General features: G+C 55.9%; 5 protein-coding genes across 5 annotated transcripts; 3 read left to right on the top strand and 2 right to left on the bottom strand.

Moving 5' to 3' along the window:
- The first annotated feature begins 6,752 nt into the window (after positions 1-6,752).
- On the top strand, positions 6,753-86,477 carry ELL (elongation factor for RNA polymerase II). Its single transcript, XM_079703939.1, has 12 exons — positions 6,753-6,902; positions 58,990-59,037; positions 65,775-65,896; positions 66,272-66,435; positions 68,809-69,083; positions 72,630-72,754; positions 78,209-78,305; positions 79,548-80,022; positions 83,916-83,982; positions 84,196-84,367; positions 85,519-85,563; positions 86,307-86,477. Exons 1-12 carry the CDS (start codon positions 6,768-6,770, stop codon positions 86,421-86,423), a joined length of 1,842 nt encoding a protein of 613 aa, XP_079560065.1. The 5' UTR covers positions 6,753-6,767; the 3' UTR covers positions 86,424-86,477.
- A 5,627-nt stretch (positions 86,478-92,104) lies between these two features.
- Positions 92,105-95,184, top strand: ISYNA1 (inositol-3-phosphate synthase 1). Its single transcript, XM_079702791.1, has 10 exons — positions 92,105-92,233; positions 92,376-92,537; positions 92,910-93,042; positions 93,141-93,334; positions 93,531-93,680; positions 93,763-93,978; positions 94,092-94,256; positions 94,357-94,470; positions 94,544-94,761; positions 94,887-95,184. Exons 1-10 carry the CDS (start codon positions 92,114-92,116, stop codon positions 95,086-95,088), a joined length of 1,674 nt encoding a protein of 557 aa, XP_079558917.1. The 5' UTR covers positions 92,105-92,113; the 3' UTR covers positions 95,089-95,184.
- Positions 95,185-95,427: 243 nt separating this feature from the next.
- Positions 95,428-111,458, bottom strand: SSBP4 (single stranded DNA binding protein 4; the record flags this gene model as incomplete). The annotated part of the gene is given in 19 exon segments (XM_079702727.1): positions 95,428-95,784; positions 96,156-96,263; positions 96,410-96,438; positions 96,840-96,918; positions 96,997-97,067; positions 97,151-97,205; positions 97,306-97,341; positions 97,440-97,485; positions 97,815-97,882; positions 97,967-98,034; positions 98,218-98,287; positions 98,373-98,432; positions 98,632-98,675; positions 98,678-98,696; positions 99,123-99,212; positions 102,622-102,706; positions 102,793-102,854; positions 103,226-103,298; positions 111,400-111,458. Coding segments are annotated over 19 exon segments (1,152 nt in total). The 3' UTR covers positions 95,428-95,754.
- A 13,675-nt stretch (positions 111,459-125,133) lies between these two features.
- LRRC25 (leucine rich repeat containing 25) lies at positions 125,134-127,935 on the top strand (the record flags this gene model as incomplete). The annotated part of the gene is made up of 2 exons (XM_079702092.1): positions 125,134-125,924; positions 127,797-127,935. 2 exons carry the CDS (start codon positions 125,134-125,136, stop codon positions 127,933-127,935), a joined length of 930 nt encoding a protein of 309 aa, XP_079558218.1.
- Positions 127,936-131,028: 3,093 nt separating this feature from the next.
- GDF15 (growth differentiation factor 15) lies at positions 131,029-133,260 on the bottom strand (the record flags this gene model as incomplete). The annotated part of the gene is made up of 2 exons (XM_079702845.1): positions 131,029-131,672; positions 132,978-133,260. 2 exons carry the CDS (start codon positions 133,258-133,260, stop codon positions 131,029-131,031), a joined length of 927 nt encoding a protein of 308 aa, XP_079558971.1.
- Between the last annotated feature and the right edge of the window lie 5,691 nt (positions 133,261-138,951).

The following is a 138,951-nucleotide window of genomic DNA, read 5'->3' on the forward strand; positions in this document are numbered from 1 at the left end:
GTGTGAGAGTCACCACCGCTGACATTCCTGAGCACTGATTGTGTGCTGGCAATGGCGTTAGTCCACTGTTTACCCACAGCAGCCTTGTTCTGTGCCCATTTTTCATATATTCTGGGGACAAGTCCTTTGTCATATAGGTATATTGTGAATATAGTTCCCACTCTGTGGCTCACTTTTCATTTTCTTAATGATGTCTTTCAAAGAGCAGACATTTAAAATTTGATGCAGTCCAATTTGTCAGTTTTTTTTCTTCCATTCCATGTGCTTTTTGTCACTATTTGCTGAGCCCAGCATGTAGAGATTTTCTAGGTTTTCTTTTAAACGTTCTATGGCTTTAACTTTTGCATTGAGATATATGAGCCACTTTGAGTTAATTTTTGTATGTGGTGTGAGGTTGGGGTTGAGGTTCATTTTTTTCTTCTTTTAAAATATTAATTAATTAATTAATTTGGCTGCGCTGGGTCTTAATTGCAGCACACGGGATCTTCATTGCCGCGTGTGGGACCTTTAGTTGCAGCACAAAAACTCTTAGTTGTGGCGTGTGGGATCTAGTTCCGTGACCAGGGATCGAACCTGGGCCCCCTGCATTGGGAGTGCAGAGCTGTAGCCACTGGAGCACCAGGGAAGCCCCCATTTTTTCCCATGTAGCCATCAGTTGTTGCTGAAACATCTGTGGGGAAGACTTACTTTTCCTTAGTGAGTTACTGTGGCAGCTTTGTCAAAAGCAACTGACCACACGTGTGTCTTTTCTGGACTCTGCTCCATGGTGAGGGTCTCTGTGTCCCCTTGGCAGGTTCCATACTGTCCTGAAGACTAGCTTTTTAGTAATGATGGAGTCAGGCTGGGTGTGCCTTCCACCTTTGCCCCTTTTCTCCATGGTTGCTTTGGTTGTGTCCCATTATTAGCTGAGCAGACCGAGGCCCAGAGAGGAGACAGCTCCTGCCCAGGGTCCCACTACCTGGAAGCAACAGGCAGGATTTGGCCCAGGTCAGCCTGCCTCCAGAGCACATGCTCCACCCACCAGCTGGTTCTGCATCTTACTGCAAGTTAAAGCCGGGAGATGAGAAAGGCCTTGAATGCCACGGCCAGATGTGTGACTTTAATGTGTTCACCCCCTTGGTCATTCCATCCTCAGTAGTCTGAACAGGGTTGGGGTGGGGAGCCAGGACATCCAGGACGAGGGGCATCGAAGTTGCCCTAAAGGCACAAGGAGGCCTTTGGTGGGTGGCAAACAGTGTTTGCTCCTGGCTCAGGCATAGCATGTGCAAAGGTGTCCTGGCTGGATGGTGTGTGGTATGTTCAGAGGACAACTAGGATGGATTTTTCTTTCACATCAAAACGTATACCAGTGCCTTCTGTGTACCCTGTCTTGGTCGATGACTCAGCCTGAACTTGCCCTCGAGGGGCGCGACTCTCAGTGGGCTGTGAGTTGGAAGTGAACATGGTAGAATGAGCTTTGCGTGTGAGAGCTCATGTCTCCTGAGCACTTCAGTGGGATGACCTTTGCATACTTCCATGTCATGTCATCCTTAAAGGACAACTTCCTGGTGGTGACTGTTGGCTGGGGTCACCCAGTGTGGAATCATCAGTGTCTCTGAGTGCCTGTCCTCTATTTCTCCCCCTGGTGGAACTCACCTTTACTCCTCATCATGCAGATGGAGCTGGTTCCCCACCAGCCTTCAGGGGTGGATCTGCAACCCAGGCCTGACCAATCAGAGCATTCTAGCCCCCTGGCCACAGTGATTGGCTCCTGGATGGTCACGTGACACACAGTGACCTATTAAAGCCTTCTGTGGTACTTCTGCTGGAGCCATGAGGGCACCTGGAGCCCCACCTGCTTTAGAGTGGTAAAGAAATAACTCCTCAGGCCTGGGTTGTCCAAACCATGCACATTTAAAGGACTGGCCCTTGACTGGCACCTGGGAGGTCACCTCTAGACTCTTGGAATGTCCTGACTGGTGTAAGTGTTTACCTGAGGTCGTGGGCCACACCAGATAGTCCATGCTAACAATATGATTTAGGGTGGGGGCTTTTGGCCACATGGAATCAGTTCAACCTCTGGATGGGCTGGAGACTGAATTTCATCACATGGGTGGTCAGCCATATCTGCATGACTGACCCCTCCTCCCCAACAAAAACCCTGGACAAGGCTCGGGTGAGCTTCCCTGGATGGCAATATTCCATGTGTGTTGTCACAGTCATTGCTGGGAAAATTCAGTGCTGTCTGCAACCAGAAGCTTGTGCCTGGTTTCTCCTGGTTTCTGCCTTATGCACCCTTTTCCTTTGCTGATCCTTATCCTTTTGCTGTGATCAACCATAGTCACGAATGTAACAGCTTTTCTGAGTTCGCCTAGTGAATTATCAAACCCGAGGGTGGTCTTGGGGATCCCTGACAACAGATGTCTTTACCCCCGTCCCGAGAAGAGCTGTGAGCGCCACCCCCCCCCAACCCATTGCACAAATGAGTCCTGAGGCCCCAAAAGGTAGACTTGCTGGCTCTGAGGTGCCCAGCTAAGGGAACACCAGAGCAGGCTGCTTGCTGGCCACCCCACCATGCAAAGGGGCCAGCTCCAAACTGAGTGTTCTCATGGATCATCACGTTCCCTTTGCTGCAAAACTGTTTGCTTCAAAATCCCAAAGGTCCATTTGCTCTGACCTAGCATCTCAAGTTTCAGGAAGTTCTGGGACAGATGTGCAGAGATGTGTCTCTAAGGGCTGTGCGTTGCAGAAGTTTTAAGGCGTTTCTAAGATTTCTCATCCTGTGTCATCCCAGGTCTGGGAATGTGGTAGACCTCACTCCCATGATTGTGTTGTTATTGGGCACAGTTTACCTTAAGATAATCTGGGTGGGCCTGACCCTGCTGGTTGTAGAAGAGGAAGTCAGAGGGATTCAACATGAGGGAGGTCTCTATTGCTGAGATGGAGGGGGCCACGTGGCCAGCGCCTGAGAAGGAAGTGGGGACCTCAGTCCTACAACCACCAAAAAATGAGTTCTGCCAACAACCTGAAGGAGTTTGAACACAGATCCTTCTCCAGTTGAGCCTCTGGATGAGGACACAGCCAAGCCAATACCTTGATTACAGCCTCATGAGACCCTGAGCAGAGAACCAGTTAAAACATACTAGACTTATGACTCACAGAAACTGTGAGATAATAAATGTTCCTTATATTAAGTCACTAAGTTTGAGATACTTTGTTACACAGCAGTAGGCAGCAATAACAAACTAATACATATATTAGCGATAACCAACTAATGAATAGTGGGTGTTCATCCTAGTGTGGTTTAAAAACCCACAAGCTGCAAACAACATAAATGTCTAACGGAAAGAGATTATGTACATAAACTCTTGTAAACCCATTAATAATAATAACAATTTCCATGATGATGCCATTTGCCTTTGGTCTAGGGCCAGGCTCTTGGGTAAGTGCTGTTGTTATCCCTATTTTATGGATGAGCAAAATGAGGAACAGAGAGGGTGAGACACATCCAAGGCTACAAAGGGGTGAGGGTCAGGCTAGGGTCACTGTTCCCATCACAGAGCTAGACCTTTTTCAATGGGCTTTCTAGGTGGAATATATGTTGAGAGGCTACCCAAGGTGATCAACTGGCTTCCAATTTCTTGGGTGACCTAGTTCTTAAAGGCTTTTGGAGAGCATGCCAATGCCTGATGATTTCCTCCATTATTGTTTCAGAGGTCCTGTTGGGAGCCACTGGGGCATTAAGTGTAAAGTGGAGAAAAATCAATACTTGTTACCAAGCACTACAGCCCATGGTTGCAGTGTTCCTAAGTCTTTTAACTTCTCTAAGTGCTCAGTTTCCTCCTCTGGCAGATGGGACCAAGCCACTGTATCCACCCCAAAAGGCAGTTGTGGGTGCCAAACACTGAGCACAGAGCCTCATGTGTTTTAAATACTCTACGTGGGGTGACTGTTACTAGTACTGTTGTCTGTTTCTCAGATGAATCCACTTACACTCAGAGAGGGCAAGTGCCTTTCCCAATGTCACACAGCAAGCTGGTCAGCACTTAGAGCTGGCTCCTCCCACGTTCTACTCCATTCAGCCGTCTGGCTGTCTCTCCCCTCCCCATCCTCTAACTCCAGACTGCCTGCTCCACAGCTACCCTTCTTGCCCTTCTGTGGCCCTTCTAGGGGCAGTGCAGCCCTGGCCTGCTCCAATATTTTTCTCGCCCAGCCTCTGGATACACAGTTGGGCACAGCAGTGGGTAAATGGGTCAGCGTGTCTGAGCAAGTGCTGGCATCTTGGTGGTAGGATGGACTGATCCCAGGTGAAGGGTGGAGGATCCCAGAGCTTTGGCCCTGAGCTCAGACAGGCTGGAGTTGGAATCTCTGCAGCAGTATGTAAGACCTTCCAGATTCTCCGAGCCTCGCTCTCCTCATCCCTGAAATGGGCTGGTAGCTGTGTTGTGAGGATTAAATGAGTTCATTTATTAATTCAACATATATTTCCTGAGCACCTACCCTGTGCTAGGCCCTGTGCTGGGGTTCAATGAGGAAATACAGAAAGGGACCCAGGTACCAGAGGCAGGATGAAGGGTAATCAGGAGGGCTCTGGATCAGAAAGATCCAAGTTCAAAGTTCCAAGCAGCCCATTCACTGGTAGGGTGAATATCGTCACATGCTGCCTAACCCTTTTGAGCCTCAGTTTCTCCATTTGTAAATGGAGATATTAATGACAGGTATGGGAAAAGGTTTCACAGACTCTAGCATTGCCTTTAGGGTCAGCAGTTCATGATCGGAGGTTAAGAGATGGTAGTGCCAGCCTGGCACTGGTGGGCAGAACTAATGAGACCACCTGGGTAGAGACGTACACCTTCACCTTCCTCTCTTGCCTCAAAATATTCATTCTATGACCACCGTAAATTAGATTCAAGCGAGAAGGAAAACGACTCAGGAACTTTTTGCAGGTCAGAAGACCCAGGAGCCCAGGAGGAGCTTTCCTGGGCAAGCCAGAGCTGGTCTTCAGCTTTAGTTTCCCCACATGTAAAACAAGAAATTGATAAAATGGCACAGTTCCTGTGAAAAACAGTTTGGCAGTTGCTCAGAAGGTTAAACATAGAATTACCATATGACTTAGCAATTTCATTCCCAGGTATAGACCCAAGAGAAGGGAAAACATCTGTCCATACAAAACCATGTACTTGAATGTTCACAGCAGCACTATTCGTAATAGTGAAAAAGTGGAAACAACCCACACGTCCATCAATGGATGAATGGATAAACAAAATGTGGTTTATCCACACAATGGAATATTATTCAGTCATAAAAAGGGATGAAGCATTGATACAGGTAACAGCATGGACTAACCTTGAAGCCATCATGCTGAGTGAAAGAAGCCAGTCACAGAAGGTCACATATTGTATGATTCCATTAATATGAAATGTCTAGAAAAAGCAAATTCATAGATAGAGAAAGTAGCTTAGTGGTTGCTAGGGGCTGGGGAGTGGGGTGAGGAATAACCTGCTTAGTGGGTATGGGGTTTCCTTTAGGGGTGATGAAAATGTTCTGGAACTAGATAGTGGTAGTGACTGCACAGCACTGTGAATGTACTAAATGCCACAGTATTGTACACTTTAAATGGGTTAATTTTATATGTGAAATGTTTTTTTTAATAGGAGAACTGGACAACCACCATCTCTCAGGGCCCGTGGGGATGTAGGATTTTATTCTATTAAAACTCTACTCTTTGGGCTTCCCTGGTGGCGCGGTGGTTGGGCGTCCGCCTGCCGATGCAGGGGACGCGGGTTCGTGCCCCGGTCCGGGAGGATCCCACGTGCCGCGGGCGGCTGGGCCCGTGAGCCATGGCCGCTGGGCCTGCGCGTCCGGAGCCTGTGCTCCGCAGCGGGAGAGGCCACGGCAGGAAGAGGCCTGCGTACCGCAAAAAAAAAAAAAAAAAAAAGTCTACTCTTGGGACTTCCATGGTGGTCCAATGGGTAAGACTCTGCGCTCCCAATGCAGGGGGCCCGGGTTCCATCCCTGGTGGGGGAACTAGATCCCACACGCATGCCGCAACTAAGACCCAGCGCAGCCAAAATAAATAAATAAATATTAAAAAAAAAAAAAAAGAGTCTAGTCTTATTGCGAGCAAAGTTTACCAGCCCCCACAACTCCCCAACAACCTTAGGGAAGCCCCACCAACCCAACCCAGCGTCCAACGCGCGCTCGGTTTGCATAGTCACGCCCACCCACCCACCCAGCCTGCCGGTGGTTCCGCCCCCCCACCACCACGTGTTTTGCGCCGGCCTGGCCCCCTCCGCGCCCTCGTTGGGGCTCTCAACAGAAGCCAAAGGCGGAAGACTTGGAGAGACCGCATAAGTAATACATCACGTCAGCGGCTGGTGGGGCGGGGCTTCGACGGGCCTGGTTGTCAGGGTCATGAATAATACACATGGAGGCGGGGCCTGAAGGTGGGCGCGTGTCGGGGCGGAGTCCGGGCACGAAAGTGGACACCTCTAGAGTCTTGAGAGGTGGGGCCATCCGCACCTTATGAATATGCAGGAAGTCGGGGTGGTGAGTGTGGGCCTCACAAGGCCCGCAGGGTGGCGTGGCCAGCCGCGTCTCACGAATAATGCAGCACGTCGGCGGTGGGTGCGGCGGCGATTGTGGTTCTCGCTGGATCCGGAGGGGGCGTCGCCAGTCGCGTCTCATGAATAATGCAGCGCGTCAGCGGGCGGCGGGGTGGGGCGTGGCCGGCGCGCCTCCGGCCCTGGAGCCGGGAAGGGGGGGGGCGGGGGAGCGATGGTCGCAAGATGGCGGCGCTGAAGGAGGATCGGAGCTACGGGCTGTCGTGCGGGCGAGTGAGCGATGGCAGCAAGGTGTCCGTGTTCCACGTGAAGCTCACCGACAGTGCCCTGAGGGCCTTCGAGAGCTACCGCGCCAGCCAGGTGAGCGGCATGGGGCTTGGCGCGGCCGTCGGGGACGTCGGGGCGCAGGTCGGCCTCGCGCGCCCCTCTCCGTGACGTCCTTGCCTGGGGGCTCGGGGTCCGGCGTCTGAGGTGCTGCTCGCGGATTCCTGGGCCGGTGGGGCGCGGGGTGGGCGCCTGTCCGGCTCGGAGCGCGGGGAGCCTCGGCGCGGGGAGACGACCCTGGCGGGCGGCCCAGGGCGGCCGAGGGGCCCGAACTTGCGCGCCTGGTCCGGGGGACGTTCTGTGTCGGCACCTGGAGGCGTCCGGGGCCTTTCCCGACACTTAACCGGCACCTGGGCAAGAACTCGTTTTTTCACCTGACCAGGGGAGGGGGGTGGAGGCAGCGCCGTCCGAGCACGGGAGGTGGGGGTTTGGGACTTCTCAGTCTGGCTCCTTGCAGGGTGGCTGGTAGGGATGGCTGACTGCTCCCTGAGGAGCAGGTTTTCCGTCTAGGACGCTGGCAGGGTGGGTCAGTGGGGCACCGCTGTCGGGGCATCTGTGGGGTCCTGTTCCGTTTGTTTGCGGAGGTTGTGTCTACGCTTGGGGGCCGTCTTTGATGCTTTCCAATGAGGCCTCTGGAGTTGGGTTCACTCTTGGTTCTTGTGAAGGGGAGTTTGGGCAGAACCTGACAGCTTGTCCCCAACTCCCTAGGTGAACCTGAGTCACTGGACACCTTTAGAAAACGGGAGTGTTTTGTGGGGGGAATTGCTGGCATGGTGCCTCTCCCAAGCTGGGAGCCTGTTGTGGGCACCTGGGGAGGCGCTCTGGCCACTGCACCTGGCTGCTGACTCTCAAACTTCTCAGGGGCGGATTTGGGCCCATCTCGGGAAGTTCGAGGCGTTTCAGTTCTGCCACCTGGCCCGGGGGGTTGGGGAGAGGCTTCTTTCTACCTTCTTTCAGGCCTGACTTTGGGGCACATCTGGGGCCGTGGTCAGAAACTGCTTCTTCCCATTTCTGTTTGTGTCATGGCGCCCTCCTCCTGTGTTGGGACAGAAGTTGCAGGTGCCCAGTGGTCAGGTCCTGAGGGGAGGTGGTTTGGGAGCCCTTTTCCTCCTTTCCTGGAAAGTGGGGGCTTCATAGTCAGTGGCTATAGGGGGAGGGGTCTGGCGTCAGGTTCAGGGAGGCCCTGCCGTGTGCGTGTGTGTGCGCGTGTGTACTGGGGATGGGGGGGCCTCGGGCGGGTGAGGAGAGAGACTAACTAGGAAGGAATGTGGCTTTCTTCCTGCCCTGGACTTGTTCGGCACCATTAGCTAAGCTGGGAATTTCTTCCCCTGTTTTGTTCCCAGTGCCCACCCTTCCCGCTCTTCTTCCCACTTTTTTGGACAATTTCCTTCCTGTCCTCGTGTCTCAGTGTCCCCTTCATAGAACCGGGATTTCATCTTTCTGGAAGAGTGAGTTCTCACCTTGTCAAAAGGGATTCCCCAAGGTGAGGCTGGGGTGCCACTGCAGATGAGGAGGAGGGGGCACGGTGGCCAGCTTGAACCTCCCTTCCTTGTGGAATTCCAGCCGGGAGTCTTTTTCCCTGGGCAATTCTGACTTGTTCCCCTGGAAGGCAGGATTTCCTAGAAACAGCTGGGGGAGAGCTTACGCGTCATGTAAATAAGGTGAGCTTGGTACCTGGTCACTGTGAGTTCGGAGCCCCGCCTTCCCTGCCATGCTGCCCTCCCTTGATCTAGTCGTCCGGAAGGCCCGCCTGTGCGTCCACCTCATGCTGTCACGCTGCTATTTTTAATTTAGGGTGTTGGTTACATCCCCTAAGCTGGATCTTCCTCCTCTGAGGGTGAAGGTATAACTGTAGACTCAAATTCGTCCCACGGAGAGCCCAGCTGTGTATGTCCGTGTTGATCAGCCGGAAGGGGCTCCCTCGAAGAGCTTCTCCTTCTCGAGCTACTCGTGTTAACTTGGCTGGCTGGGCTAAATTTTGGGGGTGACTCAAACTTTCATTTTTCTCAGAGGCTGACTTGTGATTTAAGTTACTTGGCAGTTTTGTATTTAATCTTATCCAGTGGGCAATGTAGTGGACTGAAGTAAAATCAGGACAGCTTGGGCACACTCAAGTGTTCTTGGGTGGTGGGCATGGGGAAGGTGACTTGAAGAACTTGTTTGTGTGACTAGTGAAGTGTATTGGTTATTAACAAAACCTCATATGTTTGACTGTCAGTAGCGTCTAGAGTTTTCTATTCTCTAGCGCTGTGGTTATATGGTTTGCCAGTGACAACTTGTGGGGAGGGTTTTTACTTTTACTTTTTACAGTTGTCCTTGAACAACACAGGTTTGAACTGCCCGGGTCCACTTGTATGTGGATTTTTTTTCACTAAACACATACTACAGTACTAGGGGACCCACGGTTGGTTGAATCTGCAGATTCAGCACTCAGGATATGGAGGGCCGACTGTAAAGTTTATAAGGGATTTTTGACGGCTCAGGGATTGGTGCCCCTAGCCCCAGTGTTGTTCAAGGGGCAAATGTAATTGCAAAGAGGTTTTTACAGACTCAGATGTGGCAGGGGCCTGGCGAGGAGCATCCTTCAAAACTTTCTCTGTAGCTCCTGGGAGCCTAGCTGTTGGAGTAGCCGGAGAAGTCCCTGACAGCTTCCCTCTGCAGAGAGGTCTGGAGTCTGATCTGCCTTTGTACAGACCTAGTGACCAGCCTGGAACATGGTGGAAGGCAAAGATGTAGTCATATGTGCAGCTGCCACCGTCCAGACTTGGGCTTCACGCAGTCTCGAGTGCATCCCAAGGCACTCCCACGGATCTCCCTTTTCACTGTGATGGGTTACTTCCGGGAGAGAAGAGAGGGGAAGTGTAAACACAGCCCATCTTTCCAAGACAGCATCATGCGCCTATTCAGAGAAGTGTCCCTGACAGTGACTCTATGGAAGTGGCCCTCCCTGGGGCACCTCCCTCCACCACCTGAGTATTTCATCGTCGGATTGGGTGGGCTCTGTTGCTGAGTGATCCTCCCCTCTCCCAGATTAAAAGGTCTTTGAGGAAGAGTAGCATATTGTTGTTCAGGAAAAATTGAGGGCCCAGGGAGGGGCCCAAGCAACCTGGGAATTGGAGGCTATCTGGGTTTGAATCTCTGAATCTCGGCTCTACCTGCATGAGACCTTGGGTCAGTGCCTGACCCCTCCCAGTCCAGGTCCTCCTCCTCAGAGCTATGAGGATCCCAGTGGCTGCTCTGGATCCTTCTTCTCTTTAGGATTATGAGTGTCCCAGTACCTGAGCCCTCTCAGCTCCTAATCCTTCCTCTCTCAGGGTTGTGGGTGTGGCAGTGCCCAACCCTCTCTGAGCTCTGGATTCTTCTCTCAGGGCTCTGAGGGTCCCAGTACCTGACCCCTCCCAGCTCCAGATCCTTCTCTCCGGACTCTGAGGGTCCCGGGCCCTGCCCTCTCTGAGCTCTGGCTCCTCCTCTCAGGGCTGTTGGGATTCCTTTGGCACACGTGCGGCCCTCGGTGCAGCCCTGACCCCTCCCAGGGTCTCAGCACTTGGTGTCGGTACCCAGGGCTGGTTCCCACCTGGAGGTTTGAGCAGAAACTATGGGAGAGCCTGGGCTCCTACATTTTCCCAAATCTGATTGATCGCCTGGTCTGTACAGGGACACTGCTCAGGGGCTGGACATTTATAAGTGACCAAATGGGTCCCCAGTCTCTCGAGCTGGCATTCTAGAGGCAGGAGACAGATGATGAACAGGGTGGCACACAAATCTGCATGAAGAGCTTGTCAGCAGTCATTGTCAGGAAGGAAATAAAATGGGGCAGTGTGAAAGGGCGCTGCCTAGGAGATGCCAGAGCTGAGGTCTGCTGGGCGAGGGGTCCCCTGGGGGGAAGGGGTGTGAGTTCCAGGCATGGCACACGCATAGGCCTTGAGACATGAGGGGCTGGGGAGGGTGTTTGGGCAGGGGGCAAGGCCCAGGTAAAGACGTGGAGGCAGCTGCAGGGCTCTGTCCTGGGACGGGCTTAGGAAGGGGAGGTCTGCAACAAATACTCTGTGACTGTTCTGGACCCACGCTAGGGGCTGCTTGCCTGCTGCTGAGGGGCTAGCTGCGTGGGTGTCAGCCTGGCCCCCGGTGGCAGGAGGAGCCTTAATTTAGCCTCTACTCCCCTCCCACTGTGAGGCCCCAGGAGGTGGGTTCGTCTCTCCTTCCTGGGGGGCCGCCCCACTCGGCCCTAACTAGGTCGCTTCTTGCCAGCCCTGTCTGTTTTTCATATGAGCTGTCTTTATTTTTTAAATTTTTTTGGCTGCGTTGGGTCTTCGTTGCTGCACACAGGCTTTCTCTAGTTGCGGCGAGCAGGGCCTATTCTTCGTTGCGGTGCACGGGCTTCTCATTGCGGTGCCTTCTCTTGTTGCGGAGCACGGTCTCTAGAGCGCAGGCTCAGTAGTTGTGGTGCATGGGCTTAGTTGCTCCGTGGCACGTGGGATCTTCCCGGCCCAGGGCTCGAACCCGTGTCCCCTGCATTGGCAGGCGGATTCTTAATCACTGCGCCACCAGGGAAGTCCCCGAGCTGTCTTCAGGAATCGCTAAATTCGCTGCCCCTCCTGGCCTCTGGCCAGGCCCCTGTAAGCCCTTTGTCCAGGCACGTGTCATCTTCTTGACAGTTTTGGCAGGAAGGCTAGTTTATTGTTCCCACTGTTCATTAGAGGCAGTTGAGGCTCTGAGGGGCAGCGTTGCCTGCCTGAGGTCACGCTGACTGTCCTCACTGGCCCAGGCTGCCACTCCAGTTGGGCGGGAGTTTGAGCCACAGCTATGAAAGGGAGTCCCACTGTGGTCTCAAGTCCTCATTGACATGCCAGCATCCCAGGGTCCCGAGAACATTGGTGACATGAGTGGCCATGCAAATTCCTGAAGTTGCCAGCTTTGACTGTACCTTGCCCTCTCCCCTGAGAAAGCCTGCAGGTGATAACCAGTGCCTGTGGATTGTGCCCTGCATGCCAGCGCTGGCCTGAGCTGTACATGTTACTTCATCTTGTCCCCTGGCTGTCAGCCCTGTGGTGGGGAGTGGTTCTCATTTCTCAGGTGAGGAAACAGGTAAAGACTCTGGGAGGCCGAGTCACCAGAAGGAGTCTCCTAGCTGGGATGGGGCTGAGAACCGGGCATCTGGCTGGAATGCAGTGTGTGTGGCCTTGAGCTTTGCCTCCTCTGAAGGGTGGTGGCCGAGTGGACTGGGCTGGCCCATTGGTGTCAGGAGCATGACGTAGGGGTTCGGTTTGCCTGTGTGTTTCAAGGTGGGCGCTCAATAGGTCTGGGTGGGGTGAGTCCCTCCCAGAGGCGCATGTCTCATAGGTACTGAGGGAAGGCGAGCAACCTGGGGTATGGAGTGAGTGCTGGTCATTTCTGCAGATGGCCTATGAGGCTGTGTGAGGGACCAAGCCCCGCATCTGCCACTGACCCTTGACTAGGCTTCCGGCAGCCATTCACCATGGTGACTGTGTGTAAACAGCTGGTGGCTCTCGGAAACCCACCCTCTGTTGACTCATCGGCAAGGCCAGAGTTCATCACCCTTGAAGTAGTTTTGACATCACACCCAGATTGTGACATCTCTGGGGAGTCCTTGAAAAACAAGACTGTTTCTCCTGTTCTGTGCATCTCTCGTCCCAGAGCAGACCCTGGTTTTGGGAAATCTGCTTCTTCATGGCAACAGCCCTGCTCAACGTGCCTGGCTGGAAATCCATCCTCTGCCTTTGGGTTTTGCCTCCCCTAGGTCCTTCACTTGTAGGGCCTTGCTCCCTTGCTCTCTGCCTTTATGACTTTCTCCTTGGTCTGTGACTCTCATGGCCTGGAGTTGTCTGAGATCTCATCTCTAGCGATACATGGCCACTCTGCAGTCACCCAGAGACCACAGGGATGCTTTCTAGAACAATCCCTGCAAACAGCCTCTGACCTGCAGTGCAGTAAGTGACACAGACAGCCACCATGTGCAGTTTTATCACTTTGCTTTTTAATAAAGAAGCTGGTGTCCAAGTAAACCATTCAGGGGGAGATCTCCTGTTCTCACACTAAGTGACTGCACTGGAGTCTGATGCTAATTATATCCTCCTAGCTGGGTCCCTCCCTGGCCAGGTTGCGATGTGGCTCCTGGCTGAGTCACCAGGTCAAAGGGGTGCGTTGGTGACTCGCCATAACCCCTCCAGAGGGGAGGGGGCCTCGCATGTCTGTGAAGTTTGTGGGGTCACCGAACTCCTGTTTAAAAGCGACACATGTCAAAAGTTTCTTTCTTTTTACCACAAAAGCTGTAGAGTTCAGTGAAGAACACTAGCAATTCCCTGTTCCATGGGCTGTTGTTAGCACCTCAGCGCCTCCCTCTGTCTTGCATCCAGAGGAAGTGGACATCATAGTGGTGTCCTCATAAAATCTTAGGTCTTGATTCTTTTTTTTTTTTTTTTTTTTTTGTGGTACGCGGGCCTCGCACTGTTGTGGCCTCTCCCGTTGCGGAGCACAGGCTCCGGACGCGCAAGGCTCAGCGGCCATGGCTCACGGACCCAGCCACTCCACGGCATGTGGGATCTTCCCAGACCGGGACACGAACCCGCGTCCCCTGCATCGGCAGGCGGACTCTCAACCACTGCGCCACCAGGGAAGCCCTTGATTCTTTTTTATTGCCGTGCTAAACTTTGTTTTTTAGTGGCTTTAGTCCTAGTCTGCTGTCTGGTACTGAGGACTGTGCAGAGATGCTAAATTGCAGTGAGAGGCACCCCTGGTGTACCTGTGCATTTGCGAGTGGAGCTGGAGGTTGCAGGTGCTGAACGGTACAACTATTGTATGTTGAAATCGAGGCCCAGGAAGGATTTGGTCTGGTTTGTGGTGTTGGATGCTGAGGGAGGTCAGGCCTAGGGGTGGGGAGGCTGGGGGTGGAGACTTTGATGGCCTGAGCTGGGGTCCACTGGGGTCGGGCAAGGGGACAGATGTAGAAGTATTGGGGCTGCCACCTGTACCTGGTTGGGGGAGGTGGACATTTCTAAGCTTTCCTGATTCTGGCCATAGGGCGGAAGTGTCTTTGCACACTCGGCTTACTGTTATGCCTGAGCTGGGTTTGTGAGAGTCGGGTTATGCAGGGCTTGATGAGACGCTAATGGTCACTTCTGGAGTGACTCTTGGCTGGAGGAAAGGCGACTATGGCTGATCAGAGAGCTGCTGCAGGTCTGTGGTGGGTGAACAACATCAGCATCATCGTCATTGATGTGGGGCGAGGTGGAAGATGTGCGTGTGCAGCCATGGTGATGCTGCTTCAGGGCCCATGTCTTTCTGGGTTGCTGCCTTTGTCTCAGGGTGTGGATGTCATGAGTTTCTTGCCAGTGTCCTAACCAGTGCAATTTGAAGGCGGTGTAGAACGGATGTGGTGGCTGTGGAAGCCAGCAGCCTTTCTTTTTCTGGTTCTTGGATTGTGTTCATTGCTCAGGGGCAGTTGGATAGCAGGCTTCCTTTATTATGCTGGCATTGACCAGTTTCTGGACAGTGGGTGTTCTGGACACTGGGGGAGCCAAGGCTGGGCCTGGACATAGGGGCTGCAACCTGAGACAGCATTTGGGTGTCACTGTCACCCCAAGTCAGCCTCATGGGCAGGCGAGCAGGTGGGCTACGCTGTCCAAGTGCAGATAACATTGGGTCGAGGGCTCAAGGCTTGCTTAGCACTTCCCAGGGTTCCCAGGGACACTCCATAACAGGAGGTCCTGGAGGAGTTCAGCCCGCCTTGGACTGCTGTGCTTTCAAGAAATTAATGAGCCGCCGATGATCAGGGGCTGTGGGTAATGCTCCACATCATTGCTCCATCATCGGTGTTCTCCTGGTGGACCTTCAGAAAGGGAGACTGAGGCTTGGCACAGGACACCTTTCCCGAGTACGTGCCCTTCCACCTACCCTGGTTCCTAACCCAGGCCTACTGGGAGGGTGTCAGCTCCTCACTGTTTGCCTTGCTGCCCCTGTGTCTGTCCTAGATGCTAAGGGAGGGTGGCCTAACAAGGGAGTGCCTCCCTCAAAGGATGCTACACGTTGGGGTCAGGTAGCCTGGCTCCAGCCAGGTCCTGCTGACAGCCTGGGGTCCCCGGGCTGCTGGCTCCCTCCCAAGCCTCAGTTTCCTGGGTTGAAGCAACACCTGCAGTTGTAGTGGCCTCCCAGGTCAGATGGGCAAAACGTATGGATGCTGACCACTCCTGCCCCCCCGTGTGTGTGTGTGTGTGTGTGTGTGTGTGCGTGTGCGCGCGCGCGCACGCATACTCTACAAAGGATCTGAGAAAGTGAAGCCCTTCAGAATTTAAAGTATCCACTTCTTTGCCTCTATTGTCAAGGATTTTTTTGTAAAGAATGGCTAGATTAAATGGATTTCCCCAGTCTTTTTTAGCCACTTTCCTGCCTGGAAGTCCACCACACTGTGTCGGAGGGGGCTGGGCCCTCTCATGCATCCCCCTTCTTGATCCCTTGAGCGGCCTCAGTGGGCAGTGCTGGTGGAGCAGGCAGTGAGCAGAGGCCAGATGGAGCTGAGGAGGGACGGGAGGTCGTGTCCGACTGGGCCTGGGGATGGCTGCTGCCAGCAGAGTGTGAGGAATCAGCCCCAGAGCCCAGGGTGTAGTGGCTCCGTCTTTGCCTTCAGGTTGTGCTCAAGCTTGTGAGTGTTGGGGAGTCACACAAGGGCAGTCTCGAGGGGCCAAACCCCCTCTCCATTCGAGAATGCTGTTCCCTAGTTATGTGAGGAGGGGTTCCTGGCCCTTCCATCATCCAGCTTGGCTGAGTGTGGCCCTGGCAAAGGTGTGCAAAAGCCGAGTAATGAGGGGCCACCCCGTCCGCCCCTGCCCTTTCCTGGGCCCCTCGGCTTCTTTTTGGACAGGAGTGGCAGGACACGGGCATGAGAGGCCTGAGGAGTCCCTGGCCTACCTCTCTCCTCATCTGGGCGTGTGCCTGTGGCCTTCGTGTCCTGTTTATTAGACTGACTGACTTGGTCTCACCCTGCAGTCCCCACATCCCTATGGGGGAGGCCAGCCGAGGGCATGGTGATGATGGCTGCCAGGTGGGAGAAATGCAGCGGTGATGGGGAGGGAGGTGCCCTCGGGAAGCAGGGCAAGTGAAACCATCCGGGAAAGGCCTAGAATGTCAGCATGAGATCTGAGAGAGTAGCTGAAGGAGGGAGGCTGGAAGGGAGGCTGGGAGGATGGAGCAGCCAGAGGAAGTTGGGGGTAAGGGGTGCCTGAGCCGGAAGTTGGGGTTAATTTCATCATCCAGGGAAGCCCTGAGTGAGTAGCTGTGGCTCCTCTGCTTTGTGTGGGTGTAGACGGCTGCAGCCCCTTCCTGGGGGCTCCTTGTGGAAGGCTCAACCCCATGGCTGATTTCACTCTATGCATGAACATTTTCCCTTGGGGGATTCCTTCTGTGACAGGCAGGACTGGGGGCAGGGTTGTGGTCAGGGAGGCCTTGGGAGTGCTAAGACCAGTCAACCCCAGTCTTTACCTGGGATCTCTCAGAGCCTTTTAAAAAAATTTTTATTATTGTTATTTTTTATCTTTTTTTTTTTTAAGACCACTCCTATTTATTTATATCTGTGTTGGGTCTTCGTTGGTGCACATGGGCTTTCTCTAGTTGCGTGGAGCGGGGGCTACTCGTTGCGGTGCGCGGGCTTCTCATTGCAGTGTCTTCTCTTGTGGCAGAGCACGGGCTCCAGGTGCATGGGCTTCAGTAGTTGTGGCACATGGGCTCAGTAGTTGTGGCTTGCGGGCTCTAGAGCGCAGGCTCAGTAGTTGTGGCCCACGAGCTTAGTTGCTCAGCGGCACGTGGGATCTTCCTGGACCAGGGCTCAAACTCGTGTCCCCTGCATTGGCAGGCGGATTCTTAACCGCTGCGCCACCAAGGAAGTCCTGTTATTTTTTATCTTTAAATGTAAAATTAAATTGTAAAATTCACATAACATACATTTACCATCTTAACCATTGTTAAGTACACAGTTCAGTGGCATCAAGTACATTCACATTGCTGTGCAGCCATCACCACCGTCCATCTCCAGAACTTGTTCATCTTCCCAAACCGAACCTCTGTCCCCATTAAACACTAACTGCCCATTCCCCTCCTCCAGCCTCTGGCAACCGCAATTCTGTTTTCCGTCTCTATGAATCTGATGGCTCTAGGGACCTCTTAAAAGTGGAATCATACAGTATTTGTCCTTTTGTGACTGGCTTATTTCACTTAGCATAATGACCTCAAGGTTTGTCCATGGTGTAGTATGTGTTAGTATTTTCTTCCTTTTTAGGGCTGAATAATTTTCCATCGTTTTGATCTACCACTTTTTGCTTATCCATTCATCTGTCAGTGGACATTTGGGTTGTTTCCACCTCTTGGCAGCTGTGAATGATGCTGCTATGAACATAGGTTAACAGTTATCTGAGTCCCAGCTTGCAATTCTTTTGGATATACACCCGGAAGTGGGATTGCTGGATCATATTCTATGTTTAACTTCTTTTTTTTGTTTTTTTAAATAAATTTATTTATTTACTTACTTATTTTTGGCTGCTTTGGGTCTTCGTTGCTGTGCGCAGGCTTTCTCTAGTTGCAGCCAGCTGGGGCTACTGTTCGTTGCAGTGTGCAGGCTTCTCATTGCAGTGGCTTCTCTTGTTGCGGAGCACGGGCTCTAGGTGCATGGGCTTCAGTAGTTGTGGTGCCAGGGCTCAGTAGTTGTGGCACACGGGCTTAGTTGCTCCGTGGCATGTGAGATCTTCCCGGACCAGGGCTCGAACCCATGTCCCCTGCATTGGCAGGCGGATTCTGAACCACTGCGCCACCAGGGAAGTCCTATGTTTAACTTCTTGAGGAACTTTCATACTGTTTTCTATAGCGGCTGCACCATTTTGCATTCCCACCAACAGTGCACAAGGGTTCCAGTTTCTCGACATCCTCACCAGCACTTGTTATTTTCTCCTTTTTTGATAGTAACCATCCTGACGGGTGAGAGGTGATCTTGGAGCCTTTAAAATGTACTAAGATGCTTGTGACTCTCTGGTGAGAGTTAAGGTCTGAAGGGCCTCTGGCACTTGTTGGACTATTGATAGGCTCAGGAGTTCCCTGTGAAGGTGACAGAGAACCTGACCCCAGCGGAACGGAGGCATGTTGGCACCCACACTTGAGGTGGGCTTGGGCTGGCTTCAGGTCCTGCCTGAGGGAAGATTTTTGAGAGGGTCACGTGGGAGCAGATGACAGGAAGGGCAGGGAGAGCAGGTGTGGCCCCACCCTGAATGAGAAGCTGTGGTCAAGTGGAGATGACAGTGACAAGGGGAGGATAACAGTAATGAGTTGAGATAGCAGTGATGGTGTAGGAGCCTGGGCCCAGTCAGGACCCGGGTCTCTAAGTTGGGAGAGTTAGTACGTACCTTGGGTGGTCTGGAGAACTTGTGGCAGGGGGCAAGCAGTGGGGGCTGAGGGCCAGGGAAGGGTGGAAGTGTGTGTGACATGGGGTCAGCTCAGGTAGCTCAGCTCTCTGCAACCCTCACCACTTCCTGCCCTTCCAAAGGCAAGACTTCTGTGCTCCCCACTCCCCCTAAAACCAAACAGAGGCCCTGAGGTCATGTGACAGGGAGGGGCTGGGCTCCTTCCTGCGGGCACCTGAGGCTGCTGGGCCCTACCCTGGTCATGAGCTCCAATGGGGCAGAATCTACTCGACTTTTGTGAGTTTAGCAGTTTGTGTCCCATGTTGAATCACAAGGGGACTGTTTCGGAAAATGGGCTTTCTTCCAGGTGGGAAGCGGCCTGGAGACCCCAAGGGTCAGGCACTGCCCTTTGTGGGGCACTGGGCAGGTGTAGGCTGAGCCTCAGCCTTCAAGACCTCCAGTACCGTTGACCCCGCTCCCGCCCTTGACCTGGCCTCAGGGCCTGTGTGAAGGTGCATGAGGGGGAGGAGGAGCAGTGTTTTTTTCGGGACCCTTTGGGCAGATGCAGCCCACTTGCCCTCTGGGGGGACTCCAGCAGGTGGGCTCCCTGTCCAGTCCTGCTCCTGTCTCCCCTTTTCTTGCATGGTGTGTGTGCATGCATGCGCGCGCACAGCGCACACCCTGGCCCCCATGCTTTTGGTTCCCTCCATCCAGGGGAGGCTGATCTGAGAGGGCCCAAGGGCCCTGGTTGGGGTCACCACCCTGTTATGCTGCCCTGGGCTCAGGGTGACCTTGCCTTCTCTTACTACCCTGAAGAGAGTAAGTGGGCCGGGAGGTTCCTTTTTCCTTTTAAAGTTTTATTTATTTATGTATTTATGTATTTATTTAGGCTGCACCAGGTCTTAGTTGCAGCATGTTTTAGTTGCGGCATGCAGGATTTTTTTTTTTTGGCTGTGTTAGGTCATCGTTACTGTGCGCGGGCTTTCTCCAGTTGCGATGAGCGGGGGCTACTCTTCATTGAGGTGCGCAGGCTTCTCATTATGGTGGCTTCTCTTGTTGCGGAACACGGGCTCTAGGCGCGCAGGCTTCAGTAGTTGTGGCACACGGGCTCAGTAGTTGTGAATCGTGGGCTCTAGAGTGAAGGCTCAGTAGTAGTGGCGCATGGGCTTAGTTGCTCTGTGGCATGTGGGGTCTTCCCGGACCAGGGCTCAAACCCGTGTCTCCTGCATTGGCAGGTGGATTCTTAACCACTGCGCCACCAGGGAAGCCCATGCAGGATCTTTTTTGTTTTTAGTTGTGGCGTGCGGGCTTCTTAGTTGCGGCACGTGGGATCTAGTTCCCTGACCAGGGATCGAACCTGGGTCCCTTGCATTGGGAGTGCAGAGTTTTACCCACTGGACCACCAGGGAAGTCCCCTCCCTTTTTTTTTTTTTTTTTTTATTTTTTTTTTATACACGGTGACTTTTTGGGGAAACTCAGCTTCCTGCTGTGGACCTTGTGGTTCTCCCCACATCTGGAGGGAGTGATTTAACGGTCCCGGTGCAACACTTCCAACAGGAAGGGGAAAACCCACTGAATTGAGTCAGGACAGCCTAGCTCACAGGGGCTAGAGTGGGGGCAAGCTCAGTTTGGCCTCGCCCTTGATGGTGGGTCCCTCCCTGCCACATTTTCAAGGTCCTGACAGTGAGCCAGTGCCACATCGCCCTTCTGACTGCTCCCTTTACCTGTGGGATTAGTGGTGGAACTGATGGGCCCTCTTTCTGGCCCTGAAGAATCTGAGGTCTCTTGTGCCCAGTGTAGCTGCTGTAGCTGTCGGCCCCCAAGACCAAAGCCTCTGTAGTTTGCCACCATGTTAGGTGAACAGAATCGGATAAGGACGCTGATGAAGTGCACTGTTAACGGCGTGTTTCTTTTTTCAGTGTCAGCCTTAGAGTCTAAAATGAGGGCCAAATCTGGCCCCCACCTGTGTTTGTAAATAAAGTTTTATTGGGACACAGTGGTGTTGTCTATGGCTGCTTTCGCACTGCAACGGTGGCAGAGTTTTTGCAACAGGGACTATCTGGCCCTCAAAGCCTGAGACATTAACTCTCTGGCTCTTTACAGAAGAAGCCTGCATTTGCTGGTCTGGAGTGTTGGGATGGGTGTGTTTAGCAGACTGTTGCTATCCTGGGGGAAAGCTCAGGCCTCGGACCCCTGGTCCCTGGGTGAGCCCTGGCAGACAGCTTGCCATTGCATCTCAGGGCTAGACCGATGCTTCGGAGGGTCCTTTTTGTCCAGCCTCTTCATTTCATGGATGGGATGTCTAGAGAATGGTGGTTGGCCCACGGTCACATCAGCATAGATTAAACCGAGCCTCAAACCCAAGGGTGTCCACTCTGGGACTGCCTGCCCTCCCAATTTCATGGAGACTCCGAGTGCTTCCTGCCCCTCTTGTGAGTCACTGGGTTTCCTGGGAGCAGCTTTTCTCAGGCACAGTGACAGGCTTGGCACAGCTTCCAGTGGGCCTGGCCTTTTTATTTGTGACCTTCTGGTGAACTCTAGAAACATAACTGTGCAGCCTGGGTGGGAAGGGCTGTGTGCGTGTCCCTGGCCGAGCTGGGAGGGTGGGCATCTGCCTCTGATTCGAGTCAGGCTCTGGCTAAAGTCCTCCTCATCCCTCAGCCTCAGCTCCATGGGTGTACAGTGGGGCTGGTGTCACCTTCCGAGGGGGGATTGTGCCCAGTAAGGGGTCAGTTCCTGCAGTGTTTTCGAATGTGTGTTTCATGACATGAGGAACAGTCAGATGACAGTGGTTTCAGATGGGTCCCTTGGGTCCCTTGTGTGGAGACGACGGGCAGCAGGCCTCTTCTGCTCCCCAGGAGTGAGCTGTCCTCAGGCGGGGCCCGGGGGTTGGCGTTCAGTGAACCTTTGGAGCTTTCTCAGCTCTGGACGAGTGCTACCTGTAGTTAGATTCTGACAAGTGCCGTCTGTAGATGATTCTGAGTTGGACACTAGAGAAGGCCTTCTTGGGCAGGCCTCTGCCAAGGGGCTGTGGTTTCTGGGTTCTGTTCCCAGAAATGGCATGATCTTGCTATTATATGGTGTCGTTTCTCCCTTTGTAGAATCAGATGGGACTGTTGAGCTGTGGCAGGGTGGGCAGGGGGACGGTGTAGGGGGAAGTTCGAGGGAAGGGGGAGGTCCAAAGGGGGATCATACTGGGGACGTCCCAGGGTGGAGAGACTGCTGGGAGATGTCTGGGGCAGGGGCAGGCCACAGCTAGAAGAACATGTTCCTTCCTCCTCTGGTTGTACTATTTTTGGTATTGGATGCTCACAGATGTCTGCTGGTTCCAGCAAAATATGCTCAGCTTACAGTGGATCTGGCTAGTGGGATGAGGACAACCAGCCCTGGTCGCCTATGTCCAGCTTGTCTCCAGCCTGCTCTGGGGAGGGCACCAGGCCCATGCTTGCTCCCTTACCTGTGCACAGGGTCCCACTAGTTGAGAGCCTTGTTTGTAGAGCCACATGACATAGTGATCCGTGCCAGCTTGCCCTGACAGGAAGCAGAGCTGTGTTAAGAAGGATTCTGAGGCGGTGTTTGGCCTGGAGTGTAGGATTAATGGTATGTGGCCCCTGGCCCTCCCTGGTCTTAGCCCTGCCATCTAGCATCTCTGTGGTGAGGGTCCCTTCTTGTCATTGAGCAGGTGAGGTTAGTGACCCCCCAGGTGAGCCTGGGCTGTGAGAGTGGGGCCAGCGAAAGGGGTCTGCCAGTGCCTGGGTGTGCAGGGCGAGGCTTACAGGCTGTCAGTGGAAGGTGGACTGATGCCATGCTACAAATGCACAAGGCTTTGGACCTCTTTTTCCCCAGGCGTTGAAGGTGACTCACCAGGGTCTGTGCCCCAGAGCCGTGGCTCTGATTGCACTTTGTCCTGAGATCTTCACACAGCTCCTGCCACCTGCCTCTCTTCCTCCTGGTTTTGGTCTCTCATGTAAGAATTCACTGAGGCCTGGATGCTTTTGTGTGACAGGAATTGCCAAGTGTGTGATCTGCTGGGCACAGCTCAGCCTTGGTGAGTGGCTGGTCTGAGCGGACGTGGCTTCTGCCTCCATGCCCTCTTCTTGGAGCTCCTGGTGCTGTTCCTGGGGCTCAGCCATTCAAGAGTGAGCACACAGAGTGGGTGTCCCCCTGCTGTTGCTTAGCTCAGGGGGCGGGCGAACTTGGAGGTGTTGAAGCAGGTCACTGGAGGACGCAGGGCCCAGGCCTGGGGCAGTGAAGCAGGATACCTCGAATTGGCTGAGCTGGGGCTGGTTTTGAGCCAGCCTGCAGACCTGGGGAGGCTGCCCACTGCCCCGTGTTCATATGGGCACCCAGCAGGCCTAGGTACAGAGGTTCCGGGTGTCTGAGCTCTGTACCTCAGACAGCTGAGGGCCGGGGTAGGGAGTCAGGCCGTATTGTTTCTAAACTCTCACTGGTATTGACCATGCATGGGCTGGGTGGCTGCAGAGTGCAGTGCAGGACACGTTTTGGGGAGAGGGGACTGGCTGGACAGTGGCACCACCCTCTGGACCGCAGTTTACCCCCCCGCGGGATGGGGGTCATGTTGTGGGGTCTGTGCCTTCCTTCCATGTTGCAGCCTTAGCTGTCTAGCAGAAGAGTCAAGGCCTGGGGTGTCTCTGAAAGGTAGGCATTTGCTCCTCTGTTGGAGCCATAGGCCAGGGATCTCCTGGGTGCAGGCATCATAGAACTCAGGCTAGCCGGCTCCTCTGCTGCTCAAGGTTACGGGGTCTTTGCGGGCCCTCAGAGCCTGTCGATTGGACAGGTTGGTGGCCGGACTCGGTGGTGGCTGTACAGGGCTTAGCAGAGGGGCATGTTCCATTGTAAAGAGCACGTTAGAGGTGGTGAGCGGGGACACAGTTCATGCACAGATGCTGCCGGGCCTTAGGCAGGATGCAGGCTGGGAGCTCTGTTTGTTTAAAGTTGGGTCTTGTGTTCTTTGTTGTTACTTATTAAGCCATTGATTAACCTTGTGGGTGGTACCAAGCTGGCCTTAGGCCTGGCAGGTGGGGTCTGAGCTCTGCAAGCTGGCCAATTCTGGACGGAAGAACATTGTTGCTTTGAAAACCGGGTGCTGGGATTGAGGATTCTGGAGCCTGTAGTTGCTTCCCTTTCTGGCCCAGTCATAGATGAACGTGACTGAAATCAGATGTGCACAGCAGTTTCACATAGGCATCCAGGAGGAATCCTGAAGTCTGTGGAAAATTTAGGGGAAATTTAGAACAGTGATCCCCACGTCATCGTTTTCACTCAGGATGTGCCTTGAGATTTTGGTAACTCAGAGTGTCACAAGACTGCATTTGAAAAACAGAACAGGAGTGGCGTCAGTCAGTCCACGCGGGCAGATCCCTCAACAGGGTGGCTGGCCTCCTGCCTCTCTTCAGTCCCCTGCACCTCCCCAGCCTGTCTGCATGGTGGCCGAACACCCGTTGCCCAGGGTCTGAAATGAAGCAGTGTGTGTGTGTCCTCTGCACACTGCAGCCACCTGGTGAGTCCTCCCCAGGCTCTGAGGCCCAAGCGAGGCCCTGGCCACAGGGAGTAAGCAAGTGGGATGCTGACATGTGGGGTCCTGGTCAGCCCCAGGCATCTGGCCCAGATCACCTGTCCTTAGGTGGACAGGCCGGGCTGCAGCCAGGCCCCAGGTGTGACATCCCAGTTTTGGAATGCCTGGCCCTGTGCCGGGTGTTGTGGGTCCTGAGTGAAGAGCGACAGTCCCGTGGGCTCTAATTCCACCTACAGGTCAGGAGGGCTTGCTGGAGAAGGAACATTTGCTGGGACCTGTTGGAAAAGTGGAGTTCCTGGGGCCAGAGCTGGTGGTGGGGAAGAGTCTACACCCCAGGAGGCCCAGGAGGCTGTGCTGAGGAAGAAGCCCGGCCCTCTCCCAAGAGTGCCGAGATCAGACAAACAGGTCAGAGTGCTGGGGAGGGTGGCCAGCACACGGCACCGCAGGGCACAAGCTTCAGGAAACAGCATGTGTGCCTGTGCCTCAAACACTTTTCCTCTAGGTCTCTATGGGCCTCTCTCTCCCCCATCTTTGTATTCTCTGCTCAGAGGGCTCCTCCGTGTATCCCCAGCACTCAGCGTGTCCCCTGAGGCGTGAGTGCTCCTGTCCCAGCGTCTGGAGCCACATCGGCACGCTGTAGCAGTGGGGTGAACCGTACCATATGAACATGTGGTGGGACCGTGTCCAGGAGGGGTGCAGGCCGTGTGTGGTTGCCTTGTCCAGCTCACTCTGCCCAGTCTGTTCTGTCACTTCAAGGGCCAGCATCCTGCTCCAGACTCAGGGTGCTGTCAGCTCAGCTCCCTCAGCAGACTCCTGCCCTGGAGGCCGTAACTGTTCTCAGTGGGGGGACTCTCCTCAGTCACACGTGTCTGATCTCTCCCTTCCTCATTCTCCGGCTCTGCCAGATTCCTTTTCCAAATATAAAAGCTCTGCCACCTCCTTCTCACCAGCTTTATCCCAGTTCTCACCCCAGGGTGGTGGTATTCCCTCCCAGAGCACCATAAAATCCCCTCTGGAGTTGCTTGGGGCAGCAGCGCAGGCCCCAGGGTGGACAGTGCCGCCGGAGCGCTCTCCAGACCAGCGCGCTCCAGACCAGCGGCTCACAACACCTCCTCTGCAGCGGGTCTGGGCCTGGTGTGTTATGCTAATTTTAACGTTTTTCTTTTTGAGCTGGGTTCCCTTTTTACCAAGTAAAACCAGCTTTAAACGCCACTTTATAAAGCAGGTGACAGGGGTGACTCTGGTGCGGGCCGGGGAGTCCTACTGGGTGGCCCATGCCATGGGGGTTGGGCCCCGGCTCTGCCCAGGAACGCTTGATGAGATTCTGGCCTCATCCCGGGCAGTGTCATCCCACTCCCAGGGCGTTCCGAGCCTCCACAGCCTGCCTGGGTTGGGGGCACCCCAGATGGCAGCATTGGGGCATTTGCTTGGAGCCCCGTATTGTTACCAGTGACCAGGCTCTTTCCTGGGCATTGACAAACCTTGCTAGGCTGCTGAATGCTTTCCTCAAGTAGGGGCTTTTGGATTCTGCATTTATGGGCCCAGAACTTCTTCCCTAAGTTGGCTCAGAAGCAAAAAGAGGAAGGTCATTGAGTTTCCTTGCAGAACACTGACCATGCCGCACGCCGCGTTCCTGCTCCTCTGTCCTGGAGATCTGGGATGCGGCCAGGTGTTGCTGCTGTTTTGTCTTCCTTCATGGATAGGGTTTTGGGAAACCCCAAAAGCCACTGTTTGGGGTCCTGGAATGTCCTTGGTGGGGATATTTGACTTTTTAACTCTAAAGGTTTCCTCCTAATTTGGCTGGTTGGAGGGTCTTCTGTGGTGCTGTGGTCCCCATTTGCAGAATGGACAAAGGCCAGCTCACCCTGGGTTCTGGCTGCCCCAGCAGTCTGCAGCACCGCTGTCGCCAGTGCCTCCACCTGGAGCCGTTGGTGCAGGCCTGCACCCCTCCCTCCCTAGGGGTCTGTGCCCCTTGCCCCCCTCACCTGGGATGCCCTCTGTCCCCTCCTGACTCACTCCTGTCACACCCACGACTCACGGAAAGCACTCTGTCAGCATAGATAGCTCTGTGGTCATGGCTCCCGGAAGCCTCTCTGCACCCACAGACACGGGGCCTGCCGTGTGTTCCTGTGCCGTCACCCCAGGGTCGCCGTGTCTCTTCTCTGGGTCCACTGCTTTCCTGGGGCCCTCCTTCATCACTGGCTGGGAGTGTGAGTCCTTAACGGGATATCCAGCCACAGTGATAGGGGCCACTCCTGTCCTACAGAGCTCTGGGACGTTTGGTGGCCTAACATGGAGTTTCTGCCACCTGTTACAAACAGCCGGGTGGTGTTGCCACTCACTGCTGCTGGGGGCCACCTGCGGGCGGCGATGTGTGATTCACAGGGCTCCCGGGGACCCCGCTGCCCAGGCCCCAGCATTCTCTCCTTGACAGCCAAAGGCCTTTCTTTGAAAGTCTCCTTGGGACTTCCCTGGCGGTCCAGTGGTTAGGACTCCTCGCTCTCACTGCCTAGGGTCCGGGTTTGATCCCTGGTCGGGGAAATAAGATCACACAAGCTGTGCAGCGCGGCCAAAAAGAGAAAAGGTCTCCTCTTGAGTGTCGGTGCTCTTGCTGCCTCCCCTCCTTCCTGCCCACCAAGAAGCACACTCCTGGAGTCCAGAATGCTCCCCAAGGACAGAGTGTGCATGAGAGGGCCTGGCACACACCAGGCCTTTGCCGTGAGCCTCTGAATTTGATTGGGCCTTCTCTTTCTGGATCAGTGGTTTCCGACTTTGTTTTGCTCTTACATGGTGCAGCCAGCTCTTAAGCACCAGCCAGGTGTGTCAGACAGTCCAGTGGGAAGTGCCTCACTCCCACAGAGCACACCCTGCTGAATGCTGAGGCCCCTCAGGTCCTGCCCCGTGACTCCAGTGCATCCTCCTCTGCTTCCCTGAGCAACTGGCACCTGGCTCACGATACTTGGCCATCCCGACCACAGACTCGAGGGAGGGCCAGGCTCTGCTGTCCTGTGGGTTGTGCCTTGTTCCCCACTGCCCCCAGCAGCTGACCTTTCATGCCACCTCTGCGAGTGTGTCCCAGGACGTTTCCCACTTCTTTTTGCATACCAGATTGTCTTATTCTTCCTAATTTTGTGGTAGTGCTGGGCAAAAATGGTATCTCTCATTTGTGTTTTGTTGGTGGCTTCTCATGTATTTTAGCCACTTGTACCGTCTTCTCAGTCTGCGCCAGTCGTCGCCTTTTCCTCTTGGTGTGTGTGTGTGTCTTTGAATGGGGCTCACTCCCGCGCCAGTTAACCCCCTCAGCTCTCTCACTGGGTGCCACCTGAGTGCTGTCTGCTCTCCAGAACGGCATTGTGGCGTGGTCATTTCTTCTCCCAGGTGTGACCCACCATACACTTTTTTAAAAAAATAAATTTATTCATTTATTTATTTATTTTTGGTTGTATTGGGTCTTCATTGCTGCGCACGGGCTTTCTCTAGTTGCGGCGAGTGGGGGCTACTCTTTGTTGCAGTGTGCGGGCTTCTCACTGCCGTGGCTTCTTTTGTTGCGGAGCACGGGCTCTAGGTGTGTGGGCTTCAGTAGTTGTGGCACATGGGCTCAGTATTTGTGGCTCGCGGGCTTAGTTGCTCCGTGGCATGTGGGATCTTCCCAGACCAGGGCTCGAACCTGTGTCCCCTGCATTGGCAGGTGGATTCTTGACCAGTACACCACCAGGAAAGTCTGTGAACCACCACACTCTTGACCAAACAAGATCGCCTCAGTTTTGGCTTGGCTGTCCCTGTGAGTGACACTTACTCATAGGCTCTTCTCTGGCAAGTCAGATGTGTAAAGTTGGCAACCAGCTGGCCATCTGTCACTTGCTTGAGTGTGACTGTGGACCCAGCTGCCCAATGACTTTGAAGCACTTAGACTGTGTTGTTAGACTATTTTCCAGGGTCTTGGGTTTGCTTCCATTTACCTCAGTGACATATTAGTGGAAAAAACGTGCTTGTGGATTGGAAAATACTAGTCTGTATAGCCCCTGTTGGTTCCCAAAATTATTCCATATATGTATAGTGTTTGAGCCCATGCCAACTTCAGGAGGCAGGGGTGGTCAGTAGGGCCACTGTGCCAGGCCATGGGAGTCACTGCTTGTCCCTGGGTCAGAGTGAGGGCTCACTGAGAGGTCGGGGCCCCTGTGCCATGCTGGCCTTGGCTGGGATGAGGATGTGCCATCCATCAGCCCCAACACACAGCTGCTTCCCTGAAGGAAGCCATAATTCCCCCATCATCCCTCCATCCTGCAGGGGTGGTTCCTATTTCTACCTTTGACAGAGTCAATTCCTTGAGGAGGAATCTGCTGACAGGTCCTGCTTGGAGAAAACTGGATTTGACCTGCAGGATTTCAAATGTCATGACCAGAGGGTTGATGGGGCTGCTGTTAAAGGAATCCACGACAGATGTCTGCGTGGTGAGTGCTTCGTGAGCACCATCTAAGGGGGTTCAATCAAATGCTGAACATGCACTGGGGTCCTTATGGAGATACCCACCACGTACATGGCAGATGTGGAAACATGAGTGCAGCTAGTAGTCATGTTTTACTTAAATGAGCACTTATTATTATTATTACTTTTATTATTATTGACTTGTTATCACTTTGTTGAATATTATTTGAGGTCATCAATACAGTTTTGGGAAAGGTTCCGTGACTCTGATGGTTCCCTTGGTTTGGGGGGCGGGGCGCTCCCTTTGTCTGGGTCTGGCCTGTCAGCCGTCCCCGGTGGGGACAAAAAAGGCAGGAACAAGGTCATTCCCATTTCTCAGATGAGAAAACTGACCACACAGTTGATTAGAGGGTCGTTTCCCTCACTCTGGAGGTCCTCGGAGGTCTCTTGGCCTTGCCTTCTTCCTTGCGTCAGGGTTGTTGTTGTTGTTGTTTTTTTTAAAGAGTGTTGCAATGCTTTATTTTCCAGCGTTCAAAAACTGAGAGGCAGGAAGGAGCTGGAGGTCACGTGTGTGGCAGAGCCGGTTTGTGCTGTTCTGTACGTTGTTTCAGCACAGCCCCGTGTGACCAAGCCAGCGAGATTAAGTGTCTTACTTAGGTCACACAGCTCTTAAGTGGCAGATCCTGAAGTGGAAGCGAATCCTCTGATCTTAGTTCTGGGCCCTGAGACAGAAGTTTTGCTTTTGAGTCCCAGCAGCTGCTGAAAGCCCCAGTGTATCATTCCTGTTCTTAAGCCTTTGGTTCCCTGTCTCTGCTGGGACCGGTTGATTGATGTGGAAGCCTGGCAGGTGCACTGCTCCGATCTCCTATAAAGAAAGGATAGGACACCTCCAGGTGCTGCCTCAGCTTTCAAGCAATGCCCAGCCCTTCCCCCCCAGCTATGGGTTGGGTTTGAATGGCTTGGAGTGGTGTGGAGGAGGGGACCCTGGACCTTGGAGGGGGTTAGAACCTTTTGGCTTATCGTTCCTGCATAAGGCTGTGAGTTTCATGTTACGTTCTCCTTAACCCAGCCCCCGGGACAGCGTGGTGGTGATGTGAGGCTGGACCAGCCGAGGGCCCCCAACTTCACTTCATCCCTCACTCTGGTTGATTCTGTGTTCCTAGCCTAGAAGTCCAGAAAGCGTTTGGACTGTACTGTGCAGTCTCACTGCTGATGCACGCGACTGTCAGTGCCAGCGAGACACTTCCGTCTTCCTTTCCTAAATAGACCTTCTGGTCCTCCTTCCGCTGAGGCGGCTGGCCTGGAGTCCTGCCAGGTTCTCCTTCTGTGATGGCGCAGATTGTAAGCTGCTCCCGAAATCTAATTTCAGGCCTGAGATAAAATGGTTTTGTTGACCTGAGGTTGTTGAGTAGGAAGGCAGGAGACTTGAGTTTTCCTTCTAGGGGTTTCGTGTTGCTGGAGTGATGTTTGCTCACTTAGAAGACTCGGTATTCCGGACACGGTGAGAGTCCACTGTGCTCCTCCTGTCGCTGAGGCTGGCCTCACTGTGTCTCCTACACAGACTACCCTTCTAGAAACTTTTTAAAAAGTTGTTTCTTGGGCTTCCCTGGTGGCGCAGTGGTTGAGAGTCCGCCTGCTGATGCAGGGGACACGGGTTCGTGCCCCGGTCCGGGAAGATCCCACATGCCGTGCAGCGGCTGGGCCCATGAGCCATGGCCGCTGGGCCTGCGCGTCCGGAGCCTGTGCTCCGCAACGGGAGAGGCCGCAGCGGTGAGAGGCCCGCGTACCGCAAAAAAAAAAAAAAAAAAAAGAAAAGTTGTTTCTTGCACCTGACCTGGTTTTATGCATTTTCGAGTCCAGGAAGACATGTTCTGTCACTCACAGGTGTGGCACATGGCTGGGTCTCCTCAGGTTTGGCCTGTTGAGCAGCCGAGTGGTGGAGGCAGCACTTTCCTGGGTCACCCCTCGGGAGACTCTGTTGCTTCCTGAGCCTGGAGGTTGCTCTGGCTCCGTTGTCTCCGAGATTACAGAATGCTCACTGCAGGAGGCTCCTGCCTCTTTTGGAATCTCAGCCAGTGTCTGTGCTTGAGGTCCTCCTGTGTGAGGCAGGGGCTGCACCACCCCTGGGCTCACGCATGGCTCTCCTTTCCTCCAACATGCCACGTGGCACACACTCAGGCACGGCTGTCGCAGCTCGAGGTTGTCAGGATCTGAAGTTTGGCTTGGTGATGCTGAAAGGCACCTGCGTGGGGACCTGGCCGGTCTGGGTTGAGTCCTCCTTCCCTTGTCGTGGGACTCAGGCATGGCCTGAGCCTCAGTTTCTCCCTCTGTGAGGAGGGAGCAGTTGCCCCTTCCCTGGAGGTTGCAGGGGACTGAGTGGAGTGTCAGATGAAGGGCCACGTGAAGGGGTGTCCTCTGCTCATCGCTGTCACGCTGAGGAGAGGATGCACTCGGCCACATCTGCACGCCTGTCCAAACCCTGGACATCATCTTTTGGGGCGTGCAAATCCCTGCCGTCAGGGCAGGGAGCAGGTGTGCCAAGGAGAGGCCCCTTCTGGAGAGTGCAGGGGACTCTGCTCGGCCCTCCTCCCTGAGCCCTGTCACCCCAGGCTCAGGTCAGAAGGTCAGCAGAGGCACTGGCCTCTGCCAGATCTTTCCCACAGCCCAGGCTGAGGTACTCGGGGTCAGCCTGCCCATCCCCTACCCTAGTGCAGACTCCCAGGAAGTGGCTGTGCAGGGGACCTGGCTTCTGCCGGCTCTGCCTAGCGCTGGGGGCCCCTCTTCCCTCCCCGTCACTCTGCTCTGCCTGGCTCAGCATCCTTAAGACTGGTCTCTCTGTTTGGACCACCCCCTGCCTTTCCTCCCTCAGCTGTAGTGGGGAGCTAATGGGGACACGAGTGAGGAGGAGCGGCAGAGGCCAGCATCTCCCATCTGGGGTCTCCTGCTGCTCCTTACTGGCTCCTGTTCTGTGCCTCAGCTGCCCAGAGCAGTGGTTGACACGCGCGTGGGACCAAGCGATGCCCCTCTGGGTGCTCAGGCCCTTCTCTCCCTGCTCCGTTTCCCTGGTCTGGCCTCCCTTGAGGTCTGTCACCTCCCATCCTTCTGGTCTCGGCTCAGCGCCCCCTCTCATCCCATCAGAACAACCTCTCCCAGTGTCACTCTATTGTCCACTCTTAAACTGTGCCAAGGGACCCTGAGTGGACAGGGCAGCATCTGTCTTATTGGCTGCTGGGTCCTTGCCTCCTGCCTCCATCCTTCCGGCTTGCTGTAGTGCTTTTGCTGCCTTCTCCAGCTATTAAGTCCTAGGCGAGATGGTTCTGAGATTGCACCTGCCAAAGGTGCCAGGTGTCCAGGGGTTGCCAGCTTAGGACGTGAAGGGAGAGGGTTCCAGTCTGGCATGGGCAGAGCTGATGCAGCTCTGAAGGCAAAGAAGATGCTGGAAGATGCAGTTACCTGGTCTGGCAATGCTGGCAAATGAGTGTGGGGTGGTGGGAGGGGTCGAGCTGAGCAGAGGTAGTGAGTTGGAAATTTTCGTTTGTGGTCTTTAGTGCCAGGCAGCAGAGAGGAGGGACCTGGGGGGTAGAAAGACCTGGGGGGATTTCAGTGGAGGTCTTTGGTCTTTGGGGATCCTCATGCCCTGGGATAGATTTCTAGTATTGATTCTTGTTTCTGATTACCTGCCTGGTGAGAGAGACCTTACTGTGCCCTTGTAGGACAGGTCACCTCTTAGGGGTCTCTGGGACTGTCCCCTCTGGAGGGCACCTGTGTGCTGGGACCAGAGCAGACAACACTGGGAAAAGTGATCAGTGACCCAGCAGGCCTTTCCTAGGCTGCAGGGTAAAGGACGGTGTTTCCCAGGGACCAGGTGGCTGGTGGGCCCTCTCTCTTTGTCTGTGGGGCTGTCTAGGTATGGACGTCCTGGCTGCCCTACCCGTTGGGTCACGTGGTAGGTTAGAGAGGGAAAAGTATGCCATGTTCTTGTCATTTCATCCTCCTGAGTCGGGCGTCTCGCTCCCATTTAATGGTCTCTGGTTTTTGCCCAAGATGAAGCCCCACACCCTGCGTTCAGGGAAGCCCAGCCCTTTCTGCCCTGGCTAGCAGCCTCAGAGGGGACAGAGGTGTCATTATGCTGCCTAGAGCCCAGGCAAGCTCTGCAGTGCCGCAGTACAGAGAGGGTGTTTTTTGGTAGGTGCTGGGTAGAGCTTCCCAGCAGGGCCTGGTGGGCAGCTCTGGTGACAGTGGCCCCTTCTCACCACTCTGGGGTCTGAGCTGCCTGTGACGGTCTCCTTCTTTCCTTTTTAGGTTCTCATACAAATCCCCGGGCTTGTAGAAATGGTTTGTCTTTGGTACATCCCCCGCTTTCCTTCTTAGTTACCCTCCTGGTCTGGTCTTGGTGCAGAAGACGAAGGCAGCCTGCCGTCGCCTCTGCTTGTCCAAGTGGCTTTAGAAACCGCACCAGATCAGGAGCAGCAGTTTGGCCCAGCCTGCTCTGTGAGGTGTTCAGAGCTGCTCTTTTCATTTTGGGGGTGGGAGGGGGTCTTAGGAGGAATTGCTGGGTGTGGGGGGAACATGTACTTATTCTAACCTTTCCTGGTGTCCTCTCAGCCCAGCTGATGGAGGCCCAGCTGAGGCCAGCACACAGGCTCTTCCTGCCAGGGGGTTTGGGGAGATGGGGCAGGAGGGACAGCCACTCCAGGGAGTAGGCAGCCTGACGCTGCAGAAGGGCAACCTGAGTGAGAAGGCGAGGCTTTAGAGAGGGGCCTGCTCAGGGGGAGGTACTCCAGACAGGTGGGGAGGGGGGGAGATCATTCATTTCCAAATGTCCTCTCAGTTGTGTGACATCTTGTGGCGCCTGCATGCACCTGTGTTCATGATGTAATAATGGCATTTTAAATAATTGGAACCAGATGCTCTAGGACTCAGCCATGTGTTCCCCACTGCATGGAGGACCCCCACCCCCACCCCGTGGGCATCAGCAGTACTGGTGTGGAGGCCGGGGTGCTGACATTCCGTGCCCGAGTTAGCACTTTACGTGGCTTATCTGGTGATTCCTCACCCCCAACTTTCTGAGGCCAGGAGTAAATAGTGTTTTAGAGACAGTGGATTAGTAGGGGTAATTTTTTTTGAACTACAGCCTACTTTATAAGCACCTTCCCAGTCAGGCTGTCGTGGCCGTGCCCTATTTGGGGCAGCTCCTGGTAAGTCACTGAATCACAGACAGGGGCCTCGGCCCTTTCTGGGCATGATCCCTCTCAGATGCCTAAAGTATGTAGAATTACCAAGGAAATGTGCTACACAGAGAGTGAATAAAGTATTAAAAAGGAATGTGTGACCTAGTAACAAATTTATTATGTTAATGTGTTAAGTGATGAGATCTAGCAGTGGATCTAGTTGCTGTAATTTTGAAATTGTGGTGAGCAAAAATGGTGTTTGAAGACAGCAACAAACCATCATTTGATGCGCTAAAGCATATCAGAGTTGATACTGCTCATAACTGCTGTAGTTTGTTGCCTGCCTTTGTAACTGAAGGAAATGCTAAGTTACAGTTAGTGGAAATAGATGTGTTTTTTCTTCCCACCCAAATTCAAGGACGCCCCAAATGTGAGCCCTGTTCTGTACACTTCTTCCGATGTAGGGCCCTCAGCAGCTATCTCGGGCATGGACCTCTGTAATCTGCTGTGAGGAATGAGGAAGGTTCCTAGTCTCAGTCTCGGAACCGGGGCTCCTTTGAGAGCTGGACAACCCCACGGCTCTGGCCAGAACCTCTTGTGGTGCTAGGACGTCAGAGAGGTCTCAGAGGAGGGCGGGGATGAGTTGGGAGCCAGCACCAAGGACCCCAGGGCCAGTCTGAGACAATCTGAGTATCAGGATAAGTAAGGACTGGAATGCACTTGAGACCATTGCAAAAGGCAGTCCACGAGTCTGTCCATATCAGGGTTCTCCAGAGAAACAGAATCAATAGGAGTGAAGGAGCGAGAAGAGACTTGTTTGCGTGTGTGTGTGTGTGTGTGTGTGTGTGTGTGTGTGTGTGTGTGTGTTTGGCTGAGCCTCGCAGTTTGTGGATCGTAGTTCCCTGACCAGGGATCGAATCCAGGCCACGGCAGTGAAAGTGCCGAGTCCTAACGACTGGACCGACAGGGAATTACCTTGTGTGTGTTAAAAAAAAATTTTTTTTTATTGAAGTACAGTTGATTTACAGTGTTGTGTTAATTTCTGCTGTGCAGCAAAGTGATTCAGTTATACATATATATACATTCTTTTTAAAATATATTTTCCATTATGGTTTATCATAGGATATTGAATCTAGTTCTCTGTGCTATAGGGTAGGACCTTGTTGTTTATCCATTCTATGTATAATAGCTTACATCTGCTAACCCCAGCCTCCCACTCCATCCCTCCCCCACCCCCCTCCCCCTTGGCAACCACAAGTCTGTTCTCTATGTTTGTGGGTCTGTTTCTGTTTCATAGATGGTTCATTTGTGTCATATTTTAGATTCCACATGTAAGTGATATCATATGGTATTTGTCTTTCTCTTTGACTTACTTCACTTAGTGTGGTAATCTCTAGTTGCATCCATGTTGCTGCAAATGGCATTATCTCATTCCTTTTTATGGCTGAGTAGTTTTCCGTTGTATTTAGGTACCACATCTTCTTTATCCATTCATCTGTCCATGGACATTTACATTGTTTCCACGTCTTGGCTATTGTGAATAGTGCTGCTATGAATGTAGGGGTGCATGTATCTTTTTAAAAATTATTTATTAGGCTGCTCTGGGTCTTAGTTGCGACATGTGGGATCTAGTTCCCTGACCAGGGATCGAAACTGGGCCCCCTGCATTGGGAGCGCTAGTCTTAGCGTTGGACCACCAGGGAAGTCCCATATGTATCGTTTTGTGTCTGATATATGCCCAGGAGTGGGATTGCTGTATCATATGGTAATTCTATTTCTATTTTTAGTTTTCTGAGGAACCTCTATACTGCTTTCCATATTGGCTGTACCAACTTACATTCCCACCAGCAGTGTAGGAGGGTTCCCCTTTTCCCACATCCTCTCCAGCATTTGTTATTCATAGAGTTTTTTTAAAATTAATTTATTTTATTTATATTTATTTTTGGTTGTGTTGGGTCTTCGTTGCTGTGCGTGGGCTTCCTCTAGTTGTGGTGAGCAGGGGCTACTCTTCGTTGTGGTGCACAGGCTTCTCATTGAGGTGGCTTCTCTTTTTGCAGAGCACGGGATCTAGGCACGCGGGCTTCAGTAGTTGTGGCACGCGGGCTCAGTAGCTGTGGCTCACGGGCTCTAAAGCACAGGCTCAGTAGTTGTGGTGCATGGGCTTAGTTGCTCTGCGGCATGTGGGATCTTCCTGGACCACGGCTTGAACCTGTGTTCCCTGCATTGGCAGGCGGATTCTTAGCCACTGCGCCACCAGGAAAGTCCTTGTAGAGTTTTTAATGATGGCCATTCTGACTGGTGTGAGGTGATACCTCATTGTAGTTTTGATTTACGTTTGTCTTAATAATTAGCAATGTTGAGCATCTTTTCATGTGTCTATTTGCCATTTGTGTTTGAGAAGAGACTTCTTTTAAAGAATTGGGTCATGCAGTCATAGGGGCTGGCAAGTCCAAAACCTGTGGGGCGGGCTGGCAGGCTGGAGACCTGGGGAAGAGCTGATGTTGTATCTTGAGTTCAAAGGCTGTGCGGGGGCAGAAGTCCTTTTTCCAGAGGATCTTGGTCCTTTTTTCTCTTACAGCCTTCAACTGATTGGGAGGGTTGTGGAGGGTAATCTCCTTTACTCATAGTCTACTGATTTAAATGTTAATTACATCTAAAAAATGCCTTCACTGCAACTGGTATTTGACCAAGCAATTGGGTTCCGTGGCCTAGACAAGTTGACACATGAAATTCACCATACTGCTGATGGTAGCATGTAAATAAATTAGTGGGGAAAAGGGAGGGCTCCTGCTTATGGTGGGATGCCGAGGCTGCCAGAGACAGGGACTGAGTTTTACAGTCACCACCGCGAAGCTATGGAGGGTGGGGCTGGCTGAACCCGGGCTGTGGGTGGAGAGCAAGCGTCTGTTGTGACCTGCATGGGGAGAAGGCAGACCGAACAGGGTGGCTCTGCCTGGGTGATCAGAGTTAACCATCCCAGAAGGGCAGACAGACCCCTCTGCGAGTGCCTCTGGGTGGGGTGCCGTGGAGGACAATGGTCACCTCCCATCATGCGGATGGAGCACAGTGCAGTTCATCACAGTCACACTAGGTAGACCCAAAATGTAGCATGCTCTAGTAAAGAAAAGGCAGGGGCACCTGTATCCTCCAAAAATGTCAATGTCCTAAACGTCAAAGAACAGCCAAGAGGGCTTCCCTGGTGGCGCAGTGGTTAAGAATCCGCCTGCCAGTGCAGGGGACACGGGTTGGAGCCCTGGTCTGGGAAGATCCCACATGCTGCGGAGCAACTAAGCCCGTGCGCCACAACTACTGAGCCTGCGCTCTAGAGCCCAAGAGCCACAACTACTGAGCCTGCGCTCTAGAGCCCGTGAGGCACAACTACTCAGCCCACATGCCACAGCTACTGAAGCCCGTGAGCCTAGAGCCTGTGCTCCGCAACAGGAGAAGCCACTGCAATGAGAAGCCTGCGCACCATGAGGAAGAGTAGCCCCCGCTCACCACAACTAGAGAAAACCCACACACAGCAACAAAGACCCAATACAGCCAAAAATAAATAAATAAACAAACAAACAAACAGCCAAGAAACCTCCAGATTAAAGGTGGCTGATGAGACGGGGTGGCTCAGTGCTGTGTGCTGTTCTCCTCACTGGAGGGAGGGCAGTGGGAGGACACCACCGAGCCAGGTGGCAGTGTGGAAGGTAGACAGTGGTGCACAGTGTCCCGTCAGTAATGAACATGGTGAAGCTGGCGGCTGTCATATGGTTTACTCCTAGGAGACGCACTGAGTGTTTAGGGGTGAAGCGCAGTGGTGTATGCAACTTATTCTCAATTGGTTTGGGAAAGCAAGTGTGTGCACCCAAATCTATATGTTATGGCGTGCATGTGTGCGTAGGGGCAGAGAGCTTGTGGGCAGGTCAGTGTGGGGTTTAAAGGTATTTGGGTATTCTTTGTGCTCTTGCAGCTTTTCTGTGAGCTTGGGATTATTTCCAGATCATATTTAGGAGAGATAGCCAGGCAGGGACGTTTGTTCCCTGCTCCCGGAAGCAGCGTCTCACCTGCCACACGGTGTGGTTAGGGCTGGCTCACGTCTCTACTCTGCATGGGGCTGAGCCCTGACTTGGGTGACCTGGTGTCAGACCATCTGCCCTGGAGACCAGCAGTGATAGGACATCCTCCCTCCTGGGACTCATCTTCAGACCAGCCTAGCATGTCTGTTAGGGAGATGTCCTCACCTGGTGGCAGGAGTCCGAGTGAGCGTGCCCCACTGGGAGCCTTTCTGAGGAAGCCTCAGTTGAGGAGTCAGCCGGGTGGATGCAGGGAAGAATGCCTCAGACAGTGGCTTAGGGCGGGTGTCACACAAGTGCTGGGTTTGAATATCGTAAAGGGGGTCACCGTGAGCCCCCAGGGCTGCAGGATGTGATTTGACGAATGCTTATAAGAGTCCTGGAAGGACTCCTCCTCATTTACATCTACGCTCTGTTCTTACTCAGATCCGCAGTTTGCTCAGCAGAACTCCAGCTGCCTTCTGGCTTCTGGGGCGCGTCAGCTTTACACAAATACACAATGCTTAATCTTGTCACTTTGAGCCGAGATCAGTCACTTTTGTTTTTAGGCAGGTGACAAGATGTTCTGTAAAAAGGTGGCTGACGGTTTCAGACTTCTGGCTCATTTGTGCTTTCAGGGCAAGGCTCTCCTCCAGCAGGCTGATGAATGAAAATGGATCTGCAGAAACAGGAGCGCCCCGTGCAGCTCCGGCGAGGACGCTGGTCAGCCTGTTGAGGAGGGTGACAGGAGCATCCAAAGCAGCATGACCCCATTGATGCTGAAGGAAAGGCAGTCAGGGGAAAAGATCTGTCCTAAAAGAGTAGAGGGCCCTCCACCCCCTGGTTTGGGGGGCGGCCCTGGGTTTGAGTGTGTGCTCTGCCGCTTCCTGAGCTGGTGACCTTGAGCAAAGCTGCTGGCTTCCCTGAGCCTCAGTTTCCTCATGCACCCAGAGCTGATTGTGGAAACACGTGACCTTGTCCACGGGAGGTCCCCACGGTCAGGCTCTTGAGGGCCATTGGGTGCAAGCTGCTGGCAGAACGCATGCTGCTCCCACCCCAGAAGAGACCAGCATTGCTGCCCCACCCGCTCTGCAGGATGGGCCCAGTTTGGTGACATTTCTCGTTGGGCTGTTTGCTCTGGGGGCAGGTCATGTTTCTAGGGGGGCAGTCAGTTGGTGGACCTTGGTGGACACCTGTGCACAACTTAACCCAAGAACAGGGCTGATGCTTTTGCTGATGGGAGCCAGGTGGCAGCTGATGTGTTTGGAGAGGCGGCCTGGGCCAAGCGTCATTCGCTGCTCACCTGCCGGGGGCCCGTGGGCACATTTCTCAGAACTCCAGGTCAGGAGGAGTGTGGTGGAGGCAACCCGCCCCACAGACTTCCCAGTCAGCCCGTCCGTGCTCAGAGGGGGCTGTACTCACCACCCAGCAGCGGCAGCTGGCAGAGAGCCCTTTGAGGGGTTGGTCTGAAGCCAATGGCTGGGATGACAGCTGGATGGGCAGCTGGGCCCTGCCTCTCTGGGCTCCAGCAGCTCCTGAGTGTCCAGAGTCTGAAAGTCCAGGTTGTTCCAGGAAGGCCTGTTCTGTCTGTCAGGGTGATAGAGGATCCTCCTGTTCCCAGAGACTGACACCTGGGTCTGTCGGAGGCCAAGCAAGGATCGGAAGGGACTGATCCGTTCTGGGCTCTGATAGTGATGAGACCTGAGTGCCCGACAGCCACACGGGTCCTCAACTGTGGAGATCTCTGCAGGTGCAGGACTCAGGGCAGTGTTGGCTCCCAGGGCCTCCCCGAGGGTCCAGCACAGCCCGGCCTCGGCCAGGTCAGGTTAGGTTCTGTTTCTCAAAGACAAGTTTAAAAATGTGCCGATTTCATACAGCCTGCTCCATGTCAGACCCTGTGAGGTTGAAGACTTTCTTGGGACATGTAGCTGGTAACTAGGGGCCCATATCTGAGCCAGCCACCTGGCTGCTCAAAGCCCTATCCCCAAACTGCAGGCTGCACCCAGGCCCAGCTGCGTGCATGGCGCCCTAGTGCTCCTCCAGGAGAAGGAAGATTGTGGGCTGAATTCAGCGGTGTTGGCTTTCTGAGGCCTTGCTGCCCAGAACACACACCTCACACGTGTTTGTTTGTCACGTTTGTTCTGCTCTCTCCTGCCCCACACATTTGAGGGCAGGCCAGGACAAGCCCTGGGCCCAGTCAGTGCCCACCCCCTGGTGCCACAAGAGCATGCCAATGACCGAGGGACCTGTAGGTGGGTCCCGAGCCCTAGGCCATCTTTTCTCCCGGATTTTTTTTTAAACAAATTCTTGTTTTATTTTTTTTGGCCGTGCCACGCAACTTGTGCGATCTTAGTTCCTGACCAGGGATTGAACCCGCGCCTTTGGCAGTGAAAACGCGGAGTCCTAACCACTGCACCGCCACGGAATTCTCTTCTCCCAGGTTTTGATGGCTCTTTGAGACTTTTGGAGTTTTCTGGCTCAAAATATCAGAGTTGGGCTTCCCTGGTGGCGCAGTGGTTAAGAATCCGCCTGCCGAGGCAGGGGACACGGGTTCGAGGCAGGGGACACGGGTTCGAGCCCTGGTCCAGGAAGATCCCACATGCCGCAGAGCAACTAAGCCCGTGCGCCACAACTACTGAGCCTGTGCTCTAGAGCCCGTGAGCCACAACTACTGAGCCCGTGAGCCACAACTACTGAGCCCGTGTGCCACAGCTACTGGAGCCCGTGTGCCACAGCTACTTAAACTCACGTGCCTAGAGCCTGTGCTCCGCAACAAGAGAAGCCACCGCAATGAGAAGCCCGCACACCACAACAAAGAGTAACCCCGGCTCGCCGCAACTAGAGAAAGCCGGTGCGCAGCAACGAAGACCCAACGCAGCCATAAATAAATAAATAAAATTAATCTTAAAAAATATATATATATATCAGAGTTGCTAGAAAGAGAGAGATTACCCAGCTCTCTGGGGAGGTTGGCTTGTCCAGACGTTTCTCCAAGCCTCCAGGATGTCTCTGGAACCCTCAGGAACAGTATCCCAGCCTGTGCTCCAAGGCCGTGTCTCTGACCCAACCCTGTGGTAGAGGCAGCCTTTACTGCCCAGCTGCTCGAGAATCGGCTCTGCTCAGAGGCAGTCTCCCTTCCCGGGGTCCCCAGCTGGTGAGTGGTGGTGTGTTCAAGGCAGGGTCTGCATGGTGAGGCCTTTTCTGTGGTTCTGAGCAATTAAGATTTACTCCTTTGCAGTGGTAGAAGTGGCGGAGGGTGTTGAATATGGCCTGGAGCTGATGCCTGAAGCTGGTCAGAGGCTGGTGGGGTGGAGAGGTAACATGGACTGGGAGCATGTGTCCGAGGTGACACTGTGGGACCAATGCTGAGTGAGCTCCTAGGCTGGGAAGGCAGGTCCCTGACCTGGCAGCTCCCAGGTCCAGATTGCAGGTTATTTGTGTGTGTGAGAAGGAGATACAGGAGAGTGACCCTGCTGTGGGCACCAGCTGGAGGCCACGGGGTGGGGTGGGGGATCACATCCCAAAGGGGAGAGAAGGCCGAGTTCTCAGCCATGGCATTTATTTGTCTGTGATTTGTGCCTGCATCTCCTGGGACAGGTTTGGGGCGCTTTGTAGGTGATGAGAAGGGAGCAACTCGAGCTGAGCTCCTTGCCGAGATGCAGAGCAGCATCCTGGGCTGTGCCCCAGAGGACCCAGGCCATCTAGGTCAAGCCCTCAGCTTCCTTAGAGAGAGACAGAGACAGAGAGAGAGACAGAGAGACACAGAGAGAGACAGAGAGAGACAGAGAGAGAGAGAGATCATGTTGCCCCCAGGTCATGGGCAGAGGACAAGTTAGAGCAGAGTGAAGTTTGATGCTGAGTTCAGTGCCTGATGATGAGTTTTAGTGAGCATTTAAAAAGGAAAAACAGGGACTTCCCTGGCAGTCCGGTGGTTAAGACTTCGCCTTCCAATGCAGGGGGTGTGCGGGTTCGATCCCTGGCCGGGGAGCTAAGATCCCATATGCCTTGCAGCCAAAAAACCAAAACATACAACATAAAACATAAGCAGTATTGTAACAAACTTTATTGTAATAAAGACTTTAGAAGCGGTCCGCATCAAAAAAAAATTCTTTTTTAAATATTAAAAAAATAAATAAATAGAAAGGAAAAACAAGCCCACCCAACATTCAGGCTCCTGGCGAGGCACGTCAGAAGCGCAGTGGTGCAGAGTGCCCCAGATATCTTCCTTCCTATTTGTCTGCATTTCCGGTGTGCTTCCATCAGCCTTGTCAAGGGCTCCCTCCCTGAAAGAGAGTAAGATGAGGCCAAGGACACAACTCCCTGCTCAGAGGGAGGGGGCCTCGGGTCCCCGGAGCAGAGCAAAGGGCCTGGGCTGCAAACGCCAAGACACGGTGCTGTGGTTCTTTGCACAAGCTTGCTGTTCCCACAGGGCAGCGGTAACACAGACAAGATGAGATCCGAGGTTCGGCCATGTGGGGACAGGGGGCTGAGTCCAGCGTGTGGACCTGGCTCCTCCACAGGCTCTGCTCAGTGCTGCAGGGTGCATGTGCCGGGGGCGTGCAGCAGGTACTGACGTGGGGCGGCTTCTTAATTTTTCTATTTGAGGAAAGGCAGATGGGAAAGATGAAATAATAACGTGGCAAAGGTGTTGAAAAGAGGGCCTGGCGCAGGCGTGGGTTGCAGAGCTCAGAGAGGTGGCAGGGTTGGTGGCTCATGAGAGCGCACTCCCCTGGGGGCAGGCCTGGGATGTGCTGCAGGCAGCTGTGGATGGAACAGGGCTCAGCGGAATAGGAGCACTTTTTTGTGTTTTTTTTTGCGGTACGCGGACCTCTCACTGTTGTGGCCTCTCCTGTTGAGGAGCACAGGCTCCGGACGCGCAGGCTCAGCAGCCATGGCTCACGGGCCCAGCCGCTCCACGGCATGTGGGATCCTCCGGACTGGGGCACGAACCCGTGTCCCCTGCATCGGCAGGCGGACTCTCAACCACTGGGCCACCAGGGAAGCCCCAAGGAGCACTTTAATGTGAAGAATTGTTTAGCAAATGTTTGTCTCATCCCATTACTACGGGGTCACGTGCTTTTCACAGAGTTTGGATAAATTGTGAAATTGGGATGCAGTCTAATGGGGCGGTGACTGAGCATGAGCCGTGTGAGGGCCCCAGGACTGGCCTTCCTGTGAGGTTGGGATCAGCTCTGCTGGTGGATTGGGGCCCCCAGCCCTGCCCTGTGACCTCCAGCAGCTCTGTCCCCCGTCTGTACCTTATTTTCCTCAGTCGTAACAGCAGGAACCCTGATATCTGAGTAGTCAAAGATGGGAGTGAGTTTCTTGATGGAGGCCTGCTGTCCTTGATACCACAAGTCACCATGTTCAATTTGGCTGTGATTTCCATGGAGAGCCTGTGCCCAGCAAGTCCGTGCAGCTCCCCTCCAGTCAGGGCTCAGATGCCACCCACCCACCGACATTTAAGTAGAACACACACCAGACCCTGCCCTGCGGGTCCTTTTGCCCTTCCTGTGTACTGACGTCCCCTGTGCTTTGACTTGTCCAGTGCCCCTCTGTAGAGTCACTGCTTTGGACACCTGGGGCAGTCGTGTCGGCTGGCACACGAGGGACACGGGACCCGGCAGGGGAGTGGTCTTGGTTCCACATGGCCTAGGCCTGACTTGTTGGCTTTATGGGTGTGTGAGCAGTGGAGCAGCGTGTGCTGCCGCTCAGGGTGAGGCAGGGGTATCAGGGGCAGGCAGGACACCACCTACCCCACCCCACCCCACGGGTGTTGTGAGGCTGAAACCAGGTGATGTCCTCAAACCCTGCACCATCTGGCTGGTCAGCACCCAGGGAGTGTCTGGGGTCATGATGCAGAGAGCATGCAGACATGGGACTCTGAAGGAGACCCTGCAGTGGGATCTGGCGGGGGTGGTGGTGTTGGACTCAGCAGTTCTCTGGAACTTCTTTTTGCGGAGAGGAGAGGGAAGTTGGTAAGAATTTAGAAGGTTTTAATAAAATGGAGCCATTCAAAAAAAAGAAAGGAGCGGAACTTCCCTGGTAGCGCAGTGGTTAAGAATCCACCTCCCAATGCAGGGGACACAGGTTTGATCCCTGGTCCGGGAAGATCCCACATGCCGCAGAGCAACTAAGTCCGTGCCGCACAACTACTGAGCCTGTGCTCTAGAGCCAGCAAGCCACAACTACTGAGCTCGCATGCCACAACTACTGAAGCCCACACACCTAGAGCCCGTGCTCTGCAACAAGAGAAGCCACCACGATGAGAAGTCCGCACACCACAACGACGAGTAGGCCCTGCTCGCCGCAACCAGAGAAAGCCTGCGCGCAGCAACGAAGACCCAACACAGCCATAAATAAATAAATAAATAAATAAATAAATTTTTAAAAATAGAATTAAGGACTGCTTTTTGAAGGACATTGTTAAGAGAATAAAAAGACAAGCCACAGACTGGGAGAAAAATCTTTGTAAAACTCATCTGCTAAAGCTCTGGTATCTAGGGTATAAGAAGAACTCTCAAAACGCAATAATAAGATGACCCAGTTTTAAAAAATGCGTTGGAGATTTGTATAGCTTCACCATAAAGATTCAAGAATGGCAGATTAGTCCATGAGAACATTCCACGTCATTAGGGAAGTGCAAGTTGAAACCACGAGATACCACTTCACACCTACGAGAATGGCTAAAATAGAAAACCTGACAACATTAAATTCTGACATGGGCGGGGAGCAAGTGGAACTCTCCTTCCTTGCTGATGGGACTGCAGAATGTACAGCCACCCTGGAAGCCAGTGTGGCCATTTCTCATGAAATTAAACATACACTTACCATTTGGACCCAGTCGTCACGCTTCTGGCTGTTCATCAGGTGAAATGAAAACTCGTGTCTGCACAAAAACCTGCATGTGAATGTTTATAGCAGTTGATTCATTAGTTCCCCAAACTGGAAATGACCCCAGTGTCCTAACTTAGTCTGCAGATGGATGAACAGACTGTAGTATAATATGGTGGGTTAATACTAAGCAGTAAAAAGGAATGAACTTCTGGTGACAGCAGCGTGGTTGAATCTCGAAGGCATTATGCTAAGTGTTGTGTGGTCAGCCGGATAAGGGCCCCCTTATCTATTGATGTCCAGGCCTTAACCTCTGGAACCTGTGAATGTGACCTTATGTGAAAAAAACGACTCTGTAGGTGGGAGTAAGTTAAGGATTCTAAAGCAGACTCACAAATACAGAGAACAAACTAGTGGTTACCAGTGGGGAGAGGGAAGCAGGGAGGGACAGTATAGGAGTAGGAGATTTTTTTTAAAAGGGTTATTATGGGATTATTTGAAATCATGTGGGTGAAACTTCTGAAAATTGTAAAGCACTGTAGAATTTAAAGAATCTTTCATTCAATAAGTTTTAAAAAGTTTAAAAAAATAGTAAAATATGATAAATGTAAATCTATGTTTAGATAAAAAAAAAAAGCCAAGAAAAAATTATTTTAAAGAGTTAAGGATTCTGAGATGGGATTATCCTGGGTTTATGGGCCCTAAATGTGATCACAAGTGACCTTTTTTTTTTTTTTTTTTTTGCGGTACGCGGGCCTCTCACTGTTGTGAGCAGTGGAGAAACTCACTCCCATCTGCACAGGCTCCAGATGCTCAGGCTCAGTGGCCATGGCTCACGGGCCCAGCCGCTCCGCGGCATGTGGGATCTTCCTGGACCGGGGCACGAACCTGTGTCCCCTGCATCGGCAGGCGGACCCTCAACCACTGCGCCACCAGGGAAGCCCCACAAGTGACCTTTTAAGAGAGAGCAGAGAGAGATTTGATGCAGAGGAAGAGAAGGTGATGTGACTACAGAGGCAGAGATTGGAGTGATGCGGCCATAAGCCAAGGAATGCCTGGAGCCTCCAGAAGCTGGAAGAAGCTAGGAAGGATCCTCCCCTAGAGCCTTCAGAGGGAAGTCAGCCCTTCCAGTGATGCTTTGATTTCAGCCCAAGGATACTATACTGATTTCTGGCCTCCAGGACTGAGAGAATAAACTTCTGTTGTTTTACGCCACCAAGTTAGTGGTGACTTGTTACATAGCCACAGGAAGCTAATACAGTATGATTCCATTTATATGACTTTCTAGAAAAGATGCAACCATACGGACAGAACACAGATTGGAGGTCACTGGGGATGAGGGGAGAGTTGGAGTACAGGTGGGCATGTGGGAATTGCAGCAGAAAGGAAGGTGGCCCGTCTGGTGCTGACCGTGTTTATTTGCTGACCCAAGAAGAGCAAACAGAAATGCATGGGAAGGTGTCAGGGACAGTTGCAGGTGATTTACATCTGTTTTTCTAATCCTCAGGATGTCTTAAAATTTTTTCCCTAAGCTTTCTGTGCACTTCTGTGACTTTAGATAGAAATATTTGCTGTGCTGGCCACCGTGTGGGTCCTGATTTACACCTGGCTTATGGCCACTTGGAATCCCTTTTCTTGCCTTTACATGTCCCTTCACATAATGATGAATGTTGTGCCGTCCTCCCGGCCAAGGGGAGGAGCTGCTGTGGGCCCCTGTGCTGGCCTGCCATGCCCTTGCTCTGCTGTGACCTCATCAAGTAAGGGTAGAAGAATCTTATCAGTGTGTCCGCCCAGGTTTCCCAGCTTGGCCCTGAGCTGGCCACGCCCACAGGACTGATCTGGGGATGCATCCCAGGCCTTTCTACCCGCCTGTGGTTCACACAAATGGCCCCTCTTGGTCCCAGACACTGTCTAAACTCTCTATGGTCTCAGCATCCCACTCGGAACCTGCCAGGAAGTCGCAGGGAGGATTCCTGAAAGCTGTTTCCCAATCGTCTCTGCTTTACTGGAAATTGGGGGACAGTTGCCAGGAGGTCGACTGACAGGCCTTTTCCCAGGACCTAACCTCGCCCTTTGCTGGCCACGCACTGCTCAGGAGAGGTTGGATCCCAGCTCTGCAGAATCAGTTCATGGGCTACGTTTGTGCTTTGTAGAATCAGAAAGACAGGCTCTTTAAGGAGGAGCAGAAGCCTTCCCTCCCATCACTTTCAGGCACCTCTGAGTTACGGGGGCTTCAGGCCACAGGGAGCATGCTGCCTGGGCACAGTTGCCACTGCCCCCAGTGGGCACTTCAGGACCGAGAGGGGCAGTGTTGGGTACTGATGCTCCCCACGTTCAGCCAGTGGTGGGCATCCTGGGACTGTGTCCAGATCTGCCCCGTCCTTGATGGTCCTTCCACCTCCACTGGCTCCATCCCTTTCCCCCACGTGAAGCACCAGCTCTGTGCTCACCAGCCTCACACCCTCCCACACCGTCCGTTCAGTGTGCCTTGGGTGGGGGGTCTTGTACATGTACACTTAAAAAAAAATTATTGTGGGATAGGGAGAGTGGGAAGGAGGGAGACGCAAGAGGGAAGAGATATGGGAACATATGTATATGTATAACTGATTCACTTTGTTATAAAGCAGAAACTAACACACCATTGTAAAGCAATTATACTCCAATAAAGATGTTTTAAAAATTATTTATTTATTTATTTATTTATTTATGGCTGCGTTGGGTCTTCGTTGCTGCATGTGGGCTTTCTCTAGTTGTGGTGAGCGGGGGCTACTCTTTGCTGCGGTGCGTGGGCTTCTCGTTGCGATGGCTTCTCTTGTTGCAGAGCACGGGCTCTAGGTGCACAGGCTTCAGTAGTTGTGGCATGCGGGCTCAGTAGTTGTGGCTCACGGGCTTAGTTGCTCCGCGGCATGTGGGATCTTCCTGGACCGGGGCTTGAACCCATGTCCCCTGCATCGTCAGGCGGATTCCTAACCACTGTGCCACCAGGGAAGTCCTGCACTTAAAATTTTTTTTTAAATTAAAAAAAATTTTGGGGGGGGGCTTCCCTGGTGGCGCAGTGGTTGAGAGTCCACCTGCCGATGTAGGGGACACGGGTTCGTGCCCCGGTCCGGGAAGATCCCACATGCCGTGGAGCGGCTGGGCCCGTGAGCCATGGCCGCTGGGCCTGCGCATCCAGAGCCTGTGCTCCGCAACGGGAGAGGCCACAACAGTGAGAGGCCTGTGTACTGCAAAAAAAAAAAAATTAAACTTTTAAAAATGAAAAAAAATTTTTTATACAGCAGGTTATTATTAGTCATCAATTTTATACACATCAGTGTATACATGTCAATCCTAATCGCCCAGTTCATCACACCCCCACCCCCACCCCCGTGTGGCTTTTCCCCCTTGGTGTCCATACGTTTGTTCTCTACATCTGTGTCTCAATTTCTGCCCTGCAAACCGGTTCATCTGTACCATTTTTCTAGGTTCCACATATATGCGTTAATATACGATATTTGTTTTTCTCTTTCTGACTTACTTCACTACTTCACTCTGTATGACAGTCTCTAGATCCATCCACGTCTCAACAAATGACCCAATTTTGTTCTTTTTATGGCTGAGTAATATTCCATTGTATATATGTACCACATCTTCTTTATCCATTCGTCTGTTGATGGGCATTTAGGTTGCTTCCATGACCTGGCTATTGTAAATAGTGCTGCAGTGAACATTGGGGTGCATGTGTCTTTTTGAATTGTGGTTTTCTCTGGGTATGTGCCCAGTAGTGGGATTGCTGGATCATATGGTAATTCTATTTTTAGTTTTTTAAGGAACCTCCATACTGTTCTCCATAGTGGCTGTATCAGTTTACATTCCCACCAACAGTGCAAGAGGGTTCCCTTTTCTCCACACCCTCTCCAGCATTTGTTGTTTGTAGATTTTCTGATGAAGCCCATTCTAACTGGTGTGAGGTGATAGTTCATTGTAGTTTTGATTTGCATTTCTCTAATAATTAGTAATGTTGAGCAGCTTTTCATGTGCTTCTTAGTCATCTGTATGTCTTCTTTGGAGAAATGTCTATTTAAGACTTCTGCCCATTTTTGGATTGGGTTGTTTGTTTTTTTAATATTGAGCTGCATGAGCTGTTTATATATTTTGGAGATTAATCCTTTGTCCGTTGATTCGTTTGCAAATATTTTCTCCCATTCTGAGGGTTGTCTCTTCGTCTTGCTTATGGTTTCCTTTGCTGTGCAAAAGCTTTTAAGTTTCATTAGGTTCCATGTGTTTATTTTTGTTTTTATTTCCATTACTCTAGGAGGTAGATCAAAAAAGATCTTGCTGTGATTTATGTCAGAGTGTTCTTCCTATGTTTTCCTCTAAGAGTTTTATAGTGTCCGGTCTTACATTTAGGTCTCTGATCCATTTTGATTTTATTTTTGTGTATGGTGTTAGGGAGTGTTCTAATTTCATTCTTTTACATGTACCTGTCCAGTTTTCCTAGCACCACTTGTTGAAGAGACTGTCTTTTCTCCATTGTATATCCTTGCGTCCTTTGTCATAGATTAGTTGACCATAGGTGCGTGGGTTTACCTCTGGGCTTTCTTTTTTTTTTTTTGCGGTACACAGGCCTCTCACTGTTGTGGCCTCTCCCGTTGCGGAGCTCGGGCTCCGGAGGCGCAGGCTCAGCGGCCATGGCTCACGGGCCCAGCCGCTCTGCGGCATGTGGGATCCTCCCAGACCGGGGCACGAACCCGCGTCCCCTGCATCATCAGGCGGACCCTCAACCACTGCGCCACCAGGGAAGCCCTACCTCTGGGCTTTCTATCTTTTTTTTTTTTTTGCGGTACGCGGGCCTCACACTGTTGTGGCTTCTCCCGTTGCGGAGCACAGGCTCTGGACGCGCAGGCTCAGTGGCCATGGCTCACGGGCCCGGCCGCTCGGCAGCATGTGGGATCCTCCCGGACCAGGGCATGAACCCGTGTCCCCTGCATCAGCAGGTGGACTCTCAACCACCGCGCCACCAGGCAACCCTGGGCTTTCTATCTTGTTCCACTTTTTATTTTAAATCTTTTCACATGGGAATGTGCATGGGTTGTGGGATGAAGATGAGAATAACGATTGCCCCCTGGCCGTCAGTCTCACCCTCTGAGCTTTAACCTATCTTGTCTCAACTTTTCCCTGTGCCCTCCTCATTCCCCCATTTTTGGTTTGTTTGGTTTTGCTAGAGCATCTTTAAAACGATCCCAGGTATCTTTTCATTTCATCCATGGCTATTTCAATCACTGTGTTGAATGTCAACAGATACAGACTTGTGTTTTTTAGACATCGCCTCCGCGCAGCTCCCTGAGAGCACCCTTGCTGGCTCTCCACAGGCTCTTCACTGAGACTAGTTCAAGCAGGGTCCACACAGAGCCACATGCGACATTCGTGTTAAGTCTTTGGTAATTTATAGCACTCCATTCTTCCCCTCGAGCCATTCATCTGTTGAAGAAACCAGTTCATCGGTCCTAAGGAATTTCCCATGTTCTGCCCTGGCAGTCACTGTCCTCGTTGCTTTCCACGTGGCAACAGCTAGCTTAGGGCTTCTCGGCCTTGACTTCACTGACGTCTGGGGCTGGGTCACTCTGTGGTGGGGCCATCCTGTACACCGTAGTCTGTTGGGCAGAGTCTCTGGCCTCCATCCATCAGATGCCAGAAGCAGCCCCCCACAACCAAGTCACGACGTCCTAAAGTGTCTCTGCGCGTCGCCAGTGTCCCCTGGGGCAGAGTCACCCAGTGGAGAACTGCAAGTGTAACTTGATGCCTTACCCACTGCGCTTCCTACAAACTGGTCGCTAGACCTGGAGGTGGATTTCGTAAGCCACTTCCTGTTGCTTCACCCTCGAAGTGTTCTTCTCCATGGGAGAGAGAAGAGGATCCCGGCCGTAAGCTTCCTTCTCGCCCTCGCCCCATCTTAGGGAAGAGGAGTTTCGGGCCAGGATTCACACCTTCTCCCACAGGCCTGCCTGTTCCCCTGCCCGTCACTGCCCTGTGCCCACCCTGTTTTTTCTTACATGCATCAACATCTTTATTAAACAGGTTTCTTCACCCAAGTTGCGCCCCATGCATTGGGGAGCTGCCTGGGGGCCGAGTGACCTCAGGGCGTGGACGCCCCTGCCCTGCTGTGTTGAGGCCTCCCCACTGCCCACCACTGCCAGGCCTCCCAACTCAGCCCTGGGCTCTCAGGCAAAGCATGGCACTAGCAGTGACACTTGTCCTGAGCAGCTCCTGGTTTCATCCTCCCTGCACGCTAATGGGGGGTGGTGTTCTGCTACTCGGGGTGCTGATGGGGCCGGTGTGGGGGTCGGTGCCTGCTGCTCAGGAGGTGCCACACTGGGCAGCTTGGCCCCGGGGGAGGGCGTGACCTGTGAGCCTGTGATGTGAGCGACACAAGCCTTCAGAGGGTCTGAAGAGACTATAAGCGTGTTGTGTGTAATGCTGCCAGCCTGAGGCGTAGCCTGTGCATGTACCAAGTGTGACAGGCATGGAGATGGGCGGTGTTGTGCCTGGGGGGTGGTGTCATGGGAAGTTACATTACCTGGTGGCTTGTTAATCACTGTCTGAGGGCTGACCCGAAAGCTGCTGAGGAGACAGGGAAGTGGGCATTGCCCAGGCTAGTCTGTCAGTCCCTCTTGCTCCCTAAAATGTAGAGGAGGTAACAGGATGGCAGGTACCCCTAACAAGCGGTGCGTCCTTGATCCTGTGAGCTGTCAGCCCCTGCAGGGAGCAGCCAGCCAGAAGTCAAGGAAGGACCATGTTTGCACGTTCAGCCCATGCACCACCAGGGGCGTCCTAGCTGCTGGGGTCCAGGGCAGGCTGGGTGGGTCTGGAGGGTGACGCTGGTCCTACTATAAAGACACCTCTGCCTGTTTGCTCAGAAGACACTGTTGGTACCACATCTACTTTCTGAGAGGGCCCACGAACCCAGAGGGGCCCCTGTCTCTCTTATACCATGGCTGCCCTCAGACCTTGCCTTCTCGGGCTTCCCTGGTGGCACAGTGGTTAAGAATCCGCCTACCAATGCAGGGGACACGGGTTCGAGCCCTGGTCCGTGAAGATCCCACACGCCGTGGAGCACACCGTGGAGCAACTAAACCCATGCGCCACAACTACTGAGCCTGAGCTCTAAGGCCCGTAAGCCACAACTACTGAGCCCACATGCCACAGCTACTGAAGCCTGAGCACCTAGAGCCCGTGTTCCGCAACAAGAGAAGCCATGACAATGAGAAGCCCGCGCACCGCAACGAAGGGTAGACCCCGCTCACCGCAACTAGAGGAAGCTCGCACGCAGCAACGAAGACCCAACACAGCCAATCAATCAATCAAATCAATCAATAAAACAAAAAAACAAAAACCTTGCCTTCTCACCCATGGCTGGTGTCTCTGCCACCCTTGCTGCTTGCAGTCCACCTCAGCGTCTCCGCTTCATCTCCTTACGCCATGTGCACTGTGCCCCTTACTTGTTCCTTCTGTGTGCAGTCACGGCCATGTGGTGTCCTCTCTGTGTCCAGCTCTTCCACTCTGTGAGGCATGGCCTGGGACCCTCGAGGCTCGGGAAGTACCCCTTGAGGGCAAGAATGGGTAAACGGTCCGACCAGGCCAGAGGTGCACGTTCAGCATGTCCAGAGGCAAATATGCGAGTCCACCTGCTCCACGTCCCCAGAGCTGAGGTGCAGGGAGGTCTGGGTCAGCTCTGGCACCGGGAGACCACGCCCTCCCAGTTAATCTCCTGCAGTGGGTCAGATGGTGTCAGGACCCTGGGACAGTCTGCTCCCGTCTCCCCCTCCTCCTCCTTGCCCCTGGTTGCCACCCATTTAGTGTTGCACATCCAGATCCCGCACTTCATTATGGTTATTTATGCCTTCAACTATCAATTATCTTTTACAGAAACATAATGAGAAAGAGGTCTTTCATGTTCATAAATGTTCACCATAACCTGACAGTCTTCATCCTCTGTGCAGATCTGCATGTCTATCTGGTGTCACTCTCCCTTCCTCCTAAAGAACTTCCAGAACCTTCCTTGTAATGCAGATCTGCTGCAAACAGACTCTCTCAGCCTTTGTCTGAACAGATCTTTATGTCACCTTCTCTTTTCACTGTATATGGAATTCTGGGTTGGCAGTGTTCTTTCCTCAGTAGTTTGAAGATGTCCTTCTGTGGTCTCTGAGCTTGTTTCTGACATTTGGCCTCATGAGTGCTTCTCCGTTTGTGGTGCATCAGTCAGCCCGCTGCACTTGTTTGCTTATGGTGTGTTGCCACGTGGTTCTTTGTTTTCTGCTGGAGCTTCTTAGGTCTGTGGATTTATAGTATTTGTCACATTTGGGGGTTTGAGGCCATTATTTCTTTGGATATCATGCCCTTGGGACTCCAGTTACATGTATAATGGATTTCTTAGTACTGTCCCACGGTTCACCACGGCTTTTTTTTTTTTTTTTTTTTTTTTTAGTAATCTTTTTATTTTCTCATATGCACGCACACACGCATATCTACAGAGTTCTTGTTGGAGTGTGCAAGCGGCGTGGGAAGACAGTTTTCACCTAACATACATTTCTGGGCCATGGCCCTGCACCGCCATCTACGCAGCACTCCATGGCAAGGTTCCAGAACGTCCCACGCAGCCTCGCGGTGCTCATTGCCGCGGTGAGACATCTGGACGTCTTCCTCATGTCCGGGCACTACTTCGGCTTTTCCGTGTTCCTACTCACACAGACTGGCCTTGGGCGCCTGTGGTAATACTCCTCCCCTCACGCTTCCCACGCCTGGATTTCCCACCGTCTAGGGCCACGGGCTGGCCTTCCTCACCTCCCACAGTCTTCAGACACGCAGCCGGGCTCACCAAGGCTTTGTTCATTTTCCTGTAGTTTTTTTTCTGTGTGATTCGTTTTGGGTAAATTGACATTACTTTGTCATCGGATTCACTAACCTTTTCTTCCACAGTGTTTAACGTTAATCCCACCCCGTAAGTATTTCATCAAGATACTGCATTTCTCAGCTCAAGAAGTTCCATGTGACTCTCCTCTGGTACTTCATATTCCTCTTCTCACCAGTTCAAGGTTCCCTTTAAGCCCTTGAGCATTTTAAATTTAGAATAGTTGCTCTAAAGTGAAACCCTTGTCTGATAATTCCATCTTCTCTGTCCTTTCTGGGTCTCTTTCCATTGACTGATTTTTCTCCTGGGTTTAAGGTTCACATTTTTCTACAGCTTCACATGTCTGGAGAGTTTTGGTTTTTGGATACTGTGTGTTGTAGATTCCATGGGATTGTCTGCTGGATTTTATTGTCTTAAAGCATGTCAGTTCTGCTGGCTGCTGGCAGGCAGTTTGGTTAGCAGTGGATCAGCTGATGTTGGGGAAGCTCGTTTTTGAAATTTCTTAGTAAGGGGAATAAGAGAATCCCTTAAATGAGGGCTGGTTTAGCTCCACTGCTGAGTGGTGCAGTGAGGACTCCTCTGGGCTGGCTGTCTATGGCGTCTCCTGGCCCATATTCCTGGGTTTGGGGCCCCACCCCAGGGAGAGACCTGAAGCCTTCCTGGGCAGCAGCTCAAGGCCCCCTGCAGGTGCCAGGAGCTGTCCCTCTGCACTGTCCTTACCTTCATGGGCCTTTGCCCGCACATGCAGTTCCTTCAGCCTCCCTGGCCCGTGGTCCAGAGGTTCCTGGAGGCAGTGAGCTGAGCAGTCCAGAGGCTCCCTTGGCCGTTTCCCTTCTTTCACATCTCTGGGCAGTGCTGCCTGCGTTCACTTTGAAAGCATTGTTGTGTGTTTTGTCCAGCACCCTAGTTGTCACCAGTGGATGGCTTATCTGGTCCCAGGTGGTCTGTCTGGCCCTGACATGGGGGCCTGCTTGTGAAGGAACTGAGAAGATTCAACGGGACAGCTATCTATCCATTCACCCCTCCATCCATCCAGTGAATATTTCCTGGGCTTGGGTGGCCCACCATGGCCTTCCAGTGGTGGAAAGGCCTGCCCCCTCTAAGTGGAGTGCAGGGCATGAGTCACCGGCCTAATCACCAAAATCTCCAGACAGAAGGTTGGAGGTGACTGCAGCAGACGTGGCTGTGTCCTCCTGGGGTCAGCCTACAAGTCCCTGAAGGGCTCAGAGAAAAGGAGGCTGCAAATTTATGTACCACCCAGCACAGAGAGCCTTGGAGGTGGCAGGTGGAGTTGGATCCTGGCCCTGTGTGGGTTTGGGCGAGTCATTTGACCCTCTCTGATACTTGAGGTTTGTGGTGGAGTTTAGCAATAACAAGCCTAAAATGCAGCTCTTAGCCTGCGGCCTGCAGGATGTGTTCCTGGGTGCCATGTGCCCTGGTCCCGTGGTGCCCCCCCTGCTCAAGATGGCTCTGGGTCCTGAGCCTTCACCAGGCTGTTAAGTCAAGGGAAGTGCAGGTGGGCTGTTCCTCAGGGATCCTGGATCTTTGGCTTTCAGTGTGGCCTGCCTACAGGAGGTTGGAAGTTGCCGGCCTGGGGCCTTGAGGCTGCTCTGCCCAGGTTTCCCCGGAACCTTCGGGAACAGCCAGCATCAGACCTGCACAGTGTGCAGCGCTGCTAGTAGACCACAGCCACTCCTACTCCCACCAGCCCAGTGGCCACCCACTGGAGTCAGGCACAGGCCTTTGATGGGTGGGGCTTGTGTCCTGAGCGCACCCAGTGGACACCCAGCAACCTCCAAGTGAGGGTCCCCGTTGGCGTCCCCTGCAGCTTGCTGGTTGGAGTGGGAATTAGCCCAGATGGTCCTGTCCTGCCTTGTTTAAACAGCAGAGGGTGGAAGTGGGGCCATGGCCCCAGGTGCTGGGAGGCACCTCTGTCATTGTGAGCGACCCATGTGGCAGGGTTTCCAGAGGGGCCCACGGCACTTGGGGTTACCCTCAGACTACCTGCCCCACTTTGAACCTGACTCAGAAGGAAGGGAGAGAACCGATGAGTTATCACGTGACCAGCTTCCTTCCCATAGTTTCTTGGAGGTGACAGGGCTGGATGCACTTTGAGTGATTCAAATAAAGTGTATTTGCTTCACAGTAAGCACCTAAAAACTTCTGTTTAAGAAGATAGAAACTTTACTTTGATCTAAAACAGATCTCCATTTCAGGTAGCCCCTGCGCCACAACAAAACAGTATGTGCCAAAGGCCACTTTGGTGGATGTTGAAGACGCACAAGTAGTTTTTAAGTACATTTTAGAACGCTTTAGAAAATTCTCTTTTCTTAAACCTTCTTGTAACAATTTTAATTTTGTTGTGCTTCATTAAAATGTTATTGGGCCTCCGAGCTGGGAGTCTGTGACGGGTGGGATGGTCACGTGCCAGTGTGCAGGACACTCCAAAATCAGAGACTCCTGCAGCCCTTGGAGAGGTGCCCTGGCCAGTGCCTGTGTTTCCTCCTGGAAACCGGATTGGGGGGACACAGTGGTGAGCAGGCAGCTTACCTACAGGCACCCCATGTGGAAAGTTCTGCAGAAAGGGTCAAGGCTGTCACCCCCAGGACAGAGGAGAACTGATGGGCGAGAGCCACGGCCAGCTTAGGCAGCTGCATTAACCCAGATCATTGAGGGTGGGCCCTCTGGTGCCAGCAGATGTGCTTTTGACTGCTCTTGGTCGCCAGCTGTTAGGCGGCATGGGCTGAGTGCCATTAGAATACACCTCAGGGGAGGGACTTCCCTGGCGGTACAGTGGTTTGGACTCTGTGCTTTCACTGCTGAGGGCCCGGGGTCAATCCCTGGTCAGGGAACTAAGATCCCACAAGCTGCGAGGTGCAGCCAGTCAGTCAGTCAGTAAACAAACAGCCAGCCGCGGAGCAACTAAGCCCATGCGCCACAACTACTGATCCTGCGCTCTAGAGCACGTGAGCCACAACTACTGAGCCCACGTGACACAGCTACTGAAGCCCGCGCGCCTGGAGCCCATGCTCTGCAACAAGAGAAGCCACTGCAATGAGAAGCCCGTGCACTGCAACGAAGAGTAGCCCCCGCTCGCCGCAACTAGAGAAAGCCCGCTCACAGCAACGAAGATCCGATGCAGCCAAAAATAAATAAATAAAATAAATAAGTAAATTTATAAAACAAACAAACGAACGTACCTCAGGGGAAGTCCCTGGCGGTCCAGTGGTTAGGACTCTCTGCTTTCACTGCCAAGGGTGTGGGTTCCATCTTTGGTCACGGAACTAAGATCCCATAAGCTGTGGAGCGTGACCCAAAAAAATGGAAAAAAAGAAAAAAGAATACACCTCAGTCATTGACCAAGTGTCATTGACTCCTCTTTTTTTTTTTTTTTTTTTTTTTTGCGGTACGCGGGCTTCTCACCGCTGCGGCCTCTCCCATTGCGGAGCACAGGCTCCGGACGCGCAGGCTCAGTGGCCACGGCTCACAGGCCCAGCCGCTCCGCGGCATGTGGGATCCTCCCAGACCGGGGCACGAACCCGCGTCCCCTGCATCGGCAGGCGGACCCGCAACCACTGCGCCACCAGGGAAGCCCTGACTCCTCTTTTTGTTCCAAAGCCTTCCAAATGGGGCCTCTTGTCCCCTCTGCCGGCACAGTGGCTGGTGGAATTTAGACAGGTCTTGGCTTGGTGTCTTTTTTGCTAATAGTGATAGACAGGTGGCCCATCACCCACGTGTGTGTGTGCGCGCGTGTGTGCATATGCACACACACGCGCACACAGTGGTATGAGTGAATTGCTCTCTTGTTGACGAGAAGGACCTGGCCTGATCCTCCTACTGGAGGGAGGAGACACCACAAGAACCCATGTGACTCGGACCCTGGTTCTATGATGAAAGTCAGGCGGCATGGGGACACGCACTTGAAGCCAGCCCTCCTGTCATAGTGGAGGAAGCTTGGGCTTTTAGACCTCTCAGCTAACTTCTCTACAGTATAAAGTCTTATTCTCAGTGCCCTTGGGGATTGAATGACTTTGTGAGAAAGGAGTCTCCCAAATAACTTGCTTGACAACTAGACCAGTTAAATCCTTCACTAGATGGCCCACAGGGAGCGTGTGATCCAGGGGGAGGATGGCCCACCACACCATCAAGTCAGCCAGGCACCAAGGGGGCTGCCCTGGTGGAGTCTCTTCTGGGAAGGTGTACCCTTCTTAGTTCCTCTCCTTCGCTACCTAAATCCGGGCTCGCGTCATTGCTGACATCATGGCCCCTGTCCCCCAAGCCCCTGGAACACAGACCTTGCTGTGTGTGGATGACAGACACACATGGTGCTGTAGTTAGCCCCGAGCTGAGTCTTGCATGGAGGTCTGGACCGAGAGACCTGGGGGCATGACAACCAAGTTCTGCATGCTCTCTACTACCATGGTGTCCCACGTCTCTGCTCCGGGCTTTGCACTTGCTGTTCCCTGGCCAAGAACACCCTGACTTCCTAGCTTTCATGATCAGGTGATGTCAGTAGAGAGCTCCGTAATGACGACAGACAGGGTGGCTTTACCTTGACGCCGGCCTGGCGGTGAGGAGTGTTGTGCTTTAGAAGTGTGGGGTGGTTTCTGGGGGGTCAGATCCCATGGAGGTAAGTGCTGGAGCTCCGTGTGACCTCTCAGGTCTGCTCCAAATGGCGGAGTCTTTGGAGATACTTGGCAAAAGGGGAGGCTCCTGGTAAGCAAAGTGGGGTGAGTGTGTGGCCCACAGGGTCCAAGCTGGCTGAGCCCTGTCTCCCTCACATGCCTACAGCCCTTGGCCCAGTGGCTGACGGGGTCACGGGCACCGAGAGGCCAGTCTGCCCACTGGTTGGTTCTCCCCACGTGTATGTAGCTCCTCTACCCACCCAGCGCTTGCGGGGGGCCTGACATTCTGGGTGGGGAGCAGACAGGTAGCCACTCCAGACGCTCTGAGAGAGGCTTGGTGGGGGCCAGGTGGGAGAGCCTCCCCTCCCTCTAGGGGGCGCTAGGGTGGAGACCTGAGAGGTGGGCTCCGATGGAGGTGGGAGAGCCCAAGACGTCGGCACCCTGTGGAGGAACTGGGGAGGACAATGGCCACAGAGGCCAATTTGGGTCCTGTGGGTTTGGGGGTAGAGGGAAGGGGTTGTGGTGACAAACCAGCACTACCCTGTCGGGTGATGTCTGCTACACAGAAGGTGGGTGCTGAGGGCCCCAAGAGAGATGAGAAAGAGAGGTGCGACCCTCCATCTGGATCCGTGTTCTTTCTAAAATTCCACCAGAAGGCTGATCTCTGAATAGCTAAAGCTTAAATTATTTTGAGTTTTTTGGTGTATTTTTTCTTGTGACATTTGGAAATTCCGCCACTCCAAGTGCAGTGACAAGCTGCTCTGAAGCTGTGACGTGGGAGCTGGGCAGGCGTTGGGCTCTGTCCTGCCAGGGTGTTGGGGGGCAGGGCGTCACCTCATCAGCCTGCCTCCTGGCTGGTGGTGCTCACCTACCCCGATTCCTTTCCAGCGGGGTGTCTCTGAGGCAGGATGACCTGGGCTGATGTTGGTGTTTGGAGAATAGGGAAGGGGGGCTGCCCATGGCCTGTATCTTCACTCTTGCCTCTCACGTGTACCTTCAGCCCTGGCCCCTGTGCCATCTGAGGAACTCCTATTGATCCTTCAAAACTCCGCTCCGGTAACCTTTCCTGTAATTTTCAACATGTGTGGGTTTTTTTTCACCCCTCCTGAAAACGCTGTCCTTATCTGGCTCCTTGTATGACTGGGAAGTGAGTCTTTGGATTTCCAGATATCTTTATTGACATTTTTCCATCTTGCTTTTTTGCAGGACTCTGTTTCACTGAGACCTTCGATCCGATTTCAAGGAAGTCAGGGGGTGAGTCTTTTTTTGGTCTTAATCATATTTAGAGTTGTGGAGCTGGTGTGCTCCCTGCCCTGTTAGGGCTTGCTGGACACAGCAGCTGGCTGGGAGCAGTGTTTTGGCCCCATCCACCTTTGTGCCATGCTGGGCCCTATGCTGAGTCAAGATCTGCCTCTGGTTGTCTCCAGGCTGGTCCTGTGGCTGGGGCCACACTAACAGGCCATCTGTGGCCTGAAGGCAGCTTTCCTGTCCAGTGGCTCTTCAGTCTCTCCCACTTCCTTCCTGTAGCCACCAAACCCCTGTTCTGATTTGATCTCTGTGCTGATTCAAAACTATGGCCCCAGAGCCCAAGCAAGCCTGGAACAGTGCCCCCGCCAGGGTGGGACACTTGTCTCTGTCGGTGGACCTGGGACCATGGGTGTTTGTCTGGCTTTTGGTACTGGGCAGGGGGGTTATAGAAACTCAACATTCCCAGTTTTTCGTGAAAGGTATTTGATTCTAAATAACCATCTTACAGAAAAATTGGGGAATGGAAGAAAGGGTGGGTTGTCCATAATCCTTACCCCCCCAGGTCTTAGGACTCCCATATCGTCCACCTACCAAAGGTGCTTTAGAACACTTTAGTTTTTCTTCTAGTCTTCATTGCAAGTCTTTTTTTTTTTTTTTTAATCTGAAGAGTTGCCATATGTGTCTAAGTCAGTTTCCACCTGACAGCCTGCTGGCTTCTTCCAGAACCAGGGGTTCTGTGGGTTTTGCCCCAGCCAGCATGCTCCAGAGAGATGGAGCCTTGAGGAGATATGTGTCTGCATGTGTAGATACATTGATACCAAGAGATTTATTGCAAGACATTGACTCATGTGGTAGTGGGGCTGATGAGTCTGAATTCCATGGGGCAGGTAGGAGCTGGCACTGGGGTTCATAGGCGAGCTTCTTCCTCCTCACGGAAGCCTTAGTTTCCTTCTTAAAGCCTTCAGCTGATTGGATGAGGCCCACCCAGAGAATGGAGGGTCATCTCCTTAAAGTCAGCTGGTCGTGGGTGTCACTGCATCTACAGAGTACCTCCACGGCACACCCAGATTACCATTCATAGAGTCATTGGGGGCTGTGGCCTGGCCAGGGGGACACACGAACTGACCATCACACCAAGACCAGTCAAGGTCGGTGAGACGCCCTTAAAGGCCCCAGGGCCCTGCCCCCGACACCCCCCCCCGCCCATGCCTCCTCTGGGGCTTCCTCCACACCTTCATTGGCCCCATCAGTCTTCTGCCAGTCACCCATTTGCAGCCTCCACTTTATCTTCCCTGAGACATTTCCCCAGGGGTTGGAGGTCAATGCTGGGCTTACTGCCAGACTGGTCCAGTGGCGCCCTCTTGTGGCCCATGATCACTCTGTGCCCTCAGCAGCCGTGGGAGGATGAGGAAGCCAGTGCACGGATTGGTGTTCATTTATCCAGTGAGCGATGCTTTCTAGTCAGCAAGGCACCACTTGGCTGCTCATAGAAGCGCTGTGAGGTTCTCCTGGGTTGTATCCTGTGTCGCCGAAATTCCTGTGCAAAACCTAAGAGCCACATCCATTCAAGTTAGGGGTCCCAACATCTTAGTTTTAGACTTATGCTTTGCCCACATTTCCTTCCTTCTGGGCATTCTCATGTGTAATGGAGTTCCTGGAAGGTTCTGAGGGTGTGGAGGCCCTGCGCTGCAGCTTGGGGCAAGCCAGGCCATGAGTCTCCACTAAGGCTATTCCCTGTATGAGACCATGTGAGGGCTGGAGGGGGCTGTGTGACGAGGGGGGTGCTTTCCCAGCTTGCTTTGAAGGATCAGGTGCTGAGTCTGCCCCTTATGACCTCTGGACCTTGTCCTTCTCCTCCTGGGCATTGATGGAATGTGACCGTTCCTCCCTGCCAGGTGTGAGAGGCCTGGTCTGGTGCCAGGTACACAGTGGACTCTGTCCTGGCCAGGCCTTATCTGCATGGTCACTCAGAGCGGAGGAGGGGAGGAGTCAGGGTGCCTCGCTGTCCACTCTCACTTCTCCTGGTCGCTCTGTACACTCCACCTGTGAGGTTGGAAATAGAGTAGGAGGCTGGCGGGTGGAGTTGGGCAGGCTCATTCAATGTTCCTGATGCTTGGGCTGACTCGATGTTCTGGACCCCATGTAGGCTGACAGGGCCCACTTCCCAGAGGCCCATGAAGCTGGCAGACTGAAAATTGAGACCCTGTTTGCTCCTTAGCTCAGGGACCTTGGCCAGATCTTCTCCCTCTGTCCCTTGGCCTCCCTGCCCAGGAGATGGGCCACCCACCTCGAGGGTTGTATGCAGGTTAACATGGCCTTAGGAGAACCAGAGTCCTCCCTGCAGTCCAGAACCCGCTCACTCAGTTCCTGGTGCTAATCCCCACCTGATGTGAATGCAGTACAGCTGGCGTAGGGTCTTGGTGTCACTCAACTCCTGGGTTGGGAGTCACATCCAGTCCAGCCACCTCCCCGCCTGTGCTGTGAGTGCCACAAGCGCTGGGTGCTGTGCGGCTGGGCCCCGGTGTTGGCTGGCTCCTTGGGGCGGCTGTATGGCATTGCCAGGTTCCCCGGAGAGCCTGGCCCCACCTGTAGCACGTCCATGATCTAGGGCATCTAGGGCATCGTCTTCAGAGCAAAATGCTCACCTTTGTTTCATTTGCCGTGTACATGTGTGTTCTCTGCCCTCTCACAGACACTGAGCTGGCTGACCTGGGCCCCTCTGCCATCAGGGGTCACTTCTAAGGTGTCAGCCCCTGACAGCTGGTGAAGCGTCAGGCTGCAGAGGGGAAAAGAAAGCCCCACTTGGCCGGCTGCAGCGCAGCACTCTTCAGTTGATGAAAAAAGAAAGAAAGGGAAGTAGGGTTGGCATCCAGGGCTCTTGAAGGCATTTGCATATGCTGCAGCAGGAACCCAAATGACAGTTTACAGAATGAGGTTTGGTGGCACTTGTCAAGGGCCTTTGACTGGTGTCTCTGTGATCTAGGAGCCAACTCTGCGGGAATCATTAGGGATGTGCGCAAGATTGAGCCACAGGGGTGCTTGTTGCTGTGTCACGGGGATAACTTGGAAAGCCCGGGAAGGGGCGGGCAGGTGGGTGGGCATTGTGCACTCCTGCTTCCCAGGGCCCACAGCTTGCGGGAGCGGCTCTCGAGAAGGAAATAGGTGCTTAGAAAGCGCCCTGGGTTTGGGGTTGAGGAAGCTAGCCTCCCAGTGGGCGGAAGAGGCCACTACAACTCTTAGGAGTTGTATTCAGCTGCGCAGTAGTAACTCTTCACCCAAAACATATTTTATTCTGAGGGTTCCCTGGAAAAGAAAAATAATGAAAACAAACATTCTCTGAAAACCCCTCTGGCTAGAGAGAGCCTGGCTAGTCAGTTTGGTTCCTGTGTGTGCCTGTTTTGTCTTGTTCTTACCTGACTGGAATACCAAGTGCTCCCCACCATTTATCCCCCACCCAGCTCGGGACTTGATTTGTCTCATCGAAGCTCCCACCTGCACCGCAGACAGACCAGGCCCCGCAGGTCTGGGGGAGGGCTGCCGGCCTGACTTGGGACAGATTTCAGAGGGGGTTGATTTAAGGGCTCTGGCAGGGACTCGACCTACTCGCAGCGGAACCAACACCCCCTCTTGGGCCTCAGGCCTCAGAGGCGGATGTCAGTCCCTCAGGTGCCCAGGACCATTTGGGATGGGACAAGGCTGTTTGTTGCTCCAGGTCCATCTGTCCGTCTGTGCACACAGACACATGCTTAAGTTTATGGCAACTCCCTCTGCCTCCCCATAACCAGGAGTTGGGGCTAACATCAGATGCACCCAAACCTGCCATGCTCGGGCCAGCTGAGGGCCACGTGGTGGTCCCCATGGGACAGCCGAGACTCGGTCCAGAAGGCACACGTACTGCTAAGCGGGGGCCAAGTTTCGGAAAATGTGTGGAGCTCTTTGCTGTCACAGAGAAAGCCGCGCATTCCTGAGCCATTCATGCCCAGCTGGCTGGTTTCCCTGCTGGTTTCCAGTGACTGGTAGCCATTAACCAGCATCATTAACCAGCAGCAAAACAGCCTGTTAACCAGAGGATTCCATAGGCGGTGGTGCCACAGAGCTGGGGAGGGCCTGGGGCTTCAAGAGCCTCCAGTGCCAGGCTCCAGGCAAGCCTCCCCTTCCCACCATCCTGCAGCCCCAGTAGCTGCACAGACCCTCCTCTGGGCTCTGTGCTGTGCCCCCGCCTCCAGGATTTTGGAAGTGGCCAGACATACCCATGTGGAAAAGGTTCTCACAGGGTAAAAGGATCACAGTGAAGGTTCCACCACACCCCTGCCCAGAGGGAAGCACGGCTGCATCAGGACTCCTGCTGTATGTACCCTCTCCTTTCCTCTTAGGGGCGATAGCCTGATGGGGACTGTGGCAGTCATGGCAGCCACTGCCCTTTGAGCAGACTGAGATGGAAAAATGCCACCTGGGGAGCCTGGTCTCTGCCAGAGCCAGGATGTGGCAAGGGAGAGGATCAAGGTCAGGATGGAGGAAGAGCCACCCGTGTTGGGGTTCAGGCTCCATCGGAAGTGCCTTTTGATTTTTCTGACTTTGTGGTGCACAGTCTTCCTGCCACATTCTGGGCAACTGCATCAGTGTGTACCTGGCTGCGGGTGCATCTCCCACAGTGACGTTCAGAAGCATCTGAGTGCTGGGTTTTCAGTTACTTCTAAAATGGAGAACAAAAGTCACATCTGCAAAGGAATGTGCAGACAACACAGGGTGGCTACTAGTGCTGGATGAGATGCTGCACACGCACTGGAGCGTGTGTGTGTGTGTGTATACATGTGTGTTTTCCTGCCCGAGGTGAGTGACAGCAGGCAGTCTGGGTTTGATTTTTTTAGACGCTGAGTGTGAGCTGCTCCATCTCTTTTTGACCCTCATAAAGAAACAGGTGTCTGTGTTGAGATTAAGGCCTGCGTGGCTGGCCAGGGCTGACCTGGCATTGCCACCCTGCTGGTCTCCTCCATGGACTTTGGCCTCACCTGCCACTGGGTGTGTGTCCCGGGGTGGGGGGGGCCTGCCCCCGAACTGCATTGACAGGATCATGCTGGAGGGCCAGGAGGGAGCGCTGGACAGATCCCAGCTGGGTGGCTGGGTGGAGCTGGGCCAACGGGGCAGCCTTTCTCCTGGGCAGCATTCATCCTGGGGCGGGGAGGTGGGGGACAGGGATGATCATCGGCCCAAGGTCATTTGCAGTCTTTGGACGGCTGGTGCAGACTGTCCCTCTCCCCCAGGCCAGGCTCTTCCTGCCCTGAGCGGCTGTGCCTGGGAGCCACTCTGTGACGCCTTGGCTCTCAATGTGCACGGCGGGGGCCTCTCTTTGGAGCAGGAACTGGCTGTGCATTGAGGGGGTCCTGCAGCATTTTGAGTCAGCCCTGGGTTGTGTGACCTCCCAGCTTCCCTCATGGGTCTACACACCACCCTGAGGGCTGGGGCAGGGGAGCCGCATCCCTCCCTGTGGCCCAAGCTGCCGTGTCCTTGCTCTCACAGACAAGGCTCAGACAGGCTGAGCTGCCTGCAGTCACATGTGACAGCTGGGCACAGGGCAGGGGGGATTCAGCCCTGAGCCGCATTCTGTCCAGTGCTGATGAGGCATGTTAGTGTCCTCACACAGCCAAAGAGAAGACGTGCTCGCCCTGGCCTGCTGGGCTGGTGCGAGAGCCCAGGAACGAGGCCTGCTGCCCCCTAACCCCCAGTGCTGCCCCTTCTTGTGGACCGCTTGTGACTCCACCTAGTGTGTCTGCCTAGCTGTGATGAGCTCCTGTGCTCAAGCCCAGGGATTACTTTAAGGCTGGTCACCTCTGGTGACAGGGTTCTGGGGGCCCTTCCACTGCCTGCACAGGGGCTGGCAGCCGGAATGTGAGGTTTTCCTGTGTTTTTCAGCAGCTGCTGGCCTTCACCCAGTGTGGGCAGGGGGCCAGAGGGTCGACCTGGAATAAAGTGGCTGCTGGATGTCCTGCCTACGCTGAGCCCTGCACTTTGGCCAGGACTAGTGCTGTCTGTCTGTCTGTCTGTCAGCCAGGCCGTCTGTCTGTTCTCTCTGGCGGCTGTGGCTTTGCCTCGCCTAGGCTATAGTGGTGCTCTCTGAAGTTGGGGTTACATAAACCATGGCACACGCATCCCCTGTCATGGTTGATTGGGGGCAAATGCTGCCCATCTGTGAGCCCCTTGGGGCCCGTGCCTGCCTTATTCACAGACACCCAGGTGGAGTCAGTGTTTGGTCTGGAGGAAGTGGAGAGGGCGTTGCTAAGTGGGAGTGCGGGTCAGGGCATCCCGACCTCTTAGCATGCCCTGCCCGCTGCTGACGCCCACCCATCTTGTCTCATCTCATCTTTACGGTTGTCCTGAACCACATCAGCCCTGTTTGGTGGGGAAACTGAGTCATGGCCCAGCTTGGGGTGGGGTCCCTGCCTCTGGTTGTGTGCTGAGTGCCCTGTGCTCCTCAGACTGAGTTGCCATTGCTGCTTAGAAACCAGACACAGGACCCCACCCCCCTGCCACTGCATGAGAACCCAGGACCCACCAGCAGCCTGTCCATGGTGACACGCTGGTCCTGTCACTGTCGGGAAAACAAAGGTGCGTTTCAAAGGAGTGTGGTTGCACATTCCCACTGTAAGGGGCATGCTTCAGGGATGGGCCTGGGTCCTGTGCTGGCCCATCCTGTGGTCCCCTCTGTGCTGTGGACCTACCGGTGATGTCCCCCCCTCTCCACGCAGCACATCTCCATCCCCCAGCCTGACTGCCCCACAGAGCCGCGGACGTTCTCCTTCTACCTCTCCAACATCGGCCGTGACAGCCCCCAGGGCAGCTTTGACTGCATCCAGCAGTACGTCTCCAGGTGAGCCTTGCCCAGCCTTCCCCAGGTCTCCCAGTGGGTAGACCCGCCTCCCCTGACTTCCACTGTGGCGTCCCCTGCCCCAGCCTGCTGTGCAGATGTTTACCCACCACCTCCAGCCCCAGCGCCCCTTCTTCCCCTTCTCAAGTGAGCTACCCTGGCTCCTTATAGTGTGTCCAGGGCACAGGTCTAGGTCCTGGCGTGCCACCTGTGGCCCAGGGACCTGGGTTCCCTTGTTTCTTTCGGGTCAAGATGTGCCTTGAAGAAACCCTGTTGCCCAAGTCAGCACCAAACCCCATTTCTTGGACATGGGGGTGGTGACCATGTCTCCTGGTCATCCCAGGTGCTCATCTCAGCTTCTGGCCCCTTGTCTTGCAGCCATGGGGATGTCCACCTGGACTGCCTGGGCAGCATCCAGGACAAAATCACAGTGTGTGCCACCGACGACTCCTACCAGAAAGCACGGCAGAGCCTGGCACAGGCTGAGGAGGAGACACGGAGTCGAGGCGCCATCGTCATCAAGCCCGGAGGCCGTTACCTGGGTGAGGATCAGGGGCCTGGGGCTCCACCTGTGGGGGTCTTGTACCTGCTGGGCAGCTGTCGGGGGAGCAGGAGAGACTCAGGGCCCATCCAGACCAGGAGCGGGAGTGATGGGTTGACAGAGGTAGGATGAGCTGGGTCAGTGTTGGGTCAGGACGGAAGGTCCTTCCTGGGTGGCATCTGCTGCCTTCTGAACCCAAGATGGACTAAGGGGCCCGAGAATTCCAGGCATTCTGAATCTCAGGGCTCCTCTCCCAGGCTGTAGCCTCAGGGACCTCTACCCATCATGGGGACTCACCCTATATGAAGCCAGAGCTTCGGTCTGTCCTCCAGCTGCCAGCCCTGCCCTCACCTGCCCAGGTGTCTCCTTCCCAAGACCGACGTGGCCGGGGCAAGGTGCAGATGACGAGATGCACTCTGTGGCGGGCGGCCTGCTGCTGTGTTGGGGCCAGCGAGGGACCGTAGGGTGGAGACCAGGAAGGAAACGCATTGATCCCTGTTCACTGGGAAGGCTCCGGCCCCTCAGCATCTGCTTGGAAACAGTTTCAGTGAAGTCGAGACACTGACAACATTAAAAGTAGGGAGGGGCTTCCCTGGTGGCACAGTGGTTGAGGGCCCGCCTGCCGATGCAGGGGACGCGGGTTCGTGCCCCGGTCCGGGAAGATCCCACGTGCCGTGGAGCGGTTGGGCCCGTGAGCCATGGCCGCTGGGCCTGCGCGTCCGGAGCCTGTGCTCCACAAGGGGAGAGGCCACAGCAGTGAGAGGCCCGCGTACTGCAAAAAAAAAAAAAAAAAAAAGTAGGGAGAAAAGTACTGTCTATTTAGAAAGCTCCACCATCCTGCCGTAGTCTTCCTGCCTCCTGGGTGCAGATGGAGTTAAAGAGTCACTGGAATTCGTTGTCAGGCAAGAAAGGCCTGAGAGAGATGTGAAATGGCTTACAGCAAGGGAGAACCTTGATGGCTTTTGGGGTTTTTTTCTTCTTTAAGGAAAAGCAAGAGTGTTTCACGTCGCTCCAAAGAGCATGTGATTTTCCTTGCTTGGCAGTGGGGTTGGCTCTGAATGAAACCCCAGACGGTGCAGGAATCCGTCCTGCCTGTCAGTGCTGGGCCCCAGTGGATGTGGCTGTAAGTGACCAGGGAGCCTGGGCCCTGGGCTGTAAGCTGCCCAAGAGGTGCCAGCCAGAATCTAAAAGGGCTTCAGAGCCTGCTTTTGCTTCAAGATGCAAATGTGGACATTTGTACACATTTTAATAAATTTTGGGTCGGTCTTTCAGCCAAAAACTTGGTCCAAAATTCGTCTTACGGTGCCATTTCGGGTACAATGAAGGTTTTTGCAGTAGTTTACGTTCTGGCAGAAACGCTCGTGTCCTGGCCTCTTAAGCCACCAACATGCACGTCCTGGGTGTGTCAGGCCTCTCCCCCCACCCCATGTCGGCCCGTCAGATGGGTCCTCTGGGGATGAAGTCTGGCCCTGAGGATTCTAAAAGCACTTCTTCCCTGTGTTCATTTGACAAATCAGATTTGAGGGATACATGCAAAGGAAGTCGTCGTGGAGAGGTTTCTGGCCCAAGGATTCAAGATGTGCGCTGACTTTGCTCAGCGGCCCTCGTTCCTGCAGTGGCGGGAGCGCCGTCCAAGGTGGAGTTAATGACTTAGGAGTGGAAGCACCCTCCCTCGGGAGCAGTGCTGGCGGCTCCGTGGAGGATCCCCTCGTACGTCTCTGTTTGCAGCAAGAGGGTGGGGGATTGGCCTGCTGCCCCCGGGCCTCTGAGCACAGCCAGGTCTGCCCAGGGAGCACTTGCCAGGGCCACAACTGGGGAGCTGCTCACACCCTGGGGTCTCCAGAGCAGTTGCCCAAGTGGCCCTGGCGCCTTTATTTTCTTCTCCTTTTTCATAAAAAAGAATGGCGGATCCTATGGGACCAGCGTAGTGCTGTGAAGTTCAGGCTCTGTGTGCCCTCCTCTGGCAGTTATGGGACTCCCTTGTTAACATCAGCCCCCTCTCCCCATATGGGTCAGGTGTTTTGGGTCCCCAGGATGTAGGCTGCCCATGATGAAGTCAGTTAAGGCTCTAAGCCCACTTCTATTTCCTGTAGCTCCCGCTTCTGAGACTGTGGGGCCCTGCAAATGCCCACTGAGCTGTTTGTGGTCAGCAGGTGGCAGTCTTGGCCGCCCAAGGGCCCCACTGAGCAGGTGGGGCTGGACGAGGCTTGAATTGCCTTCCTTTTGGGCTTAGTGAGAGCTTGGGGCTGTTGGCCATCGGTCATCCACGGGTGTCCACGAGCTTGCTCAGGAACTTGGCGTTGGCCCCAGGCAGTGGGACACAGTGGCCTCTCCCTCACCCCTTCCAATCCCTAATGCCTGGCTCTTATTGCAGGCAAAAAGGTTCAGTTTCGAAAACCGGCCCCAGGGGCAGTGGATGCTGTGCCCTCCCGGAAGCGGGCGACCCCCATCAACCTGGCAAGCGCCATCAAGAAGACCAGCACTGGCAGCGTTAGCGGGGGCAGCGGGGTGTCTCAGAGGCCCTTCCGTGATCGGGTGCTGCACCTGCTGGCACTGAGGCCCTACCGGAAGGCCGAGCTGCTGCTGAGGCTGCAGAAGGACGGCCTGGCCCAGGCGGACAAGGACACACTGGATGGCCTCCTCCAGCAGGTACGTGCTTGCCCTGGGCTGGCCTGGGCTGCGCATGTGGCACTCACTGTCCAGGGCCCTCCTCCTTACCAGCTGCGGACACACAGGCAGTGGGCGTAGCACAGGGGATCCAAGACTTCAGTTGCACAAGGTTTTTAGAATTGAACGAAGTCTGAGGAACCCACAAGCATGAGTTAGCAAGAGCTCGGGCTTCACAGTCAGACAGCAAGGGCCTCCTTGTTGCTCATCAGTTGTGGCTCCAGGCAAGGGTCTTCATGTCCGGGCCCTCAGGCTTCCATCTGTGGCTGGGGCATGTCCACAGCACCCCTCTTGGGGTCAAGAGCTAAGTGGGCAGGAACGTGGTGCCAGCAGGTGGAGCCTGCTGTTAAGCAGCCAGGGCTTTGGAGCAAGGGTGGTGGCCCCAGCACCTTCCTGAGGCCCTACCCTAGAGGAGGCAACTTGAGGACCCCTGAGAAGGTGAGTGGCTCACTCCGGCTTCACCACAGCAGCTGGGCCATGTGGATACCACTTTGCCATGAAGTGGGGATGGGCCACCGCAGAGCGCTGTGAGGATGGCACAGCCAGCAGCAGTCATGCCAGCATCCTGAGGAGGAGGCGTGGCCCTGCCTCAGATACTCCGGGCACTTGGATGGTGCCTCCTATAGCAGAAAGTACACGCCGTGACCATCAGTAGCTATGTCTGAGGATGAGTTTCAGATTTACCGAGTTCTTCAGCAGGCCTCTGGGCACTTCTCTTCCCCATCCCCAGTGCAGTCCAAGGCTGCTGTGACCACACAGCACATTTGTTGGGAGGATGTCGGCATGGCTCTCATCCCTCCGTGCTCTGGCTGGGGTCCCTGTGTTACCCGTTACCCCCCGAGAGTTCAGGGCAAAGGGAATGGGTGAAGAGGGAGGAGAGGCCTCTGTGACATTCCCCTGCATTCCGAGGCACAGATGCGGGTCTGGGCAGGGGCTGGGCCCCATCCACAGAGCAGGTGAAGGGTGCCTACCCCATCCTTCACCCGAGGAGAATCCTCTTGTATCCTGAGGGCTGAGGTGCTCACCAGAGACTCACGTTACTGTCAGGAGCGCCCACGTCCACTCACTGGGTGCCTTTGTCTGGATTTGGCCTCCTGAGCCACTGTCCCCCACATGGAGGTCATGCTGGCAAGGACTGAGCAGCACTGTTTCTCCCTGCAAGCTTAGGAGTTGGCTCGGGGCCTATTAGAAGATAGATGCATGGCTCTGTGGCCCAGAAGTTTTCTTTGGCAAAGGGGCTTGCCAAAGCACCCAGAAAGCTCTAGAACCAGGAACGACATTCCCAGGGCGCTCGTTTCCTTGGAAAGTCGCGTGCCGGCCTTGCCCCTGGGAAATTGGGGAAAGTACATGGGAGGCCCTTTCCCTGGGCTGGGGGCCACCCAGAGCTGCCTCCTGCTGCACGGGGTGACCGCAGCAGGGCTGAAGGGAGCTGGACAGAGTCATCAGACATGAGCCAGGACTGGAGACAAGTGCGGCAGCCATGCCCGCCCCGGATGTGCCCGTAGCTTGCGTTGCCATCCAGCTGGGCCCTCAGCCCCTGGTGTAGCGTTCTTAGAAATGCCCTTGCTCCTGCTCTCTAATCTCGTCCTGTTTGTGCCCAGAGTAAGAAAGCACAACGCAGAATGTGACCCTTAGCTGACCGAGCACTTGGTTACACCTGAGATTTACCCACTGAGCAGCCCTCAGATGCGGCAGGGATGCCAGGCTCAGTTCTCTGGAGAGAGAGGGGCTGGTGGTACTGACTTAGGTCTGCCTGGGGCGCTGCTCCATTTTTAACCCCTGTGACATTCTCATTGCTCCTGGTCCTTTCCTGGGACCAGAGAGGCACCGTACTGGGCTCCAGCTTCTCCAGTGGACTTGGGTTTGGCAACTCCTAGGGGGTGGCCCAGCCAGTGTCTTGGGGTAGAGCATCCTCCTCGTGCCCGCTCTGATTTCTCCTAAACTGCCCCCATCTGTGCTTTTGCTTCTGTGTTTACTACCCAACTTGTTCTCCACAGCGGTGTTGGGGGCAGGAGGACCCCCGCCAGCTTGGGGATGGGAAGGTGTCAGGGGCTGTGCCTCACCCAGGATGCTCATTTCCAGCCCCTGCAAGTGACCAGGGACTCTGATGAACAGCACTAACAAAACCACACTGCTCAAAGGCACCTTCTCTATTCCTTCTGTGAAAACAGAAAAGATTTAAGGCGTTCCATCTTCCCGGTGGGAGTGTTGACGGGTGGGTGGCTCTTCTGGAGGGCATTTTAGCAAAACGTATCAAGAGCCATAAAAATGTTCAGAGCCTTTGACCCACTAATCCCACTTCCGGGAAGCTGGCTGAAGAAAACCATCACCAGCATGGAAAAACCTGCACGAGTGACATCTGTTTATGCTACAGAGGAACTGGAAACGGCGTCAGCATCCAATAAAGGAGAAACGTTTGAGTACATCATGGTGTAGCCACTTGGTGGAATATTACTCAACCATTAAAAATGCTCCTTGTGGAAACTGCTGTGATGTGGAGAACTTGTAGTCTCAGTGATAACGAAAAACAGCGTGCCAGCCACACGGCTGTACACGCGTGTTCTGGAGACCATGGTGCCCAAGCGAGACACTCAGGGAAGTGCCCGCTTCAGGTCAGGGGCCTGAATTCTGTCAAGCATCTTACAGCAAACGTTTTAAATCCATCTTTGCAAAGAGTCTTGGAGACAAGCTCGGCTTTTGTTAACCAGCAGCTGCAGCAGGGCTGGCTGGTTGCAGGGAAGGTGGGCTCAGCCTGGCCCCTGGAGGCACCCCTCACCCAGCACCCCAGTCTCGGCCGACTCTGCCACAGGAGGTCTGAATCCGAGAGCGGGTATCTTAGTCCATCGGGCTGCTGTAACAGAATACCATAGACTGGATGGCTTATACACCACAGACGTTTACTTCTCACAGCTTTGGAGTCTGGGAAGTCCAAGATCAAGGCGCCGGCAGATTGGGTGTCTGGTGAGGGCATGCGTCCTGGTTTATAGACAGCTGCCTTCTTACTGTCATCACAGGGCAGAAGGGGTGAGGGAGCTCTCTGGGTTTTCCTTTATAAAGACACTAACCCCATCATGGGGGCTCCACCCTCATGACCTAATCACCTCCCAAAGGCCCCACCTCTGAATACCATCACCTTAGATTAAGGGGGTTAAGATTTAACACGGATTTTGGGAGGACAAAAATGGTTCAGTCCATAGCAGGGGGACGGGCTGGTGATGGAGTCTTGGGAGTATAGATGGCAGCCTCCCCTTTTTGGAGCCAACCTGGCCTCCAGCAGCTGTAAGACGTATATATATGGACCTGCTGCCCTGACCCTTCTGCACCCCAAGGGTTGCTGCGCTGGCACGCAGCGGAGCTGTGGGGTGAGGTGTTGGCTCGTGGAGGGAGTGTGCTGTCCTCTTTCCCCTTTCATGTCTGTCTCCGCCTCTCCATGCCCCCCCGCGCCCCCCTTCCCCCCACCGCAGATGCTTTCAGGAACATCTGTCTCTCTTGGGCTTCACACAAGGTGACACCAGCTCTGTCTTGCAGGTAGCCAACGTGAATGCCAAGGATGGCACGTGCACGCTGAAGGACTGTGTGTACAAGGATGTGCAGAAGGACTGGCCCGGCTACTCAGAGGGGGACCAGAAGTTGCTGAAGCGGATGCTCATCCGGTAACTGCCTCCCTATCCCTGAGCGAGTTCCCAGCCCCTGGACCCGGGGCAGATCTCATCCCAAGGATGCTGGGGGGGGCCTCATCTGGCCCCAAAGGCTGCAGGGCCTGCAAGCAGGACGGAGGGGTCTGTGGAGACTGCCTGGGTGGCCCACCGTGTCCTCCTGTAGGGAAGAGGCCAGCCCTCACCGAGTGGGCTGGAGGGCATGAGTCACCGTCTTGAACACCAGAATGCCTGGACAGAAGGCCCCAGACCGTTTCTTCTGCCCACTCTTTCCCTTCCTGTCAAGGTTGCTTCCAAAACCTGCACATCCCCACAGGTGTCTGCTGCAGGCCCTCTTTCTTAAAAAGAACCTCTCAAGAACAAGAAGCAGAGAGAAACAAAACAAAACTCCCCACAGACATGATTAAACAGCATTAATTAAATGCATCCCCTCTCTGGTTAATTGGGACCCAAAGTCAGGAGTGGCCACGGTAGCTCTAGGGAGAAGTGGGTAAGTAGGCCCCCATCTGAGGCAAGCAATTAATGATTTCCTTCTCAATTGATGCCCGGCTCCGGAGCCCGGGCTGTGAAGTGAAGTGCTGTTCAGAACAGCCTGATATGCTAATTAGTCCTTAAGTGATTTCTCAGGGACTTGGAGCTATTTATGAAGGGTTTTGGGTTTTTTGGTTTTTTTTTTTTTTTTTTTTTTTAAAGTTTAGCTGTTTAAAGCAGTAATTGCGTCTGGAAAGCAGAGCTGAGTCGGGGCCAGTCTAGGTGAACCCTGAGTTCCTCCTTGGCCCTGCGGGACACTCACCTGCTGTCCCGGGGTCACTGCTCTGGCTGTCTGGAGGTCTCTGGGTGCTCAGGGAGGCTGAGAGGAGACGGTCTCGGCAGAAGGTGCCCCCCCGGCCCCCAGTGCCCTCTCTGGGGGTCCTCTGTTGCCCCAGCAAAGCACATCTTGGGTAGGCAGTCACCTCCTGCAGGTGTTCACATCTATCACGTTTTTTGGCAAAGGGTTGAAATAGTCACTTACACCCACCCTAGTGCTTTGAGGTGTCCAGGGGCACGTGGGGGGCACCTTGAGGCTGCTTCCACTCTTCCTTCCTTCAGAGCCTCTCACTGGGTGCCTCTCGCTGATCTCAGACCCCAAGGGTCTTGGCCTCCCAGAGCTCCCGGGAAGGGGTGTGGCCGAGAGCAAGCAGCCTGCCTCTGTGTGAATGGGTGTGGTTTGTAGGAAACAGCGCCTGGGCTGAATCCTGAGGGGTGTTAGGTGGGAGGTTCCTAGGGATGTGGACTCTGGAGCTCAGTATAATGCCAAGCTCATGCTTCCTCCCTTGTTTTCGCTCTGGGCTGTCTTGATGCTCTTCTCTCCGTCTGCGTGGGCCAGCTGGGGGAGCAGCCTTGCCGCCGGAAGCCTCTTGGGAAGCTGACCGCTCCTACTGCCCTTGGAAGCTTGAACTGATTGGCGTGCAGAGGTCAGGGTCAACATCCCTGATGCCCGCAGCCACACAGAAGGTTACTCCAGGCGCCCCTCTGCACACCTTTTTTTTTTTCTTGTTTAGGTTGCTCCCTCCCTGAAGAAAGCCCCAATTATAGCAGGTCTTGATGCTGTGGTCTCACGGCAAGAAGGCAAAAAATAGGATCTTGGGGTGTGTCTGTTGTTACAGGCAGGGTGTGGGGACTTGTGTCACCCCAGGGGCTATAACACCTCCTTTTCCTACAGCTTGTTCTAAACTCATACCTGAGTTAAACATGCTCATGCTTCCAGGGTCTGCCTGGGCCCCCGTGCCTTTGCTCTGCCCAGACATGCACTCCCAGCGTCTCGGCTGTTTATTTGGATGCTTCCTCTGTGCTTTTAGTCCCCATGTGTGTAGCTGCTTGGGCCTGTCCCGTCCCAGGAGGAGTCTGTGGACGTCGCAGTGCAGGATGAGGCCTCAACTCCACCTGGCCCTGAAATCAGTCACCCCGACCTGCCCGTGTCCTGGTCTCACCTCCCCCAGGGCACAGCCTAGACAACCCGACTGAGCCTCAGTCCATCTCGCATGCATCATGCTTTCCCTGGAGTTGGTAACCTGCTTGGCCGAGTTGTTACTTTCTCTGCTCAGCGTTCTGTGTCCTTCATGTCCAACCCCAAGCTCCCCGTGGTTGTCCCATGGCCTTTTATCACTTTCAGGGGATCAGGGGTTCCACCGGGAGCTGCCCCCCTCCCTTGCGGGTCCTTCTGTTCCTGGGTCTGTGATTCTGCCCTGGGGTTGAAGGGACGCAGCTCTTGGAGCATCTGTCAGAGGAGAGGGCTTTGGGAGGTCCATCTGTCATATCTTCACACCTGGGTGGCCGTCACACTGAATTGGCAGTTGGCGAAGTCTAGTCTTCCAGATTGGAAGGAACTTTCCCTCCATGTTGAAGACCTGGCGCCCGGAGAGCCACGGAGGTTCCCTTCCTGGCCCTGTATACATCTGCATGGTCACAGGATGGCCTGGCGGGTGCTCTGGGACCGGCGCCCCAGCCCTTGCAGTCTGAAAACGTGCCTCATCCTTCTTCCCGTCCTGGGTGTGGTTGTGAGAGGCCTCACTGTCCTCCCTCGCCCTGCCTCTCATTCTGCCACTGGTGGCTGTGCTGCACCATTCACCATTGTCTTCCCTGTTGTTTCTTTTAATTTCTTCTACTTTTGGAAGTAGAAGAGACCGTCTCTGTCTCTTTTTTTTTTACCATTGTTGCTAGTTCCCAAGGTGCAGCTACCACTTCTCTCTAGTTCCAAAGCAGTCACCCCAAAACGAAAGCCCACGTTAACAGTCACTCCCCGTTCCCTCTCTCCCAGCCTCTGGCGACCACTAATCTGCTTCTTGTCTTGATGGATTTGTCTGTTCTGGATATTTCATATAAATGGGATTATGTACTCTAGCCTTTTGTGTCTGGCTTCTTTAACTTGGATTAGGTTTTTGAGTTTCATCCACACTGTAGCATGTGTCAGAGCTTCACTCTTTTTTATGGCCAGGTAGTATTCTATTGTGTGTGGGTATTTTGTTGATTCATTTATCTGTCTGTCCATGGACACTTGGATTGTTTCCACCTTTTCATGATTATGAATAGTGCTGCCATGAGCATTCATGTACCAGGACACGAATATAGCTGACATAGATTTTCATTTCTCTCAACTATACACTGAGGAGTGGAATTGCTGGGCCATAAGGTAGTCCTGTGTTTAACTTTCTGAAGAACTGCCAAACTTTTTCTCAGTGGCCACGGCATTTTACATTCACACCAGCAGTACACAGTTCCAGTTTTTCTACATCCTCGCCAACACTTGTTATTTTCCATTTTTTTGATTCTAGCCATCCTAGCAGGTGTGAAGTGGTATCTTATGGTTTTGATTTGTGTTTCCCTGGATGAATAATGACATTGAGCATCTTTTCATGTGCTTATTGGCCATTCGTATGTCTTCTTTGGAGAAATGTGTATTTAAGTTCTATGTCTTTCTAAGGCTATTAAGGGTGGTGTTTTTCTCGTGGATTTAAAGTTTTCATCCCCTTACAGAGTCTCTCTTTCTTTTCAAATGCATTTTCCTGTCTATTTTGGGGTGTGACATCTGTTGCCTGGAAGCCCGGGTGCAGCCTCATCAGGACTTTCCCATTGGCAACTCAGCCTCCTCAGGAGCACTGCTGAGGCGTTTCTGAATCCCCCATAGGCCCCTCTGTTTCCTCTTCTCCCAAGGCCACGTCTCTGTCCATCCTGTGTGGCCCGAGCATCCTGGAGAAGGCCTGGGCTCCTTCACTCCTGAACATGCTGTGGGCTCCCTTCCCTGCTGCCCCACAGCAGGCCGGGACCCAGAGCAGGGCTCTGGGGGGACAGCCTGGCAGGGACCCCTCTGCTGAGGTTCCTGAGGCACCCACCCTGGGCCTGTGGGGTTCTGTGGCCTGGGACTCCGTTTTCTTGGATCCTATAGGACAGTCACCACTTGTACTTCTGCATTGAATATCATCGCTCATTTCTCTCTTTTTTTTTAATAAATGTATTTTATTTATTTTTGGCAGCGTTGGGTCTTCGTTGCTGCACGTGGGCTTTCTCTAGTTGTGGCGAGTGGGGGCTACTGTTCGTTGCGGTGTGCGGGCTTCTCACTGTGGTGGCTTCTCTTGTTGCAGAGCACGGGCTCTAGGCATGTGGGTTTCAGTAGTTGTGACACATGGGCTCAGTAGCTGTGGCACACGGGCCTAGTGGCTCTGCGGCATGTGGGATCCTCCCGGACCAGCGCTCGAACCCGTGTCCCCTGCATTAGCAGGCGGATTCTTAACCATGGCGCCACCAGGGAAGCCCCCTCATTGCTCTCTTTTTCCCTTTCTCTTTTATGCCTTTTTAGTGGGGGCTTGAAAGAGAGTGGATGTAAATACCTGGTTCTCTGTCTTTAACCGAAAGCTCTGGTTGCTTCCATGTGGCTGGAGCAGCAGTTGTCTGACTTGCCCTCAGCCTCGTGGATGGTGTTGCCCCAAGTGCCTGCATGTTTCGGGCCCTTTTCCTGTGGCTCTGCTTGCATTTCAGGCCACCGTGGAGGGGACGGCAGCAGTTGTCTAGAGTGTGGCTGTTGGTCAGGGGCTGGGCTCTGCTTGTCACTGGTTAGAGCAGCTCAGACATGGCCCTGGACCTCAGCTCAGCCTCCCTGCAGGGCGTGGAGGGCCCTCGGCACCACTCCCAGCACCGGGCCAGCTGCCTGGGCTCCCACGAAACGCACAGTCTCTGGGAGTGCAGGAGGCTAAGCGGAGAGCCCCCTCCCCACCGTCGAGCCAGGGTGACTGTCGGGGCCTCCATTTGTGTGTCAGGCATTGGGGTGTTTCTTCTCTCTTCCCTGGCTACATTGTTGTGCTCGCGTCCCGCCGGACTGGTAGCCACCCCTGCCATCCCTGGAGGTGCTGTGGCCTGGGCTCCCAGGATGATGGGAGCTGAATCTGGGAGGCCCTCCCACCACAGACCAGGGCATCTCAGTCCTCTTCTGTGTTCTCTGTTTCTCCAGTGAGTGTTGTTTATTAGGATGACAGTTGTTTTTAAAAGTGAGGACCAGCACCCCAGTGACAGCAGCTCCCCTGGGGACACAGCATGGATCTTGAGTGTCTGGTCAGTTTTATATGGGTCCTTGGTCTCCATGGTAATGGGAGTCTAGATGAGTGGGTGGTCATCTGACCCTTCTCTGGGCGCAGAACACCCAATGGGACAGTCCTCCTGGCAGTGAGGCTGAGACCTTGGCCACAGGGCAGCTGTGGATAAACCCAGGGTGGAATGTGCTCAGGCTGCTCTCTGCCTGCCGGGCCCTGGTGTACCCATCACACTCAGCCCTGCTCTGGTTCTGCCTTGGAGTCAGGCCCTCCCCAAATCACTGGGCGTGAGTGGGACAGCGTGGTGTCAGTGCAGAGACAGGTGGGCGTGTGTGCGCCCCACAGGGCACTGCTGAGGATCCCTCCAACCCACCCTGCTTCTCCTTTGCAGGAAGCTGTGCCAGCCACAGAGCTCAGGCGGCCTCCCTGGGGACCTTGCGGCCAACAGTCCTCCAGGCGAGCATGGGAGCTCAGCCTCACCCCCTCAGGTAGGAGCGTGGTGGGGAGGGAGGGTGGGTCTCACCAGAGCCAGTGGGCCTGACCTGACCTTGGTTCTTAGGGAGCCTGTTGGGCCTTCGGCTCAGGGCTGGCAAGCTTTCTTGAATGAGTGAGCAGCTGGCTGGGGGTTGGGTGTCCTGGGCCTGGGACTTGGTTATGGTTCCTTGGTTTATCTGTGGGTATGTGGCCGAGGGAGGGCAGGCTGCTGAACCACACTGAGCCTCCTGCTTTCTCTGTGTGGTGGGCGCTCCTGCCTCCCAGGGCTGTTGGAAAATCAAGCGTATGGCTGCAGCCCAGCCAGGGCCCAGTGGGGTCCTATGAGCAGTGGCCACGGCCATGTTAGTCAGTAGTCGGGAAGGGCATTTGGGGGGGGCCTTCCTGTTGGGGGCTTGATCTTCAGCAATACCTGCCTCACCGTTGCTTGAGCTGTTTGGTGAAAGCTCTCCCCACCCACCTGCATGCTCTGACTTATAATTCCCACGTCTCCATCCCCTGCTTGGGAGGGGCCAGCCCCTCTTCTCCCTCTTCCTCCTCTGCCCTGGAGGCACCCAGCCTAGGACCATGACCCTAAAGCCTCCCTGTGGCTGTAGGGCCGTTGTGGAGGACAGAGGGCCTCATTTCACTTGCGTCCCCACTGCTTCCCTCTGATCCTGGGTTGCCCATCTGCCATCTTTCTCCCTACTGCTGCTTCCCTGGTCCTGGGCCACCTGGTCTGATCCTGGCTCCATTCTTGTGGTCTGGCCTTGCCTCAAAGGCCTCAGTATTCTTGTCTGTGAAATGGGGATGAAGCCTGCACTATGTCACAGGGTTGCCATGGGGATCCAAGTAGTCAGGGGCCTGGAGGTGTTGGTCCTGGCCTGTGGGGCTGCCCTGTATCACTCAGATTTGACTCTGTCACTCTTCCCATCGTCCAGGGAAGATGCTGAGCACAGTGATGTTTTAGACCAGTTCCCAGAGGTGGCCCTTATGGGCTGCAACCAGGTCCACTAATGACCCAGTGCCCTTCCTCCGCTCTGGTGGCTTCTGGGCCCAGCTGAGAGCTGAGCCCCTGGGCAGGCAGCCCCTGCTGAGCTCTGGGCATCCTGGGCCTAGCTAGTGTTCGCGCGCCCCCATGTGGTCAGCGCGGGCCTTGCGTGTGGTCACTGGGTTTCCTCCGGGCCTGCGGTGCCCAGCCTCTCCCCAGTAACTCTAGGCACAGTCTCCCCTTTGAAATTGTCTCCTTTCCTTCCCAGAAACGGCCACAGCCTCCTGATTTCATCGACCCTCTGGCCAACAAGAAACCCAGGATATCGCACTTCACCCAGAGAGCTCAGCCTGCAGTCAACGGGAAACTGAGTGTGCCCCACGGCCGTGAGGCCCTGCTTCCCACCCCGGGCCCACTGGCTGGTACAGACGCCCACCTGCCCCCGCGGCTGGAGCCACCACGGGCCCACGACCCCCTGGCCGATGTCAGCAACGACCTGGGCCACAGCGGCCGGGATTGCGAGCGTGGGGAAGTGGCCGCCCCGGCACCTACTGAGTGCCTCAACCTGCCCCTGCTGACGGACTGTGCCCAGCCCAGCAGGCCCCATGGCAGCTCCTTGCACGGCAAGTCCAAGAAGAAATCCAAGAAGCACAAAGACAAGGAGAGGGCGGCTGAGGACAGGCACCGGCCCCGGCCGCCAGACCAGATGCCGGGCCCCCTTGGAGCCCCACCAGTCGCCCCGGGTAGGTGCCAAGAGGCAGGCCTAGGGGCAGGGGCTCTGCAGGAGGGTGTCGCCAGGAGCCTGAGCACCGGCCCCATGCCCACCACCCTCACTCCACAGAGTGCCGAGAGGGCTGCCCACAAGCCCCCACTTCGAATCAGCCTGCACATTAGGCCTCTTTGCCTCCTGTGTCCTCGTACCGGCTCGTCTGTGACTGCCCTGGCAGTGTTATTCTGAGAGCCTCTTGCAGTCCTGTGTGTGCCAGGCCAGCTCTGGGGGCCAGGGGCTTGGAGCCTGACGGAGCTGAGGCTCACGGGAGGAGACATCACACAGGGAGAGCAACAGTTCCAGGGCCCAGCTCTGGCTGTGGGGAGGTCCCAGACACAGAGGGAGAACAGGGTGGGGCTGGGGCTCAGGGAAGGCAGTGGTGGGGCAGGGCCTGGTAGAGAGGGAGGTGGGCAGCCCCTGGATCACTAGGGACCTGGTGTGGCCTGCTAGGCGAACATTTCAGCCTGTGGAGAAAGGGTTTGGGAGGTGGACCCAGAAGGAGGTGGGAGACCATCCATAGAACAACAGACGGTAAGAGCCAGAACACGGTCTTGTAGTTGCAGCCTGTGGGGAAGCTGGCAGTCGACAGACCCTCAGCAGGATGAGGGGTGCAAGGCTGGCCAGGGCCATGTGCTGAGCAGGGAAACCTTCTCAGGCCCGGGGCACTGGGGAGGTGCATGGATAGGCTAGGATGGCGGTGGGGCTGGGGTCCTGTCCCCCAGAGCCTCTCCCGCCTCCAGTTATAGCCCTAGGTACCTGAGCCGAGCACCCTTTGTGGCTACTGTCAACCCCAAGAATAATTCAGGAGGCTGCAGATAAGAAAATTGTGTATTTGAGGTCTTAAAAATTACAGTTCGGGAGACATAGATTCAGGTGAGCGCGAAAGAGTGTTCTGAGGAGGAGAAAGAGTCGGGCTTATACAGACAGAAAGCCACGAGTTTGTTAAAGGTTGCCTGGTGAGGAGGTTTAACTCTGATGCAAGTCAGAAAATATTTGTTTGAGGTTAGGGGTCCAGTAAGTAGACAGAGTGTCACGAGTGTTTTTAGGGTAGGGGGTCTGATGAGTAGATAGGCTGTCACAAGTTTCTGGCAGATGACTTCATCGGGTCAGAAGGTCAGATTCCATCTAGGCTGAGATGTGCACAAGTCACACTTCCTTAATGGCCTCTTGGTTCCATTTTTAGAGAGCTTTCTTAGCAACACTGACTCCATTGTGAATTTCCTTTCATGTAATTTAACCTTATCAGCATGTGGCAACAGAGGTGCAGCCATGGGGGCCACCTGCTGCAGCTTTCTGATTATTTCCTCAGGAGGGTCCCCAGCAGGGGGCATTCCTGGATGGGGTGGAGCCACTTCTCCTTAAGGCTTTTATATTTATCCTCACCTATCCTTCACGGTAGCGCCAGCCCCTCCCTCTCTGGCTGGAGGGCAGGTCCTGGAAGAGCAGGGTTGGTCCGGTGAAGACGGACATTGCAGTTCCGTCAAGTCCCCTGGTATTCCTCAACCCTGTTGCACGCTAGGCTTCCTAGCACCTGTGGGTGGGCCGCAGGGGAGAAGGCGGCCCGGTTCCCTGAGCACACACCATCTGATCTGGCTCCTCCTCAGGGAGACAGGCCCTGAGCAGCCGGGCAGCGCATTCTGTCCCAGATGGTGGAAGCGGATGCCGTGTGCTTCTGGCAGGGCCCTGGGCAGGAGGACTGTGGGGCCGGGCATCAGATGGGGCCAGGAACATGCTGCCCAGGCCGGCCCACATGCAAGGCTCAGATGGCTTTGGGTCCTGCCCGGTGCACGTCAGCTCCAGGCAGCTCCTCCTCAAGCCAAGGTGGGAAAGTGACGTTTGGGGTCAGGCAACCAAGGGAGTAGAGGCCCCAAGGAAAAGGAAAAGGGTGACTGAGGCACCGGAAAACACACACACACACACACACACACACCACACACACACACACATACACCACACCACCACCCCCCACCCCCCACCCCCCGCTGTGACTCCTTCCTGGGTTGGGGGCATGTGCAGGAGCTACCCACCCACCGTTAACAATAGCATTGTTCTCTGAAGGCTCCCCCAGCCTTGCTGGAGAGGGCTCCAGGGCCCGGGCTCCAGGGCAGCCTCTGAGGAAGCTTCCTCGCCCTTATGTCCTATGTGGCAGAGGGATCTGTTTAACCCACCCTTCTGGGTGACGCTGTCCTCCTAGTCTGGCCCTGCTGTCCCAGCCCTGCCCTGTGATCGCCTCTGACCCTGACAGGTGTGGTGGCCTCCACCTGTCAGGCAGGTGGCTCAGCTCAGCCTCCCTGTGGCTCCCACTCTCGAGGCCCCCCTCTGGCCATCTTCATCCCCCTATGCCGCAGGCCCACTCCTGGGTCCTACGCCCACCCTCGTGCCTGCCCCCGACTCTTGCTCAGGCTGTGGATCCTTCCTGTGGCCAGAGGGTGCCTTCCTGGGCAGGCTGGCATGCTGGGTGGAGGGCTTGGGCTCAGCCAGGCCAAGCTCAGGCCCACTGACCCCTGTGTGGAAACAGGGGCACCCTCTCCCATTGGCACCCAGACCTGGGTCCTGCAGGGTGAACTCACAGACATGTCCCTGCACCCCCTGCCCTGGGGAGGCACAGGAGAAGCTAGTGGAGGGGACACATGGGTGTGGGAACCAGCTCTGCTAGTGCAGGGGCAGCCAAGTGACAGCCTCACACAGCCAGTGCCGGAGCAGGCGTGGGGACCACAAAGGTTTGCCACAGGCTGGACCCCAACGGTGTCTTGGGTGCCAGGTCAGTCTGACCCTAAGCCTCAAGGCGGAACACCCCAGGAGGCCTGTCCTGTGTGGGGTGTGGGTGGTGGGAGTGTATACTAAACCCTCATGTATGTGCCTGTTGGGCTGCATTCTGGGGAGGCCACAGCCTCTTCAAAGATGACACCCAGGTGGGTGGGCTCCGTCCATTGGTGGGAATTGCACCTCGCGCTGGAGTATAGAACCACAGAAGGGCTCAGCAAACTGCTGATCCACTGGGTGGGCTGCTTTCCTCTGAGAGAGGCACAAAAATAAGCGCTCAGGATATGCTTCAAAGTGATAAAATTGCTTCTGAGTTGGGGGGAGGGGGAGGCCAGCTGGAAGAATTTCCCAGGGGAAAAGGACCAGACTGTAGCTTTGGTTGACTGCAGCCTGGGCAGGCCTCAAGCCCTGTGGACAGTCTTGTGTCACAGTCCCTGGCCTCTCAAGCCACCAGCCCAGCCCTGTTCCGGGGCTGCCCCTCTGATCCTGAAGTCCCATCTCTGGTGTGAAGAACGGGAGGATGGGGAGAGGGGGTGGCTCAGACCAGGGACCGGAGCCGCAGAGCCTGTGACTCCACCCACAGGGAGAGGTGCAGAGAGGAGCCAGGGCTTTCCCTGGTGGCCGTCTGTCTTTGTCCTGTAGGGCTAGAGACCAGGATACCCCCGGGACTCGATTATCCAGGGGTCACCGGTTTTCAGCTTAGTGATCTTTTACACGAGGTCAGTGGAAGCGGCAGAGGCTCTGGACTTGTTGCCCAGGCTTTGCCCTGCAATGAATCCGTCCTTTGGGGTGCTTGCTGAAAACGTACCCACGATGCCATCTCTGCACGGCTGTGCTTTAGGGACACAAACCATGCTGCCTCACCACTTCTCCCACGGGCTGAGGGCACTCCTGGCTGCAGCTGGACCCCCGAGGTAGCCAGACAGCACTTGCCCAGTGCTCATGCCTCCTTTGCCGGCCCTGGCTCCCGCTGCGTGGCCTCAGCAATCCTCTCCACGCAGCGTCCCCTCCAGGGCCTTCAGACAACAAGGCATCAACCTTCTGAGGATCTCACTGTGGACACACGAGCTGTGGACTCAGGAGTTATATGTTTGCTCTTTGTAGGTTTAAATGGAACCTGCAGCAGCTCAAGTGTTCCCACGTCGACCTCGGAGACGCCCGACTACTTGCTGTGAGTACTTCCGGCTGCGCCTCTCCCCTCCCGGCCCCTGCCCTGCAGGTTAGAGGCAGAGCTGACCCCAGGCCATGTGTGTGAATTCCTGGCCCAGTCCGCTGGAGGTCAGGGCTGCTTCCTGGATGGGGCCGGCCACAAGGCTGTGGGCACTTCCAGGCTCTCTCCTGCCGCCCCCTGAGCCCCTCCTGCTCCTCTCTCTGGTCTCTCCAGAAAATACGCCACTATCTCCTCCTCGGAGCAGCGCCAGAGCTACAAAAACGACTTCAATGCTGAGTACAGCGAGTACCGAGACCTGCACGCCCGCATCGAGCAGATCACGCGGCGCTTCACGCAGCTCGATGCCCAGCTCCGGCAGCTCTCCCAGGGCTCCGAGGAGTACGAGGTAGAGCCCTGCCCACACACATCCAATGGCTCTGCCCGGTGCTGACATCCTCGGGCATGTTCCCTTGTATTCTGGGTGGAGGGCCCTGCTCGCCTTTCCTTCCCACTCCCCAAGTGGTTTAGGCCTGTCCCTGGAGCTCAACGTCCTCAGCAGTGGGGCCGGTTGTGACTGACTCCGCAGGTGGGAGACGACCTACGGGGACGGGGGCAGTGTTCCAAGCAGTGGAGACAGTGGGGAGCAGCGGGCTGGGGTGCCTGTGTCCCCACCTCTGAGAGCGCCTGGGGTCCCCTCTGCAGCCCACTACCCACGTCACACGAGAATTCTCAGTCCCCCAGCCAGGAGGGGCTGTGCCAGGCCACACCCCACGGCCCATCAGAGCTGTCAGACACAGTGGGACGTGGGAGGGGATGGAGGGTCCTTGGGGTCCCCCCACCCCAACCCTCTTCCTCTGGCCAAGGGCACCTGGGTTCCCCTAGCCATCCCATGTGGGAGCTCAGTGCAGGGGGCTTGGTCACCAGCCCTGGGACGCCAACCCTCCCCCTTGTGTCACCTTTCAGAGCTGGTTACCTGACTGCAGGGCCAGCCCTGATTAATCGTGGTGTTGGGGTCCATCTCCCCTGGTGGAGGCCACTTTGGTTTCCAGAGGAGATGGCTTGTGATTGGGGCAGAGAAATGGGGCCTCTGAGGGTCTAGGACAGAAAATCCCCAGGGCATCCCTGTCCTCTCTCCTCCCTGCAGGCCCCACAAGGACACTCCCCAGGTGGTCAGGGGGCTTCTGCGCTTGGCCTTGAACTGTGCACAGGCCAGCTGGGTGCGAGGGAAGGGGGCCGTCCCATCTGCTCTTTGCCTCCTCCCGAGGCTCTGACCAGCCTGCCCCTCCCACCGCATGGCCTCGTGCTTGTCCCTGAGGCTGGGCCCCTGCCCCTCCCTCCCCTGGCCCAGCTTCCTCCCCCACCTCCTGCCCTGCTCATCCCCCAGCCTGCCCCCGGCCCCTCCTCTGTGCTTCCTCACGCCATCACGCCATGCTGAGGCCATTGTCCCCCAGCATGCAGTGACCTTGCAGGTCGCAGGTTATCAGGGAGAAGGGGCCATTCAGTTGGGGTGTCCTGCAGGTAATGCATTGTTCGCTTTCTCTTTTATTTTTCCTCCAGACTACTCGTGGGCAGATTTTACAGGAATATCGAAAAATCAAGAAGGTGAGTCTCCATCCCTTTGTTGGGGGTAGGTGAGGTGGGGTCAGAAGAAGCTGTTTCAAGATGAGTGGCGCCACAGTCTGGGAGAGGAGGGAGGGAGGAAGGGCCTCGCTGGGCTGGTCTCAGGCCCTCGGAGTAGCCCCTGCCCCTGGTCACAGCTGAGGAGCTGAGCCTGTCATATGAGCTTGGGTGCAGCCCCTCCCCGGGCACCCCTGCGGCCCCCACCCCCGCTCTCCCAATGTTTGATGGGCACAGCCCCAGGTCCTTTCCGCCTCCCTCAAAGGTCCAGGGGAGGAGCCCTAGTTCCCTGCCCCCATCCTGGCCCCATCTGAGTCCTTAGCTCCTAGAGTCTGGGAGGAACGCCCAGCCTCCTGGGCTCAGGCTTTCTCCTTGGGAGCACCAAGCCCCCAGCCTCGGGCTCCCTGACAGTCTCCTGCGATGTGGTTCCACAACAGCAGCTCTCGTTCCTGAGGGCCACATGTGCCAGGGTGGCTCCCTGCCAGCCAGGCCCCAGCCCAGCGTGGAAGCTTCATGGCCTGTCTTGCCTCAGCCTCTCACCCTGGCTGTGACCGTTTCCCAGGGTGGAGCCGAGGGGCAGAGCAGGGGTCCCCGTCACAGCACGGAGAGTTCAGGCTGCAAGCAGGGCGAGCGGGAACCTGGGGCAGCCAAGCGGGGCAGCTCGAGTTCGGGTTGGGCTCTCAGCCTTGGCCGTGTGGGCGAGTCTCAGCCCGGCGGCTCTCTTACAGACCAACACCAACTACAGCCAGGAGAAGCACCGCTGTGAGTACCTGCACAGCAAGCTGGCCCACATCAAGAGGCTCATCGCTGAGTATGACCAGCGGCAGCTGCAGGCCTGGCCTTAGCCCAAGGCCACAGGGCAGGAGGCCCCACCCAGCCAGCCAGGCCAGCTCACCTCACCGGGCTGACCGTTCTGGATGGTGGGGGAGCTGGGGGCGATGGGGAGCTGAAGATGAGGAAAAAAGAGATTTATTTGAAAAAATAAACGTGAGGAAGACGCATTCATCTGAGCCAGGAACGCCGGCTTTCAGGGGAGTCCCTGCAGCCCTGGCGCCCACAGGTCACGCAGACCCAGGTGGGGTGTCCAGCTCCCCCGGGGCCCCACACACCTCCCCACCCAGGATGGGCTCCCCAAGAAGCCCACCTCCTCGCCAGCCACCCCGGCCCCCCAGGGGCTTCAGCTTCCTGTCAGTGAAAGACTCCAAGGCCGGCCTGCCTGCCTGCCTTTTCTAGTTTTATACAAAGACAGCCACTTTTAGCTACTGCTTATGAGACTTGAGTCTATTTTTATACGAAAGAGAAAGCATCTTTTTTCTAAACCTGTGCCTCCCCTCCTTGGACGCCCAGGGTCTAGGCGCTGCCCTGTGTCCTTTCTACAGTATTACAGATGCTCGGGAAGTTCGGCGTTGTTTCTGTGAGCTCCAGGGCTCCCAGGAGAGAACCTGTGGGGGGCGGGCAGGGGTGCCTCTCCCACGCTGGTCTCCCTCACACACAGCCTCTCCCTGGCTCTAAGGGGGCGTGCAGGGCAATGCGACCCCCGCAGCTCTATTTGGAAAACTCCAGCTGGTCCAGGAGCAGCTGCTGGGAGCCACCAGGCCCGCCCTGCTATTCCAGGCCCTCAGCTGTCAGGGGTCGCTGGGAGTTTCTGTGCTTGTAGCCTGCGCTCTGCGGCAGCAGTGTCGGATTTTATTTTACTGTCTTCTCAATTCTCCCCTTTGCTGCTGCTCTTCATTTCGCACTGTTGAGACCAAGTGGTCTCCATGCTGTTGACCTCGCTCCGCCCCTCAGCCCACTTGTGGGTCCTGGGGTCGTCTTTGCAGAGCCACCACGGGGTTTGCACTCAGGGAGGGGCTGGGGGGTCGATAGAGCCGGGGGGCAGGGGGGCAGGGGCAAGAGTGAGCTTGGAAAAGGCGCTGGATCCACCCATTTTGGGGGTGCTGGCCCGAGGACACCCCAATTGCTGCTTAGTCACTGTGCCTAGTCTAATGTCCCCCAGGGCGTCAGGGGGCGTGCGTGTTTGTGTGTGAGGGACCCCCGGGCGCGGTGGGGTCTAAAGCGAGCGTTCACATGAATTCAGAGCTGTGTTCAGTGAAGCCACAACTGCGGAAGGTCATGGGGGTGGTTGCAGCCCACAGCCCAGGGGTCACGGGGGCGGAGGTGCTGCTGGGAGCAGTAGCGAGGGAGAGCGGAAATGCTCTCGTAGACACGTCTAGTTTTCTGAGCTGTGGCGGTGTCTCCTAATGGCTTCCCAAAGACCAGGCACGCCTGCATTGTGCCCACCCCACCCCAGAGTCTCTGTGGGACCCCTGGGGTGCCTGGAGTGCCGAGGATGCTGATCCTTTCTGTTTCAACAGCTGTTGTTTTGTTTCTCATTTGGGATGGAGAGGGGGAAGGGCTGAGCAGACCCTGGGACCCCAGGTCCCCCCGACAGCCATCTTGTACTCAGCCTGGACGTGCAGACTCAGGTGAAATGGGAGCACTCAAGGAGGGCCCCACCCTGGAGGGCCGAGCCGCCCTCTGCCCTGGGATCCAGTTCAAGGGACTCTCAGTTCAATTTCCTCCTCCTCGTTGTTTTTTGTTGTTGTTGTTTATTTTCTCCTTTTAAGGAATCGTGAAGCTAAGAAAAGTTTTGTGCTTTGGGGGTTGATGGACAAAAGCTCTAGCTGATTAAATATGGTCTAACTTATTGATACTGTGTTTTTTTTTTTTTTCCTTTTAATATTGTACTGTGGAGAAAAACTTTTGAGCCATGGAGTTGGTGTTTACAAGAACTTTTCACTTTTGCCAAAATGTTACAATTGAAAGGCATCTGCATCTTTAGTTTCCTAATATTTTCTTAAAAGAACTAGTGTCCTTTTTGTACACTAAACAGGTGAATGCTGATTTTTTTCAACCTACAATAAATTTCACTGAACTGAACCTGTCGGCCCAAGCTGGGAGTGTGTGTGTCATTCCCCCGGGGGTGGGCGGCTGGTTCTGTGTTGGGGTGGGCTGGGCTGAAGAGGCAGCCTGGCCATGGGGCGGCCATGGTGATGGGCAGGGCACAGGCTAGTACTGGGCAGCCTGCCAGAGCCACCGCCCAGGAATGAGGCCGGCAGGTGGAGGGCTGATCTGAGGCGCAGGGCCCTGCAGGTAGGTGCCAGAGCAGGAGGCCAGATAGCCTGGTCATGGGTGAGAGATGTCAAGAGATGGGAGGTGGAGGCAGCAGGGAGCCATGGCCAGTGTATAAGAAGGGCAGTGCCCCCGTGGAGTGTGCAGGGTGGGTTGAGCCAAGCAGGGGGGTCCCCGGGGCTCCCACAGGGCCAAAGCCCCCAGTAGGGGGGCCACATGGGGCAAAGGGAGTGCCCTTATTTGGGGTAACAATCTGTGACTGACTGATGAAACGGCAGTGAGTAACGGCACTGCTTGATTATTCCTCCCGGGCCACATGCTGGGGTGGGGGGGGTCCCCTTGCCCCCCTCCATGGGGACGCGGACACCAAGGCCCAGTGGAGCCCCACAGGCTCAGGACACCAGCCGGATGGCCATCCTTGCCCCTTGTTCTAGGTGAGGAGCGGAAGGCAGGGGGCAGGTTCTACCCTCCAAGGACACAGTGGGGGGGAATGTTTATTTTAGGAAGGAAAAACAGACAATAAGACCAGGATTAAAGGGGTCCAGGGGTCAGGGACTATGGGCCTTAGCCTCTCTGGTGGCCCTGCTGGCCAGTGGCCTTGGCCTGAGTTCTGAGGCGGCCCAGGAATCTGAGGGGCGCGGGAGGGGAGGTCAGGCAGGCCCTGCGGGGCAGAATGTACCCTGCTCCCCAGGCGGCCTGGCCGTGCTGTTCTAAGGGGTAACAATGTCCCTGCTGCCACAACCCCGGGCCCAGGGCCGATACCTGCCTCCTTTGGCCTCCTGCGCCTCAGCCTCGCGTTGCCTCCCCGCCTCCCCCAGCCTCCCCCACGGCCCCCACGCTGCCCCATGGCACCATGGCCACAGGCGGTTCCCTGACCATCCTTTCCCGAGCCAACGGCACCTGAGTCCAGTCCCTCAGGGGCCCAGCAGGGTCTTCCCACCCTCACGACCTGCACCGTGGCCAAGGGGCTTGGGGTCACCCACCGGCCCCTGCCACTTGCCAGACAACATCCTGCACCCAGATCCTGCGGCCCCTCCTGTGCACCGGGCTCCATCTGGGTGCTGGCACTCAGCAGTGACCTCAACAGCTCTGCCCTTGCCCTCAGAAGCCTGGGGTCTGGTGGGATCAGGGGTCTCCAGTTGCTCGCTGCTCACCACCAGGCAGCACACTCACCCCGTGTCACACACCCAGGCGGTCCCCGCAATGGCCTTACAGCACCAACTGACGGCTTGGAATCAAAGCAGCCACGTCCCTCCCAGCTGCCCCAACACTGACCCTCCAGGGATCCTGCCCGGGTCCGCTCTGCCCCCACCACCCTCCTGCCAGCACCTCCCACAGGTTGTCCTGTGAGTGCTGGGGTTTCCTAGGGCTGGGTCTTTGGAGGCCTTTCTGTACCCATTCCTGTGACGTCACACACGGCCTGGAGGCACAGCCTCCCGCAGATTCTCCAACACCAACTGGAGGTCCAACAGTTCCATTACCAGGTCTGGCATCAGACCCCACAGGTGAAGGGGCTCAGGCCCTCACTTCAGACACCTGCCACAAGTCCCTGGCCACCCAGACTTCTGACCAACCCGCTATAAATCAGGGGTTCCCTCCTGCCCCCTCAGAGGTTTGGTGAGTTGCTAGAATGGCTCAAAGTGCTGAGGAAAACACTTCAACAGCCGAATGGAGAAGCCAAGAGCAGTGTGTAGGGAATGGTACAGGGCTGCCATGACTCCTCCAGGTGTGCCACCCTCCCAGCACCTCCATGTGTTCCCCCGAATCCTGTTGTTTAGGGGTTCTTTTTACAGAGGTTCCATTACATAGGCATGATTGTGTAAATCGCTGGCCGTCGGTGATTTTTTTTTTTTTTTTCTTATTTTTGGCCGCACCGCGCAGCATGCGGGATCTTAGTTCCCCGACCAGGGATCTAACCCTCGTCCCCTGCAGTGGAAGGGCGGAGTCCTAACCACTGGACCACGAGGGAAGCCCTTGGCCATTGGTGACCGAACTCAATCTCCAGCCAAGAATCGGGGACAAAACCCAAATATTTATTATAAGGAATTCCCTGTACCCAGCCCTGAGGGTCTGCCCTGGTCCCCAAACTGCCTCCCTCTCCCTCACACCCAGCCCCGTTTCATCTGTCCCTGAAACCAGTCCCCCAGGTTTTTGCCTGGGCAGCTGCTCTTCAAATCGTTGACAGGAGATGTCTGAGTATCTCAAGACTCCTTCCAGCAGCCACCTCCTCCAAGCAGTCTGCCCTGCCCACCCCCGCCTCTTAGGTCCCTCTGGCTGGGAGTGTCCCAAGTCCACTTCTGAATCCCCTACACTGGGGCCCCTTGAGGGCAAAGCCTGGACCAGAGTCTTAGAGCCCCCACTCCCCAAGGCCAGGCTCTGACCAAGTTTCCTGCAAACGTTCCCAACGATCCACCTTTTGGGCCAGTTCCAATGGTGGAAACTTTCCAGCCGGAGGAGGCCGCTTGTTTTGGAAAGTTCCTGGGGGAGCCGCCCCCGCCCGCCTGCCGAGTTCCCACGCTCCTTTATCACTGGGCGCTTAGAGGGGCTCAGTGCTTTGCAGGCCTAGCTCCTCCCAGCTGGCCGCCTCTGCCCTGCCCATCCGCTTCCCTCCCTTCCCCACAGAACAGTCTCTCCCCCTGCCCCCACTCCAGCGCGGCCCTATCAAGCCCTCCTGCTATAGGTGAGGACACCAAGGACTCGAGGACTCGCAGCCACCCCCGCTCCATGCGAGCCCTGTGGGGGTGGAGTGCCTGGTGGGTGCTGCTGCTCACGAAGTGGGAGGAGGAGGGAGCCTGGGCTGGAGGAGCGTCTCGCGTTGAAATCCGAATCCTGACTTAGTCTTCTGCCTCAGTGTCCCGTGCCTCAGTTTCTCCAGAGACGCTCCCCCTGGTCCCCCCCACGCAAAGAATGAGCTTCCTAGCCTAGCTCCACCTCCTGCCTTGTGGTTGGGGCCTGGCTCACTTACAGCCTTAAAGTCCTCTTTTGTAAAATGGGGATAAGCGGCCGCGGGCCCTAAGTTAATCACGCGCGCCGAGCTAGGGCCGGGGCGGCGGGGGGGCGTGGGGGTGGTGGTGGCTGCGGCCCACGTGATTGCCGGGCCGGGGACCAGATAGCCGCGGAAAGTCCTGTTAGAAGGGCCTCGAACCCGAGCCCCACGGCCGGTGCACGCCCTCCCCAACGCAAGCGCCCCTCCTCCCCTGCGCGGGCGGAGCGAGGGGCGGGGCGGGGGTGGGGCCGCGGCTCTTTTCTCTGGAGTTCGCGCGCCCGGAGCTCTAGCTGTCCCCCGCTGTGCCAGCCGACTCCGCGCCGGTGAGTGCCGCCCCAGGAGGGGTGCAGGCTCCCCGGGGACCGAAGTCGGCTTGGCCCGGCCGGTTCTCGGGCCCCCTCTGACCTCCTGCCAACCCCGCGCCCCCAGCTCGTCGCGATGGAGGCCGCAACTGAGTTCGTGGTCGAGAGCCCCGACGTGGTCTACAGCCCCGAGACCATCGAGGCGCAATATGAGTACCGGACGACGTGCGTCAGCCGCGAGGGCGGCGTCCTCAAGGTAAGCGAGGGACCGACCGGGCGGGCCATGGGACTGGGGGAACCAGGGAGCCGGGAGGGAGCGGGAATTGCCCAACTTCTGCGACTCCCGCCCTGCAGTGAGGCGGGAGGGCCCCGCGGCTCACCGAGCTGCCCGCCCTCAGGTGCACCCCACGTCCACGCGCTTCACCTTCCGGACCGCCCGGCAGGTGCCCCGGCTCGGGGTCATGCTCGTCGGCTGGGGCGGGAACAACGGCTCCACGCTGACCGCTGCCGTGCTGGCCAACCGACTGCGCCTGTCCTGGCCCACGCGCACCGGCCGCAAGGTGGGGGGTCGGGCGAGGCTCGGTCGGAGAGAAGGCTTCGCAGGAATCCATGCGGAGGGGGAGGGGCTCTACGGAGGAGTGGGCCCGCAGTGGGCAGGGTTTCTGGCTGCGGGCTGACTCCAGGGAGGGGCTTCCGCGGGCGGGGTGGGAGGGAACTCCTCAGGGGTCTTGCAGGGGCGGAGCCTAAGGTGTGGGAGGGCTTCGGGGTGGGACCTCAGGAGCGGAGCGGCTTCCGCCCAGGCTTGGAGCGCCGAGGGGAGGTGCCCAAAAGTAGGGCGGGGCTTGAGGGTGCCGATAGGGGTCCTGGCCAGCTCGTGGCCCACGCCACGCCCACCCTTCACTCAGCCCCCTCTGCCCACCCCCCCAACCCAGGAGGCCAACTACTACGGCTCGCTGACGCAGGCGGGCACTGTTAGCCTGGGTCTGGACGCCGAGGGCCAGGAGGTGTTCGTGCCCTTCAAGTCGCTGCTGCCCATGGTGGCACCCGACGACCTCGTGTTCGACGGTGGGCGGGGCCCTGGGTCGGGGGTGGGGTGGGAGGCGGGGCCTAGAGGGGCCCAGGATTGGGGCCGGGCCGAGCCGAGCTTGAGGGTCCCCCCCCAGGCTGGGACATATCGTCGCTGAACCTGGCGGAGGCGATGCGGCGCGCGCAGGTACTGGATTGGGGGCTGCAGGAGCAACTGTGGCCGCACATGGAGGCCCTGCGCCCGCGGCCCTCCGTCTACATCCCCGAGTTCATCGCAGCTAACCAGAGTGCGCGCGCCGACAACGTAATCCCGGGCACGCGCGCGCAGCAGGTGCAGCCCCTCCCCGCGTCCGTTACCCCTGCCACTTGTCCTCCCTCCCCACCACCTGTTACCCCTCTTTTGTCTCCGTGCTTCCATCCCGAGGGTCCAGGTCCCACTTTGCGCTTGGGGAACTGAGTGGCCCAGGCCTCCAGAGTTCCGGGGAGCCTGTACAACCTCCTCCCCCTCCATGCCCCCCACCCCCCAGCTGGAGCAGATCCGTAGGGACATCCGCGACTTCCGGTCCAGCGCCGGGCTGGACAAAGTCATCGTGCTGTGGACAGCGAACACGGAGCGCTTCTGCGAAGTGGTCCCGGGCCTCAATGACACCGCTGAGAACCTGCTGCGTACCATCCAGGTGGGCGCGCCCAAGGGGTGGGGTAGGCTCAGGGCCAGCCCCCAAGGACTCCTCTGTGCTGACTGCTCGCTTCTGCCCGCAGCTGGGCCTGGAAGTGTCGCCCTCCACCCTCTTTGCCGTGGCCAGCATCTTGGAGGGCTGCGCCTTCCTCAATGGGTCCCCACAGAACACGCTGGTGCCTGGTGCCCTCGAGCTTGCATGGCAGCGCCGTGTCTTTGTGGGTGGAGACGACTTCAAGTCGGGGCAGACCAAGGTCAAGTCCGTGCTCGTGGACTTCCTTATTGGCTCTGGCCTCAAGGTGTGTGGGCCTGGGGGGCTGCTCAGCTCAGTATGGGGGGGGCGTGGACCCCGAGGGGGTGGGCTTGTGTGCTGCGGGGCCTGCAGCTGCCGTGGGTCTCCTTGCCCCCGCAGACCATGTCCATCGTGAGCTACAACCACCTGGGCAACAACGACGGGCAGAACCTGTCGGCGCCGCCACAGTTCCGTTCCAAGGAGGTGTCGAAGAGCAGCGTGGTGGACGACATGGTGCACAGCAACCCAGTGCTCTACTCGCCGGGCGAAGAGCCCGACCACTGCGTGCGTGGGGCGCAGGCGCGGCAAGGGGTGGGAGGTGGGGTGGGGCAGTGCTCTCCATGGAGAAGGGCAGGGACCCGTGTGACCTCGTGCCGCCCCCCAGGTGGTCATCAAGTACGTTCCATACGTGGGCGACAGCAAGCGTGCCCTGGATGAGTACACATCGGAGCTGATGCTGGGCGGTACCAACACGCTGGTGCTGCACAACACGTGCGAGGTGTGGGGCAAGAGGGGGCAGGAGTGGGGCTGTCCACCAGCCCGGCCCACCTCCTGACCCGCTGGCCCCGCAGGACTCGCTCCTGGCCACGCCCATCATGCTGGACCTGGCCCTGCTGACTGAACTGTGCCAGCGTGTGAGCTTCTGCACCGACATCGACCCGGAGCCGCAGAGCTTCCACCCGGTGCTGTCGCTGCTTGGCTTCCTCTTCAAGGCGCCGCTTGCGCCACCGGGCAGCCCAGTGGTCAACGCCCTCTTCCGCCAGCGCAGCTGCATCGAGAATATCCTCAGGTGTGCCCCGACCTTGGGGATCCCCACCTACGGCCCAGATGTCCACTGGCGGGGCTGTGCACAGGGCCTAGGGACTGCAGGGCAGTCTCGGGGTCTGGCCCTGCTGAGCCGTGACCATCTCTCAGGGCCTGCGTGGGGCTCCCGCCGCAGAACCACATGCTTCTGGAGCACAAGATGGAGCGCCCTGGCCTCAAGCAAGTTGGGCATGTGGCCACCGCCTGCCCCGTGCCTTGCAAGAAAGGATCAGCACCAACTGCCCCCAATGGCTGTACTGGTGACACCTATGGGCACTCACAGGCTGAGGCACCCCAGATGCCCACCACCTAAGGCCATGGCCGTACAGCTCCCCTGTAACTCCTGCCCCCATTGCTCCTCAGCACCCGACCCTTCCAGGCCCCCTTAAGACAATAAAGCCAGTGCCACTATGAGCCACAGCTGTGGATTTTTGGTGCCTGTGACCTAACCCTAACGGCCCCCAATACCAGCCACATCTCCCTTTTGCACCAGCTGGACTTCTGCCTACTCTTCCGAACTCTGCTGTCCCAACTCTCAGGGGGTTTCCAGAACCCCTGGGGGGAGGGGGGCTCTGCCTAACCACCACCCTTGAAGGTTAGGCTGAGCAGGCTGTGGCTGTTAAGCCAGAGTGAAGAAACCCGAGACCAGATGCCAAAAACCAAAATCGAGTTATGTTTATTGATGGGGCCCACCCCTGCTCTCCAGGGGAAAAGAAGTCCCCCAAGGAGCCCCCTGGACAAAACAGAAATGGCGGGAGGGGCCCATACAGGAAAGAACGTCTCTGAGGTCCTTGTGTTTTTTATAAAATGAGTCCGCGCGGGGCCTCCCAGCCATCCAAGCCTTGACCGGGAGTCCAGTTGCCCGCGGTGTGACCTCAGACCCTCACCCTGCAGACCACCCGAGCCCCTGGACCTTGGCCCCGGGCAGGGGCGCTGGGCAGAAGCCGAGGTCGGCAGTGGGCAAGGGGCTGCGGCCCCATCACACGCTCATGGTCATCCCGGGGGAGTACTGCGGAAAGACGAGGGGGTGGCGCGCGGGGGCCGGCTCAGTTCCGGCCTAGGCTGGGACCCGCCCCCGGGGGGAAGGGGGGACAGGGCGGGGTGGACGTGGGATGGAAAGGGACCAGGTGGCGATGCGTGGGGAGGCCGCCCTGGGCCGCGGGTCCTAGGGTTGGGGTGGGATGTGGGCGGGGCGGGGCGATAGGGCGGGCCTGGGGAGGGGGAAGGCGGGAGGAAGGGAAGGATGCCGCGGCCGCCCCCCCACCTGGCCCGCCGCGGTCACGGTCTTGCTCTGGCCCCCCGGCCGCCCCGCCGGGGTCTGCCCGCCAGGCCCCTCCGGCCCGACGCCGCCGCGGGGGGGGAGTCGACGCAGTCGCTTACGCTTTCGCTCGGGAACGGGTGCAGGAAGGTCCCGGCGGCCGCCATCTCGCCGTCGTCCCGCGGGGTGCCCGGGGTGTTGCTCAGGCCGGCCACGGCGCCGGGGGAGCTCTGGGGGCGGCCGCGGTCAGAGCGGAACACCCCGCCACGCGGGCCAGGCCCCGACCGCCACGCGGCCCAACCAGGACTAGGCCTCTCCACGGGGGCCGACCCCGCAGCCCCGCCCCCCACCCCCCGCGGGAGCGCGGCCCCCTCACCTTCGGCAACCCGTCCAGATCGCCCGAGCCTGTGGACCGACAGACGGCGGTGACGCGGCTCAGACGCGCCTGCGCCGCCGCCAAGCCGGCTCCACCGACCCCTTTCCGAACTTCCCCGGCGGCCGCGCCCCCTTCCTCGGCCCAGCCCACTGGGGCACCGCCGGGGGTCCCGGGCGGAGGGCCCAGATCGGGGGTGGTGGGTCAGTGCCGGCGGCCGGGCGTCCGTCCCCACGGTTTAGTTACTGGACCCTGCCCGCAGCGCAGCCCCAGTCACTGAGCCCAGAGAAGCTCGGAGCGCGCCCCCAACGCCGGTTGAGCACAGAGGTGGAGGGGCTGAAGGGGGCCGCCAGGGGGCGCACGAGGCTCGCGAAGCAGCGGGGCGGGGGCGTGTGTGTGGGTGTCTGTGTGTCCCGGGACTCCGCCCACTCACCCAGGGATCCGTTTACATGGTGAGGCTCCATCGCACTCATGGCGGCCATGGGGGCCTCCGGACCAGGGCCAAGCGGGAACTGCAGGCAGAGGAGCAGCTTGGGCCTCGGGCCACCACCTCTCCGCCCCCACCCCGACCCCCGCAAGCCCCAGCTCACATTAGCCCTGCCGGCGCCTGGCCCGATGGGGTTCATGATGGTGTACATGTTCTCACTGGAGTTGGTGGAGTCTGAGGCAGCACGTGAGGGGGCGGGGTGTGAGAGGGCCTCACCCAAACACACCCCTCCCTATGCCCCGCCCAGGCTGTAGTACCTCCAGGGCTGGGCATGATGGGTGTTCCAGGGGGCCCACCTCCTCCTGGGGGTCCCTGCACACAGAGGGAGACACAGAAGGTGAGAAAAGCCCTCCAACTGCCACCCCACAACCCCTGCCCCCAGGTCGGGTGTCCCAGCTTCGGCATCACTCACCGTGTAGCTGCCAGGGGAGGAGGAGGAGTAGGGGATCTGGGGAGATAGGCAGCTGTGAGCAGTCCGCTCACTCTACCAACTCGCACACTCCTAATCCCCACCCCCAACCCCACCAACGCCATCCCGACACTCACCGAGTTGCCACTGGGGCTGGCCCATGGGCCACGCACTCCGGGTCCCCTAGAACAGACAGTGGTGGACCCTGGGTCTAAGCCAGGCGGTACACAGCCCCCCAGCACACACTCCCTGACACCCCCAGCCTGCCCCACGTGCCCTCAGAGCAGCAGATGTTGGCTGAGAAGTAACCAAGCACAGATGCCAGGCCAGCCTTCAAATCCCAACCCCATCCATCACTCACTGGTCTTTGAGCCTGAGTTTCCCCACCCAGCAGTGGTGTAAACAGTATCGGGGTTCTTGTGCGGCTTCGGGGTCTGCCCCATCATACCCAGCCCATGAAGCTGGGTGGTGGCCCGCATGGGCACACTCCCGGGGGTTCCTGAGGGCCTTACATGTTCATGGTGGGCAAACCCGGGCCAGCAAGAGAGTTGGGTGGGGGCCGCATGCCACTTCCGTAGCTCTGTGAAGGTAAAGGGGCCGTGAGAGGGCAAGCCGAGAGAGGGTAGCCCCCGAAGCTCCCCTGTCGCCTGGGCCCAGCCCTTACCTGGGGCCCAACGCTGGTCATGCCCCGTGGAGGCGTCACCCTCTGCATCGGGCCCATGCTCGAATGACCTGGGGGCAGAAGGAAGAGGGCTCAGGCCGCGGCCGTTCCCCGGTGTGGACAGGCGCTGTGCTGGGGGTTGGGGGTGTTCCTGCACGGTGGACGGCGGGGAACTGGCTCTGGGATCCTGACGGGAGGCGGGGAGGCGGGGAGGCTGGGAGGCGGGGGACAGCAGCGGGAGCTTCCCTACTCACCCTGAGCACGTGGGGAGGGGTCCATGGCGCCAGGGAGGAGGGGCTGGGAGCCGGGTAGGCCCACGGGAGGCTGTGGAGGGGGAGTGGCAGCACTGAGTGTGGGTGCCCCCACCCCGGCCCAAGTCCTGCCCCCCCTCCCCTCATCCCTCTCTCACCTGACTCGGCATCCGCAGGGTGGGCCGAGGGCCCCCTGGGAACCGCGGTGACATGAAGGGCTGGAAGAGGTGGGCCGGGGATCAGCACCTCCCCCCAGCCCCCAAAGCTACCCGCTTCCTGCCGCACCCGGGCCCCCAGCCTGGACACTCCCCCTCCTCCAAGACAAGCCAGCAGACCTCAGCCAGCCGCGCCGGGGGCGTGGGAGCGCAGTGGGACGGGTGTGCGTGCTCGAGGGGGCAGGGCACCACAGGTCCTTACCGGAACCTGAGGCCCCATCATGGGGGCGTTGGGGTTGTGGGGGGAGGCTGGGAGCTGGGGGGGCCCTAGGAGGACAGAACCAGGTGGGCTGGGAGGAGCGAGGTCACCCGAAGTTCCACCGTTTCCTGTGGCTCAGCTGAGCCTGGCCAGGGAGGGGAGGGGACACCCGTGGAGGCAGGAGTGTGGGCCAACTAGCCCCATCTGCGGGACGTGGTGGGGGTGGGGTGGACCCTAAGGGGAAGGTCATGGGCAGGACCCGTGGTTCAGCGAGCCAAGCTGTGCGGCCCCAGGCGCCCCGACACACACAGGCGCAGGCCTAGTGCAGAGACCCCGCCCCCTCCCGCAGCGGGGCCCAGGCCAGATGTCCCCTCCCTCACCGGCACTATCGAGGCCCGCAGGAGCATAGCCACCCCGTCATTGCCCCTGCCTGTCACCCTCCCACACAAGCCCACCCAGGGTCAGGAGACAGGGAGCCCCAGCCCCGGCTATACCTGGAAGAAGCCGGGTGCCAGGGGGCCTGATGCCATTGCATCATTGGGAGCCATGCTCCCCATCACCGGGCTGGGGGCCGCTGCAGCGCTCTGCAGGGGTGGGGGAGATGGCAAGAGCCAAGTCAGGTCACTTCCTGTCCACGTGTTTCCTTCTCTCCTCAAGCAGCTGGCCCCACGGAACAAGGAACCCAAGCCATCCAACTACTCAGGCACGGGAGGATTTGCGGGGTGGGGGCGGAGGGGGGAGGCGGCTCTAGGTGAGGGAAGAGCTGCGGCCCGTCCCCACCCTGGCTTAGCAACCAGATGTGCTGGGTGGCCCTCAGCAAGGGCTCTGCCTCCTTGCTGAACCCGTGACCCTGGAGGTGATCAGGGCCCAGCCTGGCTGAGCCCACAGCCCAGGTGATCAGGAACCTCAGCCCCTAATGTCCCCACCCTGAGGATTCCGGGGGTCTGAAAATGCCATCCACCCAGGACTCCAGTGCGTGCCACATCCTTCTAGCACAGGCTTGTTCTTTTGGTCTGAATCTAACTTCAGATGGGCGGGGGCACAGTCCCCCACTCCCAGCCCAAGCCAACCAGCCCTGATTCCTCCTGCCTAGCAATGCAGCTTAGCTGGGCCCCCAAGACACCTCAAATCAACAGACAGAAAAATCAATAGACAGCTTCAAGATGAACCTCCCTCCCAGAGGGCTCCTCCTTGGAGCTACCGTACAGACCACTCCCCCTCCTCCTCCTCCAGGAAGGAGGGGAAGGAAGAGCAGAACTCTGCAGTGGGGTCTCCAGACCCCCAACCTCTCTTCAGATGGAGGAGGGGAGAAGACCGGGTGCCTGAGAGGGGAGTTCCCATGTCTGCCAAGGGTGGAGATGCTGGTGGCAGGCCCAGAGTTGGCAGGGGGACAGGCTGACAGGCCACTTCCTCTGGTCGGTTCCAAGTCCCAGGCTTGTCTGCCTTTGGGGCCCACAGAGCAGGGGGAAAGGGGGAGATAGAGGCCTAGTCTTTAGGGCAGAGGAGACACATCAAAGGGACAGGGAAGGGGGAAGACACTGCAGGCACTGAGTAGAGCACTTCTCTTAAGGCCCCTTAACTCTTGTCTCTGCATCATCTGCCCTCCCCCCTCCGCCTCCAGGCCCCAAAAGGAAGAGGCTGGTCTGTCTGGGTCACTGCTGTCCCTGCAGCTGGCACAAGCCAGCACACAGGGCCACTCAGGAATTTGTGGAACTGCAGCCATTTGGGTTCCGAAGAGTTAAGCACTTAGCCCATGGTCACACAGCGCACCCTGCCCTACAGGAGTGGGGAAAGGGGCCCCTCGTCTGGGTCGGAGCAGGGGCCCTGGAGTTACACCCTTCCCCTTGTGGACTGACACCTGCCCCCTTCTTGCTCTTTCTCAAAGGTCAGCCTCTAATGGATTTCTACCCAGGCCCAAGCTGGGAGGGTACCAGTGAGAGCACTCCCAGGGCCCAGCACAAATCTTTGAAAACCCAAGCGACCCCGGGGGTGGGGTGGGGGGGGAACGAAGCTCTCAGCCCCTCTCCAAAATGCTGGGTCACCCCTGCCCTCCACCTCACCCTCTCCCACAAACACAACACGATGGCTTAGAGCAGCTACTCTCGCTGGCGCCGGCCTCAGTGGCTGGAGGCAAACAGCTCTGAGCCCTGGGTCTGTCCACCCCTCCCCAACCCTTACGGAGGGCAGGAGGGCAGCCCCCCTTTTGAGCCACAGCAGGCGCCAGAGCATTTCCTGGTTGGGGAGGGTGGTGGTGCGGGTGGCTGCCGCACCAGACCGTGAGGTGTGGGGGCGGGGAGAAGATGGGGCTCCCCAACTCTAGGCCTTGAAGGGTTAATCCAGGGTAGGAGGGTGGGGGGGTAGGGCCCACCCTCCCGGTCGGGTGACCTGAGCTGGACCCCCCAAGTCAATCAACCACCCCCGGAGGCGCCAGCCTGGCCTGCGTTGCCATAACAACAGGCTGGGCGCGCTCGCGTTTCCTGGAGACGCCGAGGTTGGCCCCCAGCCGGGAGGCTCTGACTGAGCCCCCTCAGGGGGCGGAGGGCGGGAGGAGGGAGCCCCGACTGCGAGGGAGAGGCGGCAGGACGCCCCTTCACCCCACCCCCAGTAAGTGCGGAGGGGGGGCAGAACGTGTAGCTGGCTTCAGTCTGCTGACACAGGGACCCTGTCACCCCAGGGACGGGGCGCCACCCCCCTCCCCTGACGCGCCCCGCTGCCATGGTAACCAGCAGCGCGCCCCACGAAGCGCTCTCATTCCGCTGGGAGACCGCGCTCTCCCCTCCCCGGAGGCGCCAGGCTCGGGGCGGGACGAAGGCAGGCGCGGAGAGGGGAGGGCTGCGCAGCCCGGGAGGGGAAACAGAGCTCAAGAGGCCCGGGAGAGGCAAAGGGAGGAGCTGGGGGCTACACTGGGGAGAGAGAGCCGGGCCCACGCGGAGTCACGCACGCACACAGCTCCACACACTTCTGTTACCCCAGTTCTGGCGGGACCACAACATGAATAGTGGGACCTGATGGGGGTGAACAGCAGCGACCTCGGCTCCCATAAATGCGCATACAGCGTGCATGGGGCATCTTCAGGGACATGGTGAACCCCAGCCTTCTCGGGCTGCACCCTGGCCCTGCAGAGGCCTGCACGCCTCCACAGGGGGACCTCTCTGTTGCGAGGCCGTGCGTGGTGTGGGACCCAGACTAACAGCAGAGGGCGGGGAACAGCCAGGCCCTGAAGGGCACAGCAGAGCAGAGGGCACAGCACAGCAGAGGGCTCAGGATGTGAAGGCGCCCGCTGCGGGAAGAGTGGTTGCAAGGGAGGGGGGAGGGCAGGGGGAACCTCTCTCAGGGGCCAGGTGGCCAATCCCCACGGGCCAGGGTGAAGAAGTTAAAGGCAGGGGGCTGCCATCTCCCCATGACAACAAGGTGCCGCCCGCCCCCTCACGTTACGCACCCTCCTCTAGGGACAGGCCTCTGACTCCCACTCAACTTGTACGAAACTGAGGCCAAAGACATGAAGTCAGCAGCCCCAGTCGCAGAGCAAGGTTGGGAGATCTGCCAAGTGCTCGGCCTCTCCTGCTCCAGGGTGCACGGGCAGTTAGCCGTCCCCCAGCACCCCTGCCTGGGCCCCCACCCTATAAGGCTTGGAAAGGCTGGGGTGGGAGGGGACAAGCAGTGGTGGCCGCCCATCCGGCCCCGCATACACGGAGCTGGGCAGCCAGGGAGGCAGGAGCTGTGGTTCTGTCTACCTGGTTCCACATGGGGTTCACGTGAGGGGGAGCAAAGGAGGGGCTGGCCTCGGGAGGGTGTGGGGCTCATGGGGACCGTCAGGAGTTGGGTGCAGTGGGGGGGCAGAGGGACCCCACAGAAGCCATGATCTCAGGTCAAACCCCACAGCCCGGCCCACTAGCCCACCTGAGCCAGCTTCGGGCCATGCAGCCCCCCAAGGCTACAGGCCCCTGCTCACACCCGTGAGCCCTGGTCCCAGCCCCCAGGGCGGGGACTCACATAGTCCTGGAAGGCCTTGGCTTCACTCGAGTGCTCGCACGCCTCTCTGCGGTCGGGCGCTGCACAGTACAAGTCCCAGAACACGCTGTGGGCGGCAGGGGGGGACGATGGTTTCCCCACGCGCCCCCCCCAGCCCCCCCCATGTCCCCCCCACACCAGCCTTGCGCGCACCACCACCAGGAATGCAGGAAGCCCGGGGGCTCCCCCAGCGTAATGTTCTTCTCCCATCGGATCTGCAGGGGAGAGGGAAGGAAGGTGAGGGCTAACGGCCTGGCCCTGTCTGACCCCTTCCCCTCCCAAGAGGCAGCCCCAACCCAACCCCGGGGGCCCAGGAAACACCGGGGCAGGAAACCAGCAGATCAGAGCAAGGGAGCCAGGAGGGGGACAGCTTGGTGAGGAGAGGGACAGAGGAGCGGGAGGCACATCCTCAGATGGATGGACAGACACCAGGATGCCAGCCCCGCCGCTCCGCAGCCCTCAGTTCCCAGGGCACAACCCAACCCCACCACGGAGACCTGATAAAAATGGGGTAGGGAGGACCCCAGGGTGTGGGTGCCGAGGAAGGGGCTGGCTGTGGGGGCCCTGCCTGGCCAAGCCAGCTTACCTCGGACAGAAAGGTCTGGGCTGACTTCTGGGCACCAACGTGCAGCAGGTACTCATACACGTACAGCGCCAACCTGCAGGCGGGAGGGGTGGGGGCCGGCTCAGGCTCTCAGGAGGTCCAGGCGGCCCCAAAGCTCCGCCCCGAGGGTCCCTGGGAGGGGCTCTAAGGTGAGGCACCTGCCCTCTGGTGGGAAGGTGGAGAAGGGCAGGGGCCCACAGTGAGCCCCTCACCGTTCCTACCACCCACTGCCAGCCTCACTCACTTCCCTCTGCTGGTCCTCCCCTCGCCCCACCTCCCCCACCCCTCAGAAGAGATGGCCTCCTCACCAGTTGCTCAGCCTGACCAACTCCTACACATCCATCAACACACAGCCTGCAGGCCCCTCTTCTAGGCAGCACTCCCAGCAGTCCCCAGCCCCCCACCTCCAGGCCAAATTCTGCTCAGTTCAACACCCCCTGATGGACCAAGTCCTGGCCCCATCCTGCCAATGCTGAGACCTTATAGCAGCCTTGGCCCCAGGGAGTTCCTTTCCTTGGAGGAACAGCTCCTGGGCTTCACTCTAGATTGTGCTCTGGGTGGGGTCTCCCAGCAGGCACCCTGGGCCATGTGGCCAGGGCCCAGCACCTAACTCACTCCCAGCCTCGCCTGGAAGAAAAGGGGCTCTCTGACCCGAGGTCTTCCTCCTCCAGGTTTCCCTAGACCCCGTCCTTTTCCTCAGGATCAGTTCCCATCCACCAGTGGTGGCTATGACATACCCATACCAGCCCCCCAAGGGGGAGTCTGGGGAAATGGGAGGTAGGGCCAGCAGTGCCACTCAGCTGCCACGGCACGGCCCTGTCCAAATGCCCACAGTGCCCAGTACCCCTGGACACACCAACTCGGCCACTGCCCACCCCAAGAGCACAGGCCACGCTCCAACCAGCAACACCATCCGTGGGCCCACACAGGGAGGCCGGACCATCCACATTGCCTTCCAGGCCTTTCCATCCTTGGCCTCCACCCCCCAATCTGTCTTCCACACCCGCCAGCAGAGGGATAATTCCCCACCCGCTAGGGTCACCCATTCCCCAGCCCCCACTCTACCAGTACCGGTCCCTCCGGGCACCTCCAGGGTCTTCCTACTACCCAGCCAGGCCCCAGGTGGACCGAGGGGAGTCTGGATCTAAGACCAGGGGCTCCCCAAGGGCCAGCCTGAGGCTGCTCTGGTGAAAGCTGTAGGCCCTTCCAGATGCCTCCCCGCTCAGCTGGCCTCCCTCCCCTGGCTGATGGCCCCATCCTGAAATAACCTTGCTTTGACTCATGCTCCTGCTTTCTCTCACCCTTCCCAGCCAGGCTGCTCAATCCTCACATCCCAGCCCCCTCTGCAGAGCACCCCCGCCCCCAGCTCCAGCTCAGACCTCACCAAGGCAGTTCTAGCCCTTCTGTCCCAGGCCCCACCCCACGGCTTCTGCCCTTGCCCTGGACCCTCTTCCTTCCTTCATCCATCCATCCGTCCTTTCACTCATTCCTTCAACAAACATTCACCTCCTTGAGCAGTGAACACAACAGGCCCTGTCTCCCTGGAGGCTACCTGCTTGTGGGGAGAGACGGAGGAGCAAAAATACAAAGGAGGAGGTAAGTCATCTGGTGGGGTGGAAGGTAGTGTGTGCTACAGAAGTACAAGGGGGTACATTAGGGAGTCCAGGTGGGCAGCTGAACCAGGGCAAGGTATGTCCACAGCTCACATTACACCACGCGAGCTGTGACAGCCACCGGAGGGACAGAAACAGGGCACAGAGGGGTAGGATTTGTGGGGCTCACATAGTTCTGAGCATGGGTCTCCCCCAACACTGGCCAAGGTTCCTGCCTTGTCATCACACCCCTCTCGGCAGCGCCTCCAGCCCGGGCGCCCCCAGGTTCCAACATCGCACCCCGGCAGTATCCAGCATCCACCCTTCTCCAGCCCAGTGGTCTTCCTCACCCCCCAGCCTCCAGGCTCACCTGTCCAACTCACTCCTGGGACCCCCCTCCCTTTCTAGAGGCTTCCTGAGCCTTCACGAGTGGACTGCATCTATCAGGCCCGAGTCCATCAGTGAAGAAATGAACGTGAAAAGTCAACGGGGCCAGAGGAGACACGAGCAGCCCCAGCCTGCTCACCAACGGACCCTCCAGGCAAATAGAGAGGTTTGAAGAGATCCAGCTGGCCCCCCGCCACCTTGGGGGAACAGTGCAGGGAATGAGGTGCACAGAGACAGGGATCAAGACAGAGTGGGGGGATCCAGGTAGGCTGCCCAGAAGGAAAGCGCAGCAGGGCAGGGGGAGCACATGGGGGGCTGCAGTCTGGCCCCACCCCCACCAAGGGCAGAAGCCTCTCCTCAGGGTTCAGGGAGCCTCCTGAAGAACATGTTGGCTCCCACTAAGGCCACCAAGGGCTCTATGCTGCCAGCCCATCGGGTCCCTCTCCATCACCTCTCACCCTCCACTGTCCAGGGGTGGCATCCGACCCAGGATGCAGGTCCCGGAGCCCACCACTGCCCGCTCTCCTCCCTCCTCCCGCCCTGCCCCAGCTCTCCTCTCTTCTCCCTGGGTGGCCTCCCCTCCTGCTTTTATGTTGATGACTGACGTGGTGCAGCTGCCCACAGGGTTCCTCCAGCCTGGCCTCCCCCTGGAACTCAGGGTCTGCCGTCCACTTGACATCTTAAAGGCCCAGCCCCACCCCAGCTTCTTCCTCTCCTTCCCATCCTGTTCCCTGACCTGGGTGGTCTTGACTCACATAGGTGCGGCGCAAGTGTGAAGATCCACCTAGCTGTCCCCCAGAGATCACTACATTTATTGAATTTAGGGGGAAAACTTAAGGGAAAAGCACTCTCTCTCCTGATTCTGAGCCTTCTCCCTGCCTTCCTCAGCACACACTTGGTCCAGGCCACCACTATCACTTACCTGGATTTCAACAGGGCCCCTCCAGGGGCTGCTTCCTCCCCTCCCCACCAGCACTCCTCACTCAGACCCTCCAGTGCCTCCCACACACATTGGCCACTCTCTACCTCTCCACCCCAGGGCCTTTGCACAAGCCATTTCCCTGCCTGAGACACTTCTGCTAGAGACCCTCATGGCTCCAAAGTCACGGGGCAGAGGCTTCCCTATCCCTTCTAACGGCAGCCCTGCTCCATTCTCCACTTGCTCCCCATCATATTTATCTCCATTTGACACAAGGCCCTCTGCTTACTGCCTGCAGCCCCCACTGGATGTAGCTTTGGGAGGGCGGGGACTTCGTCTCACTCCTGAGCTTACACAGCACTGGGCATCCTGGGCCCCCAGCCACTCCAATGAATGAACCAACCAACCCTGAACCCCCTCGCTCCTGGGATGCCCAGTAGGCACTTATGAAGGTCAGCACTTACTTACTATTCTGATGTTAAGGATTTGGGGTTTTATCCCAAGAGCAAAGAGGAGCCAGAGAAGGTTTTCAGTTTTGCCTGATTTCTCTTATATGCTGGTACTTTAATTTTTATCAAGATCAAGTCTCAGAGACTGTGAGCAGCTTTGTTTTTAGTGAAAACTTCTGAAGCCTGGACATCTGGTCAGGTTGTTTCAGGACCTCCAGGGCCCGCCACTCAGGGAGGGCTTCTGGCTTGCAGGTCACTGTCTAGGCCCTGAGATGGGTTGTGGGAAAGGGCCTGGGCTCTGGATCCAAATCCTGGCCCCACCCCAGCCCTGGTCAGCAAATGACCTGCAGAATGAAGAGCCCACCCATCAGAGGGGCTCCCGATGCAAGAGGGCAGGAGATAGGAGGGAGTGTGGGGTGCACCGGGGGCCCTCCCTCCAGAAGGAACGGTGACCTGGAGGATACAAGGTGCCCGGACCTGGAGTGCTCATGGGGAGAAGCTGCAGCTGCGCAGGGAAGGAGTGACAGAATGGGGTACTGGAGCCTCCCGGACTAAAACGCAGCAGTACTACCTGCATCATCAAGAATTACCATAATAACCAAGAATTAAGGTAAGAGGTGCTCCCTGCCCGGCTCCCCCTCCCCCTTTAAAGCCCCTGGAGGCACATACTGCTGGGGGCTGGGAGAAGCCCTCTCTACTCAAGGCCTTGTGTCACCCCCTCACCCCCATCTAATCCATCACCAGGTCCCACCGATGCCCCTAAGGGACTCTCCAGCCTACACATTTCCTCCCTCCCCTCTGCCACCCTCACGGCCAGGCCTTCAGCTCTTAAGAGCCAGGGTGGTGGCCACCCTCCTCACCGGCCTCCTGGCAGCCTCCACACTTGCCCCTTACAGCCTTTCTCCTACCCAGCAGCCAAAGTAACCGCCCCCACTAACAAATTCCATCCCAGCATTTGCCCCCCAGATACTGCCTCAAGACCTTCCCAGAAAGCTCCCCTGTGTCCACGGGCTCTGCTCAGCCTCCAGGACTCAGTTCGGGGGCTCCTTTCTCAAGAACCTCTTACCCATGCACCCCCCTCCAACAAGGATGCCCACAGGCACGGGCACCTGGAAGCCCAGCTAGGGATGGGACAGACACATGGTGAGTCCCTTGCCTGCTGGGATAATGAACAAACTACCTGAGGTGATGTGCCCATATCAGAACTAACCCTGGGGACTTTCCTGGTGGTCCAGTGATAGAGAATATGCCTTCCAATGCAGGGGACGCGGGTTCCGTCCCTGGTCAGGGAACTAAGATCCCACATGCTGCTGGGCAACTAGGCACGCGTGCCACAACTACTGAGCTCACGCGCCTCTATGAGAGAGCCCGCGTGCTGCAACCTACAGAGCCCACGCGCCACAATTACAGAGAGAAAACCCGCTGCCACAACTAAAGAGAAGCCCGCGTGCTGCAACAAAAGAATCTGCGTGCCTCAACGAAGATCCCGTGCGCCACAACTAAGACCCGACGCAGTCAAAAATAAATAAAATAAATAAGTACTAAATAAATCTTAAAAACAAAACTAATCCTGGGAGAAAAACACAAGACGCCCAGTGACACTGCCAGTGACCATCACTTACGGAACTATTCTAAACCCACGTGGCAGCACTTAAAGTGTTCAAGGATGTACACACACGATGCAAACATTTAGATTTCTCCCCTCAACTTAGGACAGCACACCCTTTGGGGCTGGAAGGGGGAAGGGATGCAAAGGGGACACAGGGGCCTTCAACTGTCCCTGTCACCTTCATCTTATTTAAAGAGACCTGAAACCAGTGACCGAATGCAAGCGCTAGTTAGTTCTGGGTGGGAAGTGATCTCGGGGTGTCCCTGTAGGTTGGAGTGTTCATCATTTACACAAGGAGAGGCTGTGTCTTCCTGCAGGCAGCCCACTCAGACCCCGGCCTCCCTCTCGCCCACCCTGCCATCCCTTCCCTGTATTCCCTGGACCCAGCAGTCACCACGGTTTGCTGTGAGCCCCCAAGAGCAGGGACCCACCATCTGTGCACCCAGCAGGCGCTAAGTCCATTTCTGGGACAGGCTAGCCCAGACCTAGTGCTGAGATGGGGAGCCAGAGGGGGCTCAGGACAGGGGCCCAAGAAGGAAAAAGGAGAAGGGCAGGAGGAGTCAGGAGGGTGAGATCAGGGAGGAAAAAACAGTCCCGGAGAGTCGAGCAGTGGAACCCCCTTCGCCCCATTTCACGGAGGAAGAAACCAAGGCCCAGAGACAGGAAGTGGCGTGATCGGTGAACACCTGTGAGGGGTGCTCTAACTGCAGCCTCTCCCCCAGTCCTCGTGAGAATCCTGCAAGGCCGGCTGTCCGCGTTTCAGAGGGGAAACTGAGGCTCAGAGTAACAAGCCCGCCTCTCTAGTGTATCAGCCCCAAGCATCTGAGAGCTCTCCTGTGCCCCAGAACCTGAGTCTTCAGCAGGGTCCTTCCTCTCCAGGGCCTGGCATCCCCGTCAGTGAAGTGGATGCCACCATCTGGTGTTTTCCAAACTTTCTTTAGCGGCAAAACCTCGTCTCCAAGCCAACGCTGCTACAGGACCCTCTAGACAAGAAATGGATGAGCGCAGGATGGCTCTGGCCAAGAAGTCAGATAACCCCCTCTTCTACCCCTAGCCAAGAGCCGAGGCCCGGTTCAAAGACTCAAAATCTCTCCTGGACTGTCTAGTGGGATTGAAACGCAACTCCAAACACCATCACCCCAGCTCAAACCTATTTCCTCCCTTCTCTTATCTCCATGGCCACCCCCTAAGCTGCCACCATTAGCTCTCTCCCAGATAACTGTGCCTGCCTCCCCCAGGTCTCCTGGCCCTCTACCCTCACGCGACCCCCAGTAAGCCCCACTCCACAAAGGAGCTGGAGTGTACTTTCGAACACAAGCGTCTCTGGCCCACACAGCACATCCCCGCCCTGGGCACTAGCCCCAGCTCTTTGGCCTGGCCTCGCCCTAGGGCCTTTGCACTTGCTGTGCCCTCAGCCATCAGCTCTTCCTCCAGGTTGCTGCACACCTGACACACCTCCTCACACTTCACTACCGCCCACTTTCCCATTTTGCTTTTTTCAGAGCATAGCTCCAGATCCTCCCATCAGCTTGCTGAGTAACTCACTTTCCTCCTAGCTAGGATGTGGGCTTCTTCAGGGCCAGGGCCTGGCTTCCCAACCACTACACCCCAAGACCCAGCCCAGCACATGTCTGAACAAGTGAACGATTCCCACTGGGGGAGTGGTAGCCCCAGAGCCCAGAAGCCAGGGTACAAGGATGGCTGGAGATGTGCCAAGATCCCCAGGAGTGGGATGGCTACACACCCCCTGCTTCCAACCTGGGCAGGAGCCAGGTGCCAGTTTCAAAAAGTCTTCCTGCTTAATGGTGCTTGGAAATGGACCCCAACCTCATAACTGTGCAGACAGACAAGAGAGGTCTGGAAGGGCAGTCATCTGTCTAGCATCTTCTGGCCAGAAGAATCTCTTCTCCAAAATGACCCCGAGGCTGGGTAGAGAATGGACACTCATCCTTGGGTGGGGCGGGGGAGAGGTGGTGTCCCAAGGTCAGTCCAGGAAGAAAAGACAGGAGAGAGCCCATATTCAGGGCTCCTTTTCACTGCCCAGACGTTCAATCCTCACTCCTGCTCTGGCCCTCAAAGAGAGTCATCATGAGACCTCTCCCCAGTAACCCAGCCTCCTAACTGCTCCAGCAGCTGGTTTCCCGCCCTAGGTGGCTTGACTTCTAGGATCCTGCAAATCAGCCATTGGCCATCAGACATCAGAAGCCTTCTCTTTTCCCTGGCACTTTAACAATATCGCAAACTGTTGGGTACCCTTGCTGTGAGACAGTCACACGTCCTAGCACCTTTCAAACACTCCCCAAACCTAAGAGACAGCACTGTTATTATGCCTGCATTTCTCAGGATAGGAAAATAAGCCTAAGAGGGAGTGCTCCCTCACCCAAAGCCACAGGGCAGGTAAGTGGCAGGGCCAGCAGGCAAGCCCAACAGCTCAGCTGCCTCCCCACCCCAAGAAGCTCTGAGCGCCCTCCGCCCCTCACTGCAGAGTCTGGGAGTTAGGAACCTGCCCCTCTACCAGCCTGAGACCATCTGCTACCCACGGCCCAGCGCCATGCCCAGAACAAGTGGGGGCCCCAGGACTGTGAGCCTGCGGCTTCCCCAAGGGCCCCACCCAGCTGCCCCAGGCCCGGCTGGACAGGTGGCCTTTCAGGGGTGGGGCCGGCGCCCCTCAAGCCCTTCTCGCGTCTCTCAAGCTTTCGGTAAGGAGCGGGGGAGGGGGGAGGGGGGAGGGGGGGGGAGGCGCCCAGAGCGGCCAGTCTCGCCTGTCCGGGAAACTTCCCCAGAGGATGGGGGAAGCGGCACGAATGGCGACTCCGCGCGCACACGCGTTCGCAACCTCCCACACCCAAGGCTCAGCCGTCGGGAAGGTCTCGCGACCCTCTAGAACCGCTCGAATCTCGCGCACCCCCGCAATTTCGCCCCCATCGGGTCTACCAGGTCCCTTCTACTCTCACGACCTCTCGAATCTCGCGCGTTCCCTCAAGTCTCGCGACCCCTTAAGCCCCTCACGCCCCTTGGGTCTAGCGAGCTCCCCCGTAGCTCGCGACCCTCCAGCTCCTCCGCTCTCGCGCGCCCCTCAAATCTCGCTCCTGCCCCGCACCCACGTGCCCCACGCGGTGCCCGCCGGCGTTAGGGCCACGGAAGCGGCGCGGCCACCGAGCCCCGCCCCCGTCTCCCACGGTCCCGGACCACCGACTCACTTCTCTCGTGCCTGGCTGTCGGAGGGCACGGCCGAGCCCTTGCCCCCCTTGGCGTACATGATGCTCCGTGCCGCCGCCGCCGCCGCCGGGGCCCCACACCTGTCAGGCGGCGCCGCGGGCCGCGCTCCCGGTCGCCATAGCTACCCCGCGCCCCGGGCCTCACCGCCCCGAGCCCCGCGCGGGCATCGCGGGCATCGTCCGCGCGGGGGAGCTCCAGACGGCCGAGACGGCGGCGGCGGCAGCTCCAGCTTTGGCTCCGGCCGCGGGTTTTATTTTCTTCCTCTCTTCCCTCAGCGCGGGCTGTTCCGGGAAGCGCGCGCCCCCTCCTCCCGCCGCGCGCGCCCCCGCCCGCCACCTCCCCGTCGCCCGCGGGCGCCGCTCTTAAAGGGGCGATGGCGTGAGCGCGGGTGGGTCCCGCCGCCGGGACCGTGGGCCGGGCGCGCACGCGCAGTGCCCGCCGCGGGGGGAGGGGGCGCGGGGATACACATACTCGGTGCGACTGGGGACAGGCACCCGGGGGCACACAGCGGGACACAGCTGATCACGGCTACACACACACTTTCCAGATACACCCAAATTGTACACCCAAGAACACAGCCACACACTTAGTTGCGGCTACACTCTCTGACACAGGACTCTGCACACATAAGTCTCTATAGCTACTGTAACAACTACTGATAGCCCCGTAAAGCTACAGGCAGTCATACTGGGTGTATCGCCCCGCAGAGCTACCCACGCCCAGCACGGGTGGGAACCGCCACACACACAGTCTGCCCAGGGATACACTATCATACACGCAGGTATACACAGCTCAAATAGTGGCTGTTACAAAACATTGAAACACACTCGACGCTCACATACGCACACAGCCGCACAGAGACACGCATCGGCACCGCTATGCCACAGCTTCCAACAGCTGTGGAAAGAGCCCTCACCCTGGGGCACACCGTCGCAGCCTCCCGAGGGCTCCATACAGGGACCTGGGGTCTCATCGAACCACAGATGGCTCAGTCACACGCAACACACAGTCACACAACACAGATACATGCAACACAAAGACACCACACAGACAAGAAGCTCCTGGGGTACCCAGGCCACACCCTGGGAGCTACCCTGCATTGCCCCACAGTCACACTTCCGTGTCAATTGTGTAGGTGCTGGGTGACTTGACTGACTGCGTCATTCCCGCTGGCTCCGCCTCTCAGCCTGTGCTGCCAGCTGTAAATACTCCAACTTTAATAGCACCTTTGCAGGAGTCAGGGGTGCAGGCAGTGGGCACCACATTCTCCCTCCTAGGGCCCTTCTTCTCCCCCCAGGAGGTGTGCAGAGGAGATGGAGGCCGACACCGAGGCAAGGACACCCGCAGGGCAGGGGTGTCTGGGGCGGGGGCGGAGGCCTGTGTGCCAGGGTACCTGTGGGCAGTGTGCGCCGGACGTGCGTGGGCTAGGTGGCGGGAGGCGGTCCAGTTGTGACTCTAGGTCTAGATGCGTCTGTGAACGTTTGCCATAGGTTTTTTTTTTCTTTTACGACCACAAGTGTGTGTGTAAACACGCGGTTCCTGTGTGAGTGCACGTGTGCGTCGTTGTGCGTGGGGGGTTGGCAGGTACCCAGTCGCTGTCTGGGCAACTGTCCCTGGCTCTGCGACGGTGGTTGTGTGTCCGCAGCGGCCGTGCGGGGCCGAGTGACGCCGCGTCAGGTTTTGTGCACTAGTGTGTGTGCCTCCCCGAATGGGTGGATTGCTGGCCCCCTGGGACGTGTGTTGTGTGGCTGTGCGCTCACATTCCTGTGTCGTGTGTTGTGTGTTGATCGGAGCGCCCCTCCCGCTGCCGGCCGACCCCCCATTATGCCTCCCTCTTAGAAGTCCCCCAACGGCCTCCCCCCCACCCAGGTCTTCTGCCGGGCGGGAAGTCTTGAACCACTGCGGTTCCAGACAGGCGGAGAGGAAGGGAAGGGCCAGGCCGGCCCCAGCCCCGCCTCCATCCCGAGGGGCCACGGCCGGGGGGGAGGGGGGGACACGCCAACCCTTCCCACTTCCTGTCCAGCCGGTCGTCCCCTCCCCCAACTTCCTCTCCCGCGGACCTCCCGGGCCCCGGGCCGGCGCGGAGGAGGGGCCCGCGCTGCGCACTAATGGGGGCGCGGCAGGCCAGCTTCAGTCGGACGTCGAGATGGGGACTGCCCAATGCCCCGGGGGCCACCGGTGAACGTGGGCGTCAAGGACACCCTCATCTTAATACCCGTTCCCATCACCGCTCTCCAACAACGACTCCCGGCCAGGCACAGAGAGGGTGTGGCTCACCCAAGCCACACAGTGTATTGGTGACAGCTGTGATTCCCACGGACGCTCCCACCCCCCCCCCAGGCGCCCCCATTTATCTCCTAATGCTCTGTTGCTCCCCAGGATTCTGTGTGCCCTGGGCGGGTCCATGGCCCTCTCTGAGCTCCGGTTCCTTGAGTCGATGTGAGTCTTCATCCTCCCCACAAACATTTATTGAGTGTCTCCTGTGTGCCGGCCTCTGTGGACCCAGTCGGGACACGTTGCTACTGCTTGTGGAGCAGAGGGTCTGATGGGAAAGGCGGACAGTCAAAAGCTGGCGAACAGTAGGATAATTTCAGGGAGTTCCACGTGATGGGCAGAGGGAGGGGACCCCGGTGAAGAGGACGGGTCGACCGCAGGGGCGGAAGGCGGAGGGAGGGAGGCTGGGAGACGGAGGCGCCCGTGGCGGGGCTAGCTGCGGAGGGGGAGGCGCGGCCGGCGGGAGAGACTAGCGCGGTTCTCATGGCAACAGGGACGGATCTCCAAAACACTGCCTCGGCGCCGGCGGAAAAGTCGGAGAAGAGCAAGCTCTAGCCCCCATGCGGTGTCCGGGGAGCTGAGCCGCGTGCACAACCAACCAGAAAGCACGCCTTGCAAAAACATATATATATATATATATATATATATATATATATATATATATATATATATATATATATATATATATATATATATATATATTAATAAGGGGAGGGGGTGGATCCGAAAGATCTGGAAGAATAATGTTCAGATTGTAGTCACGGCAAGTGCAAAGGCCCTGAGGTGGGCACACGGTTAAAGCGTTAGAGGCAGAGCGAGGAGGGCGAGGGGGAAAGGAGGAAACGGGTCGGGCCATTCCTGGAGGGGACGGGTTGGCCTTTGTTTTAAAAGGAATAGGGAGCCACAGGAAGGTGTGTAGCCGCGAGGGGCGGGATCTGCGTCAGGATTTTAAGAAGCTCCATGGGGCTGCCAGGTAGATCGGGATGGCGTGGAGGAGGCAGGGAGGTTGACCCGGTAAGAGGCTCAGGAGGACCTGGTAGGCCCGAGAATTGATTCAGGAGCCGGTGTGGGGGCGGGGGACGGTAAGCATGGAGCGCTAAGAGTTAAGACTGGGCCCCAGACCTGCGGCTCCTTTGCCGGCTCTCGGTCGCCCCCGTGTGGCTGCCGAGGACTGCAGCCCTGAGCTGGGTCTCTGACTCTTGGGACTACCGACGCCCCCAAACCCCAGCCCCTTAAGGTCGGGGTCGGTGCCTGGGAGAGCCCGAACTCGGCTCTGCTTGTAGGGCAGGGGGATTGCCTGCAGGAGGAGCCATCCCTCCCCTCACTCCCTTCCAACCCTTCCATTCTTCAGACCCACTTCTCGGCCTTTGCACTGGCCGTTCCTGCCTCCTGGAGCGCTCTTTTCTCTGGCTCTTGGCCTGGCCTGTTCTGGCCTCCTTCGACTTTTGGCCGCATTATTCCTTCTTCTCCCCCACTCGCCCTTCTCTTTCTCCTCCTCTCCCTCTGTTCCCTTCTCCTCCCTCCTCCTCCCCTTCTTCTCGTCCTCCTCCATCTCTCCCTCCCCCTAACTCCTTGCTTTCCGTGGCCATCTCCTCCAGATTACTGGTTCTTCACTAGCCTTGGCTTGACTTGTCACTGTTACGATAAAATAATGCCTAAGTCATCTGTTGGCAGCTTCCGCCTCCCTCTGGATCTGCTCTCCCTGCAGACACAGCGGTAGGGGTCCATGAATATGTTGCTTGAGTCGTTGGGAAGGCTAGTTTGGGTTTTCCCGATGATGGTTTTTCCTCTACACAGGAGGTGGAAGCAGCCCGTTAATGGGGAGGGGGGGACAGGGGGAGGGAGGGATTCGGGGAGGGGCCAGGATCCAGGCTGGAGACCCCTGCAACCCCTCCTCAGCCGTGCGTGGGAGGCGGCCACAGCTGGGAGCAGGGTCTGCGTCGTGAGACGTTTCCTTTCAGAAGCTGTAATTATGGGTAATTTTCTAACTGCAACACAAAAATTAAAACCCAAACAACACCGGGAGGGAAGAAGCCACAGCAGCTGGTGAGCACCGGCGCAGGCTGGGCTGCGGGTTCCAGCCTAGACCTGGTGGGAGGAGCAAGTACGGGGGGAGGGGGTTGTGAAGGGACACAGGGCGGAGGGTCATTAAGACAGGCTGGACTCTTTGGACAGCCAGCAAACCCTTGTAGCCTCGGGTTTGCGAAATGGGGGTTATACCCTAAGGCTGATCACCTGGAGGCGGAACTCCCCGCTTGGAGGATCTGGACCTGGGTTTGAACCGTGGCGCTGTCGGTCCGGCTGTGTGGCCTTGAACCTCAGCTCCCAGGCTCTCAGGGTCTTGAGGAACTCAGGCGAGAGAAGGGACACAGGAGGACTGAATGGAGGAGCCTCAGTCAAACCTACAGCTCACTCCCCCGTTCATCCTCCGCGAAGCTCAGCCTGAGCCAGTACACTGCCAGGCTTCCAGCACCTTCCATGGCTCCACAGCTCACAAATCAAGACTCCGCCCCTCCGCCCTGCACTTTCCAGAGTCAAACTAATCAGTAGGAATTGGTACGCCCAGCTCTGATCATCCCTTAAAATCCTCCCAGCAGCCTCCTGAGAGAGGCAGCATTTTTTTCTCCCCATGTTACAGAATGGGGAAACTGAGGCCCAGAGAAGCATGAAGGGAGACACATGGGCGACCCAGAGGCAGCACCCCACTCACTGGAGTGCCCCCAGCTCCCTGTCTGGGTCTGGGATACTCTGGGAGATTGGAGGCATTTTGTGGAAACCTCAAGAGCAGGGAAGGGAGAAATGGGGGAGGGAGAAACCTATCGCAGCTACAGAGAAAGTTCTGCAGATCTGAGGCTCAAAGCCGGGGAGTCACTCGCCGGAGGACACACATTAGAGAATGGAGGCACCGGGTCCCACTTTGGGGTGCCCTGGCAACGCCCCTCCCTCACCACCTCTCTCTGGAGCTCCGCCTCTCTTCCTGTGGTGGAGTTTCCATGGCAACCTAAAGTCCTAAGATCCCGGGGCGGTACAGGGGGAGGGGTCTTTTCTTTCCTTCTGGTCGGGGGCTTCCTCTGCTGAATAACAGCACTGGGGAGTGGATGCTCACTAAGCACCAGAAACTGGGCAGTTTTGTCCATGATCCTGTTGCCTGCACCCAGCTCATTCCCACCCCAAAGCCTCTGCACAGGCTGTCCTCCCGGCCTCGGACACCCTTCTCCAGCCCTTCCCCAGCCCTTCCCCATAGCCCGCCTCTCTTTGTCCTTCAGGCCTCAGAGAGGCCCTCCAGCCATCTGGATCACATTGCCCTGTTGGGTTTTCCCGCAAATCTTATTTTTGCACGTTGATTGCCAATGTCCCCAGTAACCCATGAGTTCTGTGAGGGCAGGGAATTCGATTATTTTGTTCAGTGCTATGTCCCTAGCACTTACAACAAGTCTTGGCACACAGGCGCTTAATAAGTACCTGTTGCCGACCGAATGAGTTAAAAATTACCAACGTCCCCTCTGTTCTGGGGTCTGAGGCCTCCAGTGCCCTCCTTCAGGGGTCTCAGCCTGAGAGCGACACAGACCGTCTTGAACTCCCCCCATCCTCCCCGTGTTGGTCGGGATGGAGTTTGGGAGTCAGAGAAGTGGGAGGGACCAATTCTCTGCCTCTTCCAAAGCCACCAGAACCTGAAATCCCAAGCCTGGCCACACGAGGGCAGCAGAGATTCGCAAGTACAACTCCGGAGGGTCCCAGCGGGCCCCGCCTTTGGAGTGGCTCTTGAGACCCCAGGTTTCAGGCATGGAATCTGGTACACCTCTGTTGACCTTGCCCATGCCCCCAAGTAGGCTTCCAAATATATATTTACATATTTATGTACTGACTTATTTCATGGCAAAAAGAAGAAAAATACAGAAAAAATCACCCAGTTCTCCCATCCCCCCCAAAGTGTTCTCATTTTGAGCTCTTACCTGCACATGTTTTTTTCCTTTTTTGTCTGTTTTCTTTTTTTTTTCCCTCGAGAGGTTTTCTTTGATGAACCCTGTTCAAAACTGCAAACCGCCCTGTCTTTCTCTCCAAATCCTCCAAATTCTTTTTAACTTTTCCTCTCCCCAGCCCTATTATTTCCTAACCTCCTTTAAATTTGCTAATTTACGGTTCTTCAGATCTCCCCCAACCTCCCACCCCTCCCCCAATTCACCTTTCTAAGGGTGAGAGTTTTGCTGCATCTGGTAGGTGTTCAGTAAATATTTCTGGAAGGAAGGAAATCTTACCAAAAGTAAAAAATAAATTAAATAAAACCTAGCAAATAAGCTAAATAACCTTCTTAGCCCCGCCACCCCCAGGCAGCCACTACCATGAAGTCAAGTCTAAACCTGCGCATCCAGGAGCGGCAGATTGTCATCGTGTGCTCTGCACACGCTTCTACGTAGATGCAGACAAATGAATCTTGTCTGAGCACAGTGTAGCCTAATGGTTAACCACACGGTTTGAGGGCTCACCCTCGGTTGCTGTAGAGCCTTGGGCAAGCTACTCAAACACACTGTGGCTCAGTTTCCCCGTCTGTGAAATGGGGGGTAATGACGGTTCCTACCTCAAGAAGCTATAGTGAAGATGACATCGCTTAATGCTACTTAAATAGCCAGTGCTTGGCTGCTGCTATTTATAATTACTTTAAATGTTTTAAAAATCTGACGGCTTATAATGTTTCTTTATATTCCTCCACCTATCTTAATTTGGGGCCCCCTGGAAGTAGACTGGAGATTGGAATTCAAGACAGTACTTATTTGGGAGGAAGCCCTGGTCCGGGTGAGAAGAGAGATGGGGACCTGCAGGGGTGCCAATGAGCAGGCTCCACAAGGCTGGGTTCCCAGTGGGCCCTCAAGAAGCCCGCCAAGAGCAAGTGCCTCAGAGACGTCCTACTGGAGGGAGGAGGGAGGAGGAAGCCGAGGCGTTTCTAATCAACTCTCCTTCCGTCTGTGGTCAGGACTGCTCCCAGGAGAGCCGTGTGGGCCAACATTGTGGCCTCCTGTGACCAGAGCAGCCTCAGCAAAGAAATGCCCGTCTGGCAGGTGGAGGGTGCTTGCCGACCGCAGCTGCCCTGGTGCCACATTTTGTTTGCCCACCCCTCTCCTAAAGGCATTCTTGGCTTCTAAAATTTTACTATAACCAACGAAGCCATGTGACCTCAAATAAGGTCTTTCCATTACATTAAAAATCAAGCTTTACCTTCTGAATTCGATTTTTGTGCATGATGGACCATTTACACCTCCCCCACCCTTGGGACACTCAGCTGGTGTATTAGTCACACACGGCCCGGTACCAGGCACATGCTAACATTCACATCCGTCTCCCAGCCCTTCACGGCCACCCTGCAAGGTGGTTTTTACTGTCCTCATTTTACAAAGGAGGAAGCAGAGGGACGTCCCTGGTGGTCCAGTGGTTAAGACTTCGCCTTCCAATGCAGGGGGTGAGGGTTCGATCCCTGGTGGGAGAACTAAGATCCCACATGCCTCCCAGCTAAAAAACCGAAACATAAAACAGAAGCAATATTGTAACAAATTCAATAAAAACTTTAAAAATTGTCCACATCAAAAAAAAAACCTTAAAAAAAATTGGGGCTTCCCTGGGGGCACAGTGATTACGAATCCACCTGCCAATGCAGGGGACACAGGTTTGAGCCCTGGTCCAGGAAGATCCCACATGCCGCAGAGCAACTAAGCCCGTGCGCCACAACTACTGAGCCTGCGCTCTAGAGTCCACAAGCCACAACTATGGAGCCTGCGGACCACAATTACTGAAGCCTGGACACCTAGAGCCCATGCTCGGCAATAAGAGAAGCCACCACAATGAGAAACACACGCACCGCAAGGAAGAGTAGCCCCCACTCGCCACAACTAGAGAAAACCCATGTGCAGCAACGAAGACCAATCGCAGCCAAAAATAAATGCATAAATAAATAAATTTATTTTAAAAATTACAAAGGAAGAAGTGGAGGAACAGAGAGTTTAAGGTACTGGCCCCAGGTCACACAGCAATGAAGTGGCTCAGTGCACTGTCTGCTGAATTAACACATGGAGGTCTGCAGTTGCTGGAGTCTGCTCACATTCCAGGTTTGCCCCTAAGTTGGCTTGGCCACCTTAGCCCAGCCCTTGGGCCTCATAACTGCCTGTGGTCCTGACCAGCCAGCTCCAGAGCTCCTCAGAGGCCTCAAGATCCCCAGGCCCTGTAAAGGGCTTCTACTGTGGCTTGGGCTGCCTAGCAACCTGCCCTCCACCCCCGCTGGGGTGAGACTGGACTCTAAGAGTAGCTAGACCAGAGCCAGGGGATGGGGGTGCCGGTAGTTCAAAGGCTGTCACAGGGAGAATGGAGACTGCAGGAAGGGGCTGAGATCAGAGATTTAGAGGCCTCGCCCTGGGGAAGCTCGGAGGTGGAGAGGGGTTGATTCCAGGTAAGTGTGAGAGCCTCGGGACAGGACTGGAGGTGGATGTGGGGAGGGGAAACCCTTGGCCCCTCTCCAGCTCCCCAGACTAGGGACTCCTGGGGACACACCGAGGCCTCACCCAGCACAGGGTGCGTACAGGGGATCAGAGGGTGTTGGGCAAATGTGGCAAAGTTGTGGGACCACAAGTTGGTGGCCCTGAGTCTGGGTTACCCCAGGGCACTCCCCGCATCTCTGTCTTTGTCTTTGGGAGTGGTCTCTGAATTTCTTCTAGGTATCTCTGGGGTCTTGGGGATGTCTGGGTTTCTCTGGGGTTTCTGAAGGTCTCTAGGTGTCTCTGAGGCTCTACAGAGGTCTCTGTGATGACAGGTTGGCCCTGCCTGGGACTCATATGGGCAGGAGGGGGAATATGAAGATGAGCCCTCTGGAAGCTTCTGGTTCCTCTCAGCCAGGTTGAGGGCCAGTGTAGCCCCTCTTCCCACAGCCTAGCCATGGCCTGCCAGGGCTGCAGCAGGAAGGCCCAGGCCCCAGGCTCCCCCAGACCCACCTCCAGAACCCACTGTCTCAGGCCCCAAGCCGGCCCGTCCCACGCCCACACAGCCCACCTCAAGCCTGAGTGTATGGCCCTTTAGTTCCTCATTTCCTTCACTTCATTTCCTCATTTCCTCCTATTCTAAGAGGCCTCAGTGTTGGAATCCACCCACACCCAGGCCCGCCAGCTGGCGCCCCTCTGTTCCTCTCATCCTAAAAGCCTGAGTTCTTGTGTGTGCTTGTTGGCTGATTTCAATGTTTGGATTGAACGTGTTGACTGTGATTTGTATTCACATGATATGATAGGATTCTAAAAGAAAAAAGATAAAAACATACATGAGGAGCTTCTCCCTCCCATCCATCTGCCACTAAGAGGTAACCCCAGGGTATTTGTTTTTCCTGTTTCAACAAAAGTTTCTATAGGGGGGCTTCCCTGGTGGCGCAGTGGTTAAGAATCCACCTGCCAACGCAGGGGACATGGGTTTGAGCCCTGGTCCAGGAAGATCCCACATACCACGAAGCAAGTAAGTCTGTGTGCCACAACTACTGAGCCTGCGCTCTAGAGCCCGTGAGCCACAACTACTGAAGCCCGCGCACCTAGAGCCCGTGCTCTGCAGCAAGAGAAGTCTGCGCACCGCAATGAGAAGTAGCCCTCGCTCACCGCAACTTGAGAAAGCCAGTACGCAGCAACAAAGACCCAACGCAATCAAAAATAAATAGATTTTTAAAAAAAGTTTCTGTAGGAAGCTGCTTTTTGCGCCCCCCCCCACCAGTTAACATATTCATTTGAAGACATCTGCTCTCACCCAGGCCCACTCTCGCCCCAGGGCCTTTACACAGGCTGTTCTACTCCCTGCATGCCCTTCCCCCACCTCCGTACTCAATAAGCCCCCTTATCCTTTGCAATAAACCCTCCCTTGATCATCCCATTAAAAAGTTGCCACCCTCCCTGCTTGCTTCCCAACTTTACTTTCTCTGCCACCTGTTACATATTTTTTAATTAATTAATTAATTTTTGGCTGCGTTGGGTCTTTGTTGCTGCGTGCGGGCTTTCTCTAATTGCAGCGAGAGGGGGCTACTTTTCATTGCAGTGCACGGGCTTCTCACTGCAGTGGCTTCTCTTGTTGCAAAGCAGGGGCTCTAGGTGCACAGGCTTCAGTAGCTGTGGCATGCAGGCTCAGTAGTTGCGGCTTGCGGGCTCTCGAGCGCAGGCTCAGTAGTTGTGGCGCATGGGCTTAGTTGCTCCACGGCATGTGGGATCTTCCCGGACCGGGGATCGAACCTGTGTCCCCTGCATTGGCAGGCGGGTTCTTAACCACTGCGTCACCAGGGAAGTCCCATATTTTCTTGATAGATTCCGCATGTTTCCAGCCTCCCCGACTACTACAAGAACTCCACGGGGATTGGGAGTTTGTTTTGTTCATGGCTGTATCTGCAGCTCCTAGACCAGTGCCTGGCACACAGTAGGAGCTTAATAATGGTTTGTGGAGGAAATGAATGAGTCTTTCCTTATTGTTTCATAGAGATCTATAATTTCATTTTCATGACTCTGTAGCACCTCTCAGGATAGATGAACTGCTATTGATCTAATCAATCCCTTAGGTGGTTTCCAATTTTGTTTTCATAAAACAAACAATGCTGCAATGAATCATCCTGTAGCTCTGTCATCTTTTTGCCTTAAAAAATTTTTTTTTATTGAAGCATAGTTGATTTACAATATCTTGTAAGTTTCAGGTGAGTTTTTTTTAATTGTGCAAAGTACACTTAACAAAATATTTACCACTTTAGCCACTTTAAAGTGAACAATTCAGTGATTTTTAGTACATTCACAGTGTGTGCAACCATCATCCCTATCTAGTTCCAGAACCTTTTTATTACCCCAAAAGGAAACCCCATCCCCATTAGCAGTCGCTCTCCATATCCCCCTCCCCAGCCCCTGACAATCACTAATCTACTGTCTGTCTCTGCGGATTTGCCTGTTCTGGACACTTTATATTAATGAAATCATAGACTATGTAGTCTTTTGTGTCTGGCTTTGTTCACTCAGCATAATGTTTTTGAGGTTCATCCACATGTAGTGTGTATCAGAGCTTCATTCCTTTTTATGGCCAAATAATATTCATTGTATGGATGGACCACATTTAGTTTATCCACTCATCAGTTCCTGCCCCTGTCATTTTGTAAACATGAAAATATTCAGGAGTCCCAGGAGTGGGATGCTGGATCAGTGGGCATGTGCATTCATAATTCCCGTGACAGGATGCCTTACATCGGGCTGCACTACAGATGCTCCCCCAGCAATGTGTGGGGTTGCCTGTTTCCCCACAGCCTGGCCAGCACAGGGTGTCATCACACTTTTGAATTTTTGCCCATCTGATAGATGGAATCAAACAGTGTCTCAGAGTTGCTGTGATTTCCTGTTTTTTACTAGGAGTGACTATCTTTGGGCTGTTGAAGAACAAATTGCAGCCCTTCCCCAAAGTCTCAGTTCAAGACCTTTGACCATTCGTCTGAGTTTGGAGATGGAAAAGGGGCAGAGTCTGAGGAGAGGGGAAAGCGTGGGGGAATAGACTCCAGCCTCCCAGAGTCCAGGAAAGACTCTTGACATCCCATTTTACAGATGTGGAAACTGAGGTACCATTTTACAGATGTGGAAACTGAGGTACAGAACAGTTAAAGTCAAGCAGTGAGCCAGGGGCTGGAAAGGATTTGAACCTGGTCTGCCTGAAGCCTGGACCCCAATGAGGTTGAGACTCTCTGTCAGCCTACCTGTACTCATTCCCTCCTCAATCTCTCTTGTGTCACTATCCCTCAGGTCTGACTCAGCTCCCCCTCTCCCTCTGGGACTCTGGGCTCCTCAAAAGGTTTCCCACCTCCAGACCCCAGACTCACTCCAGAAGAATCTTTTGACACAGTGCCCCTCCCCTGCTCACACACCTGCTTGGCCCTGGGAATAAAGCCCCACTCCTCCACCTGGCTTTGGAGGCCTGTGCTGCCTCCCCAACCTGCCCATGTCACCAGTTCCTCCATTTAGTCTGTCCCTTCCAGCCACTCCACTCCTAACGACACTGTCCCCAGCCGGCCATGCTTTCTCAAGCTGCAGGACCTTTACTCCTGTTGTGCCTTCTGCCTGGAATCTGCAATGCATTCGTTTCTGTCTTCCACTGCAACTCATCCTCCAAGCCCCAGACTCAACATCCCCTCCCCCAGGGAGCCCTCCTCACATCCCCCCTGCAGCATGGAGGCATGATTTGTACGTGAGGAGAGCTCTGAGCTTGTGGGAGAGGCTAGGAGCTTGGAAAGTCAAAGGCTGTTTGCCAAGGAATCCTTGGCAAACTCCTACTCATGTGTTGAAACTCCAATTCTAATGTTTCCTCTCCAGGAAAGCTTCCAGTACCCCGTCCCTCACTGTGGCCTTGACCTGACTCCATCAGACTTGGGACGCCTGTGTCCGGTTCTGTCTTTTTCCGAGACTGGTTGCTCCTGAAGAAACTGGACAGGGCTGAAGTCTCTTGGGGGCTCAGCATGGATGATGTTTGTTGAACGAATAAATGAATGCATGGGCTGGGAGTCAACTGAGCTGAGACCAGGAAGTGAGTTGATGAGGTAGCAGTTAGTTGGGGTGTTACTGGGGGACGTGTAGTCATTGGGTTCCAGTAAGAAGGAAGCAGGCTGCCCCTGCCCTTCCCCTAAGAATCCTGGTCCTTGAGGCCTTTCAGCGGTGGGGGGTGGGGGGCGGGTCTCTGTATCTTCTTCATTCTTCCCCTCTGCGCTTCAGCCGACACCAGTTCCTCTTCCCCTGAGTCGCTGGGTAGAGCCTGAGAAGCGCCAGGCACCACAGTGGATCCGGATCCGCGGAGGGTCAGACCTTCTGACCCCCGCGTCCAGGTGAGCCACGACGCAGCCCCTCCGCGCCGGAGACTTCTAGCACGACCGAGGCCAAGGCGTGGCAGCGGGACCAGAAAGGTAGGACGGAGGCACTAGAACTTGGGTCTGTGCAAACCAGAGCTGGTGGGACCCCGTCAGCAGCAGCCCCCCCCCCCACCCCGCCAGCCCAAGACTCCCTTCGGAAAAGAAAGACAGAGGGGGCGGGGTCGTTTCCGGGGCAATGGCTCATTTGCATATAGTCCCCGACTTGGCCAAAGAGGGCTCCCGAAATGTTCGGGGAAATTGGGCAACTTAGCCCGAAGTGGCTGATCTGAGAGAAGGGGAAGGGGCTGTCTGGGTCAGGTCTCCTCCTCGCCTTCCAAGCCCCTGAGGCATCCGGGTTAGGTACCCATTCCTCGGAAGGGGAGACTGAGGCAGGGGGCCAGAGCCAATCAAAGAGGAGCCACCAGCGGAAGGGCTAAGTTTTAACACTTCAGAAGTGGCCTGAGCTGCTCTCGGCTATTAAATATATATATAACAAACATACGTGGCGAGGGGGAGGGTGACCCCAGACTGAGGTTGGGGCTTGGATTCCGGTGTCTCTGCCTAGGTTGCTTGCATGGGGGGCGCCCTGGTATGGGTGCTGTTGTTGCCGCTGCTGCTGCTGTTCCATCCAGGCAGCCAGGAACTGTCGTGCCATGTGTCCTCGGGGGACGTGGACTGGACCAGGGAGTTCACGGACACATGCCTGAACTTCAGTGGCCAAAGCCTGAGCCGGCTGCCTCAGAACCAGTCTCTGCAGGCCAGCAGTGTGCTTCATCTCGACCTGTCTGGGAATGGCCTTCGAGAGCTCCCACTGCTTTTTTTTGCTCACCTGGGAAAGCTGCAGGTCCTGGATGTGACCAACAACCCCCTGGACCCCGTGGACAGGGCACTGGCCGAACACTGTGACCTTGACCTGAGGGCTGACTGCAGCTGTGTCCTATTACCCTGGCACGAGGTCCGGCGGGACAACTGCTCTGGCCCACTGTCTCTGCGGTGCCTGGATGTGTCCACCGGCGCCTGGCACAACGTCTCTGCCTTCTTGGAAGTGGGCTGTGCCCCTCCTCTGACCATGACAACCATAGGAGCGCTGGTGGCCAGTGGAAGCCTGTTCTTCATGCTCGCCATTGCTGGCCCAGTGCTGGCGTGGAGACTCTGTAGACATCGGGTAGGCAGTAGCCGGGGCATGAGCAAAACGTGGGCTGCTCAGAATGGTCCTAGGTCTGGCTCGGGCCAGCAGCCACGGTACAGTAGCCGGGGCCTCAGCCCTAAGCTCCCAGCAGCCACCCTGCCCGGACCTTCCACTTCTGACTATGAGAACATGTCTGTGGGCCAACCAGCTGCCAGGCACCAGTGGGCTGAACACAGGTGAGTGACCCACACACATCTGCCTGCAAGACTCTGGAGCCAGATGGCCAGGGTTCAACTCCCAGCTCTGCCTCTTACAGGCTGTGTGATCTTGGGCAAGTCATTTCCACCTCTCTGAGTCACTGTTTCTTCACCGATAAAATGGGGCCAATAACAGCCCTCCGCCTCATGGAGTTGGGACAAGAATTGAGTTCTTGTGCTTGAGACAAGTGTCCCTCTCGTGACCTGCAAACCCAGCTTCTGGCTGCCAAGGATTGGGAGAGATCAGGCAGGTGTTCAAGGCAGAGTCGGGGCTCTGCAGTAGCGGTCAGTGGCCTGGGCTCAGATGTCGTGTGACCCAGGGCTGTCTCTGAACTTCCGTTTCGGTCTCTGTAAAATGGGACAGCACTCCGGTCTACTTCTGACACATAGGAGATGCTAAGAAAGCCATCTGTGTCTCTCTCTACCCCACAAAGCCCTGCCTCCAAAGTTGCCTGGGCTTAGATAGATGGGTTCAACTTTTCCAGGTTGGATGAGGGAGTGGAGAGGATTTCAGGGGGGCAGGCACAAGGAAGGGCAAAAGCCTGGAGGTGGGAGAGAACAGAGAATCTGCTGTGCATGTGTTTTGAGAAGGCAAGACATCAGGGCTGAAGTTGGAGGGGCCTGGGAGGATCCAAGCAGTAAGGGAAGAGGGTCATGGCTGGGTTTTGGGGCAGCAGAATCCAAAAGGTGGGGAGGCCTGTGGGAGGCTGTTGGTGAGAAATAAGAGAATACGCAAAGCAGATGCAAATATGGCTCAAAAGCGGAAGTGGGCTGAGGTAAGGAGTTGAAGGCACCACACTCCCTAAGGCAGCTTGTGTTCTGCTGTTTGCCTCTGCCTCGCTGTCACCCAGACCTCAGGACCAGTCTCCTCTAAAAACACTGTTTAGAATTGGATGTGTCAATCCCAACCTACATTTTACAGTTGCAGAAATGGAGGTTCTGGAAATTCACTGGTGGTCCAGTGGTTAGGACGCTGTGCTTTCACTGGTGAGGGTGCGGGTTCAATCCCTGGTCGGGGAACTAAGGTCCCACAAGTCATGCGGTGTGGCTGAAAAAAGAAAAAGAAAGAAAGAAAGAAAGAAATGGAGGTTCTGGAAGGCAGGGGAATGACATGCCCAAGGTCAGAAGCAGAAGCAAGAAACAAACCCTGACTTCCATCCCCATACAACCATTTATGTATTTGGAGTAATTTATAATAAAGTACAAATGACTGATAGACACCACTTACCCAAAGTGGCCTTTTTTACAAGAGGAGCGGGGATGGGGGTGTTAGGATGTTCTGGAGGCAGGAAAGTTCTTCTCTGGGTGTCTTGCCCACCATAGCAAGACATTCCTAAGAAGCTACCTCCTCCCTGATCCATTTTGTGGTTGGGGAAACGGAGGCTCAGAGTTTTATTTTTGTATCAAGACCACAAATTCAGTTGCTTCTGGGGACCTGGTGAAAACATTTCCCATCTGAAGGGGCACTGGTTCAGCTCCAGCCACTTGTGTTCATGTGGCTGGTGTGACTAGAGCTTCCAGTTCTTCAAGAGGAAAACAAAACCTACAATTTAATGTAAAAAATGGGCAACCATCTCAACTTTAAGGAAGAAAAAAACCCTACAATGACTCAGGGTCCTTGGACCACAGCGTTACAATACTGAATCCACAGAATCTTCCCTGAATCACTGCCCCTTACTTGCTTTCCTCACAGAAAGTTGGGCCAGGCTGGGAGAACACTGCCCCATGACTCACTTTTCTCATATGTAAATATTAGGAGTGGACTCAATCGCCCTGAACTACTTTGCCTCTCAAAGCTGATGTGCCTGCTCCCTGAATTCTACCTGCCCTCCCATCTGTCTGTCCCCACAGGCCTCACCCTTCAGAGGACAGCAACTTCTACATGAACTATGAGAGCCTCCACCATGATTCCCAGCCTGTCTACTGCAACTTGCAGTCGCTGGGCCAGGCCCCATCAGATGAAGAGGAGTATGTGATTCCTGGGCGCTGAGCCTTCAACGTCTCAAACTCCAGCCTACCCCCTTCCAGGTGACTTGGGGCACCCTGGATCTTCCCTGGCCTCAGTCTTCCCATCTGAGGAATGGGGCCAGGGAAGGATCATCCTTGAGGCCCCAGGGGGGCTCTGCAGCCCCCTCCCTAGACCACTCTGCTCCTCAGGCCACTCGGCTGCTAGAAACGGAGAAGGAGAGACCCCAACACAGGGATGGGAGGGTCAACGTGTGAATTCTGTTGTCACCCTCCCGTTGGTGTGCAAGTATTGCCCAATAAATTCTGCGGGACAGATGAGGCTGCTGGGCTCCCAAGACAAGAGCTCTGGGACTCCCAAATTGCTCCCAACCCCCAGTCTCTCCCCTCTGTCACTCTCGGGTCCCCTTCTCAGGTGCCTGGTATCCAGACTTGGTCCCCCAGGGCAGCCCACACTAGCCTCAAAGGGATCCTTATAACTCTTGAATGGGACTGCGCCCCTCCCCTGCTCACGCACACTCTATGGCTCCCCACTGCCCCCAGATTCTTAGCCTGGTGGTTGAGACCTGCGTGACCCAGCCCTGCCCAACCCACTGCCCTCTCCCATTCCTCTGTCCTTCTGGTCTGGGCCTCCTCCCCATCAAGCTCACCTCCCTCCTGAAGCTTTCATTTTCTCATGCCATTTACCCATGCCTTTCCTTTTGCCCGGATTGCCATCCCCTTCCATGTTTTCTCACTCTTAAGCATCTAAATACAGATGCAGAGCTCTGGTCTGGGCATCAGGAGGCATGGGTCCACTTCCTGACTCTGCCATTAACCCTCTGGGCTTCAGTTCCCCCATCTGTAAAACAAGGTGATTAAAATTGGCCTCTAAGGCTGTTTTAGCTCTAATATGCTGAGATACCTTAACGCATCCTTCAAGGCCCAGGTGCAATGCCAATGCCACTCTGAGAACCCTTCCCTGGTTCCTCCTCAGGCAGAGTTCATCACTCCCAGAGCTCAGTGTATTTCAAGAGTTTGTTCAAGCTCATGCCTCAGCTGGGTTTCCTGTCAGCTGCTCCCAGCCCGACTCCTGCCAAGCCCCCAAACTAGGGGAGACAGAGCTGGACACAGACACCCCCAGTCCTGGGATGTCAAGCCTGGGCCAGAAGGAGAGATGGAACGACGGTACCCAGAGGAAGATGAATGAAGGAGTTTAAAAAGGGCTGTATGTAAGAGGGGAATCTGAAGTGTGTTTTGAAGGATGCATAGGTGTTCGAGAAGTAGAAAGGACAAGGCACACTGGGCAGGGGGACCAGCCTGGAGGTGTGAAAAGGCACATGGGCAGCAGTGTCCGGCAAAGGCAACAGTTGATGTTTGGGGAGAGACTCAGTATGGCAGCTGCTACCTTTGGGTGATCCTGACATTGAGTTTAATTTTGAGGTTCCCTTGGCTTCCCAAACACCTGGGAGTGACCCAGCGTGGGAGAGGCAACCTATGAGGGTCTCCAGCTTCCTTGCATCCCTGCATCCTTGCCCTAGACACTACTCGAGCCCCCACTCCTGCTGCCAAAAATCTGTCTTCCTTTGCTCACTAATGCATTGCCTGGGTTGACCTCTTTGCACGATTCTTACTACCATCAGCCACTTATGATTTATACTCATTTGTCCCTGCACTCAGCTGAGCTTGAATGGAGTGGTTTTTGCCTACGTTGTTCCTTCGTGTCCTCAGTGCCCAGCCATGGCCTGGCACAAAGTGGGTACTCACTGAATACATTCGGGGCACCTGCAGTCATTCAGATCTGCCTCTGGATGGTGGGGTTCACAGGGGACACATCTCACTCACTGCTGAAGCTGGGTGCTCTGTCCTCCAGACTCCCATGACAGTTCCTCAGGGTGAACAGGCAAGTGGGTGTGGGGAAGGGGCTGGGCTTGGTACATCTCAGCAATTCCAAGATCCTAAGTAGGAAAAGATATAACCTGGGAGATGTGGTGTGCGTGAAAACGTTCTTCACAACTTACTTCTCCCTGCTCTTCTTTTTTTTAAAAAAATAGTTAATTAATTAATTTTTGGCTGCGTTGGGTCTTCGTTGCTGTGCACGGGCTTTTCTCTAGTTGTGGCGAGCAGGGGCTACTCTTCGTTGTGGTGCTCAGGCTTCTCACTGCAGTGGATTCCTTTGTTGCAGAGCATGGGCTCTAGGCACGCGGGCTTCAGTAGTTGTGGCCCGTGGGCTCAGTAGTTGTGGCACACGGGCTTAGTTGCTCCATGGCATGTGGGATCTTCCCGGACCAGGGCTCGAACCCATGTCCCCTGCTTTGGCAGGTGGATTCTTAACCACTGTGCCACCAGGGAAGTCCCTCTCCCTGCTCTTTTTATATGAAAGGATAGAGGCATCATTAACATGAAGGGAGGTGCCACAAACAGGAGAGGTAATGGGACTCTTCCAAGTCGGGGGCAGATTCACACACAATGCACTTGACTCTGGGCTGCCTGTGTTTGGAAAGGTGACCCCCATGGAGGGAGAGAGAGCAGGATGGTGATAGAGACAGGGCCAGATAATTACAGAGACAGGAGTACTGAGAGATCAGAAGAGATGGAGGGAGACTGAGACCCAAAAGGGTCTCAGAAACAAAAGCAGAGGAATAGGGAGGTAGAGAAGCACAGAAATAGAGAGAGGGATGTCTCCGGCTGCGCTTGAGGACCATTGCCATCATGAGCACCGTCCAATTTCTTGGCATTCCCAAGAACGTCCTGCCACCCATTCCCCGGACTGTTCCAGTCATCTCATATCAGCTCCCCTGAGGGAATTGAGGCCAGCGGGGGTGGGCTCTTCCCAAGGTCACCAGCTCCATCCTGGACACCACAGGGGTCAGGTCAGACAGCTTCATTTTTATTACCAGAGTTTTCCATAAACGCACACCCTGTCAGACCACGCCTCCCCAGCCCTCCAGTCCCCAGGCAGATCACCCCAATAAATTAATAATAAATACAAACATAAATACATAGGTTTGGGCCAGGAGGGAGCAGACAGCAATGGTTAGGAATCGGGTATTTCAGGTTCCACGAGCCCATTAGACAGACAAGGACAACTGAAGTCATTTCCATTGCATTTGTGCCATAAGTGAAGGACCAGGGCCGCTCACACGCAGTGGCAGTCCTTGGCCACGAGGTCGTCGAAGGGCGTGAGTGACACGCGGCCGTCGCTGTCTTGGTGCATGAGCACCACCGGATCGTAGCTGGCTGGCACGCAGCATGGGGCAGGCGCAGCATCAGGGTTCAGGCCATGCAGGCGCGCTTGCATCTGCGCGTGCCTGTTAGCCGATCGGAAGTGGCTCGGGCACGCGCCGATGCACATGCGCACGTCCAGCTCGCGCGGCGCCAACACCCAGTCAGCCCAGCCCAGGTCCTCGAGCGACGCGCGCAGGCTCTGCAGGCGACAGCAGCGCCCCTCCCCGAGCGGGCAACCGTCCCGGGTGCGAGCACGCACGTGGCGTCGCCCCCTGGTGGCGCTTGTCCGCCAGTGCAGCTCAAGCTGGGGCTGTGCAGAAGACAACGCCTCCAGCAACTCGTCCGGTCGCCGCAACGGTCGCAGGCGTATTGCGGGAGCCCGGGAGCTTCCGAGGCTGAGCTGACGCTGTAGTGGCCGCGTCACGTCCCACGAGCTCCGCGCCCTCGGGGACAGCCGGAGAAGAGCCCTATGCAGGCGGGAGGCTGCAGGGAGCCCCTCAGTTAAGTCGACCCGGGGGATGCGCAGGTGCAGGTGGCCGCCTGGTCCAAGTCGCACTATGAGAGAGAGGAAAACCAGTCATTCACGGGCCTACTGTGTGCCGGGCACGGGGTGGTGGTGGTGTGTGTGTGTGCCCATTTCCTCCAACACCCCAAGCTAGATCCTACCTCAGGGCCTTTGCACAAGCTACTTCCTCTACCGGCCACACTCCTCCCCTGAATCTCAGCATGGCTGGTTACATACCACTCCAACCTGCCTAAAATTGGCACCGACCTATTTTATTTGGTTGTCTATTATTTGCCTCCCCCACCAGAATCTCAGCGGGGATTTCTGTCTGCTTGGTCACCACTGTGCCTGGCACATAGTAGGTGCTTAGTTAATACTTGCAGGAATGAATGTGTATCTGATCTTTTAGAGAGACTGAGATTCCAGTGCTGGCTCTGCCTCCTTCTGGCTGCCAGAATCATTTTTACTGAAGTTCTACTAAGTGCCCGGGGCTAGGGATACAGCAACGAGCTACTGTGTTTTCAACTCTCTGGTTTCCTCCATATCTGAGAAATGAAGGGTGTCTGGCTCCCCAGGATTCTCAGACCTCCAGGCTGGTACAGATGTTGGGGATACTGGGGAGACTGAGGTTTGAGGGCTCGCAACCCAGTCGCTAGGCTCAGAGAGAGGGAAGTTTTCCTGGAGTCCCACAGCACAAGTGGGATTAGGGCGGGATAAGAGCTCTCCCTTCTGGCCTGACACCCTTCCCTCAACTCCCAGTTCCTAGCGCAGCCCACATGTCCTTGCACCCCCTCCATCCGCTGGAGGCTCGGTGGAGGGCGTGAAAATACTCCACTCCCTCCCTAAGGCACCAGTCACGTGCAACTTTAGCAGTGCCTTGGCGCGCAATTGCATCAGATTCGCAACCAGCCCAAGCAGGTTCTGTGCATCTCTGTGCACCACTCTGTCTCCTCCCCCGCCCTGCACTTCCGCCGGACCCCTGGATCCTTCCCGCTGGAAATCCCCCTCTAACCCTTTCCTCACATCCAAGGGCAGGGACCATGTCCCCTCGCCCGACCTTGTCTCTGGGTTCTCCGGACTCTTTGAGTCTTCAGTAGAGTCTCTGGATTCTCTGGCCCTAGTTTCCCCATCTGCCACCCGGGGAGGTGTTGTAACATCTCAGGTTGGCTAAGCCTCGCCTGTTCCTGATGCAAACCCAGCCTTTAGTTCCCCCATCAGCCTCGAGGGGTGACTTTCTTGCTGGGTTCACGGATGGGGAAACTGAGGCTCGGCGGTAGGTCTAGGCCTCTATGTCTAAGAACCACTGGTTAAATGATGGGAGCTGCCCAGGGTGGGGTCTCTGAGATTTTACTCACGCTTTGGAGTGACTATCAGGACTTGAGGAAGGGGAATGAGGTCCGGGTTCGAGTCTTCCCGGGTCTGGTTCGCTCGAAGCTGGGTCAGCAAATCTTCGTAGCGTTTCCGCAACTCCCGGAATCTGGAGACATCAGGACTGGAGTGCACGTATGAGGGTCCCGGGAAAGCGGGGAAGTGCTCCTGGGCCAGAGATAGGGCGCCTCCCGACGGCAGCCAGGAGAACATCAGCAGCATCAGCAGCATCGGAGAGCAGTGTGGTGGTGTCGGTCTCTGCCCTGGCATGGCTGTGTTAGTTAAGCTCTAAGCTGGGACTGACCGGACGCTGCTGGACTAGCCTTTATAGTCCCCGGACTTTGTCCGCCCCCGCCTGCCTGGTCCCGCCCACCGTGGGTGCAGAGTAAACACTCCAGGGACCACAACTGGGAGGGGTCTTCGGCTGCTTTTCAGGGGGCAGTGCTTTTTGATGGGGGGGTTGCTCCTAGGTATGCTGAGGAACCCCCCTCAGGAGCCTCTCTGAGCCTCAGTATCCTCTTCTGTGAAATGGGGACATCATCCCAGCTTGGTGGACTGGAGGGAAGAATAATTTTCTCAAAAAAGATTTATTACTATGTGCTAAACTCCACAACAGGAGCTTAAGAGGTGAGGTGGCTTTCTTCCCTGATGAGATTCCTGCTCTCCCCTCTTTGCTTAGGGTCAAAGGCTGAAGATAGTGAAAAACAAAGGAAGCAGAGGAAAAGAACAGCCAGAAAGTGCAACCTGGGGCAAATCATTCCTCTCCATCACACCTCTATTTCTTCATCTGGAAAATAAGGAAGGATTGAGACTTTCACTGGAGAGAAGGTCAAATGAGGTGTAAAGGACAGGACCAGGCACATAGCAGGTGCTTGATAAACTGGGTGTTTTTGCAGTTACTCATCTTCAGCTGGGGAACTCCTATCCATTCCTCAAAACCCTACTCAGAAAGCCCCTCCTCCAGGAAGCCTTCTCTGACATTTCCTTTCCAGGCTCAGCAGGGTGCTTCCAACCCCATCCCTTCCTCCAGCCCAGCCCTGACCCCACAGCGCTGGGAGTGTGTGTGCTTGGCTCTGTCTGCCCCAGACTTGGGGCTTCTTGAAGACTTGGGCAGGGATGAAGCTACTCTGGGCCCCCATCATTTGGCTGGGCCTGAAGAAGAGGTGGCAGAGAATTGGGGTGCTGGGGCCTGGGGCAGTGAAGGCTGGTATCAGGTCCAGCTACCAGAGGATAGAGGGGTAGAGGGTGCCCCAGGAACATCCTTTCTCCTGGGGTACCCAGCCCCTGCTCTACTGCTCAGGACTCCTGGCCCCAGGCATCCATCCCTGTGCCTACTCCCAGCTTCCTGGCCTCAGAGAGGATGGGCCGCTGTGCAAAGCAGATCGTGGGGGTGTGTAAAGTGTGATGGGGTGTGTGCAGGCAACAGATACAAGGGGGAGTGTCACACAGCAAGGCTCCTACTGGAGAAATGGAGTCCAGGCCCTCCCCACCTCCAGCTGTGTGAGCCCCACCAAGCCTCTGGCTCCACTGGGTCTCAGCCTCAGTTTCTGTGCAGTGGGATTATCGCCCAGCTATGGGGGTGGAGGGCTGAGGCTCTCGATGTGATGCCCCGGGCATTCAGCAGGTGCTTAGTAGAGACGTCTCTCTGCTCACGTCACAATCATGTCCATCTGACTGCAGCTGGTTGGGAGGCTGGACCAGTCCTCTTATTTCCATGGGACTCAGTTCCTTTCTAGGGATAAGGAAACCTAGACTTTGAGGGGCAAGTAAGGTGGGTAGAGTTGTAGGGGACAGTCCCACCATAGGATCTTGCACTTGTCCACAAAGGCCACGCAGACCTCATCTGAGTCTTGTCAGAATGCCTGGGTCCCCTGGGAACCCAGAGTTTGGAGGCCTGGGAGGAGTTTCGCGGAAGCCATCACCACTCACCTCCTTACCTCTCTTGGAAAGCTGTCATAGGACAGCTTCTCATGCCTCCCAGGTATGAGCCTGCCCAGGAAATTAACAGCAAATTCAACTATTAAAGTGAACAGGACTTCCCTGGTGGCGCAGTGGTTAAGAATCCGCCTGCCAATGCAGGGGACATGGGTTCGAGCCCTGGTCCAGGAAGATGCCACATGCCGCGGAACAACTAAGCCCGTGCACCACAACTACTGAAGCCTGCGCGCCTAGAGCCCATGCTCCACAACAAGAGAAGCCACTGCAATGAGAAGCCCGCGCACCGCAACGAAGAGTAGCCCCTGCTCGCCGCAACTAGAGGAAGCCCACGTGCAGCAACGAAGACCCAATGCAGCCTAAATAAATAAATAAATTTAATAAATAAATAAATGAAGTGAGCAACTGAGTGGCATTTAGTACATTCACAATGTTGTGCAACCACCACCTGTTCCAGAATATTTTCATCACCCCAAAAGGAGACCCTGTCCCCGTTAGCAGTCACTCCCCCTCCCCCCTCCCCCAGCCCCTGGAAACCACTAATCTGCTTTCTATCTCTATGGATTTGTCTATTCTGGACATTTCATATTAAACATTCTTTCCCCACATGAACAATTCTCCGACACCAGCTGGGTGTCCTATAATTCAACTCAGTTATGGCACTGTCTACCCAGAGATAGCATCAGACCCCACGGCTTAAGGGCTCAGTACCACAAGACTGCCCTCCACCACCCCGCTTCAGATGCCAGTCACAAGTCCAGGTGGTCACCTGTACTTTTGACCAATGGCTATAAATCAAAGCTTTCCACAATCCCTTCCTTGGGTTTGATTAATTCGCTAGAGCCAGTCAGAGAACTCAGGAAATCCATTCACTCACTAGATTACAGGTTTATTACAAAGGATATTAAAGGAAATGGAGGGACTTCCCTGGTGGCGCAGCGGTTGAGAATCCGCTGGCCAAGGCAGGAGACACGGTTCGACCCCTGGTCCGGGAGGATCCCACATGCCGTGGAGCAACTAAGCCCTGTGCCGCAACTACTGAGCCTGCACTCTACAGCCCACGAACCACAACTACTGAGCCCGCGTTCCACAACTACTGAAGCCCACGCACCTAGAGTCCATGCTCTGCAACAAGAGAAGCCACCGCAATGCGAAGTCCGTGAACCGCAACGAAGAGCAACCCCCGATCGCCACAACTAGAGGAAGCCCGTGTGCAGCAACGAAGACCCAACACAGCCAAAAATAAATAAATAAATTTATATTTTAAAAAATGAAGGAAACGGATCAACAGCCAGATGGAAGAGATGCATAGGGAAAGGTATGTGAAAAGGGCATGGATTTTCCATGTCCTCTTCCAGCGCATCACCCTCCCAGCACCTCTGCATGTTCATCAACCCAGAAGCTCTCCAAAGCCCATCCTTTGGGGTTTTATGGAAGCTTCATTACATAGGCACAGTTGATTAAGTCATTGGCCATTGGTGATTGAACTCTAGCTCCAACCCCTCTTCCATCCCCGGAATTGGGGGGTATGGGAGGTTGGGGATGAATGTTCCAACCCTCTAATTGCATGGTTTGTGCTCCTAGCAACCAGCCTCTATCCTTGAGTTGTTTTTCAAAAGTCACCTCTATAACATAACGAAAGCCACCTTTCTCTCTCTCTTCACAGGAAATCCCAAGGGTTTTAGGAGCTCTATGCCAGAAATGGGGTGGAAGACCAAATGTATATTTCTTATTATGTCACAATATCACATATATAAAAGGAATCATGCAGCATGTGGCCTTTTGGATCTGGCTTCTTTCACTCAGCATGTTTTCAGGGTTCATCTATGTTGGAGTGTGTAGCAGTGCTTTTCTCTTTTTTATGACTGAATAGTATTCCAGCATATGAAGACACCACACTTCATTCATCCATTCATCCATTGATGGTCATTGGGCTGTTTCCACCTTTTGAACTATTGTGAGTAGTGCTTTCTTGAACACATACATGAAGATTTGAGGACCTGTTTTCAATTTTTGTGAGTTTGTACCCAGAAGGGGAATTGCTGGATCATATGATCATTCTATGTGTAACTTTTTGAGGCATCACAAAAATGTTTTCTACAGCCCTCTGCCTTTTTATTTTTAAATTTTTATCAAGATATGACTTACAGAAAGCAAAAAGGCCTAATCTTAGGTGTTGAGTTCAATGACATTTCACATAACCACCTCCCAAAATGAGGTTCCAGAACATTCCCAGCTCTATCACTCTCCCTACCTTCAGATAACAGCTGTGCCCACCTCTGTTACCATGGATGAGTTTGCCTGTTTCCTAACTTGATGTAAACAGAACCAGCCAGTGCATCCTCTTTTCTGTCTGGTGACTTTCACTCAACACCATGGCTGTGAATGGCTGTGTTCTTCACCTATTGTGTGCCTTGTTCCTTTTCCTTGCTGTATAGTATTCCACTGTGCATGTCCAGGAGTGGAGCTGCTGACTCATGAGTGGGTGTCTGTCACTTTACTAGCAGGACCAGTAATTAGTTCCCCTTTATTCCTGGAACTTCTCAAGGGGACACAGCCCGTGGGTGGTCCCTAGGACAGGAAAGGGTGACATTAGCTCCATGGTGGTTTCCACTTCACCAAATTCTGGAATGCTGGCAGCCAGGCCGATCTGGCTCCCCTTCACAGCATTGTTAGCCGATGACCTCATGGCCAGTCCCATGGCCAAGCTGGGAGGAACAGTGGGGCAGGCTGCAGGCAGCCAGCCAGCGATGAGCTCAGTCGGCCGGGACCCTGCATTCCTCACTGGCAGCTTCCACGAGTCCCAGAGGCCACACCACAGCAGAGGTAAACAGAGCACAGAGGCCGGGGGTCAGGCTGTTCCCTTCCCTTGGCTTAGCTCCCAACCTCCTAGAATTTTTCTTCACCACCTTCTGTTGGCCGTAGGCATCCTCATCAGACACACGCGACACCCAAGAAACAACCCAAACCCAGTTGTTGGTTTCTCATTATGTGAGGCAAACACAGTCATGACACGAGATCCAGAAGAGGTGAAAAAGCAGGTTATTTAAAAATCTCTTGAGTTCAACCGACAAGGAGAACTGCTGTCCTGTAGCTGTGAACGTCCCTCCAGGCCAACATGTGCCTGTGTCATCGATGGGGGTACACAGGCAGACTGGGTTCAAATCGTGGCTTAGTCCTTGAGATACCAAGCAGATTTGGGAAGCGTTACTAGTCTCTCCAAACCTCAGTTTCTCAGTGCAGCCTGTTTCTCAGTATTACCCTCTTATAGGGCAGCACTGAGTAGATGAAGTTTGATTGGAGCTACACTCCCAAGAACTAATAACTATTGGTATTATGGGTAATTGGCCAATAATGTCTCAGCTTCAGCTAGAGTTGAGCTCAGATAGGTCTGGGCAAGCTTACTTAGAAAGAATGGCCCCCACTGGCAAACTCCTATTTACCTCTGAAACCCCAGTTTGATGCCCCATCTTCCAATAAGACTTCCTTGTTCTCTGCCCAGGTTCCCTCAGGCTGAGGGGCCTCCCTCTGGCCTCATCCTGACCACACAAGGCTGGAGGGTCTGAGTCTGGCTCTGTGCCCTGTCAGACCAGAGCTTTCTGGGACCAAGTCCCAGTATCACTATGTTAGTTTCCTGTGGCTGCCATAATAAATTGCCACAAACTGTGTAGTTTAAAACAACAGAAATTTATTCTGTCACAGTTTTGGAAGCCAGAACTATGAAATCATAGGTCGGCAGGGCCGTGCTCCCTCCAAAGGCTCTAGGGGAGGAGGCTTCCTTGCCTCTTCCAGCTTCTGGTGGCCCCAGGTGTTCCTTGGCTTGTGGCTGCATCACTTCAGTCTCTGCCTCTGATTTCCCATGGCCTTCTCTTCTTCTCTGTCTATCCCTCCTCTTCTCTAAGGACACCTGTCAGTATGCAGTAAGTCCCCTACGTGCAAACGAGTTCCATTCTGAGAGCGCGTTCATAAGTCCAATTTGTAAGTCCAACAAAGTTAGCCTACGTACCCAACTAACACCATCGGCTA

The sequence above is a fragment of the Hyperoodon ampullatus genome, assembly GCF_949752795.1.
Source record: "Hyperoodon ampullatus genome assembly, chromosome: 4".
In the NCBI taxonomy this organism is placed as follows: domain Eukaryota; kingdom Metazoa; phylum Chordata; class Mammalia; order Artiodactyla; family Ziphiidae; genus Hyperoodon; species Hyperoodon ampullatus.

What these genes read in the sequence shown, in the direction of transcription:
- ISYNA1 (XM_079702791.1), top strand. Translation starts at nt 92,114, where the DNA reads ATGGAGGCCGCAACTGAGTTCGTGGTCGAGAGCCCCGACGTGGTCTAC. An exon ending in CCACGCGCACCGGCCGCAAG is followed by an intron (nt 92,538 to 92,909) that starts GTGGGGGGTCGG and finishes CCCCCAACCCAG; the next exon opens with GAGGCCAACTACTACGGCTC. An exon ending in TTATTGGCTCTGGCCTCAAG is followed by an intron (nt 93,979 to 94,091) that starts GTGTGTGGGCCT and finishes TTGCCCCCGCAG; the next exon opens with ACCATGTCCATCGTGAGCTA.
- ELL (XM_079703939.1), top strand. Translation starts at nt 6,768, where the DNA reads ATGGCGGCGCTGAAGGAGGATCGGAGCTACGGGCTGTCGTGCGGGCGA. An exon ending in TGGATGGCCTCCTCCAGCAG is followed by an intron (nt 69,084 to 72,629) that starts GTACGTGCTTGC and finishes TCTGTCTTGCAG; the next exon opens with GTAGCCAACGTGAATGCCAA. An exon ending in CTGAAGCGGATGCTCATCCG is followed by an intron (nt 72,755 to 78,208) that starts GTAACTGCCTCC and finishes TCTCCTTTGCAG; the next exon opens with GAAGCTGTGCCAGCCACAGA.